Source organism: Ranitomeya variabilis, chromosome 6, assembly GCF_051348905.1.
Source record: "Ranitomeya variabilis isolate aRanVar5 chromosome 6, aRanVar5.hap1, whole genome shotgun sequence".
NCBI classification, from domain to species: Eukaryota; Metazoa; Chordata; class Amphibia; order Anura; family Dendrobatidae; genus Ranitomeya; species Ranitomeya variabilis.
In genome coordinates, this window is record NC_135237.1 from 499616700 (window position 1) to 499760878 (window position 144179).

General features: G+C 45.0%; 2 protein-coding genes across 2 annotated transcripts; one reads left to right on the top strand and one right to left on the bottom strand.

Moving 5' to 3' along the window:
- The first annotated feature begins 1172 nt into the window (after positions 1-1172).
- On the top strand, positions 1173-87399 carry LOC143782867 (Y+L amino acid transporter 2-like). Its single transcript, XM_077270789.1, has 10 exons — positions 1173-1262; positions 44973-45504; positions 47693-47818; positions 50823-50967; positions 55277-55400; positions 55493-55596; positions 70349-70445; positions 72204-72353; positions 84471-84654; positions 87185-87399. The coding sequence occupies exons 2-10, from the start codon at positions 44991-44993 to the stop codon at positions 87256-87258; spliced, it is 1518 nt and encodes a 505-aa protein (XP_077126904.1). The 5' UTR covers positions 1173-1262; positions 44973-44990; the 3' UTR covers positions 87259-87399.
- Positions 87400-90493: 3094 nt separating this feature from the next.
- LOC143782869 (cytochrome P450 2D15-like) lies at positions 90494-101532 on the bottom strand. Its single transcript, XM_077270792.1, has 4 exons — positions 101488-101532; positions 99327-99514; positions 95873-96014; positions 90494-92823 (listed from the first exon to the last, which is right to left on the bottom strand). The coding sequence occupies exons 1-4, from the start codon at positions 101513-101515 to the stop codon at positions 92645-92647; spliced, it is 537 nt and encodes a 178-aa protein (XP_077126907.1). The 5' UTR covers positions 101516-101532; the 3' UTR covers positions 90494-92644.
- Positions 101533-144179: the final 42647 nt, after the last annotated feature.

Below are 144179 nucleotides of genomic sequence, written 5' to 3' on the forward strand. Positions count from 1 at the left end.
GTTGATTAAAATGGTATCTTGATATCTGCAATCCAAAGTCTTGTTCCAGAGAAATTCATATTTTTCTTAACATGCAAATTAGCTGTAAAGATCTATGTGCCAAACATAGATCTTTCTGAGAATCTGCCCCCAGGCCTTACTCTAAATGAAAAGGGGCATTGCCAGTGTAAAACATATAGCAGACGGTCGGTCATTACATGTCTCATGCTGGTAGCACCCTATTATATTTACAATAATCTCTGGAGGCAGATTCTCTGGGAGATCTATGTCCGTCCCATAGATCTTAACAGCTCAATTACATATTAAGAAAAATGTGGATATCTTTGGAATAAGACATTGGATTGTAGATATCAAGGTATCTTTTTATTAATCTTCCTATAACCTAAATGCCCATGGAGACGGATTAAGAGGGTTGATCCCACTGACAGGTGCCCTTTAAACAAAGAAGGTTGTCAGTCACTGAATAATACTACCCACAGGATCTTGAAGCAAAGAATAAAATCCAAATATTATTGAAATACATATTATTCTGAATCTTTCCCACAACCTACATATCTATCTGATCAGCTAACCCCTGCTTTATAACATGATTCCTGTAGTATCTGTACCGGAGGCATCTTTGTTTCAGATTCTGTCACAGATACTGCTGTGCTATTTTGTCCAGTATAAGGAGAGACATCATGATAGATTCTCAATAAAGGTAATGACAGAGAAAAATAATAGTGTCCGTGGATCAAAAGGGAAGAATATTATTGAAAACATATTTAGTTTTTTTTCTTTACATTATTGTTATTTTGCGTAGTCATCATTTTCGAATAACATTTAAGACATTATGACAGGGAATTTAGATTGTGAGCCCCATCGGGGACAGTGATGATAATGTGTGCAAAACTGTAAAGCGCTGCAAAATTTGTTAGCGCTATATAAAAATAAAGATTATTATTATTATATAACTCCATTAAGCTAATGAAAAATAAAAATTGTACTAAATAGTGTAAAAACCTGGTCAGTACCATTCAGTTGTGTTGTTGTTTGTATTAACATACAGTACATGCTGTTTGCCTAAAATAAACCAGTCGACTTTTGGCACCTTGACAAGAAAGTGATGCCCGTATCATTTACACTCAGCTGTTTGTTTCAGTACGGGATGCCTGTTATTTAGAAGCCAAATTTAACAGACTCTCATTTCTGCTGAATCACACAAGAACATCTCGGTTGTTCCCCCGAAAGACTGACTCGTACAATGACCATAAAGGCGAGAGGTATGTCAATTTCTCTGCTATTTAGAATATAAGAGCCTCTGCAGGGTTATACGTTGTAGTGTGCGTGATATTTCTGGAAAGATTAAGCAGTGCTTCAGATAATATGTTATGCTGCAGTGGCATCCCACATCAGACAGGATATGCCAGAAATGTAAGAAATAAATTGGAAGCTTGGCAAGCCAAAGTAATGGCAGAAGTGGGAAGAGACAGTATTACAAAAAAAGTGACAGACCCTTCGCCCCACAGGCCTAACGGGGTGGACATGATACCATTAGGGCCAAAAAGGCAAGTGAGTCGGTCTCCCTCTACATCCAAAGCAGGTGGAATTGTGCATTATTACAAGCTATGAACGGCACAGGGCCCACATACTGTTCTAGCACAGTGACCTCTTCTGTCTGTGTCCTCCACTGGTAGCTTACTTGCATATTTTGGGTGTTTCTCCTTATTGCTGCTGATTCAGGTAATTGCACACTTCCCACATTTATTCCTCCAGACTTTTCCTGGAATGATATCGGCAGCACGCTGGGCACCATGAGTTAATCAGATGTCTCCCTCCATTTGCTGTTTCACGGAGTATGTTCACATGGCATATTATAGACACTGATGTACCCCCGCAGTTTTTGAATGAGAAAACTCTTTAGAAAAACACCAGTTGTGTTGTACCAGAAGTGTCTTCCTTGACACTTTTATTGCCATTTATGCTGTGGCTTTGTCACCGGCATATCTTTTTAATATATACAGTGGGTAAAATAAGTAGATACACTGCCGTTTTCCAAGTTTTTCCACCTACAAAGAATGGAGAGGTCTGTAATTGTTATCGTAGGTATATTTCACCTGTGAAAGACAGAATCTAAAAATAAAAAACAGAAAATCACATTGTATGATTTTTAACCCCTTTACCCCCAAGGGTTGTTTGCACGTTAATGACCGGGCCAATTTTTACAATTCTGACCACTGTCCCTTTATGAGGTTATAACTCTGGAACGCTTCAGCGGATCCCGGTGATTCTGACATAGTTTTCTCGTGACATATTGTACTTTATTATAGTGGTAACATTTCTTTGATATTACCTGCGTTTATTTGTGAAAAAAACGGAAATTTGGCGAAAATTTTGAAAATTTAGCAATTTTCCAACTTTGAATTTTTATACAATTAAATCACAAAGATATGTCACACAAAATACTTAATAAGTAACATTTCCCACATATCTACTTTACATCAGCACAATTTTGGAACAAACATTTTTTTTTGTTAGGGAGTTATAAGGGTTAAAAGTTGACCAGCAATTTCTCATTTTTACAACACCATTTTGTTTAGGGACCACATCACATTTGAAGTCATTTTGAGGGGTCTATATGATGGAAAATACCCAAGTGTGACACCATTCTAAAAACTGCACCCCTCAAGGTGCTCAAAACCACATTCAAGAAGTTTATTAACCCTTCAGGTGTTTCACAGGAATTTTTGGAATGTTTAAATAAAAATGAACATTTAACTTTTTTACACAAAAAATTTACTTCAGCTCCAATTTGTTCTATTTTACAAAGGGTAACAGGAGAAAATGGACCCCTAAAGTTGTTGTACAGTTTGTCCTGAGTACGCTGATACCTGATATGTGGGGGTAAACCACTGTTTGGGCGCATGGCAGAGCTCTGAAGCGAAGGAGCGCCATTTGACTTTTCAATGCAAAATTGACTGGAATTCAGATGGGACGCCATGTTGCGTTTGGAGAGCCCCTGATGTGACTAGACATTGAAACCCCCCACAAGTGACACCATTTTGGAAAGTAGACCCCCTAAGGAACTTATCTAGATGTGTGGTGAGCACTTTGACCCATTAAGTGATTCACAGAAGTTTATAATGCAGAGCCATAAAAATAAAAAATCATATTTTTTCACAAAAATGATTTTTTCGCCCCCAATTTTTTATTTTCCCAAGGGTAAGAGAAAAATTTGGACTTCAAAAGTTGTTGTCCAATTTGTCCTGAGTATGCTGATACCTCATAAGTGGGGGGGAACCACTGTTTGGGCGCATGGCAGAGCTCGGAAGGGAAGGAGCGCCATTTGACTTTTCAATGCAAAAGTGACTGGAATTGAGATGGGACGCCATGTTGCATTTGGAGAGCCACTGATGTGCCTAAACATTGAAACCCCCCACAAGTGACACCATTTTGGAAAGTAGACCACCTATGGAACTCATCTAGATGTGTTGTGAGAGCTTTGAACAGTCAAGTGTTTCACTACAGTTTATAACACAGAGCCGTGAAAATAAGAATTCTTTTTTTTTCCCACAAAAAGTATTTTTTAGCCCCCAGTTTTGTATTTTCCCAAGGGTCACAGGAGAAATTGGACCCCTAAAGTTGTTGTCCAATTTGTCCTGAGTACGCTGATACCCCATATGTGGGGGGGAACCACCGTTTGGGCACATGGGAGAGCTTGGAAGGGAAGGAATGCCATTTGGAATGCAGACTTAGATGGAATGGTCTGCAGGCATCACGTTGCATTTGCAGAGCCCCTAATGTACCTAAACCATAGAAACCCCTCACAAGTGACCCCATATTGGAAACTAGACCCCCCAAGGAACTTATCTAGATGTGTTGTGAGAACTTTGAACCCCCAAGTGTTTCACTACAGTTTATAACGCAGAGCCGTGAAAATACAAAATCATTTTTATTCCACAAAAATTATTTTTTAGCCCCAGTTTTGTATTTTTCCAAGGGAAACAGTGTAAATTGAACACCAAAGGTGTTGTCCAATTTGTCCTGAGTACGCTGATACCCCACATGTTGGGGTAAACCCCTGTTTGTGCGCACGGGAGAGCTCGGAAGGGAAGTAGCACTGTTATACTTTTTCAACACAGAATTGGCTGGAATTGAGATCGGACGCAATGTCGCATTTGGAGAGCCCCTGATGAGCCTAAACAGTGGAAACCCCCCAATTATAACTGAAACCCTAATCCAAACACACCCCTAATAGTGTTGAGCGATACCTTCCAATATCGGAAAGTATCGGTATCGGAAAGTATCGGCCGATACCGGCAAAGTATCGGATCTTGCCGATTCCGATACCCGATACCAATGCAAGTCAATGGGACGAAAATATCGGAATTAAAATAAACCCTTTCTTTCCTTGTAGGTTCATTCTACATGAAGGAAAACAACTAAGAATAATGTAGGATGTATTGGGGGAGGTGGCGGAGACATTAAAGGCATAGAGGTTTAGCTCAATCAAATAGAATAGCAGGAATTTTAAAAAAAATTTAAGACGTTCGGAGTTACAAAGATATTGACTATGTTAAGATTTTTTTTATTTTGTCAGATATTGATGTTTCACTACTTCCACGCCCTTCACCCTCTTTTTTACTTCTCCCACACTTTCTTCTTCATCATCATCAGCATCTTTGACATCAAGTTCTTCTTCACCTTATTCATCTTCTTCTTCATCTTCTACCTATAATTTTTTTTTGTTACATTGTTCATATTCTTTTTATTTAACTCTTATTCTTTTTCATATTCAAGTTCTTCATCATATTCTTATTTCTGACAGGCATTCCCGTAGTTGTTATCTATAAAAGTTTGAAGATTACACCTTCCGTTCTGCCTGTCACAAAAGAGTTACATTTGTCCGCGTTCAGTTTGGCCTGCAGCATCAGATTTTATCCAGGGGCACCACGAGGAGGAACGGACTTACCCCCATACACTGCTTAGTCTTCTTCTGCTTATAATTTAGATAATATCTTTTGCTCTGATATTTTGTGTTATGTTCTTCTGCTCTTTGTTCTGCAGCCTCTTGTTCTTCTGCTTCTCGGTCTCCCATGTCGTCATCGTCTCCAGGGTTGTCGTCTCTGGGGTCGTCGTCATCGGGGTGGTCTTCAGGGTCATCGTCTCCAGGGTCGTCGTCATCTCAGTGGTTGTCGTCTCTGGTGTCGTCGTCATCTTAGGGGTGGTCTTCCAGGTCATCGTCTTTAGGGTCTTGAACTTGGAAATGTAGCAGAAGGTACAAGAAGGCTGAGAAAATGCCGAGAAACAGCTGATGGAACTGGAACTCGGATGGGTAGCCGAAGGTCCAAGAGCCAATGGAACTACCGAGGACCAGCTGACGTTACTGGAACCCGGTTACTAAGCAGGAGGTACCCGTGCCTGAAAGCACTACCAAGGACCACCTGACGTTGGTGGAACTCGGATACCCAGAGGGAGGCACCTAAGCCAAAGGCTCTGCCCGGAACCAGCTGACGGTACTGGAACCAGGATGGGGAGCAGAAGGTACAAGAGCAAAAGACACTGCCGAGAACCAGCTGACGGTACTGGAACCCGGATGGGTAGCCGAAGGTCCAAGAGCCAATGGAACTACCGAGGACCAGCTGACGTTACTGGAACCCGGTTACTAAGCAGGAGGTACGCGTGCCTGAAAGCACTACCAAGGACCACCTGACGTTGGTGGAACTCGGATACCCAGAAGGAGGCACCTAAGCCAAAGGCTCTACCCGGAACCAGCTGACGGTACTGGAACCAGGATGGGGACCTATTCAAGCTTGTCTTCTTAGATCCCCAACTAGTGGTGTTGGAGCAAAGGGTCAGCAGGGGGAGCAGAGTGTAGGCCGAAGCCTGCACTGGTGGCAGCTTTGTGTCTGCGTGGCTTTTGCAGGACACGTTGCCGGCTACACAGCAGGGGAACAGTTGGCGGTGCTGAACCCCACTGACACATTGGCGAGGTGTTTGGCTCTGTGCAGCCAGCACTTCCGGGCCCCAACTGGTGGTGTTAGAGCCCAGGGTCAGCAGGAGGAGCAGAGTGTAGGCCGAAACCTGCACTGGAGCAAGTTGAAAGGGAACCTTTAACCCCCCCCCCAAGGCGTTTATAGCTGAAAGAGCCATCTTGTACAGCACTAATGCTGAAAAAGGTAAACTTAGCTCTTTTAATTATGGTCCTTGCAAACGCTGAATTTGACACTTATGAAATGTGTCCCCTCACACCGTTAAACCGTCCGGTAGGTGGAACTTTCATTTGTCATGTGACGCAGCACAGCCGTCATTCTTACCCCCTTGGCGCCGTTCGCCGCCTCCTCAGCATTGTTTGAATCTGTCCTGGAGCCTGCGCTGTTATGTTAGCCCTTGGCCATGCACACATTTTGCGCTGCCCGTCTTCTGACATCATTTGGTGTCAGGCTGGCTGCGCCTGTGCGGCCGCGCTGGCCAAGATCCCGCCTCGCTGTGTCATCTAATGTAATCATTCTGCGGACCTGTGATCCATGGGCATGAGCAGTGTATATCCTCGCCTCTCACTCCCCTCCCTCTGGCTTCTTCAGACTGTGCGGTGTCACGGCCGTGGCATGCTATTAGGGATCAGCTGACGTTGCACAGTCTGAAGAAGGCGTAGGGAGATGAGTGAGAGGCGGAGGTTAAGATATGCACTGCGCATGTCCATGGATCACAGGCCCGCAGTGGGATTAAATCAGAAGACACTACGAGGCGGGATCTCTCCAGCGCGGCCGCACAGGCGCAGCCAGCCTGACACCAAATAATGTCAGAAGATGGGCAGCGCTAAGTGTGCATGGCCAAGGGCTAACATAACAGCGCAGGCTCCGGGACAGATTCAAACAACGCTGAGGAGGCGGCGCACGGCGCCAAGGGGGTAAGAATGACGGCTGTGCTGCGTCACATGACAAATGAAAGTTCCACCTACCGGACGGTTTAACGGTGTGAGGCAGGGCCGGACTGGCCATCGGGCAGTTCTGGCAAATGCCAGAAGGGCCGATGGCAGTAGTGGGCCGCTTGAGTGTGCCGCTGTCGGCACACTCCCCCCGCTGTCGCGGCACACTCCCGGTCCCGCATTCAACTATACCGGCGTTATAGACGCCAGTACAGTTGAATTCAATGATGGAGGAGAGAGCGTCTGTCTGCTGACGCCCCCTCTCCCATCATTCCCCGCTCTGCCTGCCGCTGACACTGCAGGTGCGCGATGACGTCATATCATCGCGCACCTGCTGTGTGACTGGGCGGGCAGACTGCATCTGCTGAGACCGGAGCCCGGAGCAGCGCGGGGCACGAGGAGAGAGGTGAGTAGAGTGTTTGTTTTTTTTATCAATGAGTGATGACTGGATTGTGGAGCTATTGAGGGGGGGCTTCCTGCCTGCATTACATTCTATGGGGGCTGCCTGCATTACATTCTATGGGGGCTGGCTGCATTACATTCTATGGGGGCTGTGCTGCATTACATTCTATGGGGGCTGCCTGCATTACATTCTATGGGTGCTGCCTGCATTCCATTCCATGGGCCTGTGCTGCATTATATTCTATGGGGCTGCCTGCATTACATTCTATGGGGCTGGCTGCATTCCATTCTATGGGGGCTGCCTGCATTCCATTCCATGGGCCTGTGCTGCATTATATTCTATGGGGGCTGCCTGCATTACATTCTATGGGGGCTGCCTGCATTACATTCTATGGGTGCTGCCTGCATTACATTCTATGGGGGCTGCCTGCATTACATTCTATGGGGGCTGCCTGCTTTACATTCTATGGGGGCTGCCTGCATTCCATTCCATGGGCCTGTGCTGCATTATATTTTATGGGGCTGGCTGCATTACATTCTATGGGGGCTGCCTGCATTACATTCTATGGGGGCTGCCTGCATTACATTCTATGGGGGCTGCCTGCATTCCATTCCATGGGCCTGTGCTGCATTATATTCTATGGGGCTGGCTGCATTCCATTCCATGGGCCTGTGCTGCATTATATTCTATGGGGCTGGCTGCATTCCATTCCATGGGCCTGTGCTGCATTACATTCGATGGGGGCTGCCTGCATTCCATTCCATGGGCCTGTGCTGCATTATATTCTATGGGGCTGTGCTGCATTCCATTCCAAGGGCCTGTGCTGCATTATATTCTATGGGCCTGTGCTGCATTACATTCTATGGGCCTGTGCTGCATTATATTCTATGGGGCTGTGCTGCATTCCATTCCATGGGCCTGTGCTGCATTATATTCTATGGGGCTGTGCTGCATTCCATTCCATGGGCCTGTGCTGCATTATATTCTATGGGGCTGGCTGCATTCCATTCCATGGGCCTGTGCTGCATTATATTCTATGGGGCTGTGCTGCATTACATTCTATGGGGGCTGTGCTGTATTACATTCTATGGGGGCTGTGCTGCATTCCATTCCATGGGCCTGTGCTGCATTATATTCTATGGGGCTGGCTGCATTCCATTCCATGGGCCTGTGCTGCATTATATTCTATGGGCCTGTGCTGCATTACATTCTATGGGGGCTGTGCTGTATTACATTCTATGGGGGCTGCCTGCATTACATTCTATGGGGGCTGCCTGCATTCCATTCCATGGGCCTGTGCTGCATTATATTCTATGGGGCTGTGCTGCATTCCATTCTATGGGGGCTGCCTGCATTACATTCTATGGGGGCTGCCTGCATTCCATTCCATGGGCCTGTGCTGCATTATATTCTATGGGGCTGGCTGCATTACATTCTATGGGGGCTGCCTGCATTACATTCTATGGGGGCTGCCTGCATTACATTCTATGGGGGCTGCCTGCATTCCATTCCATGGGCCTGTGCTGCATTATATTCTATGGGGCTGGCTGCATTCCATTCCATGGGCCTGTGCTGCATTATATTCTATGGGCCTGTGCTGCATTACATTCTATGGGCCTGTGCTGCATTATATTCTATGGGCCTGTGCTGCATTACATTCTATGGGCCTGTGCTGCATTATATTCTATGGGCCTGGCTGCATTCCATTCCATGGGCCTGTGCTGCATTATATTCTGTGGGGCTGGCTGCATTCCATTCCATGGGCCTGTGCTGCATTATATTCTATGGGGGCTGTGCTGCATTACATTCTATGGGGGCTGTGCTGCATTACATTCTATGGGGGCTGTGCTGCATTACATTTTATGGGGGCTGTGCTGCATTACATTCTATGGGGGCTGTGCTGCATTACATTCTATGGGGGCTGTGCTGTATTACATTCTTTGGGGGCTGTGCTGTATTACATTCTATGGGGTTGTGCTGTATTACATTCTATGGGGGCTGTGCTGTATTACATTCTATGGGGGCTGTGCTGTATTATAGTCTATGGGGGCTGTGCAGCATTACATTCTATGGGGCTGTGCTGCATTACATTCTATGGGTGCTGTGCTGCATTACATTCTATGGGGGCTGTGCTGCATTACATTCTATGGGGGCTGTGCTGTATTACATTCTATGGGGGCTGTGCTGTATTACATTCTATGGGGCTGTGCTGTATTACATTCTATGGGGGCTGTGCTGTATTACATTCTATGGGGCTGTGCTGTATTATAGTCTATGGGGGCTGTGCAGCATTACATTCTATGGGGCTGTGCTGTATTATAGTCTATGGGGGCTGTGCTGTATTACATTCTATGGGGACTGAGCTGTAATGCTGGATACAGCTGTAATTATATGTTATATAGTCGTGTTACACTCCACTCACTTCTTGTAGCCTACAAGTGTACAAAGATATTATACAGTCACCATGTGACAAGTGGGCCTGTGTGACTTCAAATGCCAGGGCTGAATTTTAGTCCCAGTCCGGCCCTGGTGTGAGGGGACACATTTCATAAGTGTTAGGTTCAGCATGTGCAAGGAGCACCACGAAAAGAGGCACTTTTTCCTTTTGCATCATTACTGCTGCACAAGGTGGCTCTTTCAGTAACAAATGCCTTGGGGGGGACAGGTTCCCTTAAATTTAAGCTGTTGTGCCTGCGTGGCGGTCGCATTACACGTTGCCGTATACACAGCAGGGGAGCAGCAGGCATTACTGAACCCCACTAACACATTGGCGAGGTGTTTGGCTCTGTGCGGACAGCACTTCCAGACAACAACTAGCGGTGTTGGAGCCCAGGGACAGCAGGAGGAGGAGGTGGAGGAGATAGGAGGGATTGCCACACACACAGCTGGGGAACAGCTGACGATACTGAACCCCAATAACAGAGGAGCGACTGTTGACTGTGCGGACAGCACTTCCAGACAACAACTAGCGGTGTTGGAGCCCAGGGACAGCAGGAGGAGGAGGTGGAGGAGATAGGAGGGATTGCCACACACACAGCAGGGGAGCAGCTGACGTTACTGAACCCCAATAACAGAGAAGTGACTGTTGACTGTGCGGACAGCACTTCCAGACAACAACTAGCAGTGTTCGAGCCCAGGGACAGCAGGAGGAGGAGGTGGAGGAGATAGGAGGGATTGCCACACACACAGCAGGGGAGCAGCTGACGTTACTGAACCCAAATAACAGAGGAGCGACTGTTGACTGTGCGGACAGCACTTCCAGACAGCAACTAGTGGTGTTGGAGCCCAGGGACAGCAGGAGGAGGAGGTGGAGGAGATAGGAGGGATTGCCACACACACAGCTGGGGAACAGCTGACGTTACTGAACCCCAATAACAGAGGAGCGACTGTTGACTGTGCAGACAGCACTTCCAGACAACAACTAGCGGTGTTGGAGCCCAGGGACAGCAGGAGGAGGAGGTGGAGGAGATAGGAGGGATTGCCACACACACAGTAGGGGAGCAGCTGACGTTACTGAACCCCAATAACAGAGGAGCGACTGTTGACTGTGTGGACAGCACTTCCAGACAACAACTAGCGGTGTTGGAGCCCAGGGACAGCAGGAGGAGGAGGTGGAGGAGATAGGAGGGATTGCCAAACACACAGCAGGGGAGCAGCTGACGTTACTGAACCCCAATAACACGGCAGCAAGTTTTGACTGTGCAGACAGCACTTCCAGGCAACAACTAGTGGTGTTGGAGCCCAGGGACAGCAGGAGGAGCAGAGGAACACAATGTAGGCCGAAGCCTGATTGGAGAAAGTCGAAAGGGAATCTTTAACCCCCCCCAAGGCGTTTGTAGCTGAAAGAGCCAGCTTGTGCAGCACAAAGGATGCAAAAGGAAAAGGTGGCTCTTTTCATTATGCTCCTTGCAAACACAGAACTAAACACTTATAAAATGTGTCCCCTGATACCGTGAGACCGTCCCGGAGGTGGGACTTTCCTTCGTAATATGACGCAGCACAGCCGTCATTCCTACCCCCTTGGCGCCATGCCCCGGCTCCTCAGCGTTGTTTGATTCCGTCCCAGAGCCTGCGCTGTTATGTTATCCCTTGGCCAGGCACACTTAGCGCTGCCCATCTTCTGACATCATTTGGTGTCAGTCTGGCTGCCCTGTGCGGCCGCGCTGGCCGAGAGCCCGCCTCGCAGTGTCGTCTAATGTAATCCCAGCGCAGGCCTGGGATCCGTGGCCATGCGCAGTGCATATCCTCGCCTCTCACTCCCCTCCCTCCGGCTTCTTCAGACTGTGCGGTGTCACGGCCGTGGCATGCTATTAGGGATCAGCTGATGGCGCACAGTCTGAAGAAGGCGAAGGGAGATGAGTGAGAGGCGGAGGTGAAGATATGCACTGCGCATGCCCATGGATCCCAGGCCCGCAGTGTGATTAAATCAGAAGACACTGCGAGGCGGGATCTCGGCCAGCGCGGACGCACAGGCGCAGTCAGCCTGACACCAAATGATGTCAGAAGAGGGGCAGCGCTAAGTGTGCCTGGCCAAGGGATAACATAACAGCGCAGGCTTCGGGACAGAATCAAACAACGCTGAGGAGCCGGCGTGCAGCGCCAAGGGGGTAAGAATGACGGCTGTGCTGCGTCACATTACAAAGGAAAGTCCCACCTCCGGGACGGTTTTACGGTATCAGTGGACACATTTTATAAGTGTTAAGTTCTGCGTGTGCAAGGAGCTAAACAAAAATAGCTACCTTTTCCTTGTGCAGCATTACTGCTGCACAAGGTGGCTCTTTCAGTAACAAACGCCTGGGGGGGGGGACAGGTTCCCTTACATTTCAGTTGTTGTGTCAGCGTGGCGGTCGCAGGACACATTGCCGGCTACACAGCTGGGGATCAGCTGACGTTACTGACACCCAATAACACTGGGTCGTATGTTTTGACTGTGCAGACGGCACTTCTGAGCCTCAACTGGCGGTGTTGGAGCCCAGGAATGAAAGTTCAGGTGGTAGAAAGATGAACACAACAGGATACCTGGATACTGTAGACAGTCACCTAATTATTTAATCAGGAAGAGGAGTGGCAAATTCCTGCGAGATCCAGGCCTGGTTCATTTTCAGGAAAGTAAGCCGGTCAACGTTATCGGAGGATACTCGCATGCGACGGTCAGTTAGTACACCACCTGCAGCACTAAAGACGCGTTCCGATAATACACTAGCCGCAGGGCAAGCCAGCACCTCCAATGCATACTGGCTTAGCTCTGGCCATGTATCCAGCTTTGAGACCCAAAACTTGAAAGGGGAAGAGCCGTCTGGGAGTACAGCAAGAGGGCAAGACATGTAGTCTGTCACCATCTGACAGAACCGTTGCCTCCTGCTGACTGGAGCCGTCTGTGATGGTGTAGACTTTTGTGGCGGGCACACAAAACTGTGCCACAGTTGGGCCATACTGGTCTTGCCTTGGGCAGAGGCACTGCTTCTGCTCCCTCTTTGTGCAGAGCCTCCTCCACTGCCTGGACGCACTGAGCTGCTTTGTAATGCACTAGCAGAACTTCTCTCAGTTGGACTGGAGAAGATGATGGAATTCACCAGTGTGTCTTGGTACTCCGGCATTTTTCGCTCCCGGTTCAACGGTGTGATGACTGAGGCTTTCTACGTTGTCCCGGTAGTGAGGATCGAGGAGGGTGAACACCCAATAATCAGACATGTTGAGAATGTGGGCGATGCGGCGGTCGTTTCTCAGGCACTGCAGCATGTAATCCACCATGTGCTGCAGACTGACAACTGGCCAAGAAACGCTGTCCCCTGCTTGAGGCGTGATCTCTGCCCGCTCGTCATCACCCCAACCTCGCTGTACACACTGACTACTGGACGATTGTGTAACTCCCTCCTCTGGACGGATGTCTTCCTCCTCCATTGACTCCTACTCATCCTCCTCACAAAGTGTCCCCTGCCTATGTGTTTGTGAGGAACCACGTGGCGCTGACTGTCCAGAAGATGATGGAAATGGTGAATCCTCATCCTCCACCTCTTCCACAACATCATCCCTTAGCGCTTGCAGTGATTTTTCAAGCAGGCAGATAAGGGGGACAGTCATGCTGACTAGTGCATCATCTGCACTCGCCATCCGCGTGGAATAATCGAAGGGACGCAAAACCTGGCAGACATCCTTCATAGTGGCCCACTCTGTGGTTGTGAAGTCTGAACGGCGCGGAGTGCGACTTCTTTGCGCCTGATGCAGCTGGTACTCCATTACTGCTTGCTGCTGCTCACACAACCGCTCCAACATATGTAACGTGGAATTCCACCTGGTAGGTAGGTCACATATGATGCGATGTTCCGGAAGGTGGAATCGGCGCTGCAGACCCGCAATGCATGATTTTGCCGTGCTGGAACGCCGCAAGTGAGCACTCTCTAGGCGGACCTTGTGCAGCAGTGCATCAAGATCCGGATAGTCCCTCAAAAAACTCTGCACAACCAAATTGAGCACATGTGCCAGACAAGGGATGTGAGTGAGGTTGCCGAGGCCCAGAGCTGCCACCAGATTTCGGCCATTATCACACACTACCATGCCTGGCTGGAGATTCGCTGCCACAAACCACACATCGCTCTCCTGCTTGATGGCATTCCAGAGCTCCTGCGCTGTGTGGCTTCGATTCCCCAAAGAAATTAATTTCAAGACGGCCTGTTGACGTTTGGCCACGGCTGTGCTCATGTCGGTCGTAACAGGTAAATGTTCATGGGTCCATGTGGAGGTGGACTGTGACGGCTCCTGCAGCGATGATTCTGAGGAGCTGGTGTAAGAGGAGGAGTCAATGCGTACAGACTGGATTCCTGCAATCCTTGGAGTGGGCAGGACACGTCCTGCGCCACTCGCACGATCTGTACCCAGCTCAACAACATTAACCCAATGGGCAGTGAGGGAAAGGTATCGCCCCTGTCCATGTTGACTGGTCCACACATCGGTGGTGAGGAGGACCTTGCTACTGACGGCGTTCAGTAGCGCGTGTTTTATGTGTCCCTCCACATGCTTGTGCAGGGCAGGGACGGCTTGCCTGCTGAAATAAAAGCGGCTGGGCACATTGTACTGTGGGACTGCCAATGACATCAAGTGTCAGAAGCTGTCAGTCTCCACCAGCCTGAATGACAGCATTTCCAGTGACAGAAGTTTGGCAATGCCTGCAGTCAGAGCCTGTGTTCGTGGGTGGTTTGACGAGAAAGGCCGCCTTTTCTCCCATGCCTGTACTACCGATGGCTGTAGACTGGGCTGGGAGTGTGAGCATGACTGGGAACGTGGTGCTGCGGGTGGAATTACAGTGGGTCTCTGGACAACGGGGCCAGAGGTTCTTCCAAGGCGATCCTGGGAGGAAGCCGAACCAGCTGCATGTGAGCTGGAAGAAGAGGCAACACGAGCTGAAGATGTGCTAGCTGCCACTGTTGGTTGGCCTAGCTCTTCAGTGTGTTTCTGTAACTCCGCTGCGTGCCTGGTCTGCACATGTTTCCACATGTTGGAGGTATTGAGGTTGCTGACATTTCTCCCTCTTTTGACTTTGTGATGACACACCTTGCATTTGACATAGCAAATGTCATCTGCAACTGTGTCCAAAAAGGACCAGGCACTGCAAGTCTTGGGAGCGCCCTTTTTGGCTGTTGGAAGAGACACGCTCCTAACGGGTGCCAAAGTGGAGGCTACAGGATCCGCAGTCTTCCCCCTCCCTCTCCCTCTTTGGCCCGTTCGGGGAATCTCTTCCTCAGAGCTGCTCCCACCACTTTCCTGTCCCTCACACCACGATGGGTCAAGGACCTCATCATCTACACTACCCTCTGCCATCAACTGCTCCTCCTGGGTAGTCTCAGCAGCAGAGCTCGCACCAGAAAGTGGCACCTGAGTGTCATCAGCGGATGCGTCCTGCGATGTGGTGACCGGAGGCACTGGCCCACCCGCCTCTTCAGACTCAGAGAGAATAAGCTGTTGGGCATCACTGCACACTGCCTCTTCTTCCATTTCTCCAATGCTGCTTGGCTGGCCCCCTGTTTTCAAGCCAAGAGATTCATATAACAGAAGTAGAGACGGCTCCTGTCCTGGGCTTTCTGTCTGCCTGGGCAATTTGGCAGGTGGTGAAGAGACAGATGGGTGCTCTACAGTGCTCTGTGTCTGAGAGGATGTGGCACTCATTGAAGTCGATGCGTTAGCTGCCATCCATCCGGCAACGGCTTCAATTTGGTCTTCACGCATTAGCGGTGTATGGTGCTCTACGACAAAGCTGCGCATGAAGGACTGTTCCCTCCTGAAACTGGGTGATGATGAGTCACCGGTGCCCGCAGCAGGCACAGAATCCCCACGTCCTCTCCCTGCTCCGCGCCCACGCCCACGTGCCTTACTCCCTGCCTTCTTCATCTTGGTTGACTGCTAAAGATAAGCAGAAAAGTACTAACGGCTTTGTGTGCTTATTCCTGAACAACTCCTAACAGGTATAAGAAACACTAATTTTCTAAAGTGTGGACTAGACTTTGATATGAGCTAATGTGGCCTACACAACTGTAAAGTGGTGTGTTTGGTGAACTTTATTATTTATTTATTTTGTGGGGGCTAAAGTGTGGACTAGACTTTAATATGAGCTAATGTGGCCTACACAACTGTAAAGTGGTGTGTTTGGTGAACTTTATTATTTATTTATTTTGTGGGGGCTGAACTGACAACAGGGAGAGCTGCACTCACACGAAGACCGTGCAGACAGCCGTAAACGGCGCTGCAAGGCTCCAAAAACACTCCTCTACGTTATCCTATGTAGTGTTTTTCCACAATTTAGCTGGATACGGGTGGAAAGACACTAATAGGAATTTTTTGAAAATTACTGACCGCAACCCTGATCCTATCACACACACTATAGGCAGCCGTGGAGCGTACCTAACTCTCCCTAGATGCCTCTTCACAGCCTGAGAGCTAGCTACGCCTAGAGAGAAACAAAGCCTCCCTTGCCTCAGAGAAATTTCCCCAAAGTAAAGTCAGCCCCCCACAAATAATGACGGTGAGTTAAGAGGAAAATACAAACATAGGAATGAAAACAGGTTTTAGCAAATGAGGCCCACTAATACTAAATAGTAAGAAGATAGCAAGGGAACTGTGCGGTCAGTATAAAATACTACAAAAATATCCACGCAGAGAATACAAAAAGACCCTCACACCGACTCACGATGTGAGGGCGCAACTCTGCACCCCAGAGCTTCCAGCAAGCAGGAAAATAGCATATAAGCAAGCTGGACTGAACTTATCATATACTGAGAAACATTTTCAAAAGCAATGAGCAAAAAATTAACTAGCATGAACTTAGCTTCTCCTGGAGGAGACAGGTCACAAGGGAAGTCCCAGAGAGATCTGAACCAATACTGAATACAACGACAGCTGGCAACAAGTAAGATCTAGGTGGAGTTAAATAGGCAGCCAGCATAGCAGAAAATGAGGCAGCTGGGAGCCCAGCTAAAGACCAGCAGTATCACTCAAAGCCACCAGAGGGAGCCCACGAACAGAACTCAACAAAGTACCATTCATGACCACAGGAGGGAGCCTGAGAACGGAATTCACAACAGTACCCCCCCTTGAGGAGGGGTCACCGAACCCTCACCAGAGCCCCCAGGCTGATCAGGACGAGCCAAATGAAAGGCACGAACCAAATCGGCAGCATGGACATCAGAGGCAACAACCCAGGAATTATCCTCCTGACCATAGCCCTTCCTTTTAACCAAGTACTGAAGCCTCCGTCTCGAAATACGAGAATCCAAGATCTTCTCCACCACATACTCCAATTCTCCCTCGACCAACACCGGAGCAGGAGGATCAACAGAAGGAACCACAGGCACCACATACCTCCGCAACAATGACCAATGACGGAACACATTATGGATGGCGAAAGATGCTGGGAGGTCCAAACGAAATGACACAGGATTGAGGATTTCAGAGATCTTATAAGGACCGATGAAACGAGGCTTAAACTTAGGAGAGGAAACCTTCATAGGGACATAACGAGTAGACAACCAAACCAAATCCGCAACACGAAGTCGGGGACCCACACAGCGACGGCGGTTAGCAAAGCGCTGAGCCTTCTCCTGTGACAGCGTCAAATTGTCCACTACGTGGTTCCAAATCTGCTGCAACCTGTCCACCACAGAATCCACACCAGGACAGTCAGAAGGCTCACGAGGAAAGACGAGGATGAAAACCAGAATTACAAAAAAAAGGAGAAACTAAAGTAGCCGAACTAGCCCGATTATTGAGGGCGAACTCAGCCAATGGAAAAAAAGTCACCTAATCATCCTGATCAGCAGAAACAAAACATCTCAGATAAGTTTCTAAGGTCTGATTAGTTCGTTCGGTTTGGCCATTTGTCTGAGGATGGAAAGCCGAAGAAAAAGACAAATCAATGCCCATCTTAGTACAAAAGGACCGCCAAAATCTGGACACAAACTGGGACCCTCTGTCAGACACAATGTTCTCCGGAATACCATGCAAACGAACCACATTCTGAAAAAACAGCGGAACTAAATCAGAGGAGGAAGGCAATTTAGGCAAGGGCACCAAATGGACCATCTTAGAAAAACAGTCACAAACCACCCAGATGACAGACATCCTCTGAGAGACCGGAAGATCCGAAATAAAATCCATGGAAATATGCGTCCAGGGCCTCTTTGGGACAGGCAAAGGCAAAAGCAATCCACTGGCACGAGAACAGCAAGGCTTGGCCCGAGCACAAATCCCACAGGACTGCACAAAAGAACGCATGTCATGATCTCCATGGCCAGAGAACTAGCATAAGCCTCAATAGGAACAAGCTCTTGGAAGATGTAACTGTACTGACCATGAACTAAACCTACCGCATCATCTAGAAGTAGCCAGGTAGTATGTCCTACTTTTTATCCCTATATGCCCAGCGCCGGCCGGAGAACTAAATAATGCTAGCAGAGGGAAATATAAGACCTGACTCACCTCTAGAGAAATGCCCAAAAAGGAGACAGAAGCCCCCCACATATATTGGCGGTGATATGAGATGAAACAACAAACGCAGCAGGAAAATAGTTTTAGCAAATTTGAGGTCCGCTTTCTAGATAGCAGAAGACAGAAAGCATACTTTCATGGTCAGTAGAAAACCCTAACAAAACACATCCAGAAATTACTTTAGGACTCTGGCATTAACTCATAATACCAGAGTGGCAATTCCTGATCAACAAGAGCTTTCCAGACACAGTAACGAAACTGCAGCTGTGAACTGGAACCAAAATACAAAAACAAAACATGGACGAATGTCCAACTTATCTAGTAGATGTCTGGGAGCAGGAACAAGCACAGAGAGGCTTCTGATAACATTGTTGACCGGCAAGCATCTAACAGAGAAGCCAGGTTATATAGCGACACCCAGATCTAATCAGAACAGGTGAACAGGGAAGATGATGTCACAAGTTCAATTCCACCAGTAGCCACCGGGGGAGCCCAGAATCCAAATTCACAACAGTACCCCCCCCTCAAGGAGGGGGCACCGAACCCTCACCAGAACCACCAGGGCGATCAGGATGGGCCCTATGAAAGGCACGAACCAGATCAGAGGCAAGAACATCAGATGCAGTGACCCAAGAATTATCCTCCTGGCCGTATCCCTTCCACTTGACCAGATACTGGAGTCTCCGTCTGGAAACACGGGAGTCTAGGATTTTTTCCACAACGTACTCCAACTCACCCTCAACCAACACCGGAGCAGGAGGCTCAACGGAAGGCACAACCGGTGCCTCATACCTGCGCAATAACGACCGATGAAAAACGTTATGAATAGAAAAGGATGCAGGGAGGTCCAAACGGAAGGAAACAGGGTTAAGAATCTCCAATATTTTATACGGACCGATGAACCGAGGCTTAAACTTAGGAGATGAGACCCTCATAGGGACAAAACGAGAAGACAACCACACCAAATCTCCAACACAAAGCCGAGGACCAACACGACGGTGACGGTTGGCAAAAAGCTGAGTCTTCTCCTGGGACAACTTTAAATTGTCCATCACCTGCCCCCAGATATGATGCAATCTCTCCACCACCGCATCCACTCCAGGACAATCCGAGGATTCCATCTGACCGGAGGAAAATCGAGGGTGGAACCCCGAATTACAGAAAAACGGGGACACCAAAGTGGCAGAGCTGGCCCGATTATTGAGGGCGAACTCCGCCAATGGCAAAAAAGCAACCCAATCATCCTGGTCAGCAGACACAAAACACCTCAGATATGTCTCCAGGGTCTGATTAGTCCGCTCGGTCTGGCCATTAGTCTGAGGGTGAAAAGCAGACGAAAAAGACAAATCTATGCCCATCCTAGCACAGAATGCCCGCCAAAATCTAGACACAAATTGGGTTCCTCTGTCAGAAACGATATTCTCAGGAATACCATGCAAACGAACAACATTTTGAAAAAACAGGGGCACCAACTCGGAAGAAGAAGGCAATTTGGGCAGGGGAACCAAATGGACCATCTTAGAAAAACGGTCACACACCACCCAGATGACAGACATCTTCTGAGAAACAGGCAGATCTGAAATAAAATCCATCGAGATGTGTGTCCAAGGCCTCTTAGGAATAGGCAAGGGCAACAATAATCCACTAGCCCGAGAACAACAAGGCTTGGCCCGAGCACAAACGTCACAAGACTGCACAAAGCCTCGCACATCTCGTGACAGGGAAGGCCACCAGAAGGATCTTGCCACCAAATCCCTGGTACCAAAAATTCCAGGATGACCTGCCAATGCAGAAGAATGTACCTCAGAGATGACTCTACTGGTCCAATCATCAGGAACAAACAACCTATCAGGCGGACAACGATCCGGTCTATCCGCCTGAAACTCCTGCAAGGCCCGCCGCAGGTCTGGAGAAACGGCTGACAGGATAACTCCCTCCTTAAGAATACCTGTGGGGTCAGAGTTGCCGGGTGAATCAGGCTCAAAACTCCTAGAAAGGGCATCCGCCTTAACATTCTTAGAACCCGGTAGGTACGATACCACAAAATTAAACCGAGAGAAAAATAATGACCAGCGCGCCTGTCTAGGATTCAGGCGCCTGGCGGTCTCAAGATAGATCAAATTTTTGTGGTCAGTCAATACCACCACCTGATGTCTGGCCCCCTCGAGCCAATGGCGCCACTCCTCAAACGCCCACTTCATGGCCAAAAGCTCCCGATTCCCAACATCATAATTCCGCTCAGCGGGCGAAAATTTACGGGAAAAGAAGGCACAAGGCCTCATCACGGCGCAGTCAGAACTTTTCTGCGACAACACTGCCCCAGCCCCGATCTCAGAAGCGTCGACCTCAACCTGAAAAGGAAGAGTCACATCAGGCTGACGCAACACAGGGGCAGAAGAAAAACGGCGCTTAAGCTCCTGAAAGGCCTCCACAGCATCAGGGGACCAATTAGCAACATCAGCACCCTGTCTAGTCAAATCGGTCAATGGCTTAACGACATCCGAAAAACCAGAAATAAATCGACGATAAAAGTTGGCAAAGCCCAAAAATTTCTGAAGACTTTTAAGAGAAGAGGGCTGCGTCCAATCACAAATAGCTTGAACCTTGACAGGATCCATCTCAATGGAAGAGGGAGAAAAAATATATCCCAAAAAGGAAATTCTCTGAACCCCAAAAACGCACTTAGAACCCTTGACACACAGAGAATTAGACCGCAAAACCTGAAAAACCCTCTTAACTTGCCGGACATGAGAGTCCCAGTCATCCGAAAAAATCAGAATATCATCCAGATACACTATCATAAATTTATCCAAAAAATCGCGGAAAATATCATGCATAAAGGACTGGAAGACTGAAGGGGCATTAGAAAGACCAAAAGGCATCACCAAATACTCAAAGTGGCCCTCGGGCGTATTAAATGCGGTTTTCCACTCATCCCCCTGCCTGATCCGCACCAAATTATACGCCCCACGGAGATCAATCTTAGAGAACCACTTGGCCCCCTTTATGCGAGCAAACAAATCAGTCAGCAACGGCAATGGGTATTGATATTTAACCGTGATTTTATTCAAAAGCCGATAATCAATACATGGTCTCAAAGAGCCGTCTTTTTTTGACACAAAGAAAAAACCGGCTCCTAAGGGAGATGACGATGGACGAATATGTCCCTTTTCCAAGGACTCCTTTATATATTCTCGCATAGCAGTATGTTCAGGCACAGACAGATTAAATAAACGACCCTTTGGGTATTTACTACCCGGAATTAAATCTATAGCACAATCGCACTCCCGGTGCGGAGGTAATGAACCCAGCTTGGGTTCTTCAAAGACGTCACGATAATCAGACAGGAACTCAGGGATTTCAGAGGGAATAGATGATGAAATGGACACCAAAGGTACGTCCCCATGAGTCCCCTTACATCCCCAGCTCAACACAGACATAGCTCTCCAGTCAAGGACTGGGTTGTGAGACTGCAGCCATGGCAATCCCAGCACCAAATCATCATGTAGATTATACAGCACCAGAAAACGAATAGTCTCCTGGTGATCCGGATTAATACACATAGTCACTTGTGTCCAGTATTGTGGTTTATTATTAGCCAATGGGGTGGAGTCAATCCCCTTCAGAGGAATAAGAGTCTCCAAAGGCTCTAAATCATACCCACAACGATTGGCAAAGGACCAATCCATAAGACTCAACGCGGCGCCAGAGTCGATATAGGCGTCCGTAGTAATAGATGACAAAGAGCAAATCAGGGTCACAGACAAAATAAATTTAGACTGTAAAGTGCCAATGGGAACGGATTTAACAAGCTTTTTAGTACGCTTAGAGCATGCTGATATAACATGAGTAGAATCCCCACAATAGAAACACAACCCATTTTTCCGTCTAAAATTCTGCCGCTCGCTTCTGGACAGAATTCTATCACACTGCATGTTTTCTGGCGTCTTCTCAGTGGACACCGCCAGATGGTGCACTGGTTTGCGCTCCCGCAGACGCCTATCGATCTGAATGGCCATTGTCATGGACTCATTCAGACTTGCAGGCACAGGGAACCCCACCATAACATCCTTAATGGCATCAGAAAGACCCTCTCTGAAAGTAGCCGCCAAGGCGCACTCATTCCACTGAGTAAGCACAGACCATTTACGGAATCTTTGGCAGTAAATTTCAGCTTCATCTTGCCCCTGCGATAGGGACATCAAAGTTTTTTCTGCCTGAAGTTCCAAATGAGGTTCCTCATAAAGCAAGCCCAAGGCCAGAAAAAACGCATCCACATTGCGCAACGCAGGATCCCCTGGTGCCAATGCAAAAGCCCAATCTTGAGGGTCGCCGCGGAGCAAGGAAATCACAATCCCAACCTGCTGTGCAGGGTCTCCAGCAGAACGAGATTTCAGGGACAAAAATAACTTACAATTATTTCTAAAATTCTGAAAGCTAGATCTATTCCCTGAGAAGAATTCCGGCAAAGGAATTCTCGGCTCTGATACCGGAGCATGAACAACAAAATCTTGCAAACTTTGTACTTTCGTGGCGAGATTATTCAAACCTGCAGTTACACTCTGTAGATCCATTATAGACAGGTGAACATAGAGCCATTCAAAGATTAGAAGGAGAGAAAAAAAAAAGAAAGACTGCAGCATAGACAGACTGGCAAGTGATCCAATTAAGAGCACACTCACAACTAGAGAAAAAAAAAAAAAAAAAAAAATTCTCAGCAGACTTCTTATTTCTCTCCTTTCTCAGCCAAGGATTTTAACCCTTTAGTGGGCCGGTCAAACTGTCATGATCTCCATGGCCAGAGAACTAGCATAAGCCTCAATAGGAACAAGCTCTTGGAAGATGTAACTGTACTGACCATGAACTAAACCTACCGCATCATCTAGAAGTAGCCAGGTAGCATGTCCTACTTTTTATCCCTATATGCCCAGCGCCGGCCGGAGAACTAAATAATGCTAGCAGAGGGAAATATAAGACCTGACTCACCTCTAGAGAAATGCCCAAAAAGGAGACAGAAGCCCCCCACATATATTGGCGGTGATATGAGATGAAACAACAAACGCAGCAGGAAAATAGTTTTAGGAAATTTGAGGTCCGCTTTCTAGATAGCAGAAGACAGAAAGCATACTTTCATGGTCAGTAGAAAACCCTAACAAAACACATCCAGAAATTACTTTAGGACTCTGGCATTAACTCATAATACCAGAGTGGCAATTCCTGATCAACAAGAGCTTTCCAGACACAGTAACGAAACTGCAGCTGTGAACTGGAACCAAAATACAAAAACAAAACATGGACGAATGTCCAACTTATCTAGTAGATGTCTGGGAGCAGGAACAAGCACAGAGAGGCTTCTGATAACATTGTTGACCGGCAAGCATCTAACAGAGAAGCCAGGTTATATAGCGACACCCAGATCTAATCAGAACAGGTGAACAGGGAAGATGATGTCACAAGTTCAATTCCACCAGTAGCCACCGGGGGAGCCCAGAATCCAAATTCACAACAAACGCACATCCCGCGACAAGGAAGGCCACCAAAAAGACCTAGCTACCAAATCTCTGGTACCAAAAATCCCAGGATGACCCGCCAACACTGCACAATGAACCTCGGAAATAACTTTACTGGTCCATCTATCAGGGACAAACAGTCTCTCCGGTGGACAACGGTCAGGTCTATCGACCTGAAACTCCTGCAGCACCCGCCGCAAATCAGGGGAGATGGCAGACAGAATCACCCCCTCTCTGAGGATACAAGCCGGCTCTGAATCTCCAGGAGAGTCAGGCACAAAACTCCTAGAAAGGGCATCAGCCTTCACATTCTTAGAGCCCGGAAGGTACGAAACCACGAAATCGAAACGGGAGAAAAACAGCGACCATCGAGCCTGTTTAGGATTTAGCCGCTTGGCCGACTCCAGATAAATCAAATTCTAGTGATCCGTCAAGACCACCACACGATGTTTGGCTCCCTCAAGCCAATGTCGCCACTCCTCAAATGCCCACTTCATTGCCAACAACTCCCGATTACCAACATCATAATTACGCTCGGCAGGCGAAAACTTTCTAGAAAAGAAAGCACATGGCTTCATCACAGAGCCATCAGAGCTTCTCTGAGATAAGACAGCCCCTGCTCCAATCTCAGAAGCATCAACCTCGACCTGAAAAGGGAGAGAAACATCCGGCTGACGCAAGACAGGAGCCGAAGAAAACCGACGTTTCAGCTCCTGAAAGGCCTCAACGGCCGCAGGAGTCCAATTCGTCACATCAGCACCCTTTTTGGTCAGATCAGTCAACGGCTTAACCACACTGGAAAAATTAGTGATGAAGCGACGGTAAAAATTAGCAAAGCCTAGGAACTTCTGAAGACTCTTCACAGATGTAGGTTGAGTCCAATCATAAATGGCCTGGACTTTAACTGGATCCATCTCGATAGTAGAATGGGAAAAAATAAAGCCCAAAAAGGAAACCTTCTGGACTCCGAAGAGACATTTAGAGCCCTTCACAAACAAGGCATTAGCACGCAGGACCTGAAATACCATCCTGACCTGCTTCACATAAGATTCCCAATCATCAGAAAAGACCAGAATATCATCCAGGTATACAATCATTAATCTATCCAGATACTCTCGAAAGATGTCGTGCATAAAGGACTGAAACACAGAAGGGGCATTAGAAAGCCCAAATGGCATCACCAAGTACGCAAAATGGCCTTCGGGCGTATTAAATGCTGTTAAATGCCCCCTTAATCCGAGCAAACAGATCGGACAGCAGAGGCAGAGGGTACTGAAATTTGACCGTGATTTTATTAAGAAGGCGATAATCTATACAGGGTCTCAGAGAACCATCCTTCTTGGCCACAAAAAAGAACCCTGCTCCCAAGGGTGACGAGGACGGGCGAATATGCCCTTTCTCCAAGGACTCCTTTATATAACTCCGCATAGCGGCATGTTCTGGCACAGATAAATTAAAAAGTCGACCCTTAGGGAACTTACTACCAGGAATCAAATTTATAGCACAATCACAATCCCTATGAGGAGGTAGGGCACTGGATTTGGGCTCATCAAATACATCCTGGTAATCCGACAAAAATTCAGGGACTTCAGAAGGAGTAGAAGAAGCAATTGACACCAAAGGAACATCGCCATGTACCCCTTGACAACCCCAACTAGACACAGACATCGATTTCCAATCCAAAACTGGATTATGAACCTGCAGCCATGGCAACCCCAAGACGACAATATCATGCAAATTATGTAATACCAGAAAGCGAATATCCTCCTGATGTGCAGGAGTCATGCACATGGTCACTTGAGTCCAGTACTGAGGCTTATTCTTGGCCAATGGCGTAGCATCAATTCCCCTTAGTGGAATAGGGACTTGCAAAGGCTCCAAGAAAAAACCACAGCGCCTGGCAAAATCCAAATCCATCAAATTCAGGGCAGCGCCTGAATCCACAAAAGCCATAACAGAGTAGGATGACAGAGAGCAAATCAAAGTAACAGACAAAATAAATTTAGGCTGTACAGTACCAATGGTGACAGACTTAGCGAACCGTTTAGTGCGCTTAGGACAATCAGAGATAGCATGAGTGGAGTCACCACAGTAAAAACACAACCCATTCTGACGTCTGTGATTTTGCCGTTCAATTCTAGTCAGAATCCTACCACATTGCATAGACTCAGGCTTCTGCTCAGAGAACACCGCCAGATGGTGCACAGGTTTGCGCTCCCGCAAACGCCGATCAATCTGAATGGCCAAGGACATTGATTCATTCAGACCTGCAGGCATGGGGAACCCCACCATAACATCCTTAAGGGCTTCAGAAAGACCCTTTCTGAAAATCGCTGCCAGGGCACACTCATTCCATTGTGTGAGCACAGACCACTTCCTAAACCTCTGGCAGTAAACCTCCGCTTCATCCTGACCCTGAGACAAAGCCAGCAAGATTTTTTCTGCCTGGTCTACTAAATTAGGTTCCTCATAAAGCAATCCAAGCGCCAGAAAAAACGCATCCACATTTAGCAATGCAGGATCTCCCGGCGCCAAGGAAAATGCCCAATCTTGAGGGTCACCACGTAACAAAGAAATAATAATTTTAACTTGCTGAGTAGGGTCACCAGAGGAGCGGGGTTTCAAAGCAAGAAACAATTTGCAATTATTTTTGAAATTCAAAAACTTGGATCTATCTCCAGAAAACAAATCAGGAATTAGTATTCTAGGCTCTAACATAGGATTCCGAACTACATAATCCTGAATGCCTTGTACCCTTGCAGTGAGATGATCCACACTAGAGGACAGACTCTGAATATCCATATCTGCAGCTGAGTCCTGAACCACCCAGAGATTAAGGGGAGGAGAGAGGTAAAACACACTACAGAGAAAAAAAAATGAGCTCAGAACTTCTCTTATCCCTCTTTTGCGATGTATTAACACTTTCTAGGCCAGCTGTACTGTTATGATCCTGGTGGTTAGGAACACTTGAAATGACCTGATAGGTAAACCAAAAATATAGGACAAGCTCAGGGGATGTGGAAACTTTACTGACCGCAACCCTGATCCTATCACACACACTATAGGCAGCCGTGGAGCGTACCTAACTCTCCCTAGACGCCTCTTCACAGCCTGAGAGCTAGCTACCCCTAGAGAGAAACAAAGCCTCCCTTGCCTCAGAGAAATGTCCCCAAAGTAAAGTCAGCCCCCCACAAATAATGACGGTGAGTTAAGAGGAAAATACAAACATAGGAATGAAAACAGGTTTTAGCAAATGAGGCCCACTAATACTAAATAGTAAGAAGATAGCAAGGGAACTGTGCGGTCAGTATAAAATACTACAAAAATATCCACGCAGAGAATACAAAAAGACGCTCACACCGACTCACGATGTGAGGGCGCAACTCTGCACCCCAGAGCTTCTAGCAAGCAGGAAAATAGCATATAAGCAAGCTAGACTGAACTTATCATATACTGAGAGACATTTTCAAAAGCAATGAGCAAAAAATGAACTAGCATGAACTTAGCTTCTCCTGGAGGAGACAGGTCACAAGGGAAGTCCCAGAGAGATCTGAACCAATACTGAATACAACGACAGCTGGCAACAAGTAAAGATCTAGGTGGAGTTAAATAGGCAGCCAGCATAGCAGAAAACGAGGCAGCTGGGAGCCCAGCTAAAGACCAGCAGTATCACTCAAAGCCACCAGAGGGAGCCCACGAACAGAACTCAACAAAGTACCATTCATGACCACAGGAGGGAGCCTGAGAACGGAATTCACAACACCCTCCCTGAACTGAATACAACCAGCTATGGCCTATGGCTGCACACAGACTAGAGAGTGGGCTGCACTCACACACACACCCACACAGACCTTGCAGATCGCTGTGAAAATAGCGCTGCAAGGCAAAAGCAAGGTGATTAGTAGGTGAACACAGCGGTTGCTAAATTAGCCTTGGAAAAGAACAATGAAGCAAATCGCTATCTCAACTGGCCCTCAGTCAGCACACAGCGTCCTGTCATTAACTGAATTCACAGCAGAGTGAGCGCAAAATGGCGCCAGCGACTTTTAAACTGCAGCATGACATCATTTCAGCAGCCAATCACAGCCCTGCCAGTAGTTACATGCCCACCATGCTGAACAGGATGTGCCCACACTCAGAATCATTCCTCATTGGCTGAATTCGTGCAGTTTGAATCCTGTGAACTTCCGATTCCGGTATCCGATATGCGGCAAGTATCGGATCTCGGTATCGGAATTCCGATACCGCAAGTATCGGCCGATACCCGATACTTGTGGTATCGGAATGCTCAACACTAACCCCTAACCCTAATCTCAACTGTAACCCTAACCACACCCCTAACCCTGACACACCCCTAACCCTAATTCCAACCCTATTCCCAACTGTAAATGTAATCCAAACCCTAACCCTAACTTTAGCCCCAAACCTAACCCTAACTGTAGCCCTAACCCTAGCCCCAACTCTAACCCTAGCCCTAACCCTAGCTCTAACCCTAACCCTAGCCCTAACCCTAGCGCTAACCCTAACCCTAGCCCTAACCCTAACCCTAGCCCTAACCCTAGCCCTAACCCTAACCCTAATGGGAAAATGGAAATAAATACATTTTTTTAATTTTTCGTAACTAAGGGGGTGATGAAGGGGGGGTTTGATTTACTATTTATAGCGGGTTTTCTAGCGGATTTTTATAATTGGCAGCCGTCACACACTAAAAGACGCTTTTTATTGCAAAAAATGTTTTTTGCATCACCACATTTTGAGTGCTATAATCTTTCCATATTTTGGTCCACAGAGTCATGTGAGGTCTTGTTTTTTGCGGGACGAGTTCCCGTTTTTATTGGTAACATTTTCGGGCATGTGACATTTTTTGATCGCTTTTTATTCCGATTTTTGTGAGGCAGAATGACAAAAAACCAGCTATTCATGAATTTCTTTTGAGGGGGCGCTTATACCGTTCCGCGTTTGGTAAAATGGATAAAGCAGTTTTATTCTTTAGGCCAGTACAATTACAGTGATATCTCATTATATCATTTTTTTATATTTTGGCGCTTTTATACGATAAAAACTATTTTATAGAAAAAATAATTATTTTTGCATCGCTTTATTATGAGGACTATAACTTTTTTATTTTTTCACTGATGATGCTGTATTGTGGCTCGTTTTTTGAGGGACAAGATGTCGTTTTCAGCAGTACCATGGTTATTTATTTCCGTCTTTTTGATCGCATGTTATTCCACTTTTTGTTTGGCGGTATGATAATAATTGTTTTTTGCCTGTTTTTTTTTTTACGGTGTTCACTGAAGGGGTTAACTAGTAGGACATTTTTATAGGCCAGTTAGTTACGGACGCGACGATACTAAATATGTGTACTTTTATTGTTTTTTTTATTTTTATTTAGCTAAAGGAATGTATTTATTGGAACAATATTTTTTATTATTAATATTATTTATTTAAGAATTTTTTTTTTTTTTACACATGCAATTTTTTTTTTTTTACATTTTTACTTTGCCCCAAGGGGTGGCATCACAGCAAAGTGACAGATCGCTGATCTGACACTTTGCTGTGCACTGTGTCAGATCGGCGATCACACAGCACAGCAGGGAGGCTTCCCGGAACCTGCTCTGAGCAGGCGCTGTGAAGCCACCTCCCTGCAGGACCCGGATGCAGCCCCGTGGCCATTTTGGATCCGGGGACTGCAGGGAGGAGACGCTCGGTGCAAGGTGAGCACATACCCTTGTACCGATCGTCTCAGGGAAGCATGCAGGGAGCCCCCTCCCTGTGCGATGCTTCCCTATACCGCCGGAACACTGCGATCATGTTTGATCTCAGTGTGACGGGGGTTAATGTGCTGGGGGCGGTCCGTGACCGCTCCTGGCACATAGTGCCGGATGTCAGCTGCGATAGTCAGCTGACACCCGTCCGCGATCGGCCGCGCTCGCCCCGTGAGCGCGGCCGATCGAGCTGGACGTACTATTCCGTCCTTAGGAAGTAGGGCCCACCCCACATGGATGGAATAGTACGTCCGATGACAGAAACAGGTTAAATAATGAAATTGCATTTTATTGCATTGAAATAAGTATTTGATTACCTACAAACCAGCAAGAATTCTGGCTCTCACAGACCTGTTAGATTTTCTTTAAGAAGCCCTCCTACTCTGCACTCATTACCTGTATTAATAGCACTTGTTTGAAGTCATTACCAGTATAAAAGACACCTGTTCACACACTCAATGAATCACACTGCTCCACCATGGCCAAGAACAAAGGGCTGTCTAAGGATACCCGAGACAAAATGTTAGACCTGGGGTGGGCTACAGCACGGTAGGCAAGCAGATTGGTGAGAAGGCAACAATTGTTGTCACAATTCTTACAAAATGGAAGAAACACAAGATGACTGTCAATCTTCCTCGTGGGTCAGTCCGACCCTGATTGGGCAACTCATAAAAAGAAAAGAAGTACGTGTCTTCAATGAAACCTATCTAATACCACCCACTTGGGCTTAACAAGTGTTAACTCATTATGTTCCAGCTACTTTTATTGCTAATATCTCTGCAATGGAGAAGCTAAGTAAAAAAACAAAAAAAACCAAAAACATTCAATCCTGCTTTGCAGCTGTTGTTACATCCTTTGTCCAGCAATGCGACGTTGCGACGTACTGATGCATACTGTGCAAGTGCCGCACAACGGGGGCAGCGCATGCAATTTTTCAATGCATCCGCTGCCCCATTGTGAGGTGCGGGCAGGCGGGGGCGGAAAAGATGGTCACAACGCACCAAAAAATGTTACATGCAACATTTTTTGGTGGCAACGGACCGACGCAACACGACGCAACCGTCGCACGACGGTTGCGACGTGTGTCAATGCATCGCACTTCGTCGCTAATGCGAGTCTATGGAGAAAAAAAGCATCCTGCAAGCACTTTTGCAGGATACTTTTTTCTACAAAACGACGCATAGTGACGTGCAGTGCATGACACTAGTGTGAAAGTAGCCTTAAATATTTCCATTATAAAACGACAGCCCAGTCACAGGGCAAATTCAGCTTCCTGGCTACACTTCATCTACTATATAATTGTCTAAGGGTCACATCCGTCTTTCTGTCTGTCCTTCTGTCTGTCTGTCTGTCACAGATATTCATTGGTCGCGGCCTCTATCTGTTATGGAATCCAAGTCGCTGATTGGTCATGGCAAAACGCCCACAACCATTGCCACGACCAATCAGTGACGGGCACAGTCCGGCGGCAAAATGGCCACTCTTTCCTCCCCGCAGTCAGTGCCCGCTCCATACACCCCTCCAGTCAGCCCTCACACAGGGTTAATGCCAGCGTTACCGGAGCGTGGAGTAACGCACTCCGGTTATGCAGCTATTAATCCTGTGTGACCAACTTTTTACTATTGATGCTGCGTATGCAAATAAGAATAATAAAAAAAAGGTTATTCTCACCCTCCGACGTCGCCCGCTGTCCTCGGCAGTGCAAGCGGCAGGTTCCGGTGCCAAGGATGCTATGCGAGAAGGACCTTTCATGACGTCACGGTCATGTGACCGCGACGTCATCACAGGTCCTCCGCTCATACCAACCCTGGGACCGGAAGCTGCCGCGTGCACCGCACACAGGGCCAGGATTTCAAGGGGCCTTCGGAAGGTGAGTATATGTTTATTTTTTATTTTAAGTCTTTTTTAACCACGCATATAGTGCCCAAATTGCTATATACTACGTGGGCTGTATTAAATACTGCGTGGGCTCTGTTATATACTACATCTCTGTGCTATATACTAACGTGGCTATGTTATATACTGCGTGGCTGCTATATACTGCATGGGCTGTGTTATATATTACGTGGCCAGTGTTATATACTGCGGGGGTTGTGCTATATACTGCGTGGCTGCTATGTACTGCATGGGCTGTGCGTGGGCTGTTATATATTATGTGGCCAGTGTTATATACTGCGGGGGCTGTGCTATATACTGCGTGGCTGCTATGTACTGCATGGGCTTTGCTATATATTACGTGGCCAGTGTTATATACTGCGGGGGCTGTGCTATATACTGCGTGGCTGCTATATACTGCGTGGGCTGTGCTATATTTTACAGGGCCAGTGTTATATACTGCGGGAGCTGTGCTATATACTGCATGGCTGCTATGTACTGCGTGGGCTGTGCTATATATTACGTGGCCAGTGTTATATACTGCAGAGGCTGTGCTATATACTGCATGGCTGCTATGTACTGCGTGGGCTGTGCTATATATTACATGGCCAGTGTTATATACTGCGGGGGCTGTGCTATATACTGCCTGGCTGCTATATACTGCGTGGGCTGTGTTATATAGTACGTGGGCTGTGTTATATACTGCGTGGCCACTAGGGTTGAGCGAAACGGATCGTTCATTTTCATAAGTCGCCGACTTTTGGCAAAGTCGGCGTCTCATGAAACCGAGCCGATCCCTGTGTGGGGTCTGCCATGCGGTACGCGACTTTCGCGCCAAAGTCGCGTTTCAATGACGCTAAAAGCGCCATTTCTCAGCCAATGAAGGTCGACGCAGAGTGTGGACAGCGTGATGACATAGATCTCAGTCCCCACCATCTTAGAGAAGGGCATTGTAGTGATTGGCTTGCTTTCTGCGGCGTCACAGGGGCTATAAAGGGGCGTTCCCGCCGACCGCCATCTTACTGCTGCTGATCTGAGCGTAGGGAGAGGTTGCTGCAGCTTCTTCGGAAGCAGGGATAGTGATAGGCAGGGTACATAAAGCCACAAACCGTTTGTGCTGTAGCGATTTCCACTGTCCAATACCACCTTTTGTTTGCAGGACAGTGGAAGCTACATTTTTTTTTCCTCAGCGCTGTAGCTCATTGGGCTGCCCTAGAAGGCTCCCTGATAGCTGCGTTGCTTTGTGTGTACGCCGCTGTGTAAACCAACTGCTTTTTTCAAAGCACAAATCCTGTTTTTCCTTCCTTTCTGCACAGCTATCTTGTGTGTTTGTCCACACTTTTGTGTGCAGCAGTCCTTTTTACAGCTGCCTGCCATACTTTTCTGAGATAACTGCAGGGAGATAAATATTGGCAAGTCTGCCTCCGTGCCATTGCTGCGTGTGGCATCTCTCTCTCATTGTGTGGCACCGAAAACACTGTGTAATACTTGGCCTTTTTTTTTTTTTTTTTTCTAAATTCTCCCTTTTCCAAAAAAAAAATTAGTGGGAGATAAATATTGTCAAGTCTGCCTCCGTGCCATTGCTGTGTGTGGCATCTCTCTCTCATTGTGTGGCACCGAAAACACTGTGTAATACTTGGCCTTTTTTTTTTTTTCTAAATTCTCCCTTTTCCAAAAAAAAAATTATTGGGAGATAAATATTGTCAAGTCTGCCTCCGTGCCATTGCTGTGTGTGGCATCTCTCTCTCATTGTGTGGCACCGAAAACACTGTGTAATACTTGGCCATTTTTTTTGGGGGGGGTACATTCTCCCTTTTAAAAAAAAATAAAAATTATTGGGAGATAAATATTGGCAAGTCTGCCTCCGTGCCATTGCTGTGTGTGGCATCTCTCTCTCATTGTGTGGCACTGAAAACACTGTGTAATAGTTGGCCATTTTTTTTGGGGGGGGTACATTCTCCCTTTAAAAAAAAAAAAAATTATTGGGAGATAAATATTGGCAAGTCTGCCTCCGTGCCATTGCTGTGTGTGGCATCTCTCTCTCATTGTGTGCCACTGAAAACACTGTGTAATACTGGGCCTTTTTTTTTTTTTTTAGGTTAAATTCTCCCAGAAAAAAAAAAAATAGTGGGAGATTAAGATTGGCATTTCTGCTTGAGTGCTGGGCCTGTGTGTGCCATCTGTCTCAAATTATTGGGCCACAGAAAACCTAGTGTGTAACATTGGGCCTGATTTTCCTTTCAGTGTCAGACACCTATAAAGGTATATATAAATCCTACAGAAGTTTGAGTTCACCTTATAAGTTGTTTTACAGTAACAAATAGTGTTACTTTGGTTACGTTTTGCAAGCAGTGAGGAAGTCTAGTGGAAGAGGTCGTGGCCGTGGGCGGTCATTGTCAGCTGGTAATGATGGTAGTGGTGGTGGAGCATCAGGTGGTCGTGGTAAAAGCAGTACAGCACCTAAGTCTCGAGTTGTTGAGCCAGGTTCGTTGTCTGGCTACACAAGGCCTCGAACGCTCTCTTTTCTGGGAGTAGGAAAACCACTTTTGAAGCCGGAGCAGCAGGAACAAGTATTGGCTTTCATTGCTGACTCTGCCTCTAGCTCTTTCGCCTCCTCCTCGCAAAGTGCCAAATGTCAGAGCAGTGCATCGTCAGTGGATGCTCCCGGTCAGGGACAAGTCGCTTCCTTGTCTTCTTCACCCAGAACAAGAGAGAAGGATGTGTCAGGAGACACAACGGGTTACTCCATGAAGCTCTTTACACATACCGTTCCTGGGTTAGACAGTGAAACAGTTAACAGGCCATGTCCATTAGAAGTTGAATCGGACATGGAGTGCACAGATGCACAGCCACAGCCAGATTACTATGCTGTTCCTTTGACTCAGACCAGAACATTGCCCTCGCAGTGTACTGAGGCAGAATCAAACCCAGCGGAGACTATGGTGCCCTGTCACGGACGCTATACCACCGGCTTACACGGTGACACAGACGAAATCGCACACAACATAGAAGAGGAGGTCATAGATGACCCAGTTGTGGACCCCGATTGGCAGCCATTGGGGGAACAGGGTGCAGGCGGCAGTAGTTCTGAAGCGGAGGAGGAGGAGCCGCAGCAGGCATCAACATCACAACAGGTTCCATTTACCGGGCCCGTATCTGGCCAAAAACGCGTGGCAAAACCAAAACCAGTTGGAGGACAGCGTGGCCATCTGGTTAAAGAAGCTCAGTCTGCAATGCCTGAAAAGGTATCCGATAGTAGAAAGAGTGCAGTCTGGCATTTTTTTAAACAACATCCAAATGATCAGCACAAAGTCATCTGTCAAAAATGTTCAACAACCTTAAGCAGAGGTCAGAATCTTAAAAGTCTAAATACAAGTTGCATGCATAGACATTTATCCACCATGCATTTGCAAGCCTGGACTAACTACCAAACGTCCCTAAAGGTTGCAGCACCCTCGGCCAATGAAGCTAGTCAGCAATGCTACATCCCTTCCCTCCCTGTAAGCCGACCATTTCCCACACCACCTGCAGTATCTGTGCAGCTTTCGTCGCCAGGCCAAAGCAGTCAGGGAATCACCAGGTTAGTAGTAGGAAACACTGCATGTAGGGCACCGGCAAGAATACCATCTCCAACCCTCTCTCAGTCACCCATGTCCACCGGCACCACCGGTAGTTCCACGATCTCCAGCTCTCCAGTCCAGCTCACCCTACATGAGACTCTTGTTAGGAAAAGGAAGTACTCATCCTCGCATCCGCGTACACAGGGTTTGAACGCCCACATTGCTAGACTAATCTTATTAGAGATGATGCCCTACCGGTTAGGTGAAAGCGAAGCTTTCAAAGCGCTGATGGACTACGCTGTACCACGCTACGAACTACCCAGTCGGCACTTCTTTTCTAGAAAAGCCATCCCAGCCCTCCAACAGCATGTTAAAGACCGCATCGTCCATGCACTCAGGCAGTCTGTGACTACAAAGGTGCACCTGACAACAGATGCCTGGACCAGTAGGCATGGCCAGGGACGTTACGTGTCCATCACGGCACACTGGGTGAATGTGGTGGATGCAGGGTCCACAGGGGACAGCAATATTGGGACAGTTTTGCCTAGTCCACGGTCAAGGAAAGAGTTGGCTGTAGGCGTTCGCCCCCCCTCCTCCTCTTCCTCATCCTCATGCAGAAGCGAGAGCTCGTCCACACACCGCAGTCGCACATCCACTCCATCCGCAGCTGCCACTGTTGCACACCAGGTGTGCCATTATGGGACAGCTAGTGGCAAGCGTCAGCAGGCTGTATTGGCAATGAAGTGTTTGGGCGACAACAGACACACCGCGGAAGTTCTGTCAGAGTTCTTGCAGAATGAAACTCAGTCATGGCTGGGCACTGTACATCTTGAGGCAGGCAAGGTTGTGAGTGATAACGGAAGGAATTTCATGGCTGCCATAGCCCTTTCCCAAATGAAACACATTCCTTGCCTGGCTCACACCTTAAACCTGGTGGTGCAGTGCTTCCTGAAAAGTTACCCAGGGTTACCCGACCTGCTCCTCAAAGTGCGCAGACTTTGCTCGCATATCCGCCGTTCGCCCGTACACTCCAGCTGTATGCAGAACTATCAGCGGTCTTTGAACCTTCCCCAGCATCACCTAATCATCGACATTTCAACAAGGTGGAACTCCACACTGCATATGCTTCAGAGACTGTGCGAACAGAGGCGTGCTGTTATGTTTTTGTGGGAGGATACACATACACGGGCAGGCAGTTGGATGGCAGACATGGAGTTGTCAGGTGTGCAGTGGTCGAAGCTACAAGACCTGTGTCAAGTCCTTCAGTGTTTTGAGGAATGCACACGGCTGGTTAGTGCAGACAACGCCATAATAAGCATGAGCATCCCCCTAATGCGTCTGCTGATGCAAAGCTTGACGCACATAAAGGAGCAGGCGTCTGCAGCAGAGGAAGTGGAAAGCCTTGATGACAGTCAGCCATTGTCTGGTCAGGGCCGTGTAGAGGACGCGGTAGCGGGCGAAGAGGAGGAGGAGGATGAGGAGGATGATGTGGATGAGTACGTTTTTAATGAGGAAGCTTCTCCTGGGCCAACAGAAATTAGTGGCGTTGCAAGGCCGGGTTCTGTTTTTTTAAGGGAGACAAGTGACGTAGATTTGCCTGTAACTGCCCCTCAAACCAGCACAACCGCAGATTTGCCAACAGGAACTTTGGCCCACATGGCGGATTATGCCTTACGTATCCTCAAAAAGGACCCACGCATTACTAAAATGATGAGCGATGACGATTACTGGTTGACCTGCATCCTTGACCCTCGCTATAAAGGCAAATTGCAAAATATTATGCCACATGAGAACCTCGAACAAATCTTAGCAACCAAACAAGCTACTCTTGTAGACCATTTGATTCAGGCATTCCCAGCACACAGCGCCGGTGATGGTTCTCACACAAGCTGCAGGGGGCTACATGGCAGAGGTGTTAGAGGTGCACAGATCAGAAGTGGCGTTGGACAGAGGGGTTTTCTGACCAGGTTGTGGAGTGATTTCGCAACGACCGCATACAGGACAGGTACTGCAGCATCTATTCAAAGTGACAGGAGACAACATCTGTCCAGTATGGTTACTAACTATTTTTCTTCCCTTATCGATGTTCTCCCTCAACCGTCATTCCCATTTGATTACTGGGCATCAAAATTAGACACCTGGCCTGAATTGGCAGAATATGCATTGCAGGAGCTTGCTTGCCCAGCAGCTAGTGTGCTATCAGAAAAAGTATTCAGTGCTGCTGGTTCAATATTAACCGAAAAAAGGACTCGTCTGGCTACCCAAAATGTGGATGATCTCACCTTCATTAAAATGAACCACTCCTGGATTTCAAATTATTTTGCCCCACCTTTCCTGGCTGACACCTAGCTTTCCTATAAAAAGGTCTTGCTTGTGGACTGGTCTTACTGAGTGTTCCAATCTGTTAATTTGCAGCAGCTGTTTGTCCAGCATACGACATGTTTACACCTCCCCCAATGGGAAAAATCCCCCCACGGGGCCGTTGTCTCGCCACTTGGCGCAAGCACCCGTTACAGTGCTGATTGTCTGAGGAGGCGGGTGTGCCCGCTTTTGGTTGACGGCATTGCCACTGGGTCCCTCATAGTACAATGTAGTGTCTCTGGCGGTGGTGGTGCGCACCCAACGTCAGACACACCGTTGTAACATGAGGGGCCCTGGGGCGGTACCGCCGGCCACAAGAGAGTTCCCCCCCCCCAGCTCAAACTGTGCTCTACCACGTGCAAAATTATCTCGCACAGCTCCACCAATGTTTAGTCTATGCACTGACATCATTCAATGCCTGGCACTGACAAACAATACCAATTTGTTTGCATCTATGATGCTAGTTAAAGTAGTCTGGGTCAGTGTCCTATATTGACACCAGTAAATACTAATTTACTGCCAAATTACTTTGTCATAAACTCTGCAGATGAGCCCACCCCTGTACCTAAGCATGCCACCCTTTTTTTACTTATAGTTGTTTTGCGAGACATTAACATCTATTTATTTTTTTGGAGTACTAACTGTGTCAGACACTCCTTGCAATACTCCTCCACTGACCACAATGCTGCCTGCCTGTGTATCCATGTAACCGATGTAAAACTGCCATGAGCCTATTGTTTGTTATTTTAGGCCTTTGATAGCCTGTCTGCCGTCCCTACTTGCATTACTCCTCCACTGACCACAATGCTGCCTGCCTGTGCATCCATGTAACCGATGTAAAACTGCCATGAGCCTATTGTTTGTTATTTTAGGCCTTTGATAGCCTGTCTGCGGCCCCTACTTGCAATACTCCTCCACTGACCACAATGCTGCCTGGAGTGCCTGCCTGTGTATCCATGTAACCGATGTAAAACTGCCATGACTGCCTACTGTTTGTTATTTTAGGCCTTTGTGAGCCTGTCTGCGGCCCCTACTTGCAATACTCCTCCACTGACCACAATGCTGCCTGCCTGTGTATCCATGTAACCGATGTAAAACTGCCATGACTGCCTACTGTTTGTTATTTTAGGCCTTTGTGAGCCTGTCTGCGGCCCCTACTTGCAATACTCCTCCACTGACCACAATGCTGCCTGCCTGTATATCCATGTAACCGATGTAAAACTGCCATGACTGCCTACTGTTTGTTATTTTAGGCCTTTGTGAGCCTGTCTGCGGCCCCTACTTGCAATACTCCTCCACTGACCACAATGCTGCCTGCCTGTGTATCCATGTAACCGATGTAAAACTGCCATGACTGCCTACTGTTTGTTATTTTAGGCCTTTGTGAGCCTGTCTGCGGCCCCTACTTGCAATACTCCTCCACTGACCACAATGCTGCCTGCCTGTGTATCCATGTAACCGATGTAAAACTGCCATGACTGCCTACTGTTTGTTATTTTAGGCCTTTGTGAGCCTGTCTGCGGCCCCTACTTGCAATACTCCTCCACTGACCACAATGCTGCCTGCCTGTGTATCCATGTAACCGATGTAAAACTGCCATGACTGCCTACTGTTTGTTATTTTAGGCCTTTGTGAGCCTGTCTGCGGCCCCTACTTGCAATACTCCTCCACTGACCACAATGCTGCTTGCCTGTGTATCCATGTAACCGATGTAAAACTGCCATGACTGCCTACTGTTTGTTATTTTAGGCCTTTGTGAGCCTGTCTGCGGCCCCTGCTTGCAATACTCCTCCACTGACCACAATGCTGCCTGCCTGTGTATCCATGTAACCAATGTAAAACTGCCATGACTGCCTACTGTTTGTTATTTTAGGCCTTTGTGAGCCTGTCTGCGGCCCCTACTTGCAATACTCCTCCACTGACCACACCAATGCTGCCCGTGTACCCCTGGAACCTATTTAAAAGTTCATAGAGCCTAGTTATATATTTTATTTACTATTAATAAGGCCATGATGGACTACGCTGTACCACGCTACAAGCTAACCAGTCGACACTTCTTTTGCGAGAAAAGCCATCCCAACCCTCCACCAGCATGTAAAAGACCGCATTGTCCATGCACTCTGGCAATCTGTGAGTACAAAGGTGCACCTGACAACAGATGCATGGACCTGTAGGCATGAACACGGAAGATTACGTGTCCATTACGGCGCAATGGGTTAATGTGTTGGATGCATGGTCCACAGGGGACAGCCTACTAAGTCTGTCTGCAGTCCCTAATTCAAATTGTCCTCCACTGTCTAAATCGGAGCTTCCACCTTCTGGCTTTCGGCCTATAGTATCAGAAATTAAACTGCATTTGGCCTTCAACTTTGGTTACGGCCTACTAACGGTGTCTGCCCCTGCCTGGTGTTTGTCCTCAACTGAATAAAGCTGAGCTTCATCCTTCTGGCCCTCATTAAGTGCTGTGTTTTCAAAAATTGGTGGTTAGGGCCTACTAACAGTGTCTGCCCCTCCCTGGTGTTTTTCCTCAACTGAATAAAGCTGAGCTTCAACCTTCTGGCTCTCATTAAGTGCTGTTATTTTAAAAATTGGTGGTTAGGGCCTACTAACGGTGTCTGCCCCTCCCTGGTGTTTTTCCTCAACTGAATAAAGCTGAGCTTCAACCTTCTGGCTCTCATTAAGTGCTGTTATTTCAAAAATTGGTGGTTAGGGCCTACTAACGGTGTCTGCCCCTCCCTGGTGTTTGCCCTCAACTGAATAAAGCTGAGCTTCAACCTTCTGGCTTTGGGCCTATAGTATCAGATATTAAACTGCATTTGGCCTTCAACTTTGGTTACGGCCTACTAACGGTGTCTGCCCCTGCCTGGTGTTTTTCCTCAACTGAATAAAGCTGAGCTTCAACCTTCTGGCTCTCATTAAGTGCTGTTATTTTAAAAATTGGTAGTTAGGGCCTACTAACGGTGTCTGCCCCTCCCTGGTGTTTGCCCTCAACTGAATAAAGCTGAGCTTCAACCTTCTGGCTCTCATTAAGTGCTGCTATTTTAAAAATTGGTGGTTAGGGCCTACTAACGGTGTCTGCCCCTCCCTGGTGTTTGCCCTCAACTGAATAAAGCTGAGCTTCAACCTTCTGGCTCTCATTAAGTGCTGTTATTTTAAAAATTAGTGGTTAGGGCCTACTAACGGTGTCTGCCACTCCCTGGTGTTTGCCCTCAACTGAATAAAGCTGAGCTTCAACCTTCTGGCTTTGGGCCTATAATATCAGATATTAAACTGCATTTGGCCTACTAGTGTGGTTGGGCCCTTAAAACAGTGTCTGCTGCTCCTGGGTTTGCTACTCCACTGAACAAAGCAATGCCGCCTGTTTAGTCCTGTCCTGTTACCAATTTTGAACTGCATTTAGCCTACTTTATTCTTTGGCCCTATATCTGTTTCCTCCTCATCCTGCCCATTGCCCAGCCACTGCTAGATGAGTCTGCTGGTACATTGACCTAGACCACTACATTCCCCTTGCACTCTACACAGCCAGAATCTGACCCTGCTGAAAGTAAGGTTCCCCTTCCCGCATGTTATACCACCTTACACAGGGACAAAGAGGAAGGTGCAGATGAAAGTGCAGGTTCCTTCATCAGGTGGGGGGGCATACTCGTTGGCGATGTCACTGGCACAGGGCCCCTCAGAGTACGCAAAAGTGTCGCTGCTGGTGGGAGGCGCCCCCGCCGTGCAAACACACCGCTGTACTTTGAGGGGCCCTGTGCCAGTGCCAATGCGAACAAGTGTGCCCCCCTGCTTGCTCAGGATCACAGCACTTGCAACGTTGAAATACTTTCCTCTCCCTGCTCCACCGCCGTGACGTAGTCCACGATTCCTGGGCCCACTAAAACCTTGAACCAGCCCTACCCCCCACAAAATTGCCAAATGACCCCCAAGTTCCATTGAACAACTATTATTATAAAGTTAATTAAGATTGACAAGCTTCAGAAACAAGAATGGATGTTTTTGGCATTAAAATGGGCACTGTAGGTGTTTTCCTGGCCTCCACTCACTGCCGACTATGCTTCCCCATTGACTTGCATTGGGTTTCGTGTTTCGGTCGATCCCCGACTTTTAGCGATTATCGGCCGACTGCACTCGACTCGACTCTGGACAAAGTCGGGTTTCACAAAACCCGACTCGACCTTAAAAAAATGAAAGTCGCTCAACCCAGTGGCCACTGTTATATACTGCGTGGCCTGTATTAACGCAGTGGGTATTCTAGAATATGTATGTATATAGCAGCCACATAGTATATAGTACAGGCCACGTAGTATTTGTCTGCTATATACTACATGGCTCCTATATACTACGTGGCCTGTGCTATATACTATGTGGCTGCTATATACATACATACATACATACATACAAATTCTAGAATACCTGATGCGTTAGAATCGGGCCACCATCTAGTAGCTAATATTGGTTTGTTATAACGTAGCAATTCCTGTTCCCTCCCTGCATTCAGCGATCACATGATTGCTAGGAGGGAGGAGGAAGCACTGTCAGTGATCTGGAATGCATAGATTAGCATTTATGCCTCCTGATCACTGATTTATCTCTGCCTTCTCTATGAGGAATCCGGATGTGTAGCTGTTTTTTATGCACTGATGCTTTAGAACATTAATACAGAGTAATACGTGGACCAGGAAACAGTTACAGTTGAAACCAGAAGTTTTACATACACTATATAAAAAGACACATCTGCATGTTTTTCTCAATATCTGACATGAAATCAGAATAAATCTTTCCTGTTTTAGGTCAATTAGGATTATTTTAATTATTAATATTTGCCAAATGCCAGAATCATGAGAGAGAGAGAATGTTTTTAGGCATTTTTATTACTTACTGCAAAGTCAAAAGTTTACATACATTTCATTAGTATTTGGTACCATTGTCCTTAAACTGAATGACTTGGGTCAAATGTTTGAGATCTCCTTCCACAAGCTTCTCACAATAGTTGGTTGGAAGTTTGGCCCATTCCTCCTAACAATACTGGTGTAACTAATCCAGGTTTGTAGGTTGCCTTGCTTGCAACTGTTAGTATGTTGTTAATCAACAAATATAGCACAATCTGTACTTAATTTTTAAGCTTTGAACAGAAAAACCCACTAAATAAGATAGGAAATACAGCAACAGTGAAATTTAAAACATAACTTTTACTAATATTGGATAAATATTTATTAATATTGGATAAAAGTCCCTCCTCTAGGCTTCATAACTCAGAGGGGGACTGAACACAGGGAGAGTGCAGGGCATTCTATTACAGGGGTAGATGTGGACTGCCCTTGTAAGGGCAGGAGCTCTGGGGATAGCTTACCGGTAGCCCCATAGGGAATGACAGGGTATTATCGTCCCTTTTCATCAAGTCCCGGATCATTTCCTGACCAGAGGTTTTCCGGTGCTCCTGCTCACGCATCTTGGAATTGGTGAGATTGTTCCTTTTCTGTTTTCATTCTAACAATTATTTGTAGCATCATTATAGGTGCCATCTTTCCTATACAGCGATAATTGTTTTACGTGCAACCAATTGTATGAGATACGGTTCTGCTATTCATATGTATATGTCTTTGGCAGCTATGGTTTAAACCTCACGTTGGTCTGCATACATTCCGCTTTTGCTATTGCAGGCGGAGTTGTTTTGAATCCTAACGGGGGTCCGCTGCAGGTCTCTTGGTGGGGACCTTGCCCCTTATTTTTATATCACTTTGGGTGACACCGTTGTGACTTTTATCCAATATTAGTAAAAGTTATGTTTTAAATTCCACTGTTGCTGTATTTCCTGTTGTTAATCAAGTAAAGTATAATACCCAAAGTGTACATGATACAATGTTAGTAATGCAATTATTGTACTTTCCCAACATGTTTCTTTTTAAGAAGCATATTACATTTATTAATGAACAACAATAGTGGGTTAATGAAGATATAATGTCAAAAGACCAGACTTGTAAAATTCACAAATTGAATGTGTCCCAGAAATGTATTTATGATGCTAATTAGTATAAGTAAACTTTGGCTCTCACGGTCAGGAGAAAGAATGTATGTGGGTGTACAGAAGTTTACATCTACCAGTAAAACAGCTGGAACTTTCATTTTGGCTCTAATAGATATGAATAAATGTGACCGATCACGTTTGTTTAATTTTTTTAATCTGCTCTAGAAAAATGTCTTGAATGTACCTGGTTACAAAATGTAAACATTTGGCAAGAGAACACCTATTTGACTGAGTAAGCGCCCCATCAACACTGGCAATTGTGCCAGCAGGGTGTAATAGATTTCTAATTAATTTTAAAATTAGCAAATTAGCTCATGGACTCCTGATCCATGAGTTAATTTGCTAATGCCTTTTGCTCCAGAAAATCGCCATATAAAAGTCGCACATTTTTGCACAACAAATAGTTGCGTAAAAATTTGTAGAATTTTGCCCTTGTATACTTTTTTGTTCTAAAAGCGAACGTATCTTAACAAGTCACTATAATTAGCATTAAGCAGTTGCAAATTATAGCATAAATCTACTCCAGGTCATATCTGGAATACAATTCTGATTTCATAAAAAGTCTAAAGACAATTCATGAAGAGGTTTGTGCGTCTAAATGAATTTGGTGCAACTTCCGCCAGTGGGTAAGATTAAAGAGGTTGTCCACAACTTTAACATTCATGGCCTATACTTTGGATACGTCATTAATGTCTGATCGGTCGGGGCGCGACACCCAACACCCCCACCCATCAGCTATTTTCGGTATTGTTGGAGGCTGGAACTGACCAGTTGCAGAGCTGCATAGCACAGCGGTGTCTACTGTATAGTGGCCGCAGCCAAGTACTGCACATTCGCCCCCTATTTAAATCAATAGGAGGAAGCCCATGCAAACATGGTGAGAGCTCTCAAACTACTTATAGATGTTGTCCTTGGTGGAATTTGAACCCCAGGCTGTAATGCTAACCGCTGAGCCACCATGCTGTCCTATTTAGTAGAGTTATGACATTTCCACAGTACTAACTATAAATATCTGATAGATGCAGGTACTGTCTATGGGACCTGTAACAATCTTGAGAATCTGGCCTCATAATTAGCCACATTTGGGAAAGGAGAGAAAAGTGTGCTTGCATGTGTCTCTCCACTAACAGCAGCCATGAGAAAGAAGAAGGCCCAGGCAGGTTGTGGGGCCCATAGGTGGCCCTTGTAGCGTTTATCAGCATAAATGCTATGTAACAAATAATGAATGAATAGGCATGGTTTTCCCAATGTAACTTTCATCATACCCTGCATACTCCCCAGATAATAATATACATAGAGGCTTTTGAGTACAAGAAACGTTGAACAAATGAAAAATATAACTTGGAGGAGGGTAAGAATATCTATGAACTTTGCAAAAAGTTATTTTATTGTTGCCTGTTTAGTAAACACATTATTTACTATCTAAGCTGATTCTTAGAAGTGGTCACATCTGCTCTTAGAATTTGAAACATGACTATTCGAAGTTCTCTCTGGTTTTGTGGATCATGTTGCTTGGGTCACACTAATACAATCTGTTTACAGGCAGATAAATGAAGATAATATTCTATTTTTTCCTATTCCCTGTAAAGCTGTGAAGAACATCGACCATGGCACCTCCCTGGACTTTATTTTGCTATAATAACATTGGTGAAGATAAAGAAAAAATGGGAACAGATTCAAGTAAAAAAACTGTGGAAAATATGGACAGTAAAATGAAGATGAAGCAAGAAATCACTCTGTTCAATGGAGTCTCCTTAATAGTTGGAAACATGATTGGATCTGGAATTTTTGTGTCTCCAAAGGGAGTCCTGATGTACAGTGAATCGTTTGGACTGTCCCTGATTGTATGGACTCTAGGAGGGATCTTTTCTATGTTTGGGGCTTTGTGCTATGCAGAACTTGGATCATCCATCATAAAGTCTGGGGCAAGTTATGCTTATATACTCGAGGTGTTTGGAGGATTTCTCGCTTTCATCAGACTCTGGTCTTCGTTATTGATTATAGAACCCACCTCGCAGGCAATTATTGCTATAACATTTGCTAATTATATTGTACAACCAATCTTCCCACTTTGTGAACCCCCTTATGCAGCTGTCAGACTGATTGCAGCAGCTTCTATATGTAAGTATGAATATGAGTCAATCATGTTGAATAGTTTTATTTTCAGAAAGTGATGACTTCTATGTTTGTATCAATACAACTCTTTTATGAAAAATGTTTTTCATCTGCAAAGGTGTTAAAAAAGTCATCTGCACTGCATAGTCAACAACATAAACAATTGCAGAATTGCTGTTTTTTGTTTTTTCCAAATTATCCTCTCTCCAACCCCAAAAATGGTTTAAATCTTACTCAATAAGCCATTACTATTGTGCCATTGAAAAAAAATCTTATCTCATAAACTAGTACTGATTATTTTTTAAGAGAAAATTAAAAATACAAACAATTCATATCAAGTTCGGTACTTAAAAATTACTGTACAAAAAAAATTGTTTTTATTTGTAAGCAGAATATTAAATACACAATTATTCAATATGAACTAAGACAGCTGTCAAAGAAGAATTGAAGTTGCTAAATTAATCAGACCCCTAAGCCAAAATCCAGACCCCAAGAAAAAATTCAGACCATTACTCTGACAACTCAAGTTCTTAATTATTTTAGAGGTCAGAATAATTAGGTGATCTGGTCTGAGCTTGAGTTTGAATAATAAGGGGGTCTCGTCTGGGGTCTGAATTAAATATAATGCCAAATCTGGGGTTGGAATTAAAAGGATTGCCCACTTTTCAGACAACCTCTTCTTAATCACTCACTATATTTCCCCCAAGTAAAATAATAACAGTTATACTCTGCTGCGGGCTATTCCAGCGGTGGCTGCACTGGCTCTCCCGGGGGGTGATCCTTGCAGCCAATCAGAGGTCACTTCACTCTCTCCTCCTTTAAATGTAACTGACATCCGGTGGAAGCCAAAGCTGCGGCTGCTCTCTCTTCTCCTATGGATGTCAGTTGCATCTAAAGGAGGAGAGAATGAAATGGCCTCTGTTTGGCCACAGTAATCGTGGTACATCACGTGGAACAGCACCCGCACTGGAGGTGAGTATAGCTGCTATTATTTTACTTGGAGAAACATAGTGATTGAGAAGGGGTTGCCCGAGTAATTTACAACCGCTTTAATTCAGATTCCAAACCTGACACTATAATTCACACACCAGACGAGAACCTTTCATTATTCAGACTCCAGAATAATTTATCATGCCTCAAATATTTCAGAAACCAGATCTGATCCCTAAATAATTTCAGACCCCAGATCAAACTCTTAAATAAAAAATACATAAAAACCAACCCCATAAGTCATTGTTCCTGATATGTCAACTATTTGTATTCTCTATATATACTTATTCTCCATAATACTTGTATTCTCCATAATATAACAATTCTTGAACATCTTTTCTATCAACTTTGTGCTGTGCTGTCCCTTTATCATTCCTAAATATTTACCTGGGTATATATATCTGGGTGTTACCAGTTGGGACAGTATTTCTAATCAATCGTACACCGTCCAATCAATGGCGCATGCACAGTGTGTACAAACGCAAAAGAAGTCTGGAAGCAGGGACAGTGACTGGAAACCCCATTGGAAATGCTGCAGTTATGGCTCTTGGATGTGTTAATGAAAAAAATAGCTTTAAAACATAATTTTTGAAATAAAAAATAGTACAAGAACAGGCTAATTGTGAGAAGTCCAGAAATTCCAGAGAAAGCAGTAAGGATCTGAAGATGCAATGAGGACCAGATGGGTGGTGGTGAAGGGCCATTAAGGTGAGCAGTATGTTAAGTATAAGGATTTTTTTCATTTTTTACATCTTATGTTTATTATGCTCTGAGGTCTAGAGAAAACCCAGAGCATAATAACTTCTCTGAAACCAAATTTCCTAGGAAAAACAGTGCAAACAGGCAAATTTGAATTTTGCTGGATCCGGTCACCTGCCATTCTAAGTAATGTAAGCATTCAGAACACCTCTATTTCCCTTCGCCAATACATGAGACAAGTAAAGTTTAAGTTGATATGGGCATACAACTTTAGAATATAGAATTTCTTGTATGAGTGACGTTAATTTTTTCACAACATGACCTGCAAATAATCTTGTGTAGTAATAATTAGGGCGTTCTACTTATGCTATTTATAGTATTATGACTATTATTTGTTGCTATAAAATTATTGTGGAATATATGTTAAGCAAAATAATTTAGAGTAAATATAATACAGTTTTTGGCCATTCATTGACATTTTTTACCCATTTGGTTTTACATTTAGGCACTTTAACATTAGTTAACTGTGTCCACGTAAAATGGGGAACAAGAGTTCAAGATGTCTTCACCTATGTCAAGATCTTGGCCCTCCTTATGATCATTTCCATAGGCCTTGTGAAGATTGGCCAAGGTACAATTATTAGTTTGCAATGCTTCTACAATGAATATGTTTTGAATGATTTTTTCTAAAATGGTATGATCACTGACTAATGCCCATTGCACATCACATAATGTTTGGGAGACCTTCTGTTTTTAAAACCAAAAGGACGATTAGATCATCGCACAAGGGAGAAGAGAAACACTCATCGAAATTCCCGTTCTCAACTGAACTACAATCCAATTCTACTTTCCATGCAATATAAATTGCTCTTCAGACTCTCTGGGTCACACTTTGCTCTCATGAATCAAAATTGGCTTTTACAATGGAAGCCAAAGAAGCATCAGAACAATGATCCATAGACTTATATTGTAAAAGAGACTTTCCACTCACACATAAAGCATTGACAGAGCCGGAGATGCAAAAGAGCGGTGACATCACTGACAAGAGAAGTAGAACAGTGATGCATCCCAGAGAAGGTGGTAGTAGGTGAGTATATTAACAAATACAAACTACATTACATACACATATGCACAGTTTTATTTTAAAAAAAAGCTTCATAGGAGGGCTTATTTAAACAAGTTGAATAAGGCACCTAAAACAATGGTTCCTTATATTGCCAATATTCTCTCTAAATCTAGCTGAAGACTTAGCAATTTCATCTCAAAGTGCCAGGAAGTAATTCAGAAAAGAGTAAAGTTACGAAGAAATAATTATTGAAAAACATTTGTGTTCAGGGCAGTTGCTTATGCAGGTGCCCCAACTAACGCCCTTGTTACAAAAAAGACATTTTAATAAGCGAAGCCCCTTGAAATCACACTTTCCATATCTAAATATGCCTCTATCAACTCTGATAATTAAACCTATTTGGAGTCCTAAATTTCAAGATTTTCAAAGTTATAACATATAATATGCTACGCTAGGGTTATATGACAACCTTTGCACTGTGAGATGCTATCTAACGAGTGTCAGTGTAATGTAATAACAACCACAAGTCTTGCTGAAAATCCAAACCATTGGATTTTTTGGTTAAAAGTCACAAGTCATGCCACTTTTTTTTATCATGGATGGCAATATAAGTCACAAATACAGATGAGCGGATTAATCCGCAGAGCAACGAATTCAAGTTGAATTTCCCGAAATTCGCACTTCCACCAAATTTGAAAATGTTGAGATTTGATTCACAAAAAAATCAAACATTACATCATTTTCCACACTAGTGAAGCATCAGAGAGTGGATGTTATGCACAGTGTAGGACAGACTAAGTGCGACACAAAGGGATAAGGGAAGGGGAACCAAACACTAGGGAAGGGGGAAGTGGAGACCCCTGAGCTGATCTAATGTCACCCTGTGTGTCCTACTGTTTATATATAGGTTCCACACCTATCACCGAGCAAGATACCTGGATGACATGATGAACGCTAGTCAATTCCACTAACACTAAAGACAGTAAGGATAAATGCAACCAGGGGGACACTTAGCTTGAGTAAACTCAAAGAGACATGCCGACGTCCTCCAAACTCCAAGAGGAGGCTAGCAGACTGCTACAGCTCCAAGTCTCAACAGAGAATTGCAAACAGGAAATAACACCGCACCTCCAAACAAGAGGTAAGGAGTTATAAACACCCAGCTCCAGGTGTGGTCATTAGCACCAGGGGAAGTGGCCACTAGTCTGCAAAGCAAACAACTGAGACCTTCTGCAGACAGATGCAGTGCAACGGTCTGCAGCCTCTGACACATCAGTGACTGTGGACTAATGTTGCTTTGTAGGGTTGAGCAGACATCCCAATAATGCACAGCAGCAACAATATCATATTCCAGTATATCAACTGGATTATTATACCTTGTTCATTGGTGGTCAGTACATGATTGGGTCATCGGAGATCAGAAGATACCAATGGAACACAGTCAGGCAGAGGACTGATACTGTCATGATTCCCAATGGCAGGGACTTAGGCAAAAAACGGACAAGCTCTAGGAAGGATGGTATCTTAGGTAACCGCGATACTGAACCTAACACGCAACTAAAAATAGCCAGGGGGTGTGCCTACGTTGTCTCTAGACACCTCGCGCCAGCCGGAGAACTAACTACCCCTAATAGAGGAATACACAGACCTGACTTGCCTCCAGGGAAACCCCAAAGGTTATAGTAGCCCCCCACATATAATAACGGTTAGGTAAGAGGAAAACACAAACGCAGTATGAATATAGATTCAGCAAAGCGAGGCCCTCTGACTAGATAGCGGAATATACCAAAGAGGACTTCGCGGTCACCTCAAAACCCTGAACAGCCATCCTGGAATTACCTTAACTCCGTTGTCAACTCATGACACCGGAGTAGCAATTCCAGATCACTAGAGCTTCCAGCCGCACGAGATATGAAAGTGCATGCTGGACAAAACAAACACAAAAGCCAAAGATTCAACTTAGCTGACTTGCAGACTTGGAGCAGGAAGCAAGCAACAAGGTGCTCTGATAACATTGATTGCCGGCACTGCAATGACTGGGAAGCCAGACTAAATAGGAGACTCCCAATTTCCTAATGGAAACAGGTGCACTGGAAAAAACAAGACACCAGTCAACCAGTACCACCAGTAACCACCAGAGGGAGCCCAAAAACAGAATTCACAACATGATACTATGTAAGACAGAGTTGGATTCCATATCACTCTCCGCCCTGACCCCCCATCCTCTTCCAGTATTGAGACCCACTTGAATTTATTTGCTGCAAATCGAATTTCTGGAGAAATGTCAGCAATTCTGACATATCCTTATTTCAGTTGACCAGCTCATCTTTGGTCACATGTAATTGTGATCTACTTGTGACTTGAATGCTATTCGGTTGTTTAATTTATAGCTGAATTTTATCTCCAAAATGGCTACATGACAAGTCACAGATAGATCAATTTTTGGGGGGGTTATGCTACTTGTTAGAACCTATATGTAGCCAGACCAAAGTGACTTTGGGGCCCTATGTAAGCTTTGCACAAGGTATCATTGCAGGAGTTGAACTAAAGCTCAATGCTTTCTTCCCAGGTAAAACTGATAATCTACATGCTGCATTTCAAGGCTCAACCACTAATGTGGGATTTATGGCTCTTGCCCTCTATTCTGCTCTTTTTTCCTATTCTGGATGGGACACACTGAACTTTGTCACAGAAGAAATTAAGATGCCAGAAAGGTTTGTGATTCTGAATTCTCTCGGTAGTTGATAAATGTAAATATCAGTTCAAACTCAAAAGATTACTTTAACCTGAAGAGGCTGCTGTGCTTTCATAAAAATCTGTCAGAATGGTGGCAAACATTTTTTAAAAAGTTTAAAGAAATCTGTTAGCTCAAGAGAAGCTTCATAAAGGAAAAGAAAAAATAAAATGTATTAGAAAAGGTCTAATTTAGTCATAAAAGCATCAGGTGTTTAACAAAGTTGGACTAGAGTTGGCTGAAGTGCTCTCCATTGTCTCCTTATTATTACAGCTTTGTGAGACCTGCGGTTTCTGACATTGAAGATAACCAACATAAGTAACCTTATATCCTAATGATATTGCAGATAAAATTATCCTTTTATTTATACCTTTAAAACCATGAGACAACCACAATCAACACAACAAACAACCGTGCTGACTATATATATATATCCCTATCACAATAACCTAATGGGCACTGCATGTCAGCGGAGGTTGGCACCCTAACATATAGTACGAGATTGGCGCCCCCGCTCCTCGGCTGCTGTCCCTAATCTTCTAGGTGCACCCTAGACTGGTGTCTCATTTGGGCCACCATTTGTACACCACAGTAAAAAATAGAAGGAGATAGGGATTGCCATTAAATGATGTTGGCTAATAGATATTAATTACTAAATAACTGTGACAGGGTGAAAGATACAGAAGACAAAAGTGCAAAAAGTGCTTGTAAACATATAACATATGAAACCTCACTATACTGTTCCCTGCTGGTGCACAATCCTGCCTAGCTGTGGGGGTTGGCACCCTACTGTTCAGCGGATATCGTGCCACCATTCAGAGACGGCTCACCCTTGGAGACCCTATAAGACCGCTAATGTCGTTAAGGACATATCAAATGATAGACTCCAAACTGGTAGCCATGTCATAAAAATAAGGCAGATTTAATGTTACACAACACACAGCCCTGATTGACAGCTGGTAATACATATATAATAACGATATCAGCAAGTGAGGAAAGATACTCATCACATGGATGCAGCATCCACATAGCAGAGCCTCCTGATGATCCGAATAGGTGAAATGTGTTGAGGTGTGTATGGACATCACATCAAATGCGATGAGTATCTTTCCTCACTTGCTGATATCGTTATTATTGGGACAAAGTAACAATGACTCCCTGTTTTAATATGAACGCTGTGGATAATTTGTTCCAAATAATATGTGGAAAAAAAGACCATTTGGTGGAAAAGTTTTCATAAACGGTGGTGACTTTTGTCAAACCCTACCAATAGTGGAAGGTGGAAAAAAAGCCCAAATTGTACAGTCCACCATTAAACACTCAAAATCCTGGAATCTGTTTTCACGGTTCCAGTTACAACAGAATATGAGAACGTCTCAGGACGAAGTTGAGAACAAATCATGGTTACTGAAACTTGGCAATGGAGACTTGTCAAATGTATATGGTCTACCAGAAGACACAATTGAAATCCCGAATTCTTTTATTGAAGAGGGTGATTTAATTACAGCTATTTTTGGCGACTCAATTGAGATTACCGATGCAATGGTAGAAGCAATTGCCAATAAAGCAATTCTTACGCCATTGAATGATGACGTTCACACCTTGAACAACAAAATGGACCAAACATTGGGCATGGGCAGGGCCTTGGGGGCAGATCCCAAGTGCACTCAACCATGTGAAATCGCTTACACTCAGGAATATTGAGGAATAGCGCTATCAGATAGCTCTACCCGTTTATTTCCTTTAGGAATAGGGCTATGGGATAGCTCTACCCGTTCACTTTCTTCATGGATAGTGCTATCGGATAGCTCTACCCGAACAGTATTAACTATAGATCTTTTTCATACACAAGGTAGGAGTGGCAGGAGAGGTACACCAGGTATTTATGTTTGCTATTAATCTACACATACGCCAGTCTGGTGCGTGGGTACACCCCATAGCGAGCTAAGTCTGCTTCGTGGTTACACCCCATTGCGTGGTTCGTAATCACAGCACGCGCCCGAATGGTGTGCAATCACTTGTCTCCTATTTTTTCCTGTGATGTACAAATGGTGGCCCAAATGAGACACTAGTCTTGCGTGCACCTAGGAGATTTAGGGACAGCCACCGAGGAGTGGAGGAAGGAGCTAGATGCAGAGCTCCTCCCTCCTCCATCTCCCTCCCCCGTCTATGTAGAATCTTATCAGTAGCATCTACCATGTTATATTGGTAATGTTAAACTCTGTCTTCACTGATTACAGATTTTATCCCAGAATTGAGGATTTTGAGAATGAATGATCAGTCCAGGAGGAGAAATAAGCAGATTTCTCTGATAAGATATATTACAAAGTGGCTTATTTTCATGTGTACTATTGATTTATCAAATAAAAATTAAAATGATGATAACTCTTTAAGGCTAGATGGATTCCTGTGTAATATAGAGCAGCAAGGACAGGCTAAAAGAAGCAGCAATAAAGGTAAATCCCTTAACAGTCTTCTGTATTGAGACTGCTGCTGCGCTCTGTGTATATGTAGTGAGAGACTCAGATTAAAAGATTATTCTCAAAATTATAAAATGGTCCTAATTTTCAGTACATACAAAATGTATTATGTATGCCAGTACAACTTATTTTTAAAACTACACTGATTTACATGCACCGAATCACCCTGTTTAATAAAACACTCTCATGGCATCTTTAATGACCTGATAGTCAGGTTATAGCACAGCTCAGCTCTGTTATACATGGCTCTGAAGATCCCATTGATACCACCTGTATATGCACCTTATGTTCCTGCCTCATTCATGAAAACAAGGTCCACCAAATAACCCTGTCTGATAAAATATCCCCCAAACACACCACATCTTCATTGCTTTGACAGCCAGGTTGTAGCACATCTCAGCTACTCTATGCACAGCCCTAGTGTGCATGCTGGAGAAAGCATTATTGTGCCCTGAAGATCCCCATGAACCACAAATGAAATGGGAATAATAGTGAATATTGGTCATATAGCAGGCCATAGTCGCTACATTCAAAGCTATCTATGGTCACCTCATCCATATTAATAGAAATGGATTATGTTCTAGCTGTCACTTTCTGCCTACTCAAGAAGACAGAAGCGTCTAAGGGCAGATTGTAAGTAAAAAAAAAGTTCCATTGTTTGTACACCAACCTATAAGTGTTTTATTACCCATCACACACCCAACCCTCTCTATGACGGATAGACAATTAAGGGGTTTAAAACAGCTGTATCTTCCTCCATTATGTGGGCTTGTGGGCTGCATAATTTACAGGGGAAAATCATGTAATCTCCTATTCTTTGTCTGTTTTTCTCAGAAACAGTTGGTCTTCTTTAAACTTAGTCTCTACCCACTTAGCTCGATTGACAAGATCCTCAGTGTTCCTCCTCCCTGCTGCTAAGGACATACGCTGCTTAGTACAAGCTACAGCTGTCAGTCATGCGGGGTGTACGTAGGCGTAATACACTTAGACTCAAGGGCTCTCACATTCTTTAGATGGACTCATAACGTGATCCTTTTAGTAGCAGGATTTAGTTATTCTGACATCATTTTACAAGGCAAGTACACTAGCCTCATCAGGGACCTGTTTAATTATGTATGCAGTTTTACCATGAAATTTTGTGACAAATCCTCTTTAAATATTCTCACTTTTTCCCTAAATCCTTTCTTCAGAAATCATATTTAGTCATGTATAAGGGAAAATAACAGCAGAAAGTTTACATCTCTTATGGTTACTCTTCTTGTAGGCTCCATTAGAACCTACATTACCTTTAAATAGTATTCACCCCAATTATATTTGATTACTGTAATTAAATTTGATTTAATAAACCTTAGAGGGAACCTGTCACCTTGAAAATGCAGTCTAATGTGCAGGCACCATGTTATAGAGCAGGAGGATCTGAGTAGATTGATATATAGTTTTGTAAGAAAAGATTCAGAAGAACTTGTGCTTTAATCTTTTAAACTTCTGCTTTTTCTGAGATTTTTGGTCCTGTGGGCGGTCCTATCAGTGACCGCCCACTGGACTAAAAATCCCAGAAAAAGCAGAAGTTTAAAAGATTAAAACTCAGGTTCTTCTGAATCTTTTCTCACAAAACTATATATCAATCTACTCAGATCCTCCTGCTCTATAACATGGTGCCTGCAGTTTACAGTATTTTCATGGGGACAGGTTCCCTTTAAAAATTACCTAGATCTTGTATATTAATGTTACATGTATCTGATGGATCTTCATATTTAATTTAATCCATTGTTTTTCTATAAATTGTTTTTATAATTTTGTTTTCTTCAGGAACCTCCCTGTAGCTATTGCCATTTCAATGCCGATAGTTACCATTATATACCTGCTGACTAATGTTGCATACTATGTGGTTCTGGATATGGCAGCTGTTCTCACAAGTGACGCAGTGGCTGTGGTAATTCCTAATAAACATTACATAAAATAATGGAGATTATTAATATTATTATCATCCCAGTGGTTGCAAGTCTGACATTATTGTTTTCACAGACATTTGGAAATGAAGTGCTTGGCCATGCTAAATGGCTTATCCCAGTAGCAGTGGCGATGTCTTGTTATGGTGGACTAAACTCATCCGTAATTGCCGCTTCAAGGTAAGAGAATATCGAAGCCAGCAACTGCATTAGCCTTGCTTGTATATAAAGGGGGTCTGTCACCCCAAAAATACAAATTAAACTACTTAAACATTTTTATAGGGAACGTAACTCTTATGTAAATCATATTAGCAGTATATATTATTTATTGTTTAAGTGGCAGAAAAATATACTTTTATTTCATATGCAAATTAAGGCACTTTGATGCACCTTGACTTGGCCAAGGACTCGTTGTACTGTGTCTTACGCTCTTCAATTTGTATATTGAGCACTTTACCTGATCTTGATTGACACTGCTCACTGGCCATCAGGTCTACCACCAAGAATTTCAGGGCCCCATACTGGATAATTTTTTGGACCCCTTGAGATGCCGCCCAGGCTCTACCCCAGTTCCGTCTCTACCTCTCAAACCTTCCACAGTCCCACCGCACACTCTTGTAAAAACTCCACTTCTGCACCGTGTCCTCAACAATCACACATTAACAGTTCCTATCGAAGATCATGTCGCATACTGTACATATCCATCAGCTTTTGTTTTGGCCAAAAGATTTTTTAAGGAAACTTTTTTGGCTGGGCCGTACTCTACTTTAACCTATTAAATATTTCACACTCATAGAAAAACTCCACATCTGCACTGCGTCCTCACCAATCACACATTATCAGTTCCCATCTAACACCAGATCACATACATAGCCAGCAGCTTTTGATTTGGCTAAAAGATTTTTTAAGCTGCAACCACGATTAGGTAGACTCTTTTGGCCTTATTCTACTCTAACCTATTATTCAATATTTGTTAAAATATTCAATACTCTTTTTATTTATATTTTTCTTTATTTTTCTTTAAGGGAATGAGTCACATACATTTTTTAAAATGATCAATAATACGACATACAATGGACAAATACCTTCATACCATGGCCAGACCACATATTACCACCACATAGTGACTGAATAATACCAGATACAAGGAACAAATACCACCATGCCATGACCAGATCCCATATTACCACCACATATTGACCGAATAATACTATATACAGGGGATAAATACTGACAGACCATGACCAGACCATATATTACCACCACATAGGGACCAGATAATATCACATACAGGGGCAAATACCATCACACAATGGTCAGATCATATTTTACCACCACATAGTGACCGAATAATAACAGGTACATGCAGCAAATACCACCACACCATGACCAAACCACATATTACCACCACACAGTAACTGAATAATACCACATACAAAGAACAAATACTGCCAACTCATGACCAGACCACATATTACCACCACATAGTGACCGAATACTACTATACTGATTAATAATAAAAAAAACACAATACTAATATTACCATAGATGTCATTATACACAGTAGCTCTTATATGGTGTACAGGTAATACAGAGATCACTGGTGACATAAAACACAGGAGGTCTGTATGCAGTGTCAGTGTACAGGTAATACAGTGATCATCAGTGACATTATACACAGCAGTTCTGCATAGAGTGTCAGTGTACAGGTAATACACTGATTTCCCAGTGACATCTCTAGTCAAAGTCTTTCATCTTCGCTTTTTTCTTCATCCAGCAGACTGACATCACTTCTTCTAGCCAGTAGTTGTCTCTGCATAAAATAACAGTTATCTAGAACGCCGCTTCCAGAGCACATTCCCCACTTTTTCCCCAACTTCTACAATACGCAGCTGAATACAGATGGGTACACACCATTAATACATAACTAGCTAACTAGTTATTATGCAACCCACCATTCCAAATATAAATTGTAATCCACCCCTGTGCCCCTCACTAACTATAAATAGCCACTTTCCCACCCAATAAATATATAAATTAATTAGCACCTGTACGCTTTACCCCAATTCAATACCAGTCACACTTCTGCACCCTCAATGCCCCCACTCTGTACCTCCTGCTCCCCCGATTCATTAAATTTACATGCCTCCCTCTGCCCTATTTCATTATGCTATGTCCTCTCTCTCTCTCCACCCACACTTCATCATTTGGTGTCCCCTATCTTCAAGACAACATAATTTGCTCCCCCAACACTCAGTTCATCATTTATTCTCCCCACCCCCAGTTCATCATCATTTGTTGTCCCCCACCCTCAGTTCATCATCATTTACAGTCCCCCATCCCCCAGTTTTAATAAATCATCATTTCCTCTCCCCTCTCGCCCTCAATTCATCATTTGCTCTCACCTTTAATTTATCATCATTCACTGTCCCCCATCCTCCACCCTCAATTCATCATTATTTGCTGCCTCTCATGCCCCACCCAATCTATCATTATTTGCTGTCCTCAGTCCCTCATCCCAATCATTATTTGCTGTCCCTAGTCCCCCACCCCAATCCATTAATCATTTACTATCCCCACCCTCACCCCAATTCATCATTATTTGCTGTCCTCCACCCCCAATCAATCGTTATTTGCTGTCCCCTGTCACCCACCCTCAATCCATCATTATTTGCTGCCTCATTCCCATTTAATTAATTTTAATTAAAAAAAAAGTTTTACATATTTACCTCTCATACAACCGTTCCATGTCTGTCAACTTCCTGTGTCCTCATGGGAGTGGTGCGCATACATGTTGGTGTGTACACGATCTCGTCATCTCATATGTGCCGTTCCCAGCGCATCACATGAGGCAGGGGTACTACCTTGGACCTGCATGGCTGTTTCAGGGTGCTCAGAGAAGCCTCCCTACGCCGCTGGTGGCGGTGTGACGGTGCTAAATATATTTGTATACCCTCAGGCCTGGTGAGCAGAAGCACAAGAGGAGGGGCCCAAACTCAGTCACACAGCAAACATTGGAGCGATCCGACAGGTCTCAAACTGCAGATGATGACCGGAGCGACGTCGAGAACAGACAATGGCAGCAGCTGATGAGTATAAGATTAGGTCAGGGAACTTAGATTAGTGACATTAATCTAGCGGTAAAAGACAGGTGGAGTGGTCTGGGAATCCTAGGCAGGGATGAAAAGACACTGTGCTTCCAAATCTAATTAGCAGAAAATTCCAAATGATGATTTAAGAAGAACAGCAAAGCGGACTTTTTCACTAAAGAATCAATGTACCGTAATCTGAATTACAGCACCATTACAGCCATGACTTTACATTACAAAATCATGCTGACAGGTTATCTTTAAGTTCAGGCAGTGACGGCTCATCAAGAGTGCCTAGAATGAGCGTTGTCAATCAAGGTCAGGGAAAATATTTGAAATGCAAATTTAATGGAGTAAGAATGCACTGAACTTTTGGCCTTGCCAAGAGTGCACCAAAGTAGATTTATTTGACATTACCACACTAAAATATATACTACTGGTATGATTTTTATAGAAATTCAGTCCCTATATAAGTGAAGTAGTTTATTTTGCATTTAGGAGGTGACAGACTCCCTTTAATTGAGCATTAAAGAGGTTTTCCCTTCAGGGCCATTTATGGCATATCAATGGGACGCACATCTGTCAGACATTATTGTCTTTCATATCCAATTGATATGGAGTGTCATAAATGTCCCAAATAGGCACATCCACCTTAAAGCCTATGTATACATACATTCTTTGGCACCATGATCTACAGTTGTGATAGCATATCCATAGGATTGCATGTGACTTTACTATACTTTGGTATGCCCCCAATTTGATATTAATAAAAGTAACCGGATAGGAGGAGTTTCTGCGCTCTCTGGAAATATGACACGAATTATAGTAGATAAAATTGTAAGATTATTGTTATGTTGACATGTTTCAGAGTCAACAAAATGTGTATGTCATCCTGAGAACGCTATAAATAAGTAAATGTAAAAAAAATAGTGAGGAGTTCCCCTGTATTTTTTGATAACCTGCCTACAACCCTCATCTGTCTTATTCAGCAAGCCTGGTTCAAGAATAAAGGGGCCCTTATTTAAGTAAATAATTTTTAAAAATCGGCGTGAGGTCCCCTCCATTTTTAACAATCAGCCAAGCTAATGCAAACAGCTAATGGTTAGTATTCCCATACTGGTAAGGGGCCATGGATGCTGCCTCCCCAAGCCTAAAAATAGCAGCTCACAGCCTCCCGATAAAAGCGCATCTAATAGATTCTGGTGCTTTGCCCAGCTCTTCCAACTTACCCTGTGGTGACAAGTGGGGTTCATATTTGTGGGGTTGATGTCACCTTTGTATTGCCCGGTGACATCAAGCCCACAGTTTAGCAATGGAGAGGCATCTATAAAACACCTATCCATTACCAATCCTATAGTTATATTGTTAATAAACACACAGCCAGAATAAAGTCATTTAATTGAAAGAATGACACAGATTCCTTTATTCCTTGCCTAGAAGATAATAATCCATTTGTCCCGTGATGGGTCTAGCTCTGCTAAATCTAGATGTCAGGCTGCATTGTTCCATAATATGACTATACAGCCTGCCATCCAGAAGAGACACTGAGCAGGGTGTGCTACCACTGCTCAGTATCTCACGCCGAACTCCTATGACCTAACTGACATCACTACTAACGTGAGAAAGTTCTCACTCTCGCGGTGCCATCAGAAAAGCCCTGGGAGTTTTCAACCAATTAACTCAGTTCAATTCACTGACATCAGGGTGAGCGCTGTTACAACTTTTCCCATGGCACTTGCGCTGAAGTCAGTGAGTTGAATTGAGTTCATTGGCTGCAAACTTCCAGGACCTTTTTGGCGGCACCGCCAGCGTGAAAACTTTTTCATGCTCGCGTTGACATCAGTTTGGTCATAGGAGTACACCACAAGACACTGAGCAATGGTAGCACAAGCTGTTCAGTGTCTCTGCTGGATGGCAGGCTGTATAGTCGCATCATGCAACCATGCAGCCTGACATCCAAATGTAGCAGAGTTAGACCCATTGTGGGACAAATGGATTATTATCTTCTTTGTGGACAGGTGAGGAATATTGTTGTTTATTTTAATTCTGTTACAGGAGATCATGACTTCTGTGGACTGGGCGATGATGTGAGTATGGGTTAATTTAAATTTATTAAAGGAGTCTGTGTAATTCTTTCAATTAAAGGACTTTGTTCTGGGTGTGTGTTTATTTACCATACAAGTATAGACACCTCTCCGTTACTAAGCCGTGAGCTTCATGTCACCGGACAATACAAACGTGACATCAACCCGACAAATATGAACCCCCCTTGCCAAAGTTCACAATTGGAAGTGGAAAGGTAAAGTGAAAAGAGCTGGGCAAAGCACCAGTATTGGCACATCGAATAGATGGGTCTTTTATGGGACAACAGCATGATGCTATTTTCTGGCTGGGGGGCCAATATCCATGGTCCATTACCAGCCTGGGAGTATCAGCCCCAAGCTGTCTCATTTAGCTTGGCTGGTTGTCAAAAATGGGGGAGATCCCATGCTATGTTTTTTTAAATCATTTATTTAAATAATTAAAAAAAAACAGTATGGGGACCCCTCTATTCTTGATAACCAACCTTGCTAACGCTGACAGCTGAGGGTTGCCCACAGCTGTCAGTTTTGCCTGGCTGGTTATCAAAAATACGGGGGGAACCTTTGCCTTTTTTTAAATAATTATATTGCACAATAGATGAGTGAATTGATGTCTCTTTTCCTGGTGTCTGATCCTAATTTTATTTGTTTTGGAGGCTTTTTTTTTCTCCCCTGAAGGTGTTGTCTATGAGTTTGGTTTTGACACCCATTGAAGTCAATGGGATTTGGGCAGAAGCGTATCCAGGGGGTCAGCCGGGGCATGTGCCCCGGGTGCAACCGACAGGGGGGCACCAGCGGGCTGCCTGATGATGCAGCGGTCCAAGGAGGCTCCTCATCGGCGGCATTCTGCCGCCCCCACAGTCTGAGATAATCCCGTTCTCTGAGCTGGCTGTCAAATTGACAGCCTGCTCAGAGAAAGTGCTGTGCGTTGTCGTTGAATCCCAAGGTGTACAGCGACGCCGCGGCTGTGCCAACGCTGTTGCTAGTACCCTTGGCTTGCCTGTTGTGAATTTGTGATCCCTTCAGCCCTGACGACTGCTGAGGCACCGCTGACCGCCGCTGGCACTTCTGCATCAGTGAAGTGCCAGCAACGGTGATGTCTCTCTTCACAGACACAGCAGGGCAAGCGAAGCACAGGCTGCTGCATTGCGGTGTTGTTGGACGGTGGTAAGAGTGCTCCAACACCAGACCGTGGGGACCGGCCGGGTAATGGAGCTGAAGACACCTACCGAACTTAGAATCAGATAATGGGTGATATTTAAGGGGGCTGGTTGGGTTGGGGGGTCCATCGGCTATATGGAGCCTGCAGCCAGGATAGGGAGGGAGCAGGGTCCAGGGGCAACGGTCAGTAGTAAATTGTGTGTGTGTATATATAGAGGTGAGAGGTGCTGTGTGTGTGTTGTGCGTGTGTGTATATAGGTGAGAGGTGCTGTGTGTGTGTTGTGCGTGTGTGTATATAGGTGAGAGGTGCTGTGTGTGTGTTGTGTGTGAGTGTATATAGGTGAGAGGTGCTGTGTGTGTGTTGTGCGTGTGTGCATATAGGTGAGAGGTGCTGTGTGTGTTGTGTGTGCGTGCATGCATAGCGCTGCAGGTGAATGTGCAGAGACATAAATGGTTTTGTGTGTGTGTATGGAGAGGAGAGGTGAGGGCAATGATGGGGCTGACGGGGAGAGGGCAATAATTGGGATGGAGGGGGAGGAGGAAATGATGGATGTGGTGGAATGGGCAATGATGGAGGTGGCAATGATGAAGGTGGAAATTGGAATGGGCAAAGATGGTGGTGGGGGGAGAATGCAATGATGGTGGGGGAGGAGGAAATCATGGAGGTGGTGGAAAGAGCAATAATGAGGGGCGGGAAGAAATGATGGAGGTGGTAGAATGGACAAGAATGGTGGTGGTGGAAAGCACACTGATGATATTGGAGGGGGAGAAAATGATAGAGGTGGTGGAATGGGCAAGTATGGTGATGGCGGTGGAAAGGACAATGATGATGGTGGTGGAAAGGGCAATGATGGGGATGGTGGGGGAAGAAAAAATGATGGATATGGTGAAAAAGGCAAAGGAGGAAATGATGGAGGTGGTGGAATGGGCAATGATGGGAGTGCTGGGGAAGGAGGAAATGATGGAGGTTGTGGAATGGAAAATTATGGGGTGGTGGGGGAGAAAGCAATGATAGTGGTGGTGGAGAAGGCAAATATGAAGGTAGTGAAGAGAGCAATGATGGGGTGGGGTAGAGGAAAATAATGGGCATATATGAGGAAACAGTACAGGAGAATGGGGGCATGTATGAGGAAACAGTACGGGGAATTGGGGGCATGTATGAGGAAACAGTACTGGGGAATAGGGGCATGTATGAGGCCACAGTACTAGGGAATGGGGGCATATCTGAGGAAACAGTATGGGGGATGGGTGCAGACAGTATGAGGAGCGAACGGGGGAATGTATGTGGAAACACTATGAGTAGCGATGTGAAAAATGTATGTGGACAGAGTACGGGGAGTGAGGGTGATGGGATGTGTGCAGACACAGTATGGGGAGTCAGGTGAGCAGGCAGTATAGAATGTGAGGGGGTAAATATATGAGGAGACAGTATTGTGAACAGGGGGATGTGAGAGGAGACAGTATGAGGAGGGAGGGGAATAGTGTGAGGAGACAGTATGGGGAGAGAAAAGTGAGTGGGCACAGAATAGAAACTGAGTAGTGGGGGCGTAGCATGGGGGGACAGTGTAAGGGCACAGCCAGGAGGGGACAGTAAACCAAGGAGGGGGAGTGTGATGAGAGTACAGTATAAATACTGAGCCCTATAGGGGGACACAGAGAGGACAGTGTGAAGAGGGGGCCGGTATGGAAAGGAGAGGTCAGTGTGAAGAGCATGTACCATAAGAGGGACAGTGTGGGGGTCATATTTTGTGCAGACAATATAGTGAGGGGCAATTTTTTATTCAGGAGCATTATAATGACACTTATATCTTTAAGGGCATCATATAGAGATTTTCTGCAAAAGAACCGAGAAGATGGAAGTCTGCAGAGACGAGCTGTGGATGAGAAAACTCATCATGAGGTCTGGACAAGATGAAGAAAAGGAGAACGACTCCAGAGACGACGTCATCTATAAGGTACCTGGAAGTAAATGTTATTTGTGATACTAACTAACTCTCATGTTTTTATTTATGTTAGGAGAATTAAAGGGGATGTCCAGGTTTGTAATGAGTCTGCAGTCATTCTTTGTGACTGCAGACTTCTGACTTCTTACAATGCGTACTGCACGCTGTCAGGATTCTCGTGCTGGCGATTTACATACATGAGGTCACATGCTGACTAGACATATGTGGCCTCACTCAATGAAAATTAACTGACGGTCTAGTCGGAATGTGGTCGGAAGTATACAAATCACATACTTGTGTTGACATGACTGTCCACCGGCAAGGGAGAATCCTAAAAGTGTGCAGTGCATTCGTTGTGAGAATTCAGAAGCCTGCGATGTCAGGATTCAGCTCTGTAGGTTCCAGTAGTTGTCACATGGACACTCCACTCATATGCGACTTTCATACTTATGGTCCTGTCACAACGAGCTTCTCTTCTGCTTCTCTCAGTTTTTCACTGAATATTGAGAGCATTAGGGAAAGAGGCTCGTCGGGGAACAGATAGGACAATCTGTCACAAAGACAGGGATCCTCGGACGTTGTGCTGCCTACCTGGCGCTTGAGTCCGACACATCGCTGATCGGGTTGACAGATTACTGGGAGGGGCTGGTGAGGACCCAGCGGTCATGGTGCACATTGGCACAAATGACAAAGTTAGAGGGAGGTGGAAGGTCCTTAAAGATGATTTCAGGGAATTAGGCTGCAAGCTGAAAGCAAGGACCTCCAAAGTGGTATTTTCCGAAATACTGCCCTTACCACGTGCCACGCCAGAGAGGCAACGGGAGATTAGGGAGGTTAATAAGTGGCTCAAGAATTGGTGTAGGAAGGAGGGGTTTGGGTTCCTGCAGAACTGGGCCGACTTTTCAGTGGGCTACAGCATCTACACTGGGGACGGGCTGCACCTCAATGGGGAAGGTGCAGCTGTGCTGGGGAGAAAATGGCTAGAAGGTTGGAGGAGTGTTTAAACTAGGGATTGGAGGGGAGGGTATTCAATTTATAGGAGGGGAAGATAGGGCAGATAGAGACCTCGGCACAAATAAGGAAGTTGGGGGTGGCGGTGGCATGGGGGGTGGGTTTAGAACAGTTAATAATTTAAGAAAGAATAGAGGAACAGAGAGGAACATCAAGTGCATGTATACTAATGCCAGAAGCCTCGCCAACAAAATGGACGAATTAGAATTAATGTTGTTGGAGCATAATTATGACATGGTGGGGATATCTGAGACGTGGCTGGATGAGAGCCATGACTGGGCTGTTAACTTGCAGGGCTATAGCCTTTTCAGAAATGACCGTACAGATAAGCGAGGGGGAGGGGTGTGTCTGTATGTAAAATCGTCCTTAAAACCCATCCGGCGTGATAATATAGGTGAATTTAATGAAAATGTAGATACCCTGTGGGTGGAGATAAGGGGAGGGGGAAAAAATAATACATTACTGATAGAGGTTTGTTATAAATCTCCAAATATAATGGAAACAATGGAGAATATCCTCGTAAATCAAATAGATGAAGCTGCGTCTCAAGGAGAAGTCATTATTATGGGGGACTTCAACTACTCTGAAATAGATTGGGGAGCAGAAACCTGCAGTTCCAGCAAAGGTAATAGGTTTTTGACAACTATGAGAGACAATTACCTTTCACAACTGGTTCAGGACCCAACAAGAAGGGGGGCACTGCTAGACCTAATATTAACCAAACTAAAACTAAAGCAATACAGCAAGGACCAAATACCAAAAAATAAAAATCAAAGCATAGGATTATTAAAATATGCCTTTATTTTATGAAAGTGGCAATGGTTACAATAAAAAAAGGGTTTTTTTTATAAAAATTATTATATAACAAATTAAACAAACTTGCGCGGTACCAGGTATAATTATCGCTCCTTAATTATCCCCCTATTACTATATAAGGATATATTAAAACGTGCTGTACAAAAATAGATCTCCCTTGTGTAAGAAGAGCATAAAACTCATATTCATTGTGAAAGATAAAAAATAAAATATAAAAAATATTTTAAAAAATAAAAAATATAGAAAAATCCTCATAATCACAAATATATAATTATAAAGTGTGCAAATATACCACAATATAAATAAAGTGATCGAGTGCTTCAGTGTGAAATTTTAATTATTTCCAACCACCAACAAAAAACCTAGAGGGTGTGCAGGAACCTATCACTAGGTTCACAGGTGCCAGCATATGCATATCGTCAGGATAATTAACTCCGAAACGCGCGTCGGGCGAGGCGCAGGCACAGGTTCTGGACCCCTAAGGTATATATAATCATATAGTGGCTGTACAAAAAAAGTCTTTTTCTATGCACGTGATTCCAGCATATGCTGGCACCTGTGAACCTAGTGATAGGTTCCTGCACACCCTCTAGGTTTTTTGTTGGTGGTTGGAAATAATTAAAATTTCACACTGAAGCACTCGGTCACTTTATTTATATTGTGGTATATTTGCACACTTTATAATTATATATTTGTGATTATGAGGATTTTTCTATATTTTTTATTTTTTAAAATATTTTTTATATTTTATTTTTTATCTTTCACAATGAATATGAGTTTTATGCTCTTCTTACACAAGGGAGATCTATTTTTGTACAGCACGTTTTAATATATCCTTATATAGTAATAGGGGGATAATTAAGGAACGATAATTATACCTGGTACCGCGCAAGTTTGTTTAATTTGTTATATAATAATTTTTATAAAAAAAACCCTTTTTTTATTGTAACCATTGCCACTTTCATAAAATAAAGGCATATTTTAATAATCCTATGCTTTGATTTTTATTTTTTGGTATTTGGTCCTTGCTGTATTGCTTTAGTTTTAGTTCGGTCTTTCACTGTGGATTTCACAGTATTTGTCACACAGTGCACCCTGGTGGTCTATCTAAGAATATATCTTTCACTATAATTTCTATAAATATACAAATACAAGATAAAGTGTAATCTCGACCCACCATACGTGAACTGTGATATTTATTAAACTAATATTAACCAACAGACCAGACCGCATATCAAATATAAGGGTTGGGGGTCACTTGGGGAATAGTGATCACAAAATAATAAGTTTTCATGTATCCTTTAATAAGATGTGTAGTAGAGGGGTGACAAGGACACTAATCTTCAGGAGGGCAAATTTCCAACGGATGAGAGAGGATCTTGGTGCAATTAACTGGGACGATATCCTGAGACATAAAAATACACAAAGAAAATGGGAGACGTTTATTAGCATCCTGGATAGGACCTGTGCACAGTATATACCGTATGGGAATAAACATACTAGAAATAGGAGGAAACCAATATGGCTAAATAGAGCTGTAAGGGGCGCAATAAGTGACAAAAAGAAAGCATTTAGAGAATTAAAGGAAGTAGGCAGTGATGAAGCATTAAATAAATACAGAAAATTAAATAGATTCTGTAAAAAGCAAATCAAGGCAGCAAAAATTGAGACAGAGAGAGTAAAAATAATCCCAAAATATTCTTTAACTACATAAATAGTAAGAAACTAAAAAATGAAAGTGTTGGCCCCCTTAAAAGTAGTCTGGGGGAAATGGTGGATGAGGATGAGGAAAAAGCTAATATGCTAAATGACTTTTTTTCATCAGTATTTACACAAGAAAATCCCATGGCAGACAATATGATCAGTGATAACAAAAATTCCCCATTAAGTGTCCCCTGCTTAACCCAGCAGGAAGTACGGCGGCGTCTAAAAATCACTAAAATTGACAAATCTCCGGGCCCGGATGGGATACACCCCCGAGTACTGCAGGAATTAAGTACAGTTATTGATAGACCATTATTTTTAATCTTTAAAGAGTCCATAATAACAGGGTCTGTACCACAGGACTGGCGTATAGCAAATGTGGTGCCAATATTCAAAAAGGGGACAAAAACTGAACTCGGAAATTATAGGCCAGTAAGCTTAACCTCTACTGTGGGTAAAATCCTGGAGGGCATTCTAAGGGATGTTATACTGGAGTATCTGGAGAGGAATAACCTCATGACCCAGTATCAGCACGGGTTTACTAGGGACCGTTCATGTCAGACTAATTTGATCAGCTTCTATGAAGAGGTAAGTTCCGTACTGGACCAAGGGAACCCAGTAGATGTAGTGTATATGGACTTTTCAAAAGCTTTTGATACGGTGCCACACAAAAGGTTGATACATAAAATGAGAATAATGGGGATAGGGGAAAATAGGTGTAAGTGGGTTGAGAGCTGGCTCAGGGATAGGAAACAAAGGGTGGTTATTAATGGAGCACACTCGGACAGGGTCGCGGTTAGCAGTGGGGTACCACAGGGGTCAGTATTGGGCCCTCTTCTTTTTAACATATTTATTAATGACCTTGTAGGGGGCATTCAGAGTAGAATTTCAATATTTGCAGATGACACTAAACTCTGCAGGGTAATCAATACAGGGGAGGACAATTTTATATTACAGGATGATTTATGTAAACTAGAAGCTTGGGCTGATAAATGGCAAATGATCTTTAATGGGGATAAATGTAAGGTCATGCACTTGGGTAGAAGTAATAAGATGTATAACTATGTGCTTAATTCTAAAACTCTGGGCAAAACCGTCAATGAAAAAGACCTGGGTGTATGGGTGGATGACAAACTCACATTTAGTGGCCAGTGTCGGGCAGCTGCTACAAAGGCAAATAAAATAATGGGATGCATTAAAAGAAGCATAGATGCTCATGAGGAGAACATAATTTTACCTCTATACAAGTCACTAGTTTGACCACACTTAGAATACTGTGCACAGTTCTGGTCTCCGGTGTATAAGAAAGACATAGCTGAACTAGAGCGGGTGCACAGAAGAGCGACCACGGTTATTAGAGGACTGGGGGGTCTGCAATATCAAGATAGATTATTACACTTGGGGCTGTTTAGTTTGGAAAAATGAAGACTAAGGGGTGATCTTATTTTAATGTATAAATATATGAGGGGACAGTACAAAGACCTTTCTGATGATCTTTTTAATCATAGACCTGAGACAGGGACAAGGGGGCATCCTCTACATCTGGAGGAAAGAAGCTTTAAGCATAATAACAGATGCGGATTCTTTACTGTAAGAGCAGTGAGACTATGGAACTCTCTGCCGTATGATGTTGTAATGAGTAATTCATTACTTAAATTTAAGAGGGGACTGGATGCCTTTCTTGAAAAGTATAATGTTACAGGGTATATACACTAGATTCCTTGATAGGGCGTTGATCCAGGGAACTAGTCTGATTGCCGTATGTGGAGTCGGGAAGGAATTTTTTTCCCCAATGTGGAGCTTACTCTTTGCCACATGGGTAGTGTTGAGCATTCCGATACCGCAAGTATCGGCCGATATTTGCTGTATCGGAATTCCGATACCGAGTTCCGATATTTTTGTGATATCGGAAATCGGAATCGGAAGTTCCCAGTGTATGGTTCCCAGGGTCTGGAGGAGAGGAGACTCTCCTTCAGGCCCTGGGATCCATATTCATGTAAAAAATAAAGAATTAAAATAAAAAATATGGATATACTCACCCCTTCGGCGGCCCCTGGACCTTACCGATGTAACCGGGAGCCTCCGTTCCTAAGAATGAGGAGTTTAGGACCTGCTGCTTGTGATTGGTCGCGTGAGCGGTCACATGAGCGGTCACGCGACCAATCACAAGCCGCGACGTCATCGAAGGTCCTAAACTCCTCATTCTTAGGAACGGAGGCTGCCGGTTACATCGGTAAGGTCCAGGGCTCGTCCGAGGGTGAGTATATCCATATTTTTTATTCTCATTCTTTATTTTTTACATGAATATGGATCCCAGGGCCTGAAGCAGAGTTTCCTCTCCTTTGGACCCTGGGAACCATCCAGGATAGCTTCCGATACTTGTGTCCCATTGACTTGTATTGGTATCGGGTATCGGTATCGGCGATATCCGATATTTTTTGGATATCGGCCGATACTATCCGATACCGATTCTTTCAAGTATCGGAAGGTATCGCTCAACACTACACATGGGTTTTTTTTGCCTTCCTCTGGATCAACATGTTAGGGCATGTTAGGTTAGGCTATGGGTTGAACTAGATGGACTTAAAGTCTTCCTTCAACCTTAATAACTATGTAACTATGTAAATGACTAAGTGTGCAAATCGTATATGTCCTGGGGGGGGGGGGGGGCCGCCAAACTGAATTCTTGCTCCAGGTGCCAGAAACCCTAGATACGCCTCTGGATTCGGGGATGTTCGTCAAACATCAGGATGTTCGCCTATCCGAACCAAACTGAATCTTAAAAGGTTCGCTCATCTCTAACCATCAGCATTCTAAATTCATGTGATATGTAGATATGCTGTGATTAGAAGTCTCTCTTCAAATACCACTTCAATTCTCCAGATATATATCTTGGCAGAAAGTGCAATGTGTAAGTCTGTATGGACAGAATATCGTTAATGGGCTCTAATTGTAAAAAAAAAAACAGTTCTATGGATTTGTCAAAACTAGATTGATATGTATGTAAAATGTGCGCTCGTTTCTAAAAGCTTTTTCTCTGTAAAATATCCTTTTTGCACTATCTATCATACAGTATTATGCTGTTTATACTAAAGTAATATATAGGAATGTATTTTCATTCTCGTAGACTGTTTTATGTTGGAGCACGTGAAGGCCACCTGCCAGCAAGTTTGAGTCTGATTCACCTGCAAAATTTTACTCCTGTTCCTGCTCTTCTTTTTAATGTAAGATACAATGTATTAATAAAAACATACTAGTGTATTAGTGAACTATTCACACACACAAGAATACATTAAATAAAACCATTCCAACCAATAAGACTTACATCCACTCACAGAACTGGCACCACTCCACATCCGCCATTTTGGAGAGGCTCACTTATATCCTTACACTTGCCCATGTTGGGCCTTTTATTTGCTTATTTCTAAGCAGTAAGATGTATGCAAACATTGAATGTATGAAATTTGGGCTGCATTACTGCTAGGCAGAATAAACCTATAAAACATGAAGGTATTTAGCGCATAAATTGGTAAGTTCATGAGAGCCCATCATCCACAAAAAAGCATTCCTTTCTTTGGTGGGACCCAAACATTATAAAACATGTCTCTTCTGGGCTAAAAGTCTACAAATGTAAAGGGGTTGTCCAGTATAAACTGATAAGTCTGCAGTCACTCTGTGTGATGGCAGATTTCTGAATCCCCCAAGCTCACTCACTAGGTGCTGCGAGGATTCTCCAGTTTTTGAGCTGGGATCTGGGGTATGTATGCGTTATGCACATGTGGAAAAAAGGGAATCCAGCTCCAAGAGATAAAACACTTAACTTTAATAGTATTCATTTAAAATAGAAATAGGCTATAAGACATACAAAACCGGATATACAGGAAGGAGAGTGCCTGTGTAAATTGTACGCGTTTCGAACACACAAGTGCTCTTGGTCTCAGTTATGCATACTCCCGGGCATAGCCCGTCTAGTGGGCACAGCCTCGCTCTATACACTTGTAATGAGCGAGGCCGTGCCTCGTCTAGCAAGGTGACCATGAAGTGAGCACGGCAGTCTAGCGGAAGCAGCCTCGCTCCATACACGTGTACCCACTAGATGGGCTCTGCCCGGGAGTGTGCATAACGCAGACATACTCGCCTTAGGCCTCTTTCACACTTCAGTTGTTTGGCGTCAGTCTAAAACCGTCATTTTCCTCAAAAAACGGATCCGTTTTTTTTTTCGACGGATCCGTTTTTTTCCCCATAGACTTGCATTAGCGATGGATTGTGACGGATGGTCGTCCGTTCCATCCGTCATGCGACGGATCCATCAAAATTTAGCGGACGTCATCTAGACATTGACGGTCATTGCAACGTTTTTTGTCTCCGTTGAAATGACGGATCGCGACGGATCCGTCGCGTCCGTCATTCCATAGAATGGCCACCTATGGGCGACGGATCCGTCGCGACCGTTATTTCGACGGATCCGTCGCCCCAATCCGTTTTTTTCAATTTTTTTCAATTGCGCATGCTCCAAAAAGTATATACAACCCCCGAGTAACGGATCCGTCAAAAAAACGGATCCGTTACATCCGTTTTTTCAACAATTGTGACGAATCCGTCGATCCGTCACTTTGTCGGAAGTGACTGACGCCAAATGACTGAAGTGTGAAAGAAGCCTTACACACATACTTTTTTTGTTTTGCATATCATGCAGTTATAGCAGTTAGCTCCTGTTCACACTTCCTTTATTTGTTTGAAAATGCTGGTCAGTTTTTGTAGTGTACTATCTTAGCATTCTTTGTAAATAGCAGATGTACAACACCGCCACATATGTTCATAACCTACTATACTACACGCAGCCACTACAATGCCCATAGAGTTTATTGTTCAGCGTCCCACAGACCACAAACAGACAAACATATCTGCGTTATTATGTGAAGCTATATTCCACATAGAAAAGATGTAATCTTCAGACATGACAATATAGACTTGTCTTCTAGGGACTGATGGCTTTATTATATCTATTTGTGGAAGATGTTTTCCAGTTGATCAACTACTACAGCTTCAGCTACTGGTTGTTTGTCGGACTTTCTATCTCTGGATTGATAGTATTGAGAATCACACAACCTGAAAGGACACGTCCAGTGAAGGTAATACTTCATTCATGGGGAAAGCATGAAGAGATCATTATTAGTGATGAGTGAGCATACTCGCCACTACTCGGTGCTCGCCAAGTATTTCTGGGTTTGCTCGGCGGGAGCTCGGGTCACCGCCCTGCATGGTTGGCACTCTTTAGAGAGCCAATGAACATGCAGGGATTGTCTGCCACACACTGTAATGCCGCAGCCATGTTGGTTGTGGCATTACAGTGATTGGCTGGCGTAATCAGGTCGCCATGGTTGTTCCAGTGTGCTCTGTAATCAGGCAGTGTAGTGAGAGTTGCTGCTGAGCTACTTAGTACATAGTGTGGGTATACAATAAATAATACACATATCTATCTCAACTATCAGTCCTTCTGAGGACTAATAAAGCTGCAGAGATATCAGTGCTAGACAGGCAGTGTATGTGGCAGAATTCAGTACATATAGCAAGAGGGTCCATTCCAGTCCTGTCTGCTGCTGCTGCCTATTACAGATATTTGTAGACATAGCCCCAGGTATCAGGGGCCAGGAATAATTTTTTGGGGATCTTAATCCCGATTATTTAGCAATCCAGAGATCACCGTTTTTCTGCTCCATTTGCTTGTTGGCACTGCAGAATACAGCCAGATCCTTCCATATTACAGCGCTAAAAATCCAGCTATTTTAAACTGGAGTTTGTCCGTCACACGGATCACATATCAGTGCGCTCAAAATTGTGCCATTTTAGGGCTACATTTCATTATTTTGCAGTGCCTTACCCAATTTACTGACACCAGTTTGCTGAAAATAATAGTTACCTACAGGCCAGATATTTTAAATTGGGGTTTGTCCGTTATATGGATCACTTATCAGTGCCCTCAAGATTGTGCCATTTCAGGGCTACATGTAATTTTTTTTGCAGTGTCTTACCCAAGTTATTGACACCAGTTTGGTGAAATAAAAAATAGGCCAGATATACAGGCCATATATTTTAAACTAGGGTTGGTCCATCACATGAATCACATATCAGTGCGCTTAAAATTGTGCCATTTCAGGCCTATATTTATTTTTTTGCAGTGTCTTACCCAACTTATTGAAATTCAAGGGAAAAGAAAGCGGTCACTGGGGAGCACTGTGAGGGTCACAGTTAAAATTAAAAGCAAAGGGTCCACCGCAGCTCCAGCCGTTAACCTTCTAGGAGGATACAAAATGCAGTAAAGAATAGTAATAATGGTCCTAGGAGCGCTGGAAATGAGACCATAACAAGGATTTTAGTGTTGAACCACAAAGCGTTTCAACGGTTAAACCGTCTTCATCAGGTGGAAGTTCATTAATGGAGAAAAGGAAGGGGTATTTAAACAAATAGCAACCAATACAATTCACAGTCAGCAGGTCACATGATAAAATAGTAAGGTCATATGGTAAAAACACAATAGGAACAAAATTATGTATATATAAAAAAAGATTAAGTAAAGCCCCTAGACCTGATTAAAATATAAAACATGATAAAAAGCAGAAATAAGACAACATATAATAAAATGACACTATAAAAACGACTTAAAAACAGAGAGATCACTTTTTAACCCTTTCAATGGTAAGATTTAACCCTTTAGGCACCAGAGTCCCCAACTTAAAAATCCTGTCTCTGTACCGTAAGTTTCCTAATAAAATCATTCAAATCCATATAAAATCCACTACTGAACTAACAAGCATCTTCAATTTATCAGACTATAGTCTCAATAACGATGAAAGGCTTGAACGTGGCCTATCCTTCTGTCCAGACTCACCCCTTAATGCTTTTAGACTTTATTTGGATTTGAATGATTTTATTAGGAAACTTACGGTACAGAGACACTTCTTGATTGAGGGTAAGAATAAGTAAATGAACTCAGAATCTAATTTGATAACTAATGAGGCTGACTCTTTTCTACATGTTGAACCCAAAGCCACCTCAAGCCATTTTTATCCCCTCCATCACAGGGGGTCGCACATTGAAACATTCCAGCAGCTCATCTTTAAAGAAATTTGGTCTTTACCTTTATCTAAAAAGAAAAATGGTAACCTTACTATAGGTGAGAAAGCAGCCGTGAAATCCCTAAGGGAAAATGTGAATATTATTATCAAGAATGCTGACAAAGGGGGAGGAGTGGTGGTCATGAACAGAAACTGGTATACTCAGGAGGGTTTTAGAATTCTAAATGATTGTGAATTCTATGTTAGATTGGACCAAGATATCTCCACAATAACTTTTTCTGAGTACAATAATTTTATAAAAGGAGCTTATTCCTTAGGTCTTTTTAATAAGAAAGAATTCAGATTTCTTAATATCTCTCATTACAGAATTCCATTTTTTTATTTTTTGCCCAAGATACATAAGAATCCCTCTAACCCCCCAGGTTGCCCCATTATCTCCGGTATTAACTCAGTCACCAGCAACTTATCTCACTTCGTAGATTTATTTTTGCAGACATATGTTATTAGTCTTGGGTCATACCTTAAAGATTCATCTGACCTAATTGATACTCTTCAGGCTTTCCCCCGTATCCCTAATTGTGTCCTCATAGCAATGGATGTTCAAGCCCTCTACTCCAATATACCCCATGATCAGGGCGTAGAGGTGGTTGACCATTTCTTGTCTTTGGATGATCAAATGCCTGAACTGCAAAGAACTTTTTTATTAGATGCTATTAAATTTGTTCTACATAATAATATTTTCACTTTTGAGCATTTCTTTTATCGCCAGATAAAGGGCTGCGCGATAGGGACGAGATTCGCCCCTAGTTACGCAAATCTGTCTATGGGGGTTTTTGAGTCCGTCCTCATCGCGCAGTCCCGTCTGGCTGCTGGTAAGCTTGTTTTTTATCGTCGCTTCATAGACGATCTCTTTTTAATTTGGACAGGCACTGAATTGGAAGCCCTTGAATTTGTTCACAGTCTCAACTCTAATTCTTGGGGTCTTACCTTTACAGCTAATTTCTCACGCTCCTCAATTGAATTTTTAGAACTAATGGTACATGTTGACACTGAGGGCTCTTTCTCCACCACTACACACTTTAAAAAGGTGGATGTGAATAGTTATTTGAATTTTTATAGTGGACACCTTCCCAAATGGATCCGTAACATCCCGTATGGGCAGTATTGGCGCATAAGAAAAAATTGCACAAGAGACAAGGATTTTTTTGAAGATGCCAAAGTTTTAGAGCAACGTTTTTTACAAAAAGGCTACCCTAAAAAACTGGTTTAAGACGCCCTTTCTAAAACAGGAATATTGTCCCAATATGAATGTATACAGAAAATTAAAAGTAAAACTAGTAGGGGTGCTAAATCCGTGACCTCTGAATTTGCCAAGTGGAGCTTGGTTACAACTTTTAATCAATCTCATGCTACTATCCAAAGACTTTTGAAAAAATATTGGTTCATATTGGAAGTTTACCCTATATTCTCAGGTCACATCCCTACCCACCCCAGAATAATTTATCCGCAACCTAGTGGCACCCAGCAATACAGTTATTAGCCCCAGTGCCATATCCGCGACCCAGCTAATAAAAAATCCCGGCTGTTTTGCTTGCAGATCTGCAAAATGTCTATGTTGTAACTCCATCAGAAATGGTGTTAAAGAATTCACATCCAATACTACTAATATTAATTACAGAATCAACTACCATGTTAACTGTCAATCCTCATTTGTAGTATATCTAATAGAATGTGGATGTGGGCTCCAATACGTTAGACGGACTATACAGACCATGCACGCAAGACTGAACAAGCATCTCCATAATATTAGGAATGGTTTTATGTTGCATAGCCTATCAAAGCATTTTTTAACCAAGCACCAAAAAAATTTAGAATCTCTTAAACTAACGATTATAGATTTTATACCAGACAATGTATCTGATCGGTATGGGAGCTTGATTAATAGGGAAGGTTTCTGGATTTTTAAGTTGGGGACTCTGGCGCCTGAAGGGTTAAATCTTACCATTGAAAGGGTTAACAAGTGATCTCTCTGTTTTTAAGTCGTTTTTATAGTGTCATTTTATTATATGTTGTCTTATTTCTGCTTTTTATCATGTTTTATATTTTAATCTGGTCTAGGGGCTTTATTTAATCTTTTTTTATATATACATAATTTTGTTCCTATTGTGTTTTTACCAAGTGACCTTACTATTTTATCATGTGACTTGTTCTTATCATGTGACCTGCTGACTGTGAATTTTATTGGTTGCTATTAGTGTTGAGCGATACCTTCCGATATGCAAAGGTATCGGTATCGGATTGGATCAGCCGATACCCAAAAAATATCGGATATCGCCGATACCGATACCCGATACCAATGCATATCAATGGGACACAAAATATCGGAATGGTTCCCAGGATCTGAAGGAGAGGAAACTCTCCTTCAGGCCCTGGGATCCATATTCATGTATAAAATAAAGAATAAAAATAAAAAATATTGATATACTCACCCCTCGGACGGCCCCTGGCTCTCACCGGTCCAAGCGTCTGCCTCCGTTCCTAAGAATGCAGAGTGAAGGACCTTCGATGACGTCGCGGCTTGTGATTGGTCGCCTGACCCCTCATGTGACCGCTCACGCGACCAATCACAAGCCTCGACGTCATCGCAGGTCCTACACTCACTGCATTCTTAGGAACGGAGGCTGCTGGTTACATCGCTAAGGTCCAGGGTCCGCCGGAGGGGTGAGTATATCCATATTTTTTATTTTTATTCTTTATTTTTTACATGAATATGGATCCCAGGGCCTGAAGGAGAGTCTCCTCTTCTCCAGACCCTGGGAACCATACACTGGGAACTTCCGATTCCGATTTCCGATATCACAAAAATATCGGAACTCGGTATCGGAATTCCGATACAGCAAATATCGGCCGATACCCGATACTTGCGTTATCGGAATGCTCAACACTAGTTGCTATTTGTTTAAATACCCCTTCCTGCTCTCCATTAATAAACTTCCACCTAATGAAGACGGTTTAACCGTTGAAACGCGTTGTGGTTCAACACTAAAATCCTTGTTTTGGTCTCATTTCCAGCACTCCTAGGACCGTTATTACTATTCTTTACCCAACTTGTTGACACCAGTTTGCTGAAAAAAATAGTTACCTACAGACCAGATTTTTTTAAACTGGGGTTTGTCCACCACACAGATCACATATCAGTGCGCTCAAAATTGTGCCATTTCAGGCCTACATTTAATTTTTTTTGCAGTGTCTTACCCAAGTTATTAAAAATATAAAAAAACTGACCATCATATCCAAACATAAATCAGGTCTGAACAGGTGCTTACCTAGAGTCCCCAACTCATATAGAATGAAAAAGATAAGGCAGCACTCTGAAGCGCTATAGTATGCAAACATAAAATATGAAAATACAATTGCATTACTGAACTAGAAATATGAAAAATTTAAAATGCTTAGCACATATATTGGCCAATTCATGTGTACTTGAAAGCCACGTTAAGGTGATTCTCGTTGCCTGGACCTAATGCCAATCCTCTCTTAGACAATCTACATCTCTCTGGGAACCTAATATGAATCCTCTCTTGGACTAAAGTCTATATCTCTGTGGAGGGGTAGAATCCTGCTGCAATTAAAAACACCTAAGGCTAACTGGCAGAGTGTTCAGTCAGTAGACCAATACAAATGTAAAAAACCTGACACATGAATTGACCAATTTATGCGCTAAGCATTCTCAATTTTCATATTTCTAGTGCAGTAATGCAATTACATTTTCATAATTTTATGTTTGCATGCTATAGCGCTACACAGTGCTGCCTTGTTTGTTTCATTACCGAACTTATTGACACCAGTTTGCTGAAAAAAAAAATAGTTACCAACAGGCCAGATATTTAAAACTGTGGTTTGTACATAACACGGATCACTTATCAGTGCGCACAAATTTGTGCCATTTCAGGGCTAACTTTTACATTTTTTTGCAGTGTCTTACCCAAGTTATTGACACCAGTTTGCTGAAAAAAAATAGTTACCTACAGGCCAGATATTTTAAACGGTGGTTTTCCGTACAAATTCAGCCACTTGTTGTGAACGTGGAAAATATTGTCCTCCATTTTAAAATTGGCAAGGCACATGGCAAGGGATGGGGAAGTGGATGTGATGGTGCATGCAGAGGCCGAGGCCAAGGCCGTGGGCAAGATGAAACTGTGCCGCAACAAATACCCACATCTTCTCACCTGACCTTCCTGTCCCAATTACTAGGGGACCACAGCAGAACGCCACTATTGAACCCATAGCAGTGTCAAAAGGTTGTTGGTTGGATAGCGCATAATGCTTCCAGTCACTTTGCTACCACCAACACCCTGTCTTACACATGGTCAAGTCTCAGTAGCAGTGAGTCTGTACCCCATATTCCTCACCATGATCCTTCTACATCCCACAATGCCATGTGCCCGGAGACAACTGATCCCACACTTGGGCACTCTGAAGAGCTGTTCACTTTTCCTTTCACAGATTTGGGTCTGTCGCCCGGTCCACTTGAAGCAGGGGGAGGAGATCACATGTAGCAATGGCCAGATTTTTGAGCAGCCTTGGTCACATGAACAGTGGGAAAGTGTCACTCACAAGAGGTGGAGACACAATTGCCAAAAAGTCAAGAGGAGGTGGTGGATGATATAGTAACTGACTCAACCTGGCAGGAGGACATGCAGAGCAAAGACAGCAGCACACAGGGGGAGGGAGGCATAGCACCCCAACAGGCAGGAAGAAGCAGTATGGTGGCCTCAGACAGAAGGTGGGCAACTGTTCCCCATAACACCAATACAATGGAAGTTGCCAGTCCAACTGTTAGGTCTTCCCGATCTGGTTGTTTTTCAAAGACTCTGCCAATAACCCCAAAAAGGCCATTTGCACCACCTGCCAGGCCAGCATCAGCAGAGGTAGAAAAGCTACCAACCTAACCACCACCAGCATGATCAGGCACATGGCAGCAAAGCACCCGACTTTGTGGTCCGAACCCCAGGGTCCAGGAACATGCGGGTGACACCACTGCTTCTTCCGCTGTAGTGCGTGCAAGCAAATCCACTGTCCATGGTGCATGCAAAGATGCCCCCTGCCCTGCACCTGTCATTGCACACACTCAACTAGCAACATCAGCAAGCACGTCCACGTCCATGACCCAGTTCAGCATTCAGTTGTCCATACCCCAGTCCTTTGAACGCAAGCACAAATACGCAGCCAACGCACCACAGGCCACACTACAAAATTCAAACATTTCGCGACTGCTTGCACTTGCAATGTTGCCTTTTGGGCTCATGGAGACAGAAGCTTTCCACAACCTGATGGCAGCAGCCATCCCTTTGTACTCGGTCCCCAGCTGCCACTATTTCTCCCGGTGTGCCATTCGCGCATTACACTGGTTGTGTCCCACAACATTAGCCGTGCCCTCAACAATGCTGTTGCTGGGAAAGTCCACCTAACCATGGACACGTCGATGAGTGCTTGTGGTCAGGGACGGTACATCTTGCTGACAGCACACTGGGTTAACATGTTGGAAGCCAGAACCCAGTCGGACCTTGGGATGGAGCACATCGTCTCGAAGCCGAGGAGTGTGGGCCCTACGTCAATTAGGGTTTCCCCCACAGTCTACAGCTCCTGCACCTCATCCTCCTCCTCCTCCTCAGCCTCCATTTCTGAAATGATCACATCAGTCACAAGCTGGAAGCACTGCAGCACTGCCTCAGCCAAGCAGCAACAGGCTGTGCCGAAGCTAATATGCTTAGGTGACAAACCGCACAATGCTAAAGAGTTGTGGACAGCTCTGAAAGAGCACGCAGATCTGTGGCTCACGCCGCTTAATTTACAATCAGGCATAGTCATGTGTGACAATGGCCGTAACCTGGTGGCAGCTTTGAGGTGAAGCGAGCTCACACATGTATCATGCCTGGCCCAAGTGCTTAACCTTGTGGTTCAGCGGTTTCTCAAAACCTACCCAAAGCTGCCAGATCCGCTAATCAAAGTACGCCACCTGTCTGCCCATTTTAACGTTAGCTACAGCTTCCGCCACCCTTGCCGTGCTTCAGCGTTTGCAGCTTCCAGTTCACCGACTGTTGTATGATGTCCCCACGCATTGGAACTCTACACTGCAGATGTTGGAAAGGATTTGTGAGCAGAAGAGGGCAGTTGTTGACTACCAGCATCAGGAAGGCCGTCGGTGTTCAGTTCAGACCAAAACTTTGAGGACTCAACCAAGATGGTGAGCGGCGAAGACGCCATAATTAGCATCACCATCCCACTTCTCTGCGTTCTGAAATGCTCTCTTCTCACAATGAAAGAGGATGCATTGCAGGCAGAGCTTGATGATATAGAGCAAAGAACCATACAGGATGATTACACACAGCCCAGAGTCATCTCATCCCAACGTGGATTGGGTGACAATGAGGAAGAGGAGGAGAAGGAAGAACAGGAGCTAGTTTCATGTGCTATAGATGGTACTACCTGCACAACTGTCATACCGTCTGCTCAGCGTGGATGGCCTGAGGACAGAGAGAAGGAGGAGAGCATGATCAGTCATCCTCTTGGTGAGGACATAGAAGTCTTGCCTGTTAGCTGTCTGGCATGCATGGCTGAGTTTATGTTACGCTGCCTTTCCCATGACCCTCACGTTCTCCAAATTTTGCATGACAGTCATTACTGGTTGGTGACACTTCTAGACCCACTCTACAAGGAGAACTTTCTATATCTTATTCCCGAGGTGGACAGGTCTACTAAAATGGGGTAGTACCAGAGGGCAATTGTTGCAGAATTATTAAAAAAAAATTCCCATCTGTAAGCTCTGGCAGCAGAGGTCACAGTTTGTTGGACAACCAAGGAGTACAGGTGGGAGAGGCACAACTTCAATCCAGCAGAGGCATGGGAACACTGGCAAAGTTCTGGGAGAGTTTTCTCAGACCCTCCCATTGCACAGTCCCTGAAGTGCGGGGTTCTCTCAAAAGGAGTGCAAAGTTTTAAAAGATGCTGAGGGAGTTCCTTGCTGACCTTACCAACGTCCTCTGTGATTGCTCTGTGCCTTATAATTATTGGGTATCCAAGCTGGACACGTGGCATGACCTGACTCTCTACACTTTAAAGGTCCTGGCCTGCCCTGCTGCTAGCGTTTTGTCAGAGGAGGTTTTTAGTGCCACTGGTGGAATTATAACTGATAAGCGCATCTGCTGACAGGCTGACTCTTACAAAAATGAACAAGGGCTGGATTGAGTCAGACTTCTCAACACCACCGAATACGAGCAGCGTAACATAATCTCAAATCCAGTGTCTTTTTAGGGAGGTCTATTCCCATACACCACTTCACACCCACACATGGGTATACGCTTCCTGATTTTGGCTATTTGCTGTTGCCCTCCTCCTTCTCCTCATCCTCATCCTCCACCACCATATCACCCTGGTGACCATGGTCTGTGATGCAACACCCACATAATTTTTTAAAGGGTGTCTATGATGCCTGTAAAAAATAAGGGTTATACAGTATGTTTATGTATACCCCCCAGGAGTAAATGTTTCTCAGCCCATACACTTAGTGCATGGGCATTACAATTATAGGAGACCTGCCCCACTTCCTAATAATGGGAACATTTTTTTATGAGGCCCTCCTCCACATCTTTTCCAAGGGGTATTGGAGTGCCTCCAAAATTTTTGGAAGCCCTTGCATTCACTACATAGGCAAACAGTATGAGAGACCCACTTCCTAATAATGGGATCATTGTTTTCAGGAAGCCCTCCTGTACATCTCTTCAAAGAGGTATTGGGGTGCCTCTAAATTTTTGGCAGCTCTTGCATTCACTGCATAGGAAAACAGTGTGGGAGACCCACTTCCTAAGAATGGGAACATTGTTTTCAGGAGGCCCTCCTGTACAACTCTTCAAAGAGGTATTGGGGTGCGTCTAAATATTGGGCAGGCCTTGCATTCACTGCATAGGCAAACAGTATGGGAGACCCACTTCCTAATAATGGGAACATTGTTTTCAGGAGGCCCATCTGTACATCTCTTCAAAGGGGTATTGGGGTGCATCCTAATTTTTGGCAGCCCTGCCACTCACTGCATACGCAATAAAAGTATAGGGGACCCACTGTTTAATAATGGGAACAACAAAGCATAGCCGGCTGATGGATCTCTAAAAATAGTGAGGGACGCCTGCTGGCCCTTAAGAACAATAAAGGCCACCCGATGACCCTATAAAAATAGGCATCGTGACTTTCAGATTCCCTCCTTCATAAATGAAACAGGATGAGTCTGATGATGTGTCACACACACCACATGGCCAGATAAGGTTGTAAAATGTTAAAATGACAATTCCCAGTGAATGCATTTGTCTTGGTTGAAAGCAATGCTACAGTTCAAAAATGCTTCAAAAACACTACGTGTGAACATAGCCCAAGGTGTGGAGGAGCATTTTTGTTTTTGGTAATTTATTTTGCCTTCCATACAAGTCTTTACCCTGGAAAGTATGTTCCTTAACATATTTCCCAGGAAAATCCATTTTGATTTTGTTTTTGTATGTTTTATTGTGAGTCTGTAAAAGTAGCGTAAGACTCTGACAACATCGTTCACAGCAGTGACCTGGGATTCAGAAATGTTTCCAGGGGTCTTCTCCATGCTGTTCCCATGTCATTTGAGCACTGTTCCCATCGATTTCTGCAATTTCTAGTCCCTCTAAAGACCGCCGGAGGACCATAGGAAAAATGCTCGAGTTTCCCATAGACTTACATTGGGCTCGTTGCTCGGGTCGAGTACCCAAGTATTCCAATTTGCTCGACCCGAGCAATGAGCACCAGAGCATTTTAGTGCTCGCCCATCACTAATCATTATCAGAGCAGGAAAATTTATAAAGTATGTTTTTTTTATTAATTAGCTTAGACAAAATGAAACTTTTCTAACAAAAGTGTGATATATATTTTTTTGTCCTTAATACTAGTGGATTAATATAAAATAGACAGATCCAGCTTTGGAGTAAGCCATCATTAGGGAGTGAAAGGGTATTTATTGCAAACTAAAGAAGGTTGTAGAGGTTTTCTAGGACTATGTTATTGATTTGGCTAAGTCATTGGTGGAAATCATGTTAGCAAATTTACAAGGGGTGTTCACATTTTCATTCTTCTGGAGCTCTTTGCTCCCTTGCCTCACGACTTCCTGCTTGCCAAGGGGCAGTGTGCTCCTGATTGATAGACAGTTTGGACTGGTGGCATGATGTGCTGCTGGCTCCAACTGTGCATTCATGGATTCTGCTAGCAATGATAGCTTTGCCTCTGCAGCACCGGAGGAATGTAGTGGCACTGAGATGGTCTATGCCCGGTCATCCATCCAGCATCCCAGCACATGGTGCAAACTTCTCCGAGAAGCAGAACGAAATGCGCGTCAGGGCAGAGGGACCTCATTTCATCCTCCGGGCTTGTGCAATATAGGTACAGTTTAAATTTACACAGTCACTTTAGTATTATTTCCTTTTTCCTTGTTTAGCCAGGGTATTGTGCCCATAGTTGTGGCTGACAGGGAGCAAAGTGTCTAAATACTTATGACCATGTGATATTTCAGTTTTTCTTTTTTAATGAATTTGCAAAAATTTCTACATTTCTGTTTTTTTTTCCGTCAAGATGGGGTGCAGAGTGCACATTAATGAGAAAAAAATGAACTTTTTTGAATTTACCAAATGGCTGCAATGAAGCAAAGAATAAAAAAATTGAAAGGGGTCTGAATACTTTCCATACCCACTGTATAAAACTCGCCAATAGCTCATGGCAGGAACGTAGTTTTAAAGGGACTTTAAAAGTTCTGACAAAACACAAAGGTTTAAAAAGGTATATATCTAACGACAGAGCCGTTATGTACACAATAAATCAGTCAGCCACTCTACAGGTTCTTATTCCTTCCCTGCCGGGGTTACTTTCTATCTACCCTTGTAACAGCAATTCGCTGAGCTCAGTGGTGGATTCCATGAGATCACTGTAGAAAAAAAAGCACAGATCAGCACTGAGACATGGTGCTTGAGTTTTGGGGATTTTTTAGGTAATAATTATTCTGGTATGTATTCCATATCATGTCTAGCCTAATTTTGGGCAATTCTGGAAAACCCTTTAAATTATTTTTTTTTCTGTACAAAATAATAAAACAATTTTGCTTGCTTACAGGTCAGTCTCTTCTTCCCGGTTGTGTATTGCATCTGCAGTCTATTCCTTGTTATTGTTCCGATCTATAGTGATGCTATAAATTCACTAATCGGCATTGGAATTGTACTGTCTGGAATTCCTGCTTATTTCTTAGGAGTTTACTTGCCTTTTCAGAAGAAACAAAAATTGCTACCTTGTATTAGTGGTGAGTATGAAACCATCTGTGTATATGGAAGCTTATGTGTCACTATATCTAATATACCTTAGTTGTGAAGTGCAGAATTTTTATGTGATCCAGATATGGAAATTGTCTCTTCAGAGAGGAAGAGGACAAGAACAGTAGTTCTACCTATTGGAAGCAGCGATCCTAAAAGTCAATATCATAAACATTACCCCTTAGATCCCATTGCAGAGCTTCTCAATTAGCAATGTCAGATCTCATACTTTGCACTGATGAGGGGCAACACCCTGAAACACTGTGTCTACAACTTGAGATTCTGTTTGGCTTTTATCCCAAGTCATATTGCAAGTCTTATTAAAGAGTTGATATTGACTTTTAGGATCTCTGTTTCCACTAGGTGAAGTTAGAGTTATATTCCTCTTCCTCTCTGAACAGACAATTTGCATATTTAATTTCCCAGAGGGGAGACATACATGGCTTATAAGTCTCCTCACTATGACATGCCATGTTTGTCTTGTAACTGTCCACAGGGAGAGTTGTTACCCCTTAAACCCTATATAATCCAGAGAACTTAGTTATTTTCTTATGTAGTGCAGCATAGGCTAATTTTAAACAATAATGTAGAAGCTCTTGTATGTGTATCTTCTTATATTTATTTTATTTGATGTGCCATTGTGATTCCTTCTCCTCTGATAATGATACTCCTAATGCAGTCTACATTTCCCAATAGGCCTCTGACTATGCAGAGAGGACGGTACTTCATCACATTGACCCCATGTTAGAGTACTATCTGTGGGCAGCAGTGACTGATTAGTGACTGCTTTCCTCTGGCTCACACTACAAAGCCTCAGTGTATCTTTCGTGATGCAACTTTAGGAGGCCGACTCCATGTCTCCTGCTTGTGATAGGTTTCTCAATGTTGACACACTAGTACAAATAGTATAGACAGTCATTATGAGTCATTGCAATTTTTATTATCTCTGCAACAAACCATTATTTTGACAAATTAACTTAAACATTCTTATTAACTAAACCATCTTATATAAAGCACAAATCATATGTCCAGTTACAGAGCAAGAAATAGGGTAAAGTTTGGTGGGGAGTGGTCTGAAAGCTGTTAGTCAGCATTAAAAGGTATCATATCAATAAATGATAACATCGTAGCATTAATAGATGTCATCCAGTAATTAACAGGAAGTATAGAGCACGTACTAGATTGTCAGTCACTTTAAACAAATTACACAGCTGGAAATAAAAAGGGATATAAAGATGTGGATGCAGATGAGCTGAGCTGAAGCTGGAACACTGCTGTTTATCCAGAACACAAACCAAATGACGTTGCATCAAATGTGTCACAAATTAAATCAATCATGTTTATTACATATTACACATTTACTTTTTTTTCATTGGCAAAGTGACTCAATGGAGAGCTATAAAAAATAAACACATAGGTATAATAAGCATTTCAGTATAATCTGCAAATGTGTGGAAACTAGATGTAATTAAGCAGATTTACATGGTATATGAAATTTGAATATCTGTTTGTACCATAGCCCTGGCACCCCAACGCGCGTTTCACCCAGCTTTGTCAGAGGGCGTGTCTGACGAAGCTGGGTGAAACACACGTTATGGCACCAGGACTATGGTACATTCAGGTCTTCAAATTCCATATACCATGTAATTATGCTTAATGACATCTATTTTCCACTAGGAATGAGACTTTTAGACATATGCAGACTACAATGAAATGCTTATTAAACCTGTGTTTTTCAATAGCTCTCCATTGAGTCACTCTGCCTATGAAAAACATTTTCTTAAAATGTGTTATATGCAATTAAGTAAATCATGTTTAACTGTAAGACATTTTGTTTGTGTTTGGGATATCATAAAAATGGGTGCGTCTCTGTCATTGCTTTTGGAGGAATTTGGCTATTAGCTGTTTGTTACACTGTTGTTTAGCATCATATGTGCAAAAAATGCTGTCATCGTGCTAATGTAAAGTTAATAATTATATTTTGCATGAGTGCTACACACAGGGCTTGTCTTGTAGGAGCTTTACTCCATCCTCTAAAGGTAAATTGTTTAATCGTATGCACTAAGTCACCCAAAGTAGCTACAAAGAAATAGCAAGGAAATAACATTATTGCAGACTTTATTCTAAGTGGGAATGTAGGAGCCGGCTTAAGATTTATTCAGTTTTGAGTTAATCGTGTTTTCTATAATTTCATCTTCTTTATATATGAATAAATATATATATATTACACACACACATATATAATATATTAACAAATTATCAGCTACTGCAGTTTTGAAGTGTTCATGGGAGACATCATAGCAGCTAGCCTCCATCCACTAGCTCAGAGAAAACTGAAAATTAGAGCCCATAAAAAGAAAAAAAACTGTGAAAATTGCAGGCTAAAAGTCATATTATGGTCAGAAAGTGTTACCCCTCATGTACACACACAACTGCTTATTTTAAAAGGTTTCCAAAAACACTTTGATTGTATAATGAAATGCTGATTAAATGTGCCCCTCATTTTAATAACCTTTGCAGCTTGGATGACAAAATACACACAAATTCTCTGCAACTGCTGCTTAACAGACCTGGATGAAGACAAAAAACTCTAATGCTACTGAACTCAGAGTCACAGATCTCTTCTGCTAATGGATTATTACAATGTTATTCATTGATTATCATTCACAATGTAATTAGAAAGTTGTTTTATGAATTATGTTTTAAATAAAATAAATATTAACATTGTGTATTTGCAACAATTTGATGCATGGGTTCTATCTATAAGGAATTAAGATACAACAAGCACAACCAGGGCCCTGGATCCTAAGGAGTCCATAATGTTTCTCTACTTAATAAAAGAATACAGAACCATAAATGATGCAAATCAGTGACAGGGCCCTGGAACAAATTTTGCTCTGAAACGTAAATATTCCCAGAGTCCATGTTTCTATAACCTGCTCCAACTACCTATGATTGGTAGAATAGAGCTTTCTTCGCATGTAACCTGCAGAAAAGAGTAAGTATCCTATGGTTCCCATCCTACAGCACAATCTCTTTATTTCTGTAGGTTACCAATCTTCTCTTAAGGCCTCATTTTCACACCTTTGCATGCTTTGTATTACACAGAGGTTTTCATATATGCAGTGTCAGACTGGGGTGATAAGGGCCCACCAGTAACATTGACTTGGGGGTGGGGCATTTTTCACCTGCATGCAAATATTATAATGCCTTCCTTCACAAATTTACCTATATCTCTATATATTAATATACTGGGTAGCGTGGTTAATGAATGACGAGATGCTGCTTTTTTCTGTACAGAGTGAATTATGCCACGTACTGCCCATACAGTGTGGTTGGGGGCCCAGATCTGCAGAGGGGCCCACCGGGGGATTCGCCTGTTACCCTCTGGACCAGTCCAAACCTGCATATATGCATACTTGCCAACTTTCAAGGGTAGGCATCAGGAAGATTACTAATTGTGGCACAGAAAACACCAAGATTTCTTTTGGTGACCACACCCCATCTCCCTAGTTTCACCCCTCCATAACTCTAAGGCCGCATTCACAAGTTCAGAATTTGTTCAGTACTTGTAAGCCAAAACCAGGAATGAAGCAATAAAAGGAAAAGTATAATAGAAACAAGTGCACCACTTCTGCATTTTTCACCCACTCCAGGTTTTGGCTTACAAATACTGATTGTGTGAATGTGGCCTTAAATGAAGTACAATGATGTGACATTCAGGCATCATGAACAAGGAACATCCAGGAAGCATCAAATTTCAGATCACCTTTAGATTTGCCAACTCTGAGTTTCTGTTTTGTTTCTCTGCTTTTTTTGGGGTGTCTTCCTTGTTTCCATGTGCCTCATAGACATTCTAGTGTTCATCAATATTATCAAGATTATGTATTATCTAGTTATGCTTCACTAGAAGGAATACCATGGGATGGACATGGCCTAGCTAAAGCTCTTGAGGATTTTTAATGAATTTGAAGAACGAGCGTGACCATGCAACCTCCAATCCATTTCGACAGAGCTGAGTGAAACTACAGTTGCACAACATTTTTGCGACTTTTAAAAGCTTTTATGGCAGTTTTCTGGCATAAAAACCTTGATGAATCAGCCCCCTACAGTCATGGTCAACAGTGTTGACACCCTTGAAATTGTTCCATAAAATTAATTATTTCTCTCAGAAAATTATTGCAATTACACGTTTTGTTATACATGTGTTTATTTATTTTGTATGTATTAGAACAACACAAAAAAATGAAAAAAAAACAAACAAATTTGACATAATTTCACACAAAACCCCCAAAATGGGCCGGACAAAATTGTTGGCACCTGCAACTTAATATGTGGCTGCACACCCTTTGGAGTAATTAACTGCAATCAAATCACTTCCTATAACAATCAAAAAGCTTCTTACACCTCTCAACTTGAATTTTGTATTATTCTTCTTTTGCAGACTGCTCTAGGTCTCTCATATTTGAAGGGTGTCTTCTCCCAACAGCAATTTAAAAATTTCACCACAGGTGTTCAATGGGATTTAGATTCAGACTCATTGCTGGCCACTTCAGAACTCATCAGCACTTTGTTTCCATCCATTTCTGTGTGCTTCTTGAAGTATGTTTGGGGTCAATGCCCTGCTGAAAGAGCGATGACCTAGAAAACAAACCCAGATTTCTGAGACTGGGCAATACATTGCGACCCAAAATCGTTTGGTAACTTTCAGATTTTATAATGTCTTGCACACAGTCAATGCACCCAGGGCCAGAGGCAGCAAAACAAACTCAAAACATCATTGAATGTCCACCATATTTGACTGTAGGTACTATGTTCTTTTTTTGTAGGCCTCTTTCCATTTTCGGTAAACAATAGAATAGTGTGTTTTACCAAAAAGCTCTATCTTGGTCTCATCTGTCCACAAGACACTTTCCCAGATGGATTTTGAATTGCCATATTTTTCGGACAATAAGACGCATCGGACTATAAGACGCACCCAAGTTTTAGAGGTGGAAAATAGAGAAAAAAATTTGAAGCAAAAAATGTGGTAAAATATTTAATAACATAAATAACATGCTATTATATATATTAACACCACATATAGTATGTTATTGTTTTGGAAGCTACGGGTAGAAGATGGTGCTGCGGGACCAGTGTGGTGTCTGTAAAGTACTATATGAAGATGCTGGAGGGTGAGTATAAGAATGGGGGCACAGGGCTTATATTTAAAGCACCACTCCAGCACTGAAAAATAACACTGGAGTGCTGTTTTAAGATCCCATGGGAGAACTATAACTCCCAGCATGTCCTGCAGATCCAATGACTTGCTGGGAGTTATAGTTCACCAAAGTAGTGGCAGAGTGCATTTTTATGTGTTGTAATTAATAATCTTTTATTTAATACTAACTTGTATAGGCTGTGCAGGTCCTGCAGCCAGTCAGTCATGCTGTGGTGACAGGTAATGGAGGGTTGGACCATCACAACCGAGGAAGCTGCATTGTTTTCAGTAGTGTCTGCAGGACCTGATGACATCATGAAGAGGGAGGGCTCTGTGCAGTCATGTGATGCTTCAGCCCGCCCTCTTCATCACCTCACACAGGTCCTATGCCGGAGAACTCAGTCAGCATCTGTAGGAGCACGGGCTGTGCTGTTAGGTATCCCTCCCTCCTCTGCATCCCTCCCTCCTCTGGCACCCTGCTCCTGCCCCCTCCTCCACTGGCGGACACACGATCTCTCCAGCCGCTGCAGGAATCCAGCGCTGGGGAAACCATGTGTGTCAGCTGTTTATGTGAAGGAATATTCATTTGCTGCTCCCCTCTCACTGCTTGGCGCTGACAGGTGGGCGGGGAAGCTGCTAATGAATATTCCTCCACTTTAAGCTTCGGGACCTCTTGGTTTCCCCAGCACGATTCCTGCAGCGAGGATATTTTCATGCCTTCTGAGATTGGGATCCCAGTGCGATCCCATTCCGCTTCTGCCCCCCCTCCCCACATGTTACATTTGGACCATAAGAGGCCCCCCACACTTTCCTTCTAAATAAACTGTTGTCTGAAGTATTGACTCTTCTTGTAGGATGAATATTTACTTCTAATATTATCTCCTATGGTTTATTTTCTGTTATTTTTGCAAAACAGTAATGCATGGCCACTGAACAATGATGCTTGCTGATATCTTGATTACATACATTGTCCATGCTAGACAGTTTGTTGGCATTCCCAAACAGAGGAGGAAAAACTATGCACGTTCAGTTGTATGAGCCATGGTCCATGCAGTCTTTCTAAAGACAGCTGGGACAGGAGACGAGAGCACCGACTGACCCCCGTGTCTCCACACATACACTTTGGCAAACTACAGTCTACCTCTTTTATGTCTCTGTGTCAGCAGCAGGGTCCTCCTGCGTCTTCTGCCATAGCATTTTATTTCATTTTAATGTTGACGAATAGTCCGCACTGACACTAATGCACCCTGAGTCTGCAGGACAGCTTGAATTTCTTTGGAGCTTGATGAGGGCTGCTTATCCACCATCCGGACTATCCTGCATTGCATCCTTTCATCAATTTTTCTCTGCTGTCCATATCCAGGGAGATTAGCTGCAGTGCCATAGGTTGTAAACTTCTTGATTACGTTGCGCACCATGAACAAAGGAACATCAAGATCTCCGGACATGGACTTGTAACCTTGATATTGTTGATATTGTTCAACAATGTTTGTTCTCCAGTCCTCAGATAATTCTCTTCTCCTCTTTCTGTACTTCATGCTTAGTGGGGCACACAGACACACAGTGCAATCATTGAGTCAACTTTTTATTTGGTTTTTATTTGGTTTCAGGTGTGATTTTCATATTGCCCACACCTGTTACTTGCCACAGGTGAGTTTGAATGAGCATGACATGCTTGAACCAAAGTTGATTACCCAACCCATAATTTTGAAAAGTGGCAAACAATTTTGTCTGGCCCATTTTTGGGATTGTAGGTGAAATTATGTCCAAATTGCCTTTTTTCTATTTTTTTTTTGTGTTGTTCCAATACACACAATGGAAATAAACATGCATATAACAAAATATGTGCAATTGCAATAATTTTCTGGGAGAAATACAACATTTTCTGGAACAATTTCAAGGGTGCCAACACTTTCGGCCATGACTATGACTTTGCACAGGTTCTACCAATTCATACACAATGTAAAGCTGATAAGTACTGAACTAAAGGTATCGGCCATTGAAATTCATTAGCCTGTGTCTGTCCATTCTTGACTTTATTGGTTGGGAGGCACGATTAAGGGTATGTGCACACATTTTGTATTTGGAACAGATTTTTCTGGTGCAAAAAAGAGTGTTGACAGGAAAAATGCTGGGTAAAATGCCCAGACTTATTGTTGTGTTCTTAATGCATTCTTACTTGAACAGATAAAAAATGTTGCAAAAATAAAAAAAATTAAAAAAACACACCTTGAAGGTTCAAATCTGCAAGGAAACAATAAGCAGAATGTGCATGAGATTTACAATACCAGCAAAGTGAATGAGATTTTTGAAAATACTGTGTTTTTTTCCACAGTAAAATGCATGGTTGAACAAGGCCTAAATATTGAATGGTCGTAAGATCCAATCAAAAACATTGGGTTTGACGACTTTAAATCAAATGTGGGGGCCTTAAATCGTTAAATTGTAGTCTACAAAATTCTACAGACTATTCCGATCATGTATAAATATGTGCTGGTGTTACGAAGTTTAAAGAAAAAAAGAAAAAAAAATGAAATTTGTTATCTGATTGACTGGTAAAGGCTACACTGACTTTTTGGTAAAGTTTTATTCATAAGGGCCATTAATCTGCAAGTACATTTTTGGTGGGTGAAATACATTTTCATTCATTTAAATATTGGTGTAAACTGAACAGATAATGATTTGATTGACATTCATTTTGTAAGATCATTGTTCAAAGTTTATAAAAAGATTTATTTCAAAAAATTATTATTGAGTATAGTGTATCTGTCCATTCAGTATTAACGTTCCGAACAGCAGACTTGGAAGGGATTAGGGTAGTAGCTGAAGATAAATACAGGATCATGTCTGGGAGATGGCTGATCATCTGGAATGCGGAATTCGAAACGTTGCAGAAGAGATGTAAAGAAGATGAAGAGATTCATTCTCGCCAGCTGCTCTCCCACACATATTCTGCGGCCTAAACACAAATGAGAGAAATATGAGGAAAGCCAAAGCTTAAGAATCCAGATACTGAGGACCAAAAATGCTTCCATTCCACAACATTGATGGTTGTGATGGTGTGATATGCGATATGGGTATCATTTTTGTGTATATTTCTATTTTACTTATTTTCATGGTGTTCTCTTGTAGGATGAGTTGTTATTTGCCATCTGATAATCTCCCCATAGTTCTGTATTGTTATCTCTCCACAGGGTCAGTGAATAATGTTGTTTGCTAATATGCTAATGATATGTTGACCTAGCTTGTTGAAACAATGAGTCCCTGAGACCTTCCCCCTCCTGACCTGTGAATGAGGAGAGGGACTTGTAAATATCAGGGAGGTGAGAGAGAGATAAGATCCAGTGTGGAACCATGATATGAAGAGCATATCAGAGAGAAAGATGAGTATATGGACTATGCTATCCTCTGCTGGATTGTTGGACTTTTATCCTGTTACTGAACTGCATTTGTGTTCTGGACTAGTGTATCCTCAGTGTGGTGGATCGTATATATGGACCTTTTGTATTTTTGCGTAAATAAAGGTTCTTGGATCGTTTCACTCATCTCTCGCTCTGTTGATTGTGTGATACTGGAGAAGGAACCCGTGACAATTATGTCATCAGAAAACTTTTTAAGACTTACACGAATACTATATAAAAGACCCTTTGAATTAAAAGTGGTTTTAGAAACATTGATGATGTGACATTCTTTTTAACTTTTTGGACAGTCAAAGAGTGACATTTTTGACACCTTCATATGCTCAGTTTTTTTAATTTCAAAAATCATCTAAATTTATTTTTATGATGCAAATTGTGCCAAATAATGGATTAATGTACAAAGTAATGTCAAATATAAGGTAATGAAGATGACAGTTTCTGGAGCAACAGAGTAAGTTTATTAATGCACAAAGTCAAAAGTAGTTATGGCCTATCGAAAAAAGGGACACTTGGATGGTATAGTATGTGATGGAGGTCTAACTCCTGGGGCCTCCTGAAAGGCATCAAGGTAGCACCATTCACAGGTGAGCATATGGACGAACTACTGTATCTGTAAAAACAAAGGAGCTCACTGGAGCACAGTAGCCCATTAGTGCCAATTTGTTAACCAATTAAACATCTTTAGAATAGCCCAGCAATTTTTAAGGTCCCCCTTACACATTGAACTAATTTTGGTGGAACCCTCCGATACCGACTGGTCTGCTCGGCAGTCCAATGTCTATAGGGGCTCTGGCCAACTGATGGTTGGAAGACTTGTTGCCCATGCATGTCCACTGCTAATCATATTGTTCTTCCTGAGATAAACTGCAAAATGAGCACTTCTTTGTATTGTAGAGTTTGCGGAGATGACTGTCAGTCAAACGATCAGTCGAAGCAGCATTCGTCCGACAGCCAATAAATGTGCATACCCAGTCTACGTTTTTGAAGACCACCGTTAAGGCCCTATCAACATTCCATATATATATATGGAGCGACCCCACATAAGGGCAATGGGGTACTCGGTACCGGGTCCTTCAGTTCAGGGGACGTCACAGAGGCCTGACCCGGTCCGTGGCCCTTTGAGGGGCGTCCAATAAAGAGAAGAGTTTTTATGGTTTTGGGAAAGGTCTTTAAAGGGGAAATGTTCATGACGCCACCTGTGGTATTCGGTCAGGGTGACCGACGCTGCTTAGGGGTCCGCTGGGGTGATGTTAGGGGAGCAAGATGGTTTACCTTCCCACAGGTGAAGTATATCCCCAGGGCTTCCCAGAGTGTAGATGGTGATGGTGGATGATGTAAGGCGCAGGAAATAATGAGGACACAAGGTTGCAGTCGCTTTTCCTTTACTGAAGGCTTTAGTGTCCACAGTCCAGAGCACAGATCACAGGGTTGGCAGAGTCCGGCCGGTCAGAAGGCAAATCCAGAGTCCCCTTATCCAGGTGGAATTTAGTAGCCTTCCTCTAGCGCCTGTGTGTTGTAGCACCTCCCTGCTGAGCAACTCGGTGAGGTCCTCACAACTATTGGAGATGTTAAGTCTCTTTCTCTCTGTCCCCCAGATGGTATGGATAGGACAAAACCCATATGACTGGTGGCCTGAGGCTTTTTGTAAGGACTCTAGAGATGCCCCAGCCCCCACAATTGCCACCGTGCCTCCTGGGTATAAGGTCGGGCAGCCAACGTGGAATTGACTGTCCTGCCAGTCTCTGAAGCAAGGCGTAGAGCACTTACTCCCTCAGTATTCTGGCCACTGGGATTCCTGCGCTTCAGAAGGAGGCAGCCTCTCACAGGACAGAACTCCTTTTGATTTCTTCTCCTTTTGCTATGACTTCGTTTCTCACTCACTGCAATACACTTCCTTTCAATGTCTCTTTCTTTGGATGCTGCCGCACGTGGGGCAGGTGCAGCTCTGTGGACCCTCGTCCACCACAGACCGAAGTCTTGGTCTGGCTGGAGATCACTCCAGCCAGCCTCTGCCAAACTCCGTCGGGTTCTGACTCACTAACTTCCTATCCAAACTGCCAGTTTTACCTAACTGTGAGGAGTGCCCTAATAGATAGAAGCTTAGCTCCCCCTGGCGGCCTGGAGTGTGAAGTGTGTTGTGTGTGGTTGTGATACCTGGACAGAAGATCTCCTTTATTGCTTTCAGACGTAATATCGCTCCCCCTGGTGGAAGAACAACATTACTGCAACGACCAGGACTCTGGGGCGCTGTATATATATACATATACATATATATATATATATATATATATATATATATATATATATTTATATTTATGTATTAATCTTTAATTTTTCTGTTGTTTTTTTTATGGAAAACACTATTTGACATAGGTCACAACCTCCTTTTAACATAACGGCTGGGAACTTTACCAACTTTACCAGATGTATGCACTACTGGGTCAAGAATAAAAATGTCATGTGAACAGCCCCAAACATTAGAACTGTGGAGACTAAAACTAATTAGAGTAATTAGAGATTAATTCTGACCACAACCAAACTCAAAACAAAGTTTTGCTGTAGCTATTAATTAATTAATTAATTCATTACCTGCGGAAAAGGGAATGAACGTTTCATTCTTAACAAAGTTTCCTTCTGAATCCATGAAATGTTCTGGGTAAAATTGATACGGTTTCTTCCAAATGGTCTTATCCTTTAAGACTGAAGTCAAATTAGGTATGATTGTGGTGCCCTGGAATGATAAAGATAAAACTTGTACTATTAAATTATTAGTTGTTTTTTTGCCTTATGTTCTGAAATTTCAGGAGACATAATGTTAAATGATTGTATTTAGTTGTGTAGACTTATCCTAAGAAATCAGGATACGATTCAGGTTAAAAGCGAATCAACAAAAGAAATGTGTCTCAAAATAGATAGGACAGAAAAGGACCTAGACCTGACTGTTACACACGTGAAAAGCTAACTAGGGAAGATGCACAACCCAAAACAGTGAGTCTCCTGGCACATTGTGAAGCGAGATACTAGACTTAGTGGCTTTTACGCTCTTTTGATCAAAATAGTGTCAACTAAAGCACACTATATTATTTACATGTACTATTACTATTTATTCATTTATTTTATTTGCTCAGTGTTTTTATTCAAACTTGCATAAACCTTTCTAAATATGTATGTGATGTAGTGTAGTTGCACTAAAATACTTACAGATCACAGTCTTCCTCAGCTGCCAGGTCTGCTCATTCTAAGACTCCATAGACTTACATTGTAAAAGTGACTTTCGGTTCACACAGAAACTCCAAAGTCAGAGTTCAAGTCACAGGAGTGAGAAGAGGACATTAAGAACCACAGGAATACTTTTAATAGTTTCATGTCGCTACACTCAGAGGCCAATAACGCTTCAATTATTCTGTTAAAAGAGTTTGTTGCCTTTCAACAAACCTCTGCCAATGTAGACAGCAGAGCCGCTGAGCTCAGTAATTGGCTGTAGTGGTGTAACCAAACACAGAGACCGGAACAGAGACCGGGACAGTGGTGGAAATGCAGCTGTAGACCCGGAGAGGCAAGTAGAGCTCAGTTACATGTAAACAAGAGCAGAAGTTTATTGAAAGAGAAAAATCCTTATAATGTTACTCCAATAGGGCTCATTTTTTAGGACAAAGTTATATGTATTAATGTTTTCATTTTTGGCTACACATGGAAGAATATAGAAAATAGGTCATTCCAGCCTTTCTAAAAAAAAAAAAAAAAGAACCTGTCATATCAGATAACTTTATGAAAATGAAGATATAGGGTTAATGCTGTAAGAAAGGTGCCAGGCTGCATAATGATAGCGCATATCCTGAAAAAATTAACTTCATTCCTCCTGGGAGCCACCACCAGCTTTCAGTCATGCAGGTGTACTGGTGCGGTTACAGTCACCTATCACACTGAAGAGATGGCTGTCAGTCAAAGTGTCGGGGCGTGGTTATAGCTGTCACTCACTGTAGACTGTGCTGTGACTGAAGCTGCTACGGCACGACTGTATGACTGAAAGCTGACGGCTGCTGGTAGGAATATAAATTTAATTTTCTCACGAGAGCTGCACTTTCTGTATGGCAACTGGGGACTTTTCTAACACTATCATCCATATATCTGCAGGTAAATAGTGTTATACAATGTGACAGGTTCCCTTAAAACTACACCATTAACTGGGAAGCACACGGTACTAGTGTTGAGCTTTCCGATACCGCAAGTATCGGGTATCGGCCGATATTTGCTGTATCGGAATTCCGATACCGAGTTCCGATATTTTTGTGATATCGGAAATCGGAATCGGAAGTTCCCAGTGTATGGTTCCCAGGGTCTGGAGAAGAGGAGACTCTCCTTCAGGCCCTGGGATCCATATTCATGTAAAAAATAAAGGGTTAAAATAAAAAATATGGATATACTCACCCCTCCGGCGGCCCCTGGACCTTAGCGATGTAACCGGCAGCCTCCGTTCCTAAGAATGCAGGGAGTTTAGGACTGGCGATGACGTCGCGGCTTGTGATTGGTCGCGTGAGCGGTCACATGAGCAGTCACGCGACCAATCACAAGCCGCGACGTCATCGAAGGTCCTTAACTCTGCATTCTTAGGAACAGAGGCACCGCTAAGAGCAGGGGCCGCCGGAGGGGTGAGTATATCAATATTTTTTATTTTTATTCTTTATTTTTTACATGAATATGGATCCCAGGGCCTGAAGGAGAGTTTCTGGGAACCATTCCGATATTTTGTGTCCCATTTATATGCATTGGTATCGGGTATCGGTATCGGCGATATCCGATATTTTTTGGATATCGGCCGATCCAATCCGATACCGATACCTTTGCATATCGGAAGGTATCGCTCAACACTACACGGTACCCATTTCTGTGTTTACTGTAATCCTTAATTTGTATAGGTTTTTATGTTCAATTAAGTTCACCTCCCCAAAAAATGTTTTACATACCCATTATTGTCATACCTACTAGCACCATTTTGAAATACATAATATTTGTTAAATCTGTTACTCATTATCATGTGAATTCATCCTACTGGACTTCATGTTTTATTCACAATAAATTTGGAATTTTTTTTGGAAGCTGGATTTTCCTTTTTTTGCTAAATGATAATTATTAATTTGTTTTTTTTTTTAGTTCTGTGGGAGTGTTGAAATGCAAGTAAAAAGCAATCCCACCTTTTTCTTTTGAGGGAGTTGTTGCCATTTAGCATGCATTATAAATATTGTGCTTACTTAGTATTTTTAATCTGTTTGTTTTATAAACTTTATTTAAATTATTATTTTTTTAGCTTATTGATATGACTGCATATCATAATTTATTGTTTTATTCTATGAATTGAAATACCATAGTTGCCAACAATAGCAAATTTGTCCAGAAATCCCAGGAACTGCAATTTCATCAGGAAAGTGGCTTGAGTCAAGCCCCCAACAGTGAAAATAGGCACAGTTTTGGGACAGAACTTGGCTTAAATAACCCAATTTGGTCCATTAGACTGTTGTCAGGTATGGAATATTTTGTACAATAAAGTGTTATTAGCTGTCAGTAATATAGTGACAGACAATCCATGGTCTGTCCCTCAGCCCACTAAGAATATTATTAGGCCCCCAGGTGCCAAAACAACCTCCTCCACCCATGATCCTGGGCTGCCACTAATGTGACCTCCTCCCTCTTTCTAACCACTTAGATGCTGTGGTCGATAATAAACATGGCATGTAAGGAATTAACTGAGCAAGATTGGGGTTCTTCCGTCCTGGCTGTTGCAAGGTGATTTCAGCTGTGCTAAAGAAAATAAACTGGATTCTAACTAGTTAACATGAAGCCAAGTGCAAAATGCAGAGGATGGGCGTGTCGCCAAAGAGAAAAAAAATCCTTAATCATTATTTTAAACATGTTATTACAAATCCTTTGGTAGTTCCCTTAATATCGGAAGTCAACATAACAACAATTGAATTATCAGCCTATCTGGAATATTGAATGCTGAATTAAAGCTTTTCACTATACATTGTTTCCTCTCATAATACTCAACCTTGGGGATATCAAATCCTTGGATATTTGTGTTTCTGTAAGTCATATGGAGCAAAGCTATAGGCAAGATGTTCCCATATCTCTGGACTTCATGGATGACTGCACTGGTATATGGCATTTTAGATTGATCTTCTATTGTTGGTACTCTGTCGCTGCCAATTACACGGTCTATTTCTTCATGGACCTTCTCTGCAAAATATAATAATAATAAATTACAGATACTATTAAGTTTTATTTGGATTTGGCCAATATTACCGGTAGCAGGGAATGAGGAAAATAGGGTTGTTAGGTAATTCTGCAGACCTCCCACTACAAAAGCCTAAGTAATAACTTTATATTTATTGACAGGTACACTACTGAAGCTTCCTTAATGTGTGCATTTAAAATAGGCCTGTGACGGATACCGTACAGTAGCATCTGTCACTGTATGGTATCCATATTGTCTCCTTTGAAAATGTATATACATATATAAAAATGAGGTGTTGATTTCCATGCATTGTTAACCAGTAATATATATATATATATATATATATATATATATATATATATATATATATATATACAGTACAGACCAAAAGTTTGGACACACCTTCTCATTTAAAGATTTTTCTGTATTTTCATGACTATGAAAATTGTACATTCACACTGAAGGCATCAAAACTATGAACATGTTATATATTATTAACACATGTGGAATTATATACTTAACAAAAAAGGGTGAAACAACTGAAATTATGTCTTATATTCTAGGTTCTTCAAAATAGCCACCTTTTGCTTTGATGACTGCTTTGCACACTCTTGGCATTTTCTTGATGAGCTTCAAGAGGTATTCACCGGGAATGGTTTTCACATCACAGGTGTGCCCTGTCAGGTTTAATAAGTGGGATCTCTTGCCGCCTTATAAATGGGGTTGGGACCATCAGTTGTGTTGTGCAGAAGTCTGATGGAGAGTTGAGTGCGAGACTTCTTTTTCAGTCCTACTGAATAGACTGATAGAATTTGTATTATGGCAAGAAAAAAGCAGCTAAGTAAAGAAACTTAAGAAATGAAGGTCAGTCAGTCCAAAAAATTGGGAAAACTTTGAAAGTGTCCCCAAGTGCAGTGGCAAAAACCATCAAGCGCTACATAGAAACTGGCTCACATGAGGACCGCCCCAGGAAAGGAAGACCAAGAGTCACCTCTGCTTCTGAGGATAAGCTTATCCGAGTCACCAGCCTCAGAAATCGCAGGTTAACAGCAGCTCAGATTAGAGACCAGGTCAATGTCACACAGAGTTGTGGCAGCAGACACATCTCTACAACAACTGTTAAGAGGAGTCTTTGTGCAGCAGGCCATCATGGTAAAATAGCTGCTAGGAAACCATTGCTAAGAACAGGCAACAAGCAGAAAAGACTTGTTTGGGCTAAAGAACACAAGGAATGGACATTAGACCAGTAGAAATCTGTGCTTTGGTCTGATGAGTCCAAATTTGAGATCTTTGGTTCCAACCACCGTGTCTTTGTGTGAAGAAGAAAAGGGGAACGGATGGACTCTACATGCCTGGTTCCCACCATGAAGCATGGAGGAGGTGTGATGGTGTGGGGGTGTTTTGCTAGTGACACTGTTGGGGATTTATTAAAAATTGAAGGCATACTGAACCAGCATGGCTACCACAGCTTCTTGCAGCGGCATGCTATTCCATCCAGTTTGTGTTTAGTTGGACTATCATTTATTTTTCAACAGGACAATGACCCCAAACACACCTCCCGGCTGTGTAAGGCCTATTTGAGCAAGAAGGAGAGTGATGGGGTGCTACGCCAGATGTCCTGGCCTCCACAGTCACCAGACCTGAACCCAATCGAGATGGTTTGGGGTGAGCTGGACCGCAGAGTGAAGGCAAAAGTGCCAACAAGTGCTAAGCATTTCTGGGAACTCCTTCAAGATTGTTGGAAGACCATTCCCGGTGACTACCTCTTGAAGCTCATCAAGAGAATGCCAAGAGTGTGCAAAGCAGTCATCAAAGCAAAAGGTGGCTACTTTGAAGAACCTAGAATATAAGACATAATTTCAGTTGTTTCACACTTTTTTGTTAAGTATATAATTCTGCATGTGTTAATTCATAGTTTTGATGCCTTCAGTGTGAATGTACAATTTTCATACTCTTTTTACTCAATTCCACATACTCTGGATGTGAGGATGAAGCAACATCATCAAGAGAGACCAGTGCAGAGTGTAAGATGTCGTATTGGTAATTTCCAAGCATTGTTATCCAGATATAATATACTGGAACTCTATGGACATCTCTAGCATGTATGTTAGAAGTTTTCTTGACATATAAAATAAATAGACATGCCAAGCGTGATGTGAACAGGGTCTAAACTAAATACTTGTTGTTGGGTCCCACCGGAGATGAGAACTGATCACTGGGTTTCAAAGCTGTTTAACAAATTGACCCTTTAAAACAAATACATTTTTCATCATGAGCTGTAGGAGAATTATCTGAGCTAGTTTTGTATTAAGTTGTATTAATAGTTTAATAAAAATAACTGCAAAGTGAAAAATATTGTGCAGATAACCCACTCTCCAAACTATGTAACCCTTTAATGCCATGTTCACATGTCCAGCAATAGTCCGTCAGGACAGATCCAGCAGCAATCTGTTGGCAAATAAGTTGTGCAGACATTATTTACTGTATTTGTCCATTTTTAAAAAACGGGTTTCAGCTGGATTCGTTTTGTAACAATAAAATTTATGGAAAACGGATCCGTTAATTAGCCATTTGTTTTTCACCCATTTGAAGCAGATCTGTTTTTTGCTTACTGGAGGTGGAAAATGAATATTTAACTTCTTACTGACCTTGTGATTTTCCGTTTTTGAGCTTTAGATTTTTTCCCCATTTCTTCAAAGAGCCATAACTTTATTTTTCTTGCTATAGAAAAAACAAAAAGGAAGGACAGCAGATACCACTTCTGAATATATGTATCACAAAAGGTATGATGTAATTTCACTTACTTTGCAGGGGTGAGAGGATCCACCTTTTCCCCCCCTAATCTTGTCAACACAAATAAGCTCTGACTGAGACCTACCCCATAGTGGTCACAAGGAGACGCACTCTCCTGCTTGATGAGCACAGACCGTCTTGTTCTATCTACCTTTTCTCTTCCTTAGTCTGGATGGCAACAGACAAAAGTTGTGCCTGTACAACTTTTGCCAACTCATTGCTGCTGGATCAGTTCTAATGGATGGGTTTGAACATAGAAGCTGAATGGTGGTTAAGGCTACGTTCACATTTGCGTTGTGCGCCGCAGCGTCGGCGCCGCAACGCACAACGCAAACAAAAACGCAGCAAAACGCATGCACAACGCTGCGTTTTGCGCCGCATGCGTCCTTTGTTTCATTGATTTTGGACGCAGCAAAAATGCAACTTGCTGCGTCCTCTGCGCCCGGACGCGTGCGCCGCAGTGACGCATGCGGCGCAAAACGCAAGTGCGACGCATGTCCATGCGCCCCCATGTTAAATATAGGGGCGCATGACGCATGCGGCGACGCTGCGGCCCCGACCGCAAATGTGAACGTAGCCTTAGGCTGTCATGAGACACAAGTGTAATCACCTTTGGTGATATACGCACATCATAAAAATGACTATTGACTACTGACCACTTACTCTGGATGTGAGGATGAAGCAACATCATCAGGAGAGACCAGTGCAGAGTGTTAGATGTCGTATCTGTTCCAGCTATAAAGAGATCCGCAATTACCATGAGAAGTGTCTCTTCGGTGAAACTGCTGGTGGGACTGTCTTTATTCTGGGTGCACAGAAACAATAGATATTATAGGAGACCTCGGAGACAAAGATGCCTTCTCGCTATTGCAAAATACAGCCATATATAAAAAAAAACAATAAAAATCCTTCTATTAATAATACATTTACTGACATGACTGGTGGTGACATTTTAGTAATGAGCAGAGACTGTCATCCACTGGTGTGGACACTTGTGACTAGTAAGCTCTTTCATTTTGAAAGGTCCTGGACAATAATCTGATCGCAGGAGGATTTAGATTGAAATCAATCAGCTGTATCAATAATGACGCTAACAATGCTCATTGTTGTCACTGTCTGCTCCGGCTTATAGATTATGGTCCTGCGAGCAGCCAAACAAGAACAATAATGCTGAATTCCCAAAAAGGGCATCTAAAATAGGGTTGACTTGTATTATCCCTTCTATTTACAGTATATTGAATAATATGTATAGATTACTCAGGTGGGGTTCTCGGCTCTGGACAATTAATGTTTGGTAGAAGGGTCCTCTGACAATATGGATACACAAATTAACCTCCAGATAACCTCTAATTGCTGGTGGTCCTATCTGTAGGGACACAGGTCATATATATTTTCTTTTGCTTATTGCAGCGCCATCACAGAATGAAGGATAAGATTACATAGGGGCTATTCAAACCTATGGGTTGTTGGTGTAATTCACGACAGGTCCTCCAGAGTGAGAGATGCGCTTTATACCCGTTCTCCTCTCTTACGGAAAGTAAGATCCTTAACAAGGTGACCCGGGTACAATGCCAACAAGTTCCATGGCAGTTTGTAAGGAAATGGATTATCTAATCCACTCAACCTATTCTTATGATGGAATTACCATTGCAGACCTAATACAATGCAATTGTTACAAAGCATGTATAACAATGCTCAGTATGCAAGTTTAATTCTAGAATAGTTCAGGAATAAATAATGCACTGTATGTACATAACAGTCCAGCCTCCACGGACCAAGTGACACGTTGGCTGCATCAGTTACTTATGGCATTGTTTCTGTGCTTGAGACTAGGGTTGAGCGACTTTCATTTTTTTAAGATCGAGTAGGGTTTTGGGAAACCCGATTTTGTCCAGAGTCGAGTCGAGTGCAGTCGGCCGATTATCGCTAAAAGTCGGGGATCGACCGAAACACGAAACCCAATGCAAGTCAATGGGGAAGCATAGTCGGCAGTGAGTGGAGGCCAGGAAAACACCTACAGTGCCCATTTTAATGCCAAAAACATCCATTCTTGTTTCTGAAGCTTGCCAATCTTAATTAACTGTATAATAATAGTTGGGCATAGGGAATTGGGGGAAAGTTGTGGGGGGAGTAGGGCTGGCTCAAGTTTTTCGTGGGCCCAGGAAATGCGGACTACGTCACGGCGGTGTTGCAGGGAAAGGTAAGTATTTAAAAGTTGCAAGTGCTGTGATCCTGAGCAAGCAGGGGGGGGCCCACTCGTTCGCATTGCCACTGGCACAGGGCCCCTCAAAGTACGGCGGTGTGTTTGCATGGCGGGGGCGCCTCCCACCAGCAGCGACACTTTTGCGTACTCTGAGGGGCCCTGTGCCAGTGACGTCGCCAACGAGTATGCCCCCCCACCTGATGAAGGAACCTGCACTTTCATCTGCACCTTCCTCTTTGTCCCTGTGTAAGGTGGTATAACATGCGGGAAGGGGAACCTTACTTTCAGCAGGGACAGATTCTGGCTGTGTAGAGTACAAGGGGAATGTAGTGGTCTAGGTCAATGTACCAGCAGACTCATTTAGCAGTGGCTGGGCAATGGGCAGGATGAGGAGGAAACAGATATAGGGCCAAAGAATAAAGTAGGCTACATGCAGTTCAAAATTGGTAACAGGACTAAACAGGCGGCATTGCTTTGTTCAGTGGAGTAGCAAACCCAAGAGCAGCAGACACTGTTTCAAGGGCCTAACCACACTAGTAGGCCAAATGCAGTTTAATATCTGATAGTATAGGGCGAAAGCCAGAATGTGGAAGCTCAGCTTTGTTCAGTTGAGGACAACACCAGGGAGGGGCAGACACCTTTAGTAGGCCGGAAAAGCCTATTGCATTTTTTAAAATGGTAATTTGGAGCAGAAGGTTGAAGCTCAGCTTTATTTAGTTGAGGGCAACACCAGGGAGGGGCAGAAGCCGTTAGTAGGCCCTAACCACCATTTTTTTTTTTTTAAAACCACATAATGAGAGCCGGAAGGTTGAAGCTCAGCTTTATTTAGTTGAGGACAACACCAGGGAGGGGCAGAAGCCGTTAGTAGGCCCTAACCACCATTTTTTTTAAAAAACCACTTAATGAGAGCCGGAAGGTTGAAGCTCAGCTTTATTTAGTTGAGGACAACACCAGGGAGGGGCAGAAGCCGTTAGTAGGCCCTAACCACCATTTTTTTTTTTTAAACCACATAATGAGAGCCGGAAGGTTGAAGCTCAGCTTTATTTAGTTGAGGACAACACCAGGGAGGGGCAGAAGCCGTTAGTAGGCCCTAACCACCATTTTTTTTTTTTTTAAAACCACTTAATGAGAGCCGGAAGGTTGAAGCTCAGCTTTATTTAGTTGAGGACAACACCAGGGAGGGGCAGAAGCCGTTAGTAGGCCCTAACCACCATTTTTTTTTTAAAACCACATAATGAGAGCCGGAAGGTTGAAGCTCAGCTTTATTTAGTTGAGGACAACACCAGGGAGGGGCAGAAGCCGTTAGTAGGCCCTAACCACCATTTTTTTTTTTTAAACCACATAATGAGAGCCGGAAGGTTGAAGCTCAGCTTTATTTAGTTGAGGGCAACACCAGGGAGGGGCAGAAGCCGTTAGTAGGCCCTAACCAAAGTTGAAGGCCAAATGCAGTTTAATTTCTGATACTATAGGCCGAAAGCCAGAAGGTGGAAGTTCCGATTTAGACAGTGGAGGACAATTTGAATTAGGGACTGCAGACAGACTTAGTAGGCTGTCCCCTGTGGACCATGCATCCACCACATTAACCCATTGCGCCGTAATGGACACGTAATCTTCCGTGGCCATGCCTACAGGTCCATGCGTCTGTTGTCAGGTGCACCTTTGTACTCACAGATTGCCAGAGTGCATGGACAATGCGGTCTTCTACATGCTGGTGGAGGGTTGGGATGGCTTTTCTCGCAAAAGAAGTGTCGACTGGTTAGCTTGTAGCGTGGTACAGCGTAGTCCATCATGGCCTTATTAATAGTAAATAAAATATATAACTAGGCTCTATGAACTTTTAAATAGGTTCCAGGGGTACACGGGCAGCATTGGTGTGGTCAGTGGAGGAGTATTGCAAGTAGGGGCTGCAGACAGGCTATCAAAGGCCTAAAATAACAAACAGTAGGCAGTCATGGCAGTTTTACATCGGTTACATGGATACACAGGCAGGCACTCCAGGCAGCATTGTGCTCAGTGGAGGAGTATTGCAAGTAGGGGCCGCAGACAGGCTATCAAAGGCCTAAAATAACAAACAGTAGGCAGTCATGGCAGTTTTACATCGGTTACATGGATACACAGGCAGGCACTCCAGGCAGCATTGTGCTCAGTGGAGGAGTATTGCAAGTAGGGGCCGCAGACAGGCTATCAAAGGCCTAAAATAACAAACAGTAGGCAGTCATGGCAGTTTTACATCGGTTACATGGATACACAGGCAGGCACTCCAGGCAGCATTGTGGTCAGTGGAGGAGTATTGCAAGTAGGGGCCGCAGACAGGCTATCAAAGGCCTAAAATAACAAACAGTAGGCAGTCATGGCAGTTTTACATCGGTTACATGGATACACAGGCAGCTAGGTGGTGAGTGGAGGAGTATTTAAAGTAAGGACCGCAGACAGGCTATCAAAGGCCTAACATAACAAACAATAGGCTCATGGCAGTTTTACAGCGGTTACATGGATACACGGGCAGGCAGCTTGGTGGTCAGTGGAGGAGTATTTAAAGTAGGGACCGCAGACAGGCTATCAAAGGCCTAAAATAACAAACAATAGGCTCATGGCAGTTTTACAGCGGTTACATGGATACACGGGCAGGCAGCTGGTGATGAGTGGAGGAGTATTTAAAGTAGGGACCGCAGACAGGCTATCAAAGGCCTAAAATAACAAACAATAGGCTCATGGCAGTTTTACAGCGGTTACATGGATACACGGGCAGGCAGCTTGGTGGTGAGTGGAGGAGTATTTAAAGTAGGGACCGCAGACAGGCTATCAAAGGCCTAAAATAACAAACAATAGGCTCATGGCAGTTTCACAGCGGTTACATGGATACACGGGCAGGCAGCTTGGTGGTGGTGAGTGGAGGAGTATTTAAAGTAGGGACCGCAGACAGGCTATCAAAGGCCTAACATAACAAACAATAGGCTCATGGCAGTTTTACAGCGGTTACATGGATACACGGGCAGGCAGCTTGGTGCTGAGTGGAGGAGTATTTAAAGTATGGACCGCAGACAGGCTTCGAAGGCCTAACACAATAAAATGGGCTGGCTGTAGGCACTTTAAAATTGGTTCCAGGGGTACACGGGCAGCAGTGGTCTGGTCAGTGGAGGCCTAGTGGAAGGAGGGACCGCAGACAGGCTTCGAAGGCCTAACACAATAAAATGGGCTGGCTGTAGGCACTTTAAAATTGGTTCCAGGGGTACACGGGCAGCAGTGGTCTGGTCAGTGGAGGACTAGTGGAAGGAGGGAGCGCAGAAAGGCTTCAAAGGCCTAACATAACAAACAATAGGCTCATGGCAGTTTTACAGCGGTTACATGGATACACGGGCAGGCAGCTTGGTGGTGGTGAGTGGAGGAGTATTTAAAGTAGGGACCGCAGACAGGCTATCAAAGGCCTAACATAAAAAAACAATAGGCTCATGGCAGTTTTACAGCGGTTACATGGATACACGGGCAGGCAGCTTGGTGGTGAGTGGAGGAGTATTTAAAGTAGGGACCGCAGACAGGCTATCAAAGGCCTAAAATAACAAACAATAGGCTCATGGCAGTTTTACAGCGGTTACATGGATACACGGGCAGGCAGCTTGGTGGTGAGTGGAGGAGTATTTAAAGTAGGGACCGCAGACAGGCTATCAAAGGCCTAACATAACAAACAATAGGCTCATGGCAGTTTTACAGCGGTTACATGGATACACGGGCAGGCAGCTTGGTGCTGAGTGGAGGAGTATTTAAAGTATGGACCGCAGACAGGCTTCGAAGGCCTAACACAATAAAATGGGCTGGCTGTAGGCACTTTAAAATTGGTTCCAGGGGTACACGGGCAGCAGTGGTCTGGTCAGTGGAGGCCTAGTGGAAGGAGGGACCGCAGACAGGCTTCGAAGGCCTAACACAATAAAATGGGCTGGCTGTAGGCACTTTAAAATTGGTTCCAGGGGTACACGGGCAGCAGTGGTCTGGTCAGTGGAGGACTAGTGGAAGGAGGGAGCGCAGAAAGGCTTCAAAGGCCTAACATAACAAACAATAGGCTCATGGCAGTTTTACAGCGGTTACATGGATACACGGGCAGGCAGCTTGGTGGTGGTGAGTGGAGGAGTATTTAAAGTAGGGACCGCAGACAGGCTATCAAAGGCCTAACATAAAAAAACAATAGGCTCATGGCAGTTTCACAGCGGTTACATGGATACACGGGCAGGCAGCTTGGTGGTGGTGAGTGGAGGAGTATTTAAAGTAGGGACCGCAGACAGGCTATCAAAGGCCTAACATAACAAACAATAGGCTCATGGCAGTTTTACAGCGGTTACATGGATACACGGGCAGGCAGCTTGGTGCTGAGTGGAGGAGTATTTAAAGTATGGACCGCAGACAGGCTTCGAAGGCCTAACACAATAAAATGGGCTGGCTGTAGGCACTTTAAAATTGGTTCCAGGGGTACACGGGCAGCAGTGGTCTGGTCAGTGGAGGCCTAGTGGAAGTATGGACCGCAGACAGGCTTCGAAGGCCTAACACAATAAAATGGGCTGACTGTAGGCACTTTAAAATTGGTTCCAGGGGTACACGGGCAGCAGTGGTCTGGTCAGTGGAGGACTAGTGGAAGTATGGACCGCAGACAGGCTTCGAAGGCCTAACACAATAAAATGGGCTGGCTGTAGGCACTTTAAAATTGGTTCCAGGGGTACACGGGCAGCAGTGGTCTGGTCAGTGGAGGCCTAGTGGAAGGAGGGAGCGCAGAAAGGCTTCAAAGGCCTAACATAACAAACAATAGGCTCATGGCAGTTTTACAGCGGTTACATGGATACACGGGCAGGCAGCTTGGTGGTGGTGAGTGGAGGAGTATTTAAAGTAGGGACCGCAGACAGGCTATCAAAGGCCTAACATAAAAAAACAATAGGCTCATGGCAGTTTCACAGCGGTTACATGGATACACGGGCAGGCAGCTTGGTGGTGGTGAGTGGAGGAGTATTTAAAGTAGGGACCGCAGACAGGCTATCAAAGGCCTAACATAACAAACAATAGGCTCATGGCAGTTTTACAGCGGTTACATGGATACACGGGCAGGCAGCTTGGTGCTGAGTGGAGGAGTATTTAAAGTATGGACCGCAGACAGGCTTCGAAGGCCTAACACAATAAAATGGGCTGGCTGTAGGCACTTTAAAATTGGTTCCAGGGGTACACGGGCAGCAGTGGTCTGGTCAGTGGAGGACTAGTGGAAGGAGGGAGCGCAGAAAGGCTTCAAAGGCCTAAAATAACAAACAATAGGCTCATGGCAGTTTTACAGCGGTTACATGGATACACGGGCAGGCAGCTTGGTGGTCAGTGGAGGAGTAGGGACCGCAGACAGGCTATCAAAGGCCTAAAATAACAAACAATAGGCTCATGGCAGTTTTACAGCGGTTACATGGATACACGGGCAGGCAGCTTGGTGGTCAGTGGAGGAGTAGGGACCGCAGACAGGCTATCAAAGGCCTAAAATAACAAACAATAGGCTCATGGCAGTTTTACAGCGGTTACATGGATACACGGGCAGGCAGCTTGGTGCTGAGTGGAGGAGTAGTGCAAGGAGTGTCTGTCCCAGTACTCCCAAAATATAAATAGATGTTAATGTCTCGCAAAACAACCAAAACAAAAAAAAAGATGGCATACTTAGGTACAGGGGTGGGCTCATCTGCTGTGTTTCTGACATAGTAATTTGGCAGTAACTATTTAATGGTGCCAATATAGGACACAGACACAGACTACTTTAAGTTGCATCATAGATGTCTACAAATTTGTATTGTCAGTGCCAGACATTGAATGATGTCAGCGAATAGACTAAAGATTGGTGGAGCTGTGCGACATAATTTTGCACGTAGTAGAGCCCAGTTTGAGCTGGGGTAGGGGGGAACTCTCTTGAGGCCGGCGGGACCGCCCCAGGGCCACTCATGTTACAACGGTGTGTCTGACGTTGGGTGCGCACCACCACCGCCAGAGACACTACATTGTACTATGAGGGACCCAGTAGCAATGCCGTCAACCAAAAGCGAGCACACCCACCTCTTCAGACAAACAGCAGTCTCACGGGTGCTTGCGCCAAGTCGCGATACCACGGCCCCGTGTGGGGAGTTTGGCCATTTAGGGAGGTGTAAACATGTCGTATGCTGTACAATCTGCAGCAGCAAATTAGACATTAGAAAAGTAATTCACAGGCAAGAGCTTTTCATAGGAAAGCTAGGTGTCGGCCGGGCAAGGTGGGGCAAAAGATTTTGAAATCCAGTTGTGGTTCATTTTAATGAATGTTAGATCGTCAACATTTTGGGTAGCCAGACGAGTCCTTTTTTCGGTTAATATTGACCCTGCAGCACTGAATACTCTTTCTGATAGGACACTTGCTGCCGGGCAAGCAAGCTCCTGCAATGCATATTCTGCCAATTCTGGCCAGGTGTCTAATTTGGAGGCCCAGTAATCAAATGGGAATGACGGTTGAGGGAGAACATCGATAAGGGATGAAAAATAGTTAGTAACCATACTGGACAAATGTTGTCTCCTGTCACTTTCAATTGATGCAGCAGTACCTGTCCTGTCTGCGGTCATAGCAAAATCACTCCACAACCTGGTCAGAAAACCCCTCTGTCCAACGCCACTTCTGATGTGTGCACCCCTAACACTCCTAGTCTGCTGCCCCCTGGAGCTCGTGTGAGAACGATCACGTGCGCTGTGTGCTGGGAATGCCTGAAGCAAACGGTCAACAAGAGTTGATTGTTTGGTTGCTAATATTAGTTCCAAGTTCTCATGTGGCATAATATTTTGCAATTTGCCTTTATAGCGTGGATCAAGGAGGCAGGCCAACCAGTAATCGTCATCGTTCATCATTTTCGTAATGCGTGTGTCCCTTTGTAGGATACGTAAGGCATAATCCGCCATGTGGGCCAAAGTTCCACTTGTCAAATCTCCGGTTGTGATTGGTTGAGGGGCAGTTGCAGGCAAATCTACGTCACTTGTGTCCCTCAAAAAACCAGAACCCGGCCGTGACACGCAACCAATTTCCTGTGCCCCCGTGAAAGTTTCCGCATTAAAAATATACTCATCCCCATCATCCTCCTCGTCCTCCACCTCCTCTTCGCCCGCTACCTCGTCCTGTACACTGCCCTGACCAGACAATGGCTGACTGTCATCAAGGCTTCCCTCTTCCTCTGGTGCAGACGCCTGCTCCTTTATGTGCGTCAAACTTTGCATCAGCAGACGCATTAGGGGGATGCTCATGCTTATTACGGCGTTGTCTGCACTAACCAGCCGTGTGCATTCCTCAAAACACTGAAGGACTTGACACATGTCTTGTATCTTCGACCACTGCACACCTGACAACTCCATGTCTGCCATCCTACTGCCTGCCCGTGTATCCTCCCACAAATAAATAACAGCACGCCTCTGTTCGCACAGTCTCTGAAGCATGTGCAGTGTTGAGTTCCACCTTGTTGCAACGTCTATGATTAGGCGATGCTGGGGAAGGTTCAAAGACCGCTGATAGGTCTGCATACGGCTGGCGTGTACAGGCGAACGTCGGATATGTGAGCAAAGTGCACGCACTTTGAGGAGCAGGTCGGAGAACCCAGGATAAGTTTTCAATAAGCACTGCACCACCAGGTTTAAGGTGTGAGCCAGGCAAGGAATGTGTTTCAGTTGGGAAAGGGAGATGGCAGCCATGAAATTCCTTCCGTTATCACTCACTACCTTGCCTGCCTCAAGATCTACTGTGCCCAGCCACGACTGCGTTTCTTGTTGCAAGAACTCGGACAGAACTTCCGCGGTGTGTCTGTTGTCGCCCAAACACTTCATAGCCAATACAGCCTGCTGACGCTTGGCAGTAGCTGGCCCATAATGGGACAACTGGTGTGCAACAGTGTCATCTGCCGATGGAGTGGTTGGCCGACTGCGTTCTGTGGAAGAGCTGTAGCTTCTGCAGGAGGACGAGGAGGAGGAGGAGGGGGTGCGAACGCCTACAGCCAACTGTTTCCTAGACCGTGGGCTAGGCACAACTGTCCCTAAATTGATGTCGCCTGTGGACCCTGCATCCACCACATTCACCCAGTGTGCCGTGATGGACACATAACGTCCCTGGCCATGCCTACTGGTCCATGCATCTGTAGTCAGGTGCACCTTTGTACTCACAGATTGCCTGAGTGCATGGACGATGCGCTGTTTAACATGCTGGTGCAGGGCTGGGATGGCTTTTCTGGAAAAAAAGTGTCGACTGGGTAGCTCGTATCGTGGTTCAGCGTACTCCATCAGGGCTTTGAAAGCTTCGCTTTCAACTAACCGGTAGGGCATCATCTCTAACGAGATTAGTCTAGCTATGTGGGCGTTAAAACCCTGTGTACGCGGATGCGAGGATAAGTACTTCCTTTTTCTAACCAGAGTCTCATGTAGGGTGAGCTGGACTGGAGAGCTGTAGATCGTGGAACTTTCGGGTGTGCCGGTGGACATGGCAGACTGAGAGACGGTTGGAGACGGTATTGTTTCCGCCGGTGCCCTACATGCAATATTTCCTCCTACAAAACTGGTGATTCCCTGACCCTGACTGCTTTTGGCTGGCAAAGAAACCTGCACAGATACTGCCGGTGGTGCGGAAAATGGTGGCCTTACAGTGACGGAAGGGATGTTGCGTTGCTGACTAGCTTCATTGGCCGAGGGTGCTACAACCTTGAGGGACGTTTGGTAGTTAGTCCAGGCTTGAGAATGCATGGTGGTTAAGTGTCTATGCATGCAACTAGTATTTAGACTTTTCAGATTCTGACCTCTGCTTAAGCTAGTTGAACATTTTTGACAGATGACTTTGCGCTGATCAGTTGGATGTTGTTTAAAAAAATGCCAGACTGCACTCTTCCTAGACTCTGATCCCTTTTCAGGGATTGCAGACTGAGCTTTAACCGGATGGCAACGCTGTGCTCCAACAGGTTTTGGCTTTGACACGCGTTTTGGTCCAGATACGGGCCCGGCAGATGGAACCTGTTGCGATGTTGATGCCTGCTGCGGCCCCTCCTCCACCTCCGCTTCTGAACTACTGCCGCCTGCACCCTGTTCCCCCAATGGCTGCCAATCGGGGTCAATAACTGGGTCATCTATTACCTCCTCTTCGAGCTCGTGTGCAACTTCGTCTGTGTCACTGTGTCGGTCGGTGGTATAGCGTTCGTGGCGGGGCAACATAGTCTCATCAGGGTCTGATTGTGGATCTGTACCCTGAGAGGGCAATGTGGTGGTCTGAGTCAAAGGAGCAGCATAGTACTCTGGCTGTGGCTGTGCATCAGTGCACTCCATGTCAGAATCTACTTGTAATGGGCATGGCCTGTTAAATGTTTCACTTTCTAAGCCAGGGACGGTATGTGTAAAGAGCTCCATGGAGTGACCCGTTGTGTCGCCTGCTGCATCCTTCTCTCTTGTTGTAGTTTTTGCTGAGGAGGACAAGGAAGCGACTTGTCCCTGACCGTGAACATCCACAAGCGACGCGCTGCTTTTACATTTACCAGTTTCGGAAGAGGAGGCAAAAGAGCTAGAGGCTGAGTCTGCAATGTAAGCCAAAACTTGCTGTTGCTGCTCCGCCTTTAAAAGCGGTTTTCCTACTCCCAGAAAAGAGAGCGTTCGAGGCCTTGTGTAGCCTGACGACGAAACTGGCTCCACAGCTCCAGACTTAGGTGGAATATTTTTATCCCCACGACCACCTGATGCTCCACTACCACTACCATCATTACCAGCTGACAATGAACGCCCACGACGACCTCTTGCACCAGACTTCCTCATTGTTTTAAAATCTTAACCAAAGTAACTTTATTTGTTGCTATCAAACAACTTACACGGTGAGCTATAACTTCAGTATGATTTCAATATCCCTTAACAGGTTGGTGAGACCACAAGGAAAATCAGGCACAATGTTACACACTCTGTTTTCTGTGGCACAAAATCACAGAGATGACACACACGCAGGACTGTCACTCAAGCACTAATGTCAATATTAATCTCCCACCTAATTTATTTATTTTTTTTTCTCAGGGAGACTTTAGAAACCAAATAATATTAAAAAAAAAAAAAAAAAAGGCTTTCTATGGCCCACAATTAGAGAGAGAGAGGTGGCACAACCAGGAGTCAAGACTGGCGCACAAGCTGAAAGGGCAATATTACTCTCCCACTGTTTTTTATGTTTTTTTTGTTTTTTTCAGGGAGACTTTAGAAACCAAATAATATTAAAAAAACCAAAAAAAAAAAAGGCTTTCTATGGCCCACTGAATGAGAGGGAGAGAGGTGGCACACCCAGGAGTCAAGACTGGCACACAAGCTGAAAGGGCAATATTACTCTCCCACTGTTTTTTTATGTATTTTTTGTTTTTTCAGGGAGACTTTAGAAACCCAATAATATTTTTAAAAAAAAATAAATAGGCTTTCTATGGCCCACTGAATGAGAGGGAGAGAGGTGGCACACCCAGGAGTCAAGACTGGCACACAAGCTGAAAGGGCAATATTACTCTCCCACTGTTTTTTTAGGTTTTTTTTTTTTTTTCAGGGAGAATTAGAAACCAAATAATATTAAAAAAAAAAAAAATAGGCTTTCTATGGCCCACTGAATGAAAGGGAGAGAGGTGGCACACCCAGGAGTCAAGACTGGCACACAAGCTGAAAGGGCAATATTACTCTCCCACTGTTTTTTTATGTATTTTTTGTTTTTTCAGGGAGACTTTAGAAACCCAATAATATTTAAAAAAAAAAAAAAATAGGCTTTCTATGGCCCACTGAATGAGAGGGAGAGAGGTGGCACACCCAGGAGTCAAGACTGGCACACAAGCTGAAAGGGCAATATTACTCTCCCACTGTTTTTTTAGGTTTTTTTTTTTTTTCAGGGAGACTTTAGAAACCAAATAATATTAAAAAAAAAAAAAAAAAAAAAAAAATAGGCTTGCTATAGCCCACTGAATGAGAGATAGCACACACAGCAGTGGCACACAAGCCCTGACTGAGGCCAATATTTTTCTCCCACTGATTGATGTAGTGTTTTTGTGTTGAGGTAGAATTTAGAACACAAATCACGGAAAAAATAAATAGGCTTTCTATGGCCCACTGAATGAAAGGGAGAGAGGTGGCACACCCAGGAGTCAAGACTGGCACACAAGCTGAAAGGGCAATATTACTCTCCCACTGTTTTTTTATGTATTTTTTGTTTTTTCAGGGAGACTTTAGAAACCCAATAATATTTAAAAAAAAAAAAAAATAGGCTTTCTATGGCCCACTGAATGAGAGGGAGAGAGGTGGCACACCCAGGAGTCAAGACTGGCACACAAGCTGAAAGGGCAATATTACTCTCCCACTGTTTTTTTAGGTTTTTTTTTTTTTTCAGGGAGACTTTAGAAACCAAATAATATTAAAAAAAAAAAAAAAAAAAAAAAAATAGGCTTGCTATAGCCCACTGAATGAGAGATAGCACACACAGCAGTGGCACACAAGCCCTGACTGAGGCCAATATTTTTCTCCCACTGATTGATGTAGTGTTTTTGTGTTGAGGTAGAATTTAGAACACAAATCACGGAAAAAATAAATAGGCTTTCTATGGCCCACTGAATGAAAGGGAGAGAGGTGGCACACCCAGGAGTCAAGACTGGCACACAAGCTGAAAGGGCAATATTACTCTCCCACTGTTTTTTTATGTATTTTTTGTTTTTTCAGGGAGACTTTAGAAACCCAATAATATTTTAAAAAAAAAAAAAGGCTTTCTATGGCCCACAATTAGAGAGAGAGAGGTGGCACAACCAGGAGTCAAGACTGGCGCACAAGCTGAAAGGGCAATATTACTCTCCCACTGTTTTTTTATGTATTTTTTTTTTTTTTCAGGGAGAATTAGAAACCAAATAATATTAAAAAAAAAAAAAATAGGCTTTCTATGGCCCACTGAATGAAAGGGAGAGAGGTGGCACACCCAGGAGTCAAGACTGGCACACAAGCTGAAAGGGCAATATTACTCTCCCACTGTTTTTTTATGTATTTTTTGTTTTTTCAGGGAGACTTTAGAAACCCAATAATATTTTAAAAAAAAAATAAATAGGCTTTCTATGGCCCACTGAATGAGAGGGAGAGAGGTGGCACACCCAGGAGTCAAGACTGGCACACAAGCTGAAAGGGCAATATTACTCTCCCACTGTTTTTTTAGGTTTTTTTTTTTTTTTCAGGGAGAATTAGAAACCAAATAATATTAAAAAAAAAAAAAATAGGCTTTCTATGGCCCACTGAATGAAAGGGAGAGAGGTGGCACACCCAGGAGTCAAGACTGGCACACAAGCTGAAAGGGCAATATTACTCTCCCACTGTTTTTTTATGTATTTTTTGTTTTTTCAGGGAGACTTTAGAAACCCAATAATATTTAAAAAAAAAAATAAATAGGCTTTCTATGGCCCACTGAATGAGAGGGAGAGAGGTGGCACACCCAGGAGTCAAGACTGGCACACAAGCTGAAAGGGCAATATTACTCTCCCACTGTTTTTTTAGGTTTTTTTTTTTTTTCAGGGAGACTTTAGAAACCAAATAATATTAAAAAAAAAAAAATAGGCTTGCTATAGCCCACTGAATGAGAGATAGCACACACAGCAGTGGCACACAAGCCCTGACTGAGGCCAATATTTTTCTCCCACTGATTGATGTAGTGTTTTTGTGTTGAGGTAGAATTTAGAACACAAATCACGGAAAAAATAAATAGGCTTTCTATGGCCCACTGAATGAAAGGGAGAGAGGTGGCACACCCAGGAGTCAAGACTGGCACACAAGCTGAAAGGGCAATATTACTCTCCCACTGTTTTTTTATGTATTTTTTGTTTTTTCAGGGAGACTTTAGAAACCCAATAATATTTTAAAAAAAAAAAAAGGCTTTCTATGGCCCACAATTAGAGAGAGAGAGGTGGCACAACCAGGAGTCAAGACTGGCGCACAAGCTGAAAGGGCAATATTACTCTCCCACTGTTTTTTATGTTTTTTTTTGTTTTTTTCAGGGAGACTTTAGAAACCAAATAATATTAAAAAAACCAAAAAAAAAAAAGGCTTTCTATGGCCCACTGAATGAGAGGGAGAGAGGTGGCACACCCAGGAGTCAAGACTGGCACACAAGCTGAAAGGGCAATATTACTCTCCCACTGTTTTTTTATGTATTTTTTGTTTTTTTCAGGGAGACTTTAGAAACCCAATAATATTTAAAAAAAAAAATAAATAGGCTTTCTATGGCCCACTGAATGAGAGGGAGAGAGGTGGCACACCCAGGAGTCAAGACTGGCACACAAGCTGAAAGGGCAATATTACTCTCCCACTGTTTTTTTAGGTTTTTTTTTTTTTTCAGGGAGACTTTTGAAACCAAATAATATTAAAAAAAAAAAAAAAAAAAAAAATATAGGCTTGCTATAGCCCACTGAATGAGAGATAGCGCACACACAGCAGTGGCACACAAGCCCTGACTGAGGCCAATATTTTTCTCCCACTGATTGATGTAGTGTTTCTGTGTTGAGGTAGATTTTAGAACACAAATCACGGAAAAAATAAATAGGCTTTCTATGGCCCACTCAGTGAGAGATGGCACACACAGGGATGGCACTGTAGCAGAAATGCCAATCTTAATCTCCCCCAAAAAAAAAACAAAAAAAAAAAAAAAACTGTCCTACAATTACTATCTCCCTGCAGTAATGTAAGCCAGGTATGGCAGGCAGCAATAGGAGTGGACTGATGCACAAATTAAATAAAAAGTGTGGACAAACAAAAAAGATAGCTGTGCAGAAAGGAAGGAACAAGAGGATATGTGCTTTGAAAAAAGCAGTTGGTTTCCACAGTGGCGTACACACAGCAATACAGCTATCACGGAGCCTTCTAGGGCAGCCCAATGAGCTACAGCGCTGAGGGGAAAAAAAAAAAAAAATAGCTTCCACTGTTCCTGCACACCGAAGGTGGTGTTGGACAGTGGAAATCGCTGCAGCACAAGCGGTTTGGTGGTTAGTGGACCCTGCCTAACGCTCTCCCTGCTTCTGATGAAGCGGCAGCAACCTGTCCCTAAGCTCAGATCAGCAGCAGTAAGATGGCGGTCGGCGGGAACGCCCCTTTATAGCCCCTGTGACGCCGCAGACAGCAAGCCAATCACTGCAATGCCCTTCTCTAAGATGGTGGGGACCAGGATCTATGTCATCACGCTGCCCACACTCTGCGTTCACCTTCATTGGCTGAGAAATGGCGCTTTTCGCGTCATTGAAACGCGACTTTGGCGCGAAAGTCGCGTACCGCATGGCCGACAAGCACAGGGGTCGGATCGGGTTTCATGAGACGCCGACTTAGCCAAAAGTCGGCGACTTTTGAAAATGATCGACCCGTTTCGCTCAACCCTACTTGAGACTGTATCTGCAGCGCCCCAGAGTCTGGTTGTTGCAGTAACGTCGCTCTTCCACCAGGGGGAGTGATGGTACGTCTGATTGCACTAAAAGAGTTCACCTTGCAGGTATCACAGACACACAGTACACTTCACACTCCGGCCGCCAGGGGGAGCAAAAAGGTCCTATCTACTAGGCCACTCCTCACACTTGGGTAAAACTGGGGGTTGGATAGGAAGTTAGGGAGAAAGTAGCTGGAGAGAGTTCGAGAGAGGACCTGTCAGGGTTGGGATCCTGACAGCGGCCTAGGACAGACAGAACTTTACGGAGCCGTGCCTGTGCCTTATAGCGGCAGACTCCTAAGAAAGGACACGAAGCGAAGCATATTGTGGAGAAGTGAGAAACGGGATCACAGCACAAAGGAGATAGAACCAGAAGGTATCGTGCCTCAAGATCAGCAACATCCTTCTGAGGCGCGTAGCCGGCGACCGGAACGCCGAACCAATTACTTTGAACCAACGGCAGGGCAGTTAACTTTAGGTTAGCTATCTCAGCTTTACATCTAACGAAGACAACGGAGGCAATTGTGGGAGAGGGGCGTCTCTAGGGTCCCTATGAAATAACTCCAGGCCTACCCCGTCATACGGGTACATCCTATCCATATCATCTGGGGGACGGAGAGAGAGAAAGAACAGAAACACACACGACAGTTGTGAGGACTATCCCGTGGTACTCAGCAGGGAAGTACTACAACACCCAGGCGCTAATAGGTAGGCACTGATTTCCACCTGCCAAGGGAACTCTGGATGTGCCTTCGGACCGGCCGGACTCAGCCAGCCCTGTTAACAGTGCTCTGGATTGCGGATGCCGAAGCCTTCAGTAAAAAGGTAAAGGGACTGCAACCCTGTGTCCTCGTTATTTGCTGCGACCTACACCACCACCTACACCTTTTATTGGGCGCCCCTTAGCAGGACCACGGACCGGGTCGGGCCACCGTGACATCCTCAGAACCGATAGACCCGGTACCGAGTACCCCGCTGTCCTGCCTTTGGGGCCGCTCCAACTTGGCGTCACGAACAGGATCTACTTAAGCCTGAGGAATCAGGTCATGTGTGCCTTAGAACTGTGACTGAATTGTGCTGAATCGGGATTTATTGCAAAGACTGTGTACTGCTATTTGCAGCCAAAATCCGCCATTGCCGCGCCGTGTGGGGCGCGAGGGGAGGAGCCATAGCTTTCTGGGTGGAGCCGGCCGAAAAGAGCATGGAACAAGAAGACGTGGTGAGGTGCCGATTCCGGAAAAGGAACCCCGATTTCCACCAGGTTAGCAGAGGGGAGGAACGGCCATGTCTGGTCCAGGAGGAGCGGAGGCGGCAGTAGCAGCCGCAGACCCAGGGGCACCCCCGGGCTCCGCAGTAGGTGCAGCCGCAGGCCTTGTACCACCGCCGGGTTCCACAGAGCCTGCCGCCCCCAGCAGCTAGCCGGATACTGCCGCAGCTACAGCAGTAGTGTTGAGCGATACCTTCCGATATCGGAAAGTATCAGTATCGGAAAGTATCGGCCGATACCGTCAAAGTATCGGATCTCGCCGATTCCGATACCCAATACCAATGCAAGTCAATGGGACGAAAATATCAGAATTAAAATAAACCCTTTCTTTCCTTTTTGGTTCATTCTACATGAAGGAAAACAACTAAGAATAATGTAGGATGTATTGGGGGAGGTGGCGGAGACATTAAAGGCATAGAGGTTTAGCCCAATCAAATAGAATAGCAGGAATTTTTTTTTTTTTTAAGATGTTCGGAGTTACAAAGATATTGACTATGTTAAGATTTTTTTATTTTGTCAGATATTGATGTTTCACTACTTCCACGCCCTTCACCCTCCTTTTTACTTCTCCCACACTTTCTTCTTCATCATCATCAGCATCTTTGACACCAAGTTCTTCTTCACCTTATTCATCTTCTTCTTCATCTTCTACCTATAATTTTTTTTTGTTACATTGTTCATATTCTTTTTATTTAACTCTTATTCTTCTTCATATTCAAGTTCTTCATCATATTCTTATTTGTGACAGGCATTCCCGTAGTTGTTATCTATAAAAGTTTGAAGATTACACCTTCCGTTCTGCCTGTCACAAAAGAGTTACATTTGTCCGCGTTCAGTTTGGCCTGCAGCATCAGGCTTTATCCAGGGGCACCACGAGGAGGAACGGACTCACCCCCATACGCTGCTTAGTCTTCTGCTTATAATTTAGATAATATCTTTTGCTCTGATATTTAGTGTTATGCTTAATGTTCTTCTGCTCTTTGTTCTGCAGCCTCTTGTTCTTCTGCTTCTCGGTCTCCCATGTCGTCATCGTCTCCAGGGTCGTCGTCTCCGGGGTCGTCGTCATCGGGGTGGTCTTCAGGGTCATCGTCTCCAGGGTCGTCGTCATCTCAGTGGTTGTCGTCTCTGGTGTCGTCGTCATCTTAGGGGTGGTCTTCCGGGTCGTTGTCTTTAGGGTCTTGAACTTGGAAATGTAGCAGAAGGTACAAGAAGGCTGAGAAAATGCCGAGAAACAGCTGATGGAACTGGAACTCGGATGGCTACCCGAAGGTCCAAGAGCCAATGGAACTACCGAGGACCAGCTAACGTTACTGGAACCCGGTTACTAAGCAGGAGGTACCCGTGCCTGAAAGCACTACCAAGGACCACCTGACGTTGGTGGAACTCGGATACCCAGAAGGAGGCACCTAAGCCAAAGGCTCTGCCCGGAACCAGCTGACGGTACTGGAACCAGGATGGGGAGCAGAAGGTACAAGAGCAAAAGACACTGCCGAGAACCAGCTGACGGTACAGGAACCCGGATGGGTAGCCGAAGGTCCAAGAGCCAATGGAACTACCGAGGACCAGCTGACATTACTGGAACCCGGTTACTAAGCAGGAGGTACCCGTGCCTGAAAGCACTACCAAGGACCACCTGACGTTGGTGGAACTCGGATACCCAGAGGGAGGCACCTAAGCCAAAGGCTCTGCCCAGAACCAGCTGACGGTACTGGAACCAGGATGGGTAGCCGAAGGTCCAAGAGCCAATGGAACTACCGAGGACCAGCTGACGTTACTGGAACCCGGTAACTAAGCAGGAGGTACCCGTGCCTGAAAGCACTGCCAAGGACTACCTGACGTTGGTGGAACTCGGATACCCAAAGGGAGGCACCTAAGCCAAAGGCTCTGGCCAGAACCAGCTGACGGTACTGGAACCAGGATGGGGACCTATTCAAGCTTGTCTTCTTACAGCCCCAACTAGTGGGTTTGGAGCAAAGGGTCAGCAGGGGGAGCAGAGTGTAGGCCGAAGCCTGCACTGGAGGCATTTGGAGGTCTGTTGTGTCTGCGTGGCATTTGCAGGACACGTTGCCAGCTACACAGCAGGGGAACAGCTGGCGGTGCTGAACCCCACTGACAGAGTGGCGGGTGTTTTGCTCTGTGCAGCAAGCACTTCCGGGCACCAACTGGCAGTGTTAGAGCCCAGGGACAGCAGGAGGAGAGGGAGCAGAGTGTAGGCCGAAGCCTGCACTGGCGGCAGCTTTGTGTCTGCGTGGCTTTTGCAGGACACGTTGCCGGCTACACAGCAGGGGAACAGCTGGCGTTGCTGAACCCCACTGACACATTGGCGAGGTGTTTGGCTCTGTGCAGCCAGCACTTCCGGGCACCAACTGGCAGTGTTAGAGCCCAGGGACAGCAGGAGGAGAGGGAGCAGAGTGTAGGCTGAAGCCTAATTGAACCAATTTTAAAGGTAACCTTTAACCCCCCCCTCAGGTGTTTCAAACTAGAAGAGCCACACGTTGTGCAGCTGTAATGCTGCACAAGTCAAAGGTTGCTCTTTAAGTTTTGAACCTTGCAGACGCTGAATGAAACACGTATAACATTTAGCCCCTTATACAGTCAAACTGTCTTGGAGGCGTGACTTTCCTTCTTAATGAGACGCAGCCCAGCTGTCAAAAATCCCACCTTGGTGCTGGGCGCAGTCTCCTGAGCGTTGTTATTAGCTGTACAGGAGTCTGCGCTGTTGTGTTATCCCTTGGCCATGCGCTGTTTGTGCAGCCCGTCTTCTGACATCATTTCATGTCGGCTGGTGCGGTTCGCAATGCCGATGAATCCCAGCCCAGCAGTGTCTTTACATTGTTTCACACTGCGGGGCTGGGATTCATGGCCTTGCGCAGTACATATGTTCGCCTCTCACTCGTGTCCTTACACCTGCTACAGACTGTGCGGCGTCAGCTGATCCCTTATCGCATGCCACGGCCATGAAGCCGTACAGTCTGAAGAAGGCGGAAGGAGATGAGTGACAGGCGAAGATATGCACTGCTCATGCCCGTCAATCACACCCTCGCAGTCAAAATAAATAAGACAACGAGGGGCGTTGTGTGGGGCAGGGCGGCCGCAGAGGCGCAGCCAGCCAAACAATGATGTGAGAAGACGGGCAGCGCTACCAAGGGGGGTGCAGCGTATCATTGCAACGGAAAGTCACACCTGAGGGACGTTTTAATGGTCTCAGGGGACACATTTTAGACGTGTTCAGTTCCACGTGTGCAAGGAGAATAAGTTTCTGAGCCACCTTGCACAAATGCAGCATGACTGCTGTACAAGGTGGCTGTAATACATACAAACGCCTGGGGGGGGGACAGGTTCCCTTCAATTTCAGTTCTTGTGTCTGCGTGGCTTTTGCAGGACACGTTGCCAGCTACACAGCAGGGGAACAGCTGGCGTTGCTGAACCCCACTGACACATTGGCGAGGTGTTTGGCTCTGTGCAGCCAGCACTTTCGGGCCCCAACTGGCGTTGTTAGAGCCCAGGGTCAGCAGGAGGAGTAGAGGGAGCAGAGTGTAGGCCGAAGCCTGCACTGGCGGCAGCTTTGTGTCTGCGTGGCTTTTGCAGGACACGTTGCCGGCTACACAGCGGGGGAACAGCTGGCATTACTGAACCCCAGTGACACATTGGCGAGGTGTTTGGCTCTGTGCAGCCAGCACTTTCGGGCCCCAACTGGCGTTGTTAGAGCCCAGGGTCAGCAGGAGGAGTAGAGGGAGCAGAGTGTAGGCTGAAGCCTGCACTGGCGGCAGCTTTGTGTCTGCGTGGCTTTTGCAGGACACGTTGCCAGCTACACAGCAGGGGAACAGCTGGCGGTGCTGAACCCCACTGACAGAGTGGCGGGTGTTTTGCTCTGTGCAGCCAGCACTTCCGGGCCCCAACTGGCGGTGTTAGAGCCCAGGCTCTGCGGAAGGAGCAGAGTGTAGGCCAAAGCCTAATTGAACCAATTTTAAAGGTAACCTTTAACCCCCCCTCAGGGGTTACAAACTAGAAGAGCCACAGCTTGGGCAGCAGTAAGGCTGCACAAGTCCTAGGTTGCTCTTTTAAATTTTGTTCCTTGCACACGCTGAAAGAAACACGTATAACATTTAGCCCCTTATACAGTCAAACTGTCTTGGAGGCGGGAGTTTCCTTCTTAATGAGACGCAGCCCAGCTGTCAAAAATTCCACCTTGGTGCTGGGCGCAGCCTCCTGAGCGTCATTATTTGCTGTACAGGAGTCTGCGCTGTCGTGTTATCCCTTAGCCTTGCGCTGTTAGCACTGCCCGTCTTCTGACATCATTTAATGTCGGCCGGTGTGGTTCGCGATGCCCATGAATCTCAGCCACGAAGTGTCTTCTCATTTATTCACACTGCGGGGCTGGGATTCATGGCCTTGCGCAGTACATATGTTCGCCTCTCACACTCGGGTCCTTACACCTGCTTCAGACTGTGCGGCGTCAGCTGATCCCTTATCGCATGCCATGGCCATGAAGCCACACAGTCTGAAGAAGGCGGAAGGAGATGAGTGACAGCCTGGCGAAGATATGCCCGTTAATCACACCCTCGCAAATAAATAAAAATAAATAAGACACCGAGGGGCGTTGTGTGGGGCAGGGCGGCCGCAGAGGCGCAGCCAGCCAAACAATGATGTCAGAAGAAGGGCTGCGCTACCAAGGGGGTCACTGCGTGTCATTACAAAGGAAAGTTACACCTCAGGGACATTTTAATGGTCTCGGGGGACACATTTTATACGTGTTGAGTTCGACGTGTGCAAGGAGAATAACTTAGTGAGCCACCTTGTACAAATGCAGCATTACTGCTGTACAAGGTGGCTGTTATACATACAAACGCCTGGGGGGGGACAGGTTCCCTTCTATTTCAGTTCTTGTGTCTGCGTGGCTTTTGCAGGACACGATGCCGGCTACACAGCAGGGGAACAGCTGGCGTTGCTGAACCCCACTGACACATTGGCGAGGTGTTTGGCTCTGTGCAGCCAGCACTTCTGGGTCCCAACTGGAGGTGTTAGAGCCCAGGGTCAGCAGGGGGAGTAGAGGGAGCAGAGTGTAGGCCGAAGCCTGCACTGGAGGCAGCTTTGTGTCTGCGTGGCGTTTGCAGGACACGTTGCCAGCTACACAGCAGGGGAACAGCTGGCGGTGCTGAACCCCACTGACACATTGGTGGGTGTTTTTCTCTGTGCAGCTAGCACTTTCGGGCGCAAACTGGCGTTGTTAGAGCCCAGGGTCAGCAGGAAGAGCAGAGTGTAGGCCGAAGCCTGCACTGGAGCAAGTTGAAAGGGAACCTTTAACCCCCCAAGGCGTTTGTAGCTGAAGGAGCCATCTTGTACAGCACTAATGCTGAAAAAGCTAAACTTAGCTCTTTTAATTATGGTCCTTGCAAACGCTGAACTTGACACTTATAAAATGTATCCCCTCACACCGTTAAACCGTCCGGTAGGTGGAACTTTCCTTCGTAATGTGACGCAGCACAGCTGTCATTCTTACCCCCTTGGCGCCGTGCGCCGCCTCCTCAGCGTTGTTTGAATCTGTCCCGGAGCCTGCGCTGTTATGTTAGCCCTTGGCCATGCACACATTTTGCGCTGCCCGTCTTCTGACATCATTTGGTGTCAGGCTGGCTGTGCCTGTGTGGCCGCGCTGGCCAAGATCCTGCCTCGCTGTGTCATTTAATGTAATCACTCTGCGGACCTGTGATCCATGGGCATGAGCAGTGCAGATCCTCGTCTCTCACTCCCCTCCCTACGGCTTCTTCAGACTGTGCGGCGTCACGGCCGTGGCATGCTATTAGGGATCAACTGACGGCGCACGGTCTGAATAAGGCGTAGGGAGATGAGTGAGAGGCGGAGGTTAAGATATGCACTGCGCATGTCCATGGATCACAGGCCCACAGTGGGATTAAATCAGAAGACACTACGAGGCGGGATCTCGTCCAGCGCGGCCGCACAGGCGCAGCCAGCCTGACACCAAATAATGTCAGAAGACGGGCAGCGCAAAGTGTGCATGGCCAAGGGCTAACATAACAGCGCAGGCTTCGGGACAGATTCAAACAACGCTGAGGAGGCGGCGCACGGCGCCAAGGGGGTAAGAATGACGGCTGTGCTGCGTCACATGACAAATGAAAGTTCCACCTACCGGACAGTTTAACGGTGTGAGGGGACACATTTCATAAGTGTTAGGTTCAGCATGTGCAAGGAGCACCACGAAAAGAGGCACTTTTTCCTTTTGCATCATAACTGCTGCACAAGGTGGCTCTTTCAGTAACAAACGCCTGGGGGGGGGACAGGTTCCCTTAAATGTAAGTTGTTGTGCCTGCGTGGCGGTTGCATGACACGTTGCCGTATACACAGCAGGGGAGCAGCAGGCATTACTGAACCCCACTAACACATTGGCGAGGTGTTTGACTCTGTGAGGACAGCACTTCCGGACAACAACTAGCGATGTTGGAGCACAGGGACAGAAGGAGGAGGAGGTGGAGGAGAGAGGAGGGATTGCCACACACACAGCTGGGGAACAGCTGACATTACTGAACCCCAATACCAGAGGAGCGACTGTTGACTGTGCGGACAGCACTTCCAGGCAACAACTAGCGGTGTTGGAGCCCAGGGACAGAAGAAGGAGGAGGTGGAGGAGAGAGGAGGGATTGCCACACACACAGCTGGGGAACAGCTGACGTTACTGAACCCCAATAACAGAGGAGCGACTGTTGACTGTGCGGACAGCACTTCCAGGCAACAACTAGCGGTGTTGGAGCCCAGGGACAGAAGGATGAGGAGGTGGAGGAGAGAGGAGGGATTGCCACACACACAGCTGGGGAACAGCTGACGTTACTGAACCCCAATAACAGAGGAGCGACTGTTGACTGTGCGGACAGCACTTCCAGGCAACAACTAGCGGTGTTGGAGCCCAGGGACAGAAGGAGGAGGAGGTGGAGGAGAGAAGAGGGATTGCTGTTATGGACCTGGTGGTTAGGAGCACCCGGAATGACCTGATGAGTAAACTCAAAATCGGAACTAGCTCTGGGGAAGTGGGAACTCTGCTGACCGCAAACCCTACTCCTATCACACACACTAGAAATAGCCGTGGAGCGTACCTAACTCTCCTTAGATGCCTCTTCACAGCCTAAGAGCTAACTACCCCTAAAGATAGAAATAGAAGCCTTACCTTGTCTCAGAGAAATTCCCCAAAGGTAAAGGCAGCCCCCCACATATATTGACTGTGAGTTAAGAGGAAAGTCACAAACACAGGAATGAAACAGGTTTTAGCAAAGGGAGCCAGATTTAACTAAATAGTCAGAGGAAAGAAAAGGGATCTATGCGGTCAGCACAAAAACTACAAAAACCTACGCAGAGTAAGCAAAAAGTCTCCCCACATCGACTCACGGTGTGAAGGTGCCACTCTGCACCCCCAGAGCTTCCAGCTAGCAAGGGAATATCATGATAGCAAGCTGGACTAGAATATAGCAGTACTAAGAAATATATTCAGGAAGCAGTAACAACAAATGAACTAGCAAAGACTTAGCTTCTGCTGGAGTAGACAGGTCCTCAGAGAAGTCCAAGAAAGATCTGAACCAATACTTAAACATTGACAGCTGGCATGAAGTAACGATCTGAGTGGAGTTAAATAGGGAAGCCAACATAGCAATAAACGAGGGCAGCTGATAAAGCCAACCTCAGTGACCAGCAGTTCCGCTCGAAGCCACCAGAGGGAGTCCAAGAGCAGAACTAACCAAAGTACCATTCATGACCACAGGAGGGAGTCCGAGAACGGAATTCACAACAGATTGCCACACACACAGCTGGGGAACAGCTGACGTTACTGAACCCCAATAACAGAGGAGCGATTGTTGACTGTGCGGACAGCACTTCCAGGCAACAACTAGCGGTGTTGGAGCCCAGGGACAGAAGGAGGAGGAAGTGGAGGAGAAAGGAGGGATTGCCACACACACAGCTGGGGAACAGCTGACGTTACTGAACCCCAATAACAGAGGAGCGACTGTTGACTGTGCGGACAGCACTTCCAGGCAACTGCTAGCGGTGTTGGAGCCCAGGGACAGAAGGAGGAGGAGGTGGAGGAGAGAGGAGGGATTGCCACACACACAGCTGGGGAACAGCTGACATTACTGAACCCCAATAACAGAGGAGCGACTGTTGACTGTGCGGACAGCACTTCCAGGCAACAACTAGCGGTGTTGGAGCCCAGCGACAGAAGGAGGAGGAGGTGGAGGAGAGAAGAGGGATTGCTGTTATGGACCTGGTGGTTAGGAGCACCCGGAATGACCTAATGAGTAAACTCAAAATCGGAACTAGCTCTGGGGAAGTGGGAACTCTGCTGACCGCAAACCCTACTCCTATCACACACACTAGAAATAGCCGTGGAGCGTACCTAACTCTCCCTAGACGCCTCTTCACAGCCTAAGAGCTAACTACCCCTAAAGATAGAAATAGAAGCCTTACCTTGCCTCAGAGAAATTCCCCAAAGGTAAAGGCAGCCCCCCACATATATTGACTGTGAGTTAAGAGGAAAGTCACAAACACAGGAATGAAACAGGTTTTAGCAAAGGGAGCCAGATTTAACTAAATAGTCAGAGGAAAGAAAAGGGATCTATGCGGTCAGCACAAAAACTACAAAAACCTACGCAGAGTAAGCAAAAAGTCTCCCCACATCGACTCACGGTGTGAAGGTGCCACTCTGCACCCCCAGAGCTTCCAGCTAGCAAGGGAATATCATGATAGCAAGCTGGACTAGAATATAGCAGTACTAAGAAATATATTCAGGAAGCAGTAACAACAAATGAACTAGCAAAGACTTAGCTTCTGCTGGAGTAGACAGGTCCTCAGAGAAGTCCAAGAAAGATCTGAACCAATACTTAAACATTGACAGCTGGCATGAAGTAACGATCTGAGTGGAGTTAAATAGGGAAGCCAACATAGCAATAAACGAGGGCAGCTGATAAAGCCAACCTGTTGTGAATTTGGATTCTGGGCTCCCCCGGTGGCTACTGGTGGAATTGAACTTGTGACATCATCTTCCCTGTTCACCTGTTCTGATTAGATCTGGGTGTCGCTATATAACCTGGCTTCTCTGTTAGATGCTTGCCGGTCAACAATGTTATCAGAAGCCTCTCTGTGCTTGTTCCTGCTCCCAGACATCTACTAGATAAGTTGGACATTCGTCCATGTTTTGTTTTTGTATTTTGGTTCCAGTTCACAGCTGCAGTTTCGTTACTGTGTCTGGAAAGCTCTTGTTGATCAGGAATTGCCACTCTGGTATTATGAGTTAATGCCAGAGTCCTAAAGTAATTTCTGGATGTGTTTTGTTAGGGTTTTCTACTGACCATGAAAGTATGCTTTCTGTCTTCTGCTATCTAGAAAGCGGACCTCAAATTTGCTAAAACTATTTTCCTGCTGCGTTTGTTGTTTCATCTCATATCACCGCCAATATATGTGGGGGGCTTCTGTCTCCTTTTTGGGCATTTCTCTAGAGGTGAGTCAGGTCTTATATTTCCCTCTGCTAGCATTATTTAGTTCTCCGGCCGGCGCTGGGCATATAGGGATAAAAAGTAGGACATGCTACCTGGCTACTTCTAGATGATGCGGTAGGTTTAGTTCATGGTCAGTACAGTTACATCTTCCAAGAGCTTGTTCCTATTGAGGCTAATGCTAGTTCTCTGGCCATGGAGATCATGACAGTTTGACCGGCCCACTAAAGGGTTAAAATCCTTGGCTGAGAAAGGAGTGAAATAAGAAGTCTGCTGAGAATTTTTTTTTTTTTTTTTTTTTTTTCTCTAGTTGTGAGTGTGCTCTTAATTGGATCACTTGCCAGTCTGTCTATGCTGCAGTCTTTCTTTTTTTTCTCTCTCCTTCTAATCTTTGAATGGCTCTATGTTCACCTGTCTATAATGGATCTACAGAGTGTAACTGCAGGTTTGAATAATCTCGCCACGAAAGTACAAAGTTTGCAAGATTTTGTTGTTCATGCTCCGGTATCAGAGCCGAGAATTCCTTTGCCGGAATTCTTCTCAGGGAATAGATCTAGCTTTCAGAATTTTAGAAATAATTGTAAGTTATTTTTGTCCCTGAAATCTCGTTCTGCTGGAGACCCTGCACAGCAGGTTGGGATTGTGATTTCCTTGCTCCGCGGCGACCCTCAAGATTGGGCTTTTGCATTGGCACCAGGGGATCCTGCGTTGCGCAATGTGGATGCGTTTTTTCTGGCCTTGGGCTTGCTTTATGAGGAACCTCATTTGGAACTTCAGGCAGAAAAAACTTTGATGTCCCTATCGCAGGGGCAAGATGAAGCTGAAATTTACTGCCAAAGATTCCGTAAATGGTCTGTGCTTACTCAGTGGAATGAGTGCGCCTTGGCGGCTACTTTCAGAGAGGGTCTTTCTGATGCCATTAAGGATGTTATGGTGGGGTTCCCTGTGCCTGCAAGTCTGAATGAGTCCATGACAATGGCCATTCAGATCGATAGGCGTCTGCGGGAGCGCAAACCAGTGCACCATCTGGCGGTGTCCACTGAGAAGACGCCAGAAAACATGCAGTGTGATAGAATTCTGTCCAGAAGCGAGCGGCAGAATTTTAGACGGAAAAATGGGTTGTGTTTCTATTGTGGGGATTCTACTCATGTTATATCAGCATGCTCTAAGCGTACTAAAAAGCTTGATAAATCCGTTCCCATTGGCACTTTGCAGTCTAGATTTATTTTGTCTGTGACCCTGATTTGCTCTTTGTCATCTATTACTACGGACGCCTATATCGACTCTGGCGCCGCGTTGAGTCTTATGGATTGGTCCTTTGCCAATCGTTGTGGGTATGATTTAGAGCCTTTGGAGACTCTTATTCCTCTGAAGGGGATTGACTCCACCCCATTGGCTAATAATAAACCACAATACTGGACACAAGTGACTATGTGTATTAATCCGGATCACCAGGAGACTATTCGTTTTCTGGTGCTGTATAATCTACATGATGATTTGGTGCTGGGATTGCCATGGCTGCAGTCTCACAACCCAGTCCTTGACTGGAGAGCTATGTCTGTGTTGAGCTGGGGATGTAAGGGGACTCATGGGGACGTACCTTTGGTGTCCATTTCATCATCTATTCCCTCTGAAATCCCTGAGTTCCTGTCTGATTATCGTGACGTCTTTGAAGAACCCAAGCTGGGTTCATTACCTCCGCACCGGGAGTGCGATTGTGCTATAGATTTAATTCCGGGTAGTAAATACCCAAAGGGTCGTTTATTTAATCTGTCTGTGCCTGAACATACTGCTATGCGAGAATATATAAAGGAGTCCTTGGAAAAGGGACATATTCGTCCATCGTCATCTCCCTTAGGAGCCGGTTTTTTCTTTGTGTCAAAAAAAGACGGCTCTTTGAGACCATGTATTGATTATCGGCTTTTGAATAAAATCACGGTTAAATATCAATACCCATTGCCGTTGCTGACTGATTTGTTTGCTCGCATAAAGGGGGCCAAGTGGTTCTCTAAGATTGATCTCCGTGGGGCGTATAATTTGGTGCGGATCAGGCAGGGGGATGAGTGGAAAACCGCATTTAATACGCCCGAGGGCCACTTTGAGTATTTGGTGATGCCTTTTGGTCTTTCTAATGCCCCTTCAGTCTTCCAGTCCTTTATGCATGATATTTTCCGCGATTTTTTGGATAAATTTATGATAGTGTATCTGGATGATATTCTGATTTTTTCGGATGACTGGGACTCTCATGTCCGGCAAGTTAAGAGGGTTTTTCAGGTTTTGCGGTCTAATTCTCTGTGTGTCAAGGGTTCTAAGTGCGTTTTTGGGGTTCAGAGAATTTCCTTTTTGGGATATATTTTTTCTCACTCTTCCATTGAGATGGATCCTGTCAAGGTTCAAGCTATTTGTGATTGGACGCAGCCCTCTTCTCTTAAAAGTCTTCAGAAGTTTTTGGGCTTTGCCAACTTTTATCGTCGATTTATTTCTGGTTTTTCGGATGTCGTTAAGCCATTGACCGATTTGACTAGACAGGGTGCTGATGTTGCTAATTGGTCCCCTGATGCTGTGGAGGCCTTTCAGGAGCTTAAGCGCCGTTTTTCTTCTGCCCCTGTGTTGCGTCAGCCTGATGTGACTCTTCCTTTTCAGGTTGAGGTCGACGCTTCTGAGATCGGGGCTGGGGCAGTGTTGTCGCAGAAAAGTTCTGACTGCGCCGTGATGAGGCCTTGTGCCTTCTTTTCCCGTAAATTTTCGCCCGCTGAGCGGAATTATGATGTTGGGAATCGGGAGCTTTTGGCCATGAAGTGGGCGTTTGAGGAGTGGCGCCATTGGCTCGAGGGGGCCAGACATCAGGTGGTGGTATTGACTGACCACAAAAATTTGATCTATCTTGAGACCGCCAGGCGCCTGAATCCTAGACAGGCGCGCTGGTCATTATTTTTCTCTCGGTTTAATTTTGTGGTATCGTACCTACCGGGTTCTAAGAATGTTAAGGCGGATGCCCTTTCTAGGAGTTTTGAGCCTGATTCACCCGGCAACTCTGACCCCACAGGTATTCTTAAGGAGGGAGTTATCTTGTCAGCCGTTTCTCCAGACCTGCGGCGGGCCTTGCAGGAGTTTCAGGCGGATAGACCGGATCGTTGTCCGCCTGATAGGTTGTTTGTTCCTGATGATTGGACCAGTAGAGTCATCTCTGAGGTACATTCTTCTGCATTGGCAGGTCATCCTGGAATTTTTGGTACCAGGGATTTGGTGGCAAGATCCTTCTGGTGGCCTTCCCTGTCACGAGATGTGCGAGGCTTTGTGCAGTCTTGTGACGTTTGTGCTCGGGCCAAGCCTTGTTGTTCTCGGGCTAGTGGATTATTGTTGCCCTTGCCTATTCCTAAGAGGCCTTGGACACACATCTCGATGGATTTTATTTCAGATCTGCCTGTTTCTCAGAAGATGTCTGTCATCTGGGTGGTGTGTGACCGTTTTTCTAAGATGGTCCATTTGGTTCCCCTGCCCAAATTGCCTTCTTCTTCCGAGTTGGTGCCCCTGTTTTTTCAAAATGTTGTTCGTTTGCATGGTATTCCTGAGAATATCGTTTCTGACAGAGGAACCCAATTTGTGTCTAGATTTTGGCGGGCATTCTGTGCTAGGATGGGCATAGATTTGTCTTTTTCGTCTGCTTTTCACCCTCAGACTAATGGCCAGACCGAGCGGACTAATCAGACCCTGGAGACATATCTGAGGTGTTTTGTGTCTGCTGACCAGGATGATTGGGTTGCTTTTTTGCCATTGGCGGAGTTCGCCCTCAATAATCGGGCCAGCTCTGCCACTTTGGTGTCCCCGTTTTTCTGTAATTCGGGGTTCCACCCTCGATTTTCCTCCGGTCAGATGGAATCCTCGGATTGTCCTGGAGTGGATGCTGTGGTGGAGAGATTGCATCATATCTGGGGGCAGGTGATGGACAATTTAAAGTTGTCCCAGGAGAAGACTCAGCTTTTTGCCAACCGTCACCGTCGTGTTGGTCCTCGGCTTTGTGTTGGAGATTTGGTGTGGTTGTCTTCTCGTTTTGTCCCTATGAGGGTCTCATCTCCTAAGTTTAAGCCTCGGTTCATCGGTCCGTATAAAATATTGGAGATTCTTAACCCTGTTTCCTTCCGTTTGGACCTCCCTGCATCCTTTTCTATTCATAACGTTTTTCATCGGTCGTTATTGCGCAGGTATGAGGCACCGGTTGTGCCTTCCGTTGAGCCTCCTGCTCCGGTGTTGGTTGAGGGTGAGTTGGAGTACGTTGTGGAAAAAATCCTAGACTCCCGTGTTTCCAGACGGAGACTCCAGTATCTGGTCAAGTGGAAGGGATACGGCCAGGAGGATAATTCTTGGGTCACTGCATCTGATGTTCATGCCTCTGATCTGGTTCGTGCCTTTCATAGGGCCCATCCTGATCGCCCTGGTGGTTCTGGTGAGGGTTCGGTGCCCCCTCCTTGAGGGGGGGGTACTGTTGTGAATTTGGATTCTGGGCTCCCCCGGTGGCTACTGGTGGAATTGAACTTGTGACATCATCTTCCCTGTTCACCTGTTCTGATTAGATCTGGGTGTCGCTATATAACCTGGCTTCTCTGTTAGATGCTTGCCGGTCAACAATGTTATCAGAAGCCTCTCTGTGCTTGTTCCTGCTCCCAGACATCTACTAGATAAGTTGGACATTCGTCCATGTTTTGTTTTTGTATTTTGGTTCCAGTTCACAGCTGCAGTTTCGTTACTGTGTCTGGAAAGCTCTTGTTGATCAGGAATTGCCACTCTGGTATTATGAGTTAATGCCAGAGTCCTAAAGTAATTTCTGGATGTGTTTTGTTAGGGTTTTCTACTGACCATGAAAGTATGCTTTCTGTCTTCTGCTATCTAGAAAGCGGACCTCAAATTTGCTAAAACTATTTTCCTGCTGCGTTTGTTGTTTCATCTCATATCACCGCCAATATATGTGGGGGGCTTCTGTCTCCTTTTTGGGCATTTCTCTAGAGGTGAGTCAGGTCTTATATTTCCCTCTGCTAGCATTATTTAGTTCTCCGGCCGGCGCTGGGCATATAGGGATAAAAAGTAGGACATGCTACCTGGCTACTTCTAGATGATGCGGTAGGTTTAGTTCATGGTCAGTACAGTTACATCTTCCAAGAGCTTGTTCCTATTGAGGCTAATGCTAGTTCTCTGGCCATGGAGATCATGACACCAACCTCAGTGACCAGCAGTTCCGCTCGAAGCCACCAGAGGGAGTCCAAGAGCAGAACTAACCAAAGTACCATTCATGACCACAGGAGGGAGTCCGAGAATGGAATTCACAACAGATTGCCACACACACAGCTGGGGAACAGCTGACGTTACTGAACCCCAATAACAGAGGAGCGATTGTTGACTGTGCGGACAGCACTTCCAGGCAACAACTAGCGGTGTTGGAGCCCAGGGACAGAAGGAGGAGGAAGTGGAGGAGAAAGGAGGGATTGCCACACACACAGCTGGGGAACAGCTGACGTTACTGAACCCCAATAACAGAGGAGCGACTGTTGACTGTGCGGACAGCACTTCCAGGCAACTGCTAGCGGTGTTGGAGCCCAGGGACAGAAGGAGGAGGAGGTGGAGGAGAGAGGAGGGATTGCCACACACACAGCTGGGGAACAGCTGACATTACTGAACCCCAATAACAGAGGAGCGACTGTTGACTGTGCGGACAGCACTTCCAGGCAACAACTAGCGGTGTTGGAGCCCAGCGACAGAAGGAGGAGGAGGTGGAGGAGAGAAGAGGGATTGCTGTTATGGACCTGGTGGTTAGGAGCACCCGGAATGACCTAATGAGTAAACTCAAAATCGGAACTAGCTCTGGGGAAGTGGGAACTCTGCTGACCGCAAACCCTACTCCTATCACACACACTAGAAATAGCCGTGGAGCGTACCTAACTCTCCCTAGACGCCTCTTCACAGCCTAAGAGCTAACTACCCCTAAAGATAGAAATAGAAGCCTTACCTTGCCTCAGAGAAATTCCCCAAAGGTAAAGGCAGCCCCCCACATATATTGACTGTGAGTTAAGAGGAAAGTCACAAACACAGGAATGAAACAGGTTTTAGCAAAGGGAGCCAGATTTAACTAAATAGTCAGAGGAAAGAAAAGGGATCTATGCGGTCAGCACAAAAACTACAAAAAGCCACGCAGAGTAAGCAAAAAGTCTCCCCACATCGACTCACGGTGTGGAGGTGCCACTCTGCACCCCCAGAGCTTTCAGCTAGCAAGGGAATATCATGATAGCAAGCTGGACTAGAATATAGCAGTACTAAGAAATATATTCAGGAAGCAGTAACAACAAATGAACTAGCAAAGACTTAGCTTCTGCTGGAGTAGACAGGTCCTCAGAGAAGTCCAAGAGAGATCTGAACCAATACTGAAACATTGACAGCTGGCATGAAGTAACGATCTGAGTGGAGTTAAATAGGGAAGCCAACATAGCAATAAACGAGGGCAGCTGATAAAGCCAACCTCAGTGACCAGCAGTTCCGCTCGAAGCCACCAGAGGGAGTCCAAGAGCAGAACTAACCAAAGTACCATTCATGACCACAGGAGGGAGTCCGAGAACGGAATTCACAACAGATTGCCACACACACAGCTGGGGAACAGCTGACGTTACTGAACCCCAATAACAGAGGAGCGACTGTTGACTGTGCGGACAGCACTTCCAGGCAACAACTAGCGGTGTTGGAGCCCAGGGACAGAAGGAGGAGGAGGTGGAGGAGAGAGAAGGTATTGCCACACACACAGCTGGGGAACAGCTGACGTTACTGAACCCCAATAACAGAGGAGCGACTGTTGACTGTGCGGACAGCACTTCCAGGCAACAACTAGCGGTGTTGGAGCCCAGGGACAGCAGGAGGAGCAGATAGGAGGTATTGCAGCACACACAGCAGGGGAGCAGCTGACATTACTGAACCCCAATAACACGGCAGCAAGTGTTGACTGTGCGGACAGCACTTCCAGGCACCAACTAGCGGTGTTGGAGCCCAGGGACAGCAGGAAAAGCAGAGGAACACAGTGTAGGCCGAAGCCTGATTGGAGAAAGTCGAAGGGGAACCTTTAACCCCCCCCCAAGGCGTTTGTAGCTGAAAGAGCCAGCTTGTGCAGCACAAAGGATGCAAAAGGAAAAGGCGGCTCTTTTCATTATGCTTCTTGCAAACACAGAACTAAACACTTATAAAATGTGTCCCCTGATACCGTGAGAGCGTCCCGGAGGTGGGACTTTCCTTCGTAATATGACGCAGCACAGCCGTCATTCCTACCCCCTTGGCGCCGTGCCCCGGCTCCTCAGCGTTGTTTAATTCCGTCCCGGAGCCTGCGCTGTTATGTTATCCCTTGGCGAGGCACACTTAGCGCTGCCCGTCTTCTGACATCATTTGGTGTCAGTCTGGCTGCGCCTGTGCGTCCGCGCTGGCCGAGATCCCGCCTCGCAGTGTCGTCTAATGTAATCCCACCGCGGGCCTGGGATCCGTAGCCATGCGCAGTGCATATCCTCGCCTCTCACTCCCCTCCCTCCGGCTTCTTCAGACTGTGCGGTGTCACGGCCATGGCATGCTATTAGGGATCAGCTGACGGCGCACAGTCTGAAGAAGGCGAAGGGAGATGAGTGAGAGGCGGAGGTGAAGATATGCACTGCGCATGCCCATGGATCCCAGGCCCGCAGTGTGATTAAATCGGAAGACACTGCGAGGCGGGATCTCGGCCAGCGCGGACGCACAGGCGCAGTCAGGTTGACACCAAATGATGTCAGAAGAGGGGCAGCGCTAAGTGTGCCTGGCCAAGGGATAACATAACAGCGCAGGCTTCGGGACAGAATCAAACAACGCTGAGGAGCCGGCGCACGGCGCCAAGGGGGTAGAAATGACGGCTGTGCTGCATCACATTACGAAGGAAAGTCCCACCTACGGGACGGTTTTACGGTATCAGTGGACACATTTTATAAGTGTTAAGTTCTGCGTGTGCAAGGAGCTAAACAAAAATAGCTACCTTTTCCTTGTGCAGCATTACTGCTGCACAAGCTGGCTCTTTCAGTAACAAACGCCTGGGGGGGGGGACAGGTTCCCTTACATTTCAGTTGTTGTGTCAGCGTGGCGGTCGCAGGAAACATTGCCGGCTACACAGCTGGGGATCAGCTGACGTTACTGACACCCAATAACACTGGGTCGTATGTTTTGACTGTGCAGACGGCACTTCTGAGCCTCAACTGGCGGTGTTGGAGCCCAGGAATTAAAGTTCAGGTGGTAGAAAGATGAACACAACAGGAGACCTGGATACTGTAGACAGTCACCTAATTATTTAATCAGGAAGAGGAGTGGCAAATTCCTGCGAGATCCAGGCTTGGTTCATTTTCAGGAAAGTAAGCCGGTCAACGTTATCGGAGGATAGTCGCATGCGACGGTCAGTTAGTACACCACCTGCAGCACTAAAGACGCGTTCCGATAATACACTAGCCGCAGGGCACGCCAGCACCTCCAATGCATACTGGCTTAGCTCTGGCCATGTATCCAGCTTTGAGACCCAAAACTTGAAAGGGGAAGAGCCGTCTGGGAGTACAGCAAGAGGGCAAGACATGTAGTCTGTCACCATCTGACGGAACCGTTGCCTCCTGCTGACTGGAGCTGTCTGTGATGGTATAGACTTTTGTGGCGGGCACAGAAAACTGTGCCACAGTTGGGCCATACTGGTCTTGCCTTGGGCAGAGGCACTGCTTCTGCTCCCTCTTTGTGCAGAGCCTCCTCCACTGCCATGACGCACTGAGCTGCTTTGTAATGCACTAGCAGCACTTCTCTCAGTTGGACTGGAGAAGATGATGGAATTCACCAGTGTGTCTTGGTACTCCCGCATTTTTCGCTCCCGGTTCAACGGTGTGATGAGGCTTTCTACGTTGTCCCAGTAGCGAGGATCGAGGAGGGTGAACACCCAATAATCAGACATGTTGAGAATGTGGGCGATGCGGCGGTCGTTTCTCAGGCACTGCAGCATGTAATCCACCATATGCTGCAGACTGCCAACTGGCCAAGAAACGCTGTCCCCTGCTTGAGGCGTGATCTCTGCCCGCTCGTCATCACCCCACCCTCGCTGTACACACTGACTACTAGACAATTGTGTAACTCCCTCCTCTGGACGGATGTCTTCCTCCTCCATTGACTCCTCCTCATCCTCCTCACAAAGTGTCCCCTGCCTACGCGTTTGTGAGGAACCACGTGGCGCTGACTGTCCAGAAGATGATGGAAATGGTGAATCCTCATCCTCCACCTCTTCCACAACATCATCCCTTAGCGCTTGCAGTGATTTTTCAAGCAGGCAGATAAGGGGGACAGTCATGCTGACTAGTGCATCATCTGCACTCGCCATCCGCGTGGAATAATCGAAGGGACGCAAAACCTGGCAGACGTCCTTCATAGTGGCCCACTCTGTGGTTGTGAAGTCTGAACGGCGCGGAGTGCGACTTCTTTGCGCCTGATGCAGCTGGTACTCCATTACTGCTTGCTGCTGCTCACACAACCGCTCCAACATATGTAACGTGGAATTCCACCTGGTAGGTAGGTCACATATGATGCGATGTTCCGGAAGGCGGAATCGGCACTGCAGAGCCACAATGCGCGATTTTGCCGTGCTGGAATGCCGCAAGTGAGCACACTCTAGGCGGGCCTTGTGCAGCAGTGCATCAAGATCCGGATAGTCCCTCAAAAAACTCTGCACGACCAAATTGAGCACATGTGCCAGACATGGGATGTGAGTGAGGTTGCCGAGGCCCAGAGCTGCCACCAGATTTCGGCCATTATCACACACTACCATGCCTGGCTGGAGATTCGCTGCCACAAACCACACATCGCTCTCCTGCTTGATGGCATTCCAGAGCTCCTGCGCTGTGTGGCTTCGATTCCCCAAAGAAATTAATTTCAAGACGGCCTGTTGACGTTTGGCCACGGCTGTGCTCATGTCGGTCGTAACAGGTAAACGTTCACGGGTCCATGTGGAGGTGGACTGTGACGGCTCCTGCAGCGACGATTCTGAGGAACTTGTGTAAGAGGAGGAGTCAATGCATACAGACTGGATTCCTGCAATCCTGGGAGTGGGCAGGACACGTCCTGCTCCACTTGCACGATCTGTACCCGGCTCATCAACATTAACCCAATGGGCAGTGAGGGAAAGGTATCGCCCCTGTCCATGTTGACTGGTCCAAACATCGGTGGTGAGGTGGACCTTGCTACTGATGGCGTTCAGTAGCGCGTGTTTTATGTGTCCCTCCACATGCTTGTGCAGGGCAGGGACGGCTTGCCTGCTGAAATAAAAGCGGCTGGGCACATTGTGCTGTGGGACTGCCAATGACATCAAGTCACGGAAGCTGTCAGTCTCCACCAGCCTGAATGACAGCATTTCCAGTGACAGAAGTTTGGCAATGCCTGCAGTCAGAGCCTGTGCTCGTGGGTGGTTTGCCGAGAAAGGCCGCCTTTTCTCCCTTGCCTGTACTACCGATGGCTGTAGACTGGCCTGGGAGTGTGAGGATAACTGGGAATGTGGTGCTGCGGGTGGAATTACAGTGGGTATCTGGCCAACAGTGCCAGAGGTTCTTCCACGGCGATCCTGGGAGGAAGCCGAACCTGCTGCGTGTGAGCTGGAGGAAGAGGCAACACAAGCTGAAGAGGTGGTAGCTACCGCTGTTGGTTGGCCTAGCTCTTCAGTGTGTTTTTGTAACTCCGCCGTGTGCCTGTTCCGCACATGTTTCCACATGTTGGAGATATTGAGGTTGCTGACATTTCTCCCTCTTTTGACTTTGTGATGACACACCTTGCATTTGACATAGCAAATGTCATCTGCAACTGTGTCAAAAAAGGACCAGGCACTGCAAGTCTTGGGAGCGCCCTTTTTGCCTTTTGGAAGAGACACGCTCCTAACGGGTGCCAAAGTGGAGGCTACAGGATCCGCAGTCTTCCCCCTCCCTCTCCCTCTTTGGCCCGTTCGGGGAATCTCTTCCTCAGAGCTGCTCCCACCACCTTCCTGTCCCTCACGCCAAGATGGGTCAAGGACCTCATCATCTACACTACCCTCTGCCACCAACTGCTCCTCCTGGGTAGTATCAGCAGCAGAGCATGCACCAGAAAGTGGCACCTGAGTGTCATCAGCGGATGCGTCCTGCGATGTGGTGACCGGAGGCACTGGCCCACCCGCCTCTTCAGACTCAGAGAGAAAAAGCTGTTGGGCATCACTGCACACTGCCTCTTCTTCCATTTCTCCAATGCTGCTTGGCTGGCCCCCTGTTTCCAAGCCAAGAGATTCAGAGAACAGAAGTAGAGACGGCTCCTGTCCTGGGCTCTCTGTCTGCCTGGGCAATTTGGCAGGTGGTGAAGAGACAGATGGCTGCTCTCCAGTGCTCTGTGTCTGAGAGGATGTGGCACTAATTGAAGTCGATGCGTTAGCTGCCATCCATCCGACAACGGCTTCAATTTGGTCTTCACGCAGCAGCGGTGTACGGCGCTCTCCGACAAAGCTGCGCATGAAGGACTGTTCCCTGCTGAAACTGGGTGATGATGAGTCACCGGTGTCCGCAGCAGGCACAGAGTCCCCACGTCCTCTCCCTGCTCCGCGCCCACGCCCACGTGCCTTACTCCCTGCCTTCTTCATCTTGGTTGACTGATAAAGATAAGCAGAAAAGTACTAACGGCTTTGTGTGCTTATTCCTGAACAGCTCCTAACAGGTATAAGAAACACTAATTTTCTAAAGTGTGGACTAGACTTTAATATGAGCTAATGTGGCAACTGTAAAGTGGTGTGTTTGGTGAACTTTATTATTTATTTATTTTGTGGGGGCTGAACTGACAACAGGGAGAGCTGCAGTCACACGGAGACCGTGCAGACAGCCGTAAGTGGCGCTGCAAGGCCAAAAAACACTCCTCTACGTTATCCTATGTAGTGTTTTTCCACAATTTAGCTGGATACGGGTGGAAAGACACTAATAGGAATTTTTTGAAAAAATGTGCAGCAGCCTGCACTACTTAAAGAAAAGGAAAATGGATTTTACAGTATGACGCAGTGACGCACCCTGAGCTGGATACAACCGGCTATGGCTGCACACAGACTACAGGGCGAGCTGCAGTCACACGGAGACCGTGCAGACAGCCGTAAACGGCGCTGCATGGCCCAAAAACACTCCTCTACGTTATCCTATGTAGTGTTTTTCCACAATTTAGCTGGATACGGGTGGAAAGACACTAATAGGAATTTTTTGAAAAAATGTGCAGCAGCCTGCACTAGGGTTGAGCGAAACGGGTCGATCATTTTCAAAAGTCGCCGACTTTTGGCTAAGTCGGCGTCTCATGAAACCCGATCCGACCCCTGTGCTTGTCGGCCATGCGGTAAGCGACTTTCGCGCCAAAGTCGCGTTTCAATGACGCTAAAAGCGCCATTTCTCAGCCAATGAAGGTGAACGCAGAGTGTGGGCGTAGGTGTGATGACATAGGTCCTGGTCCCCACCATCTTAGAGAAGGGCATTGCAGTGATTGGCTTGCTGTCTGCGGCGTCACAGGGGCTATAAAGGGGCGTTCCCGCCGACCGCCATCTCACTGCTGCTGATCTGAGCTTAGGGAGAGGTTGCTGCCGCTTCGTCAGAAGCAGGGAGAGCGTTAGGCAGGGTCCACTAACCACCAAACCGCTTGTGCTGTAGCGATTTCCACTGTCCAACACCACCTTCGGTGTGCAGGGACAGTGGAAGCTACATTTTTTTTTTTTCTCTCAGCGCTGTAGCTCATTGGGCTGCCCTAGAAGGCTCCGTGATAGCTGTATTGCTGTGTGTACGCCACTGTGCAAACCAACTGCTTTTTTCAAAGCACATATCCTCTTGTTCCTTCCTTTCTGCACAGCTATCTTTTTTGTTTGTCCACACTTTTTATTTAATTTGTGCATCAGTCCACTCCTATTGCTGCCTGCCATACCTGGCTTACATTACTGCAGGGAGATAGTAATTGTAGGACAGTCCCTGTTTTGTTTTTTTGTTTTTTTGTGGGAGATTAAGATTTCTGCTACAGTGCCATCCGTGTGTGTGCCATCCCTGTGTGCGCCATCTCTCACTCAGTGGGCCATAGAAAGCCTATTTATTTTTTTGCTTGATTTGGGTTCTAAAATCTACCTGAAAAAAAAAATCACTACATCCATCAGTGGGAGATTAATACTGTCCTCAGGGCTTGTGTGCCACTCCTGATCCTGACTCCTGTGCGCGCCATCTCTCACTCAGTGGGCCATAGAAAGCCTATTTATTTTTTTGCTTGATTTGGGTTCTAAAATCTACCTGAAAAAAAAAACACTACATCCATCAGTGGGAGATTAATGCTGTCCTCAGGGCTTGTGTGCCACTCCTGATCCTGACTCCTGTGAGCGCCATCTCTCACTCAGTGGGCCATAGAAAGCCTATTTATTTTTTTGCTTGATTTGGGTTCTAAAATCTACCTGAAAAAAAAAACACTACATCCATCAGTGGGAGATTAATATTGTCCTCAGGGCTTGTGTGCCACTCCTGATCCTGACTCCTGTGAGCGCCATCTCTCACTCAGTGGGCCATAGAAAGCCTATTTATTTTTTGCTTGATTTGGGTTCTAAAATCTACCTGAAAAAAAAAACACTACATCAATCAGTGGGAGATTAATGCTGTCCTCAGGGCTTGTGTGCCACTCCTGATCCTGACTCCTGTGAGCGCCATCTCTCACTCAGTGGGCCATAGAAAGCCTATTTATTTTTTTGCTTGATTTGGGTTCTAAAATCTACCTGAAAAAAAACACTACATCAATCAGTGGGAGATTAATATTGTCCTCAGGGCTTGCGTGCCACTCCTGATCCTGACTCCTGTGAGCGCCATCTCTCACTCAGTGGGCCATAGAAAGCCTATTTATTTTTTTGCTTGATTTGGGTTCTAAAATCTACCTGAAAAAAAAACACTACATCAATCAGTGGGAGATTAATATTGTCCTCAGGGCTTGTGTGCCACTCCTGATCCTGACTCCTGTGAGCGCCATCTCTCACTCAGTGGGCCATAGAAAGCCTATTTATTTTTTTGCTTGATTTGGGTTCTAAAATCTACCTGAAAAAAAAAACACTACATCAATCAGTGGGAGATTAATATTGTCCTCAGGGCTTGTGTGCCACTCCTGATCCTGACTCCTGTGAGCGCCATCTCTCACTCAGTGGGCCATAGAAAGCCTATTTATTTTTTTGCTTGATTTGGGTTCTAAAATCTACCTGAAAAAAAAAAACACTACATCCATCAGTGGGAGATTAATGCTGTCCTCAGGGCTTGTGTGCCACTCCTGATCCTGACTCCTGTGAGCGCCATCTCTCACTCAGTGGGCCATAGAAAGCCTATTTATTTTTTTGCTTGATTTGGGTTCTAAAATCTACCTGAAAAAAAAACACTACATCAATCAGTGGGAGATTAATACTGTCCTCAGG

Bases quoted from the DNA above. Each gene is read 5' to 3' on its own strand.
- LOC143782867 (XM_077270789.1), top strand. From the start codon at position 44,991: ATGGCACCTCCCTGGACTTTATTTTGCTATAATAACATTGGTGAAGAT. The intron at 45,505-47,692 runs GTAAGTATGAAT...TTTTACATTTAG, and splicing joins GATTGCAGCAGCTTCTATAT to GCACTTTAACATTAGTTAAC. The intron at 50,968-55,276 runs GTTTGTGATTCT...TGTTTTCTTCAG, and splicing joins GAAATTAAGATGCCAGAAAG to GAACCTCCCTGTAGCTATTG.
- LOC143782869 (XM_077270792.1), bottom strand. From the start codon at position 101,515: ATGATGTTGCTTCATCCTCACATCCAGA. The intron at 99,515-101,487 runs GTATGTGGAATT...TATATTTTGCAG, and splicing joins GCTTCATCCTCACATCCAGA to AGAAGGTCCATGAAGAAATA. The intron at 92,824-95,872 runs GTAATGAATTAA...ATTTGTGTTTAG, and splicing joins GTTCATTCCCTTTTCCGCAG to GCCGCAGAATATGTGTGGGA.